The sequence below is a fragment of the Lygodium microphyllum genome, chromosome 2, assembly GCF_053477565.2.
Source record: "Lygodium microphyllum isolate KBCC chromosome 2, Lygodium_microphyllum_v1.1.10, whole genome shotgun sequence".
Taxonomy (NCBI): domain Eukaryota; kingdom Viridiplantae; phylum Streptophyta; class Polypodiopsida; order Schizaeales; family Lygodiaceae; genus Lygodium; species Lygodium microphyllum.
Window position 1 is genome coordinate 76,778,329 of NC_141136.1, and position 144,179 is coordinate 76,922,507.

Genomic DNA, 144,179 nt, shown 5'->3' on the forward strand with positions numbered 1-144,179 from the left:
CCACGAATATTACCCTTCATATGAAGTGTATTAGGGCTCTTAGAACCTGTCCAAGCATCCATGGAAATGGAACAACTAGTGGCAGTAAGTGGCTCATCATAAATCTCTCTTGGGTCGAAAGAAACACTCCCACCTAGATCAAAAGAAAAAGAGTTGACAGGATCAAAAAAATATTATTGCCCAACTTCTTCCTCAAGATCTTCATTTTTAGCAGCAGGTACAAATGCATTGGCCTCATCAATGTCATCTTCAAAATCCTCAAAGACTAACATACTATGAACCTTGACTTTTTCATTTTTTTTATACACACTTGGTGGCCTGATCAACTATATACTTTTCTCCACATTTGAAGCATAAGCATTTTCCTTTTCTTTCTTTGTAGAGGTCCATAAGAATAGACTTTGGATTCATATTGGCTAAAATAGATTTTGGCTTGATGTCCCCTTGTTTGAAATCTACTTTTGGATTGTTTATTGTCCTAAAATTGCTTTGAGGTCTTGAAGCATTGAATGATGGATAATTCGGAACTCTTAAGCTCCCACTTGACACATGATTGTTACCATACACATTGCCAAATTGTCCATGTCTTAAAACAATCCTTGGTTGTCCATAACTAGGCTAAAATGAAGACTCTCTTCTATATTTTCTTCCATAGCGCTCCGCAAGCTCAATAGCTTTGAAAAGAGTGATAGGGTTTTGCACCATAACATTAGCTGATAAGGATGGCTCTAAACCATACATGTACTTGTGGAGTTTAGCTTCATCGCTAATGCTCTCTACATACATGGTAAGATTGAGGAATTGGTTGGTATACTCTCATACACTTAGGTCTCTTTGCTCTAATCCATAACATCTCCATGCCAATATCTCTTTTTCAAGAGGAGAGAAAAAGACCTCAGCCATAACTGTCTTGAATGCATCCCAATTCTCTACAAGTATATTCTCCTTCTTAATGTATCTCCACCAAGTATGCGTAAATCCCTCCAAATACAAGGAAGCAAAATGAATCTTCATATCATCAGTTCTAGGAAATATATCAAAGTAAGATTCCAATTTAAAAATCCATTCCTCTAGATCGGATGGTGAAGATGATTGACCATTATACTGTGCCAAAAATGATCTTATCTTTCAGCTCTCTTTCGTGTAAGGGTTGCTGCCTCAAAATAGACTGGTGGTCATGAGTATTAGTAGGTGTGGAACCCCCAAAATAAGATAGAACTCTCCCAATAGGTGGCTGAGAACTAGTATAAAACCTTCCCGTTGGTAAAGAACCTCTAGAAAGTTGGGTATTTAGCCCAAAAGCTTGGGAATTGACACCATTCAAACTGCCCAAATAGTCATCATGCCTTTGTGTCTCACCTACTTTATATTGGCTATTTGGAACATCCCTTTGTCCAATGATACCATGACCTTTACCAAGAGTAGAATGGTGGTCCCAAATTACTAGCAAACCCTGTAGAAAGCTGAATAGGACTTGTAGGCATCCTATAGTACCTACACATGTACTTCAATAATGAATTTGGTACCTGTAATGACATGTATATACCTTGCAGTGTACTGTAACTTTCATATTTTACCATATTTTGCTCTTGAAGATACTTGAGTCTCTAAAAATGCTTCAATGTTCAATTCTCCACTCGTACATGTATGAGTGATAAAACAGCAAGACATGCTCCCTACATGGTCTCCGAATCACCGAGAAGTGGGTAAAGTTTCCCCCGGGTTGGTTGGTGTTGCGCCCCTTTGGAATCTTTAATAGTGAGGGAGGGTCACCTCTCTTTTGTCTCACTATCTCCCACCCCCCCCCCCCCCCCCCCTCAACATCCACCTTTTTCCTCAGTGAAAATATCAACCTTATAGTGGCATACTCCTCTAATCAATCAACATGAGATATATTACTAAAATATCCATTCAGTCATTTTTATGAAATGCAAGAGAATTGAATTTTTGGCAAAGTGGATGGGAAGAGGGTCTTACCAAGCAGCGACTCACTACTAACTTACTCTTTTACAATCAGGTTATGATATATTTTGCCATGAATGAACAATCATTACAATCAATGGATTAGAGTAAATAATCTTATCAATCAATCAATGGGCTTAATCAATTGGATTAAATGCAATGCTGAAATTTTCAATTTGAAGCTTCTAATTCACTGATTAGATCCAATATACATCAAGCAAACATTGCATTACATGGATGGGCTGATTTAAGCAATGGTTGGCAGAGATTTGATGAAAATTATTCAATTCGTTAATCTCTCAATCAATTAGATAAAGATCAGTAAATGGATGAATGAGAGATTAAGAATTGAAAAAGTATACCTTTTATATGGTTGATGAAGACTTAATTAATCTCCAAATGCTTGATGAAGCCTCCGATGGTCCAATGTTATCAAAATAATCTTCAAGGCTTACATATTTAATGCTTGAAAGCAATCTTAAAGCTTCAAGTGCTTAGATAGAAGCATTAAGCATATTTCTCCTAAATGTTGACTCCATAAAAGATCTTACGCTTCAAACTTTGGCCATTCATGCTCCATCCTTACAATTTCTTCAAGAATCCTTGCTGAAATGATTCCATGGTTTAAAATAATGGAGAATACTCAAGAAATTGAAAAGAAATGAAAGCTTAAGCTGACACTTTCATGGTTGTCCATGGTTCGGGTTTCTCATAAATGGGAGAAGAGGAGAATGCTATCTTTGTCATGAATTTATGGAAGCTTCAGCATGCCAAAGGTCAGCTTCAAAACCTTTACGTGGAGGATGAGCAGTGAAACTAATAATCAAGCTGAAATCAAGCCAAAAAATATGCCAAATTTTTCAAGCCTATTTTGTGCTTCATAACTGAGCACTTCTGTGGCATATTCGTTATCAACATGAAAAATCTAAAGCAAAAAAGCTTAATCAAGTGTCTATTGCTTTATCAAGAGAAGTACGAGTTTGAAAGATAGAAGGAGATCTTGGTAACAAACTCCATGAAACCTACAAGAAGCTCCAAAAAAGAAAAAAGAGAGACCTCTCTTTTCAAAGTAACCATAGTTTATTCCCCTTCTAAGCTCGATTAACTCCCATTTGACCAAGTTACCTTAAATTTGCATGAGAATTTTATGATGACCTACAATTTTAGCCTTCCATCGCCATATCTATCCTTAAAGATCTCTAGATATAAACTTCATCTAACTATAGTTATCCTGCAAGCCATTGCTAATCACTGTTCATGTCTTCTATCTATAATACTTGTTTGAATTGGTTTTTATGATGAAAAATTGGATTCAATTTTAAAAAAATAGATCAAAGACCAATGCTCTGATACCACTTGTCAAAAAGTAAACTAAAGAGACAAAGAAGAGAGAAGAGATGGAGTGCAGAAGTGAGAAAAAGAGAGTGACGACGAGAGAAAATGACTAGAATAGAAGAAAAATATAAAAAAAGTAAAAAACCATGAAGCTAAAAGCAAGGTAATGAGCATGACTATAATGTATTAATGTATCAAATAATGAAAAAATTTACATATCCCCTCCTTTTATATCTATGCTAGTGTGACACGATATTACTATTTTTGTGTGTTCAAGAATGTATTAGTCTAAGTTGCCAAAGCTTTCGAAGTTCCAATTATAATCATCATATCAACCTCCCACAAACCCTCTTTACCACATGAAATATTCTTTCGAACACCACTGCAAGCACCAAGAAAACACTAGCATGAAGTGCCGAGAGAATCTACACACTGAGCACCTGGCATTATTAACTTAGAGACTTTTTTGATACACAAGGATCACTAATGATTTGAGAAAGTAACAAGAATCCTATTGTAATATTTACATTCTTCAAGTTTTTATCATATGGATACACCCAATGAAAATTGACCGTGTACAATTTAAGACATGGTCACAATTGCTACCATGCATTGCTTGCATAGTTTTTACACTTAGGATCTACTTTTGGTCATTTGGTGGATCACCCAAACATTTTAAACATGCACAAAACATAGCAGAGAGCCAAGCACCTCTTACATGTCAATGATGTAAGGGAGCAAGCATTTCTTTGGTAGTTGGTGGTGTTGAAAGTAGCTACCTCATTATACAATATATAGCATTTTTATGGACACCCTTATGAAAGGGCTCACTTAAATCTAGTCCTTGCTTTTAACTTGCTCTTTTTAATTGACCACTGCAGTTTGAACAAGGCAAATGCTAGGATCACCCATCACAAAAACTTATTTCCACAATGTAATCTAGACCTTTCCATACATGAAGTTTGCCATTTTAAAGCGTTTCTAATGTGCCCAAAGGTATGAACAAAATTATCGAATGGCTCTAAAAGAAAACAGGTAAGAATGAAGTTGGGAGAACATAACCACCAATGTTTGCATTAGTGTACTTGCCTGATTGCTCCTACCTGTTAAAACAAAGAACATGAAACCACAAGTTCTTCCAATTGTTAATCTATCATTATGAGCAGTAAGAGCAACTTCTTTGTCAATTTTGAAGGTGCCCATTTCCCAATACAAGCCAAGCAAGCAGTTCCATCAGCTAATGATAGAGACCAGAGGGTAATCCTTCCATATATTTGTAAACCACCAATGTAATTCCTACAATGCGAATGTTGCAATTCGAGTTTTCATCCATTCCTTCAAGCAGGCTAGCTCTGCAGGGTTAATGCTGTGTCCAAGTCCAGGATATGCCTGTTTTTAGAGAAAGAAACAAAGCATGACATATTAAAAACAAAGCAAAAACCAATTTACCTGACTTTCAACATGCCTGACCTCACACTTAGTCTGTCTCCGATAGATACATGTAAAAGCAGATTACCTTAAATTCACAGTTGATACCATATCCAGCAAGCAATGGTGGAGCGTTTTGCCCAGCTTCAAAATTAACCACCGGATCACCCATACCATGTTGCCAAAGTAATGGTGTCTGAGGAGCACAACCAACAAAAGAAAAAAGCCAGGTATCACAGACCACACAGCTGACACACAATTGCAACCAATATTAGAGTCTTTTCTCTTCATTACTTAATATCAACTTTCCTCCATTCCTTATTGTATCAATAGTAATCATTACCCCTTCTCTGTATTTATTTCTTTAACAAAATCAAACCAATTCACCTTAGATTGTTCAGGCAATTCACTAATAGACAAAGATATGTAATGATTGATCTTTCCCATATTACTTAACTTTCACTACAAAAGTACGTAATGCCACTGGTTTTCCGTAAAAAAGAGGAACAGTTTTGCAGCTGCAAGACATTTCTATTACAACCTACTACACAAAATATCAAACTACTTCAATCCTGCTCTGCTACTTTGACAGCCTATCTTACCCACCTCAAGAATAAAGAAACAGCAATCAAATCCAAAGTACAGTCCCACCAACAATCTCATCCGGACTTGCAATGGCTTCATTCAGCAAAGCCTCCCGATTCTTGTGCTACCTATTTGTCCCAACTGCTGAGACAGGCACGAACAAAGATCTAATGTTCCTCAACTACCCTCAATTCTTTGGAATCTCTCACAGTAGTGAGCCCCATATCGTTTTTCCAGCTTTCCATCACCAATCAAGAGGAAAAAACATTTCATAGTTACTCTTTTGACACTCAGATTCTCATCCAAAGACATGCTAGGAAAGGGCGGTCTAGTTTTCCCTGCTTTTCAACTAAATAAGAAATTGTATTAAGAAGATTTCATTATTTGGCCAAAGTCCCAACCCAAAACTTTTGCCCACACCCAAATTTAATCATTGGGAACTTTAATGAAATGTCCACATTAAAGTTCATTTAGATTGAGTTTATGAAATGTGCACACAGACTTACATATTACTTAATTCATTGAGTTGACCTGAGTCCTGACATGGTAATGGATCTGCCCATGTCCAGCACAGTTCATGCAATGTTCTCAACCTGCTCAAGCAAAGAAAAATCATATCACTATGACATATCTACCTTTTGAAAAATGCCAAGCGTCCTCGATTGCATCTGCGTGTGACTTTGGCAATATATGTGGCCTAATGATCCATGCAACATTTGCAATCATTACTACCACTAGAAGCCACGTCTAGGCATTCCAAAAAGAAATTTTCTCAGACAGACAGTTTGCAATATGGTACTCTAGGCAGGAGTGAGTACCATATGAGCCATTATGACTGGAGTGTTGCACCCACTCACCATAGAAGTTCGAAAGCGAATATACTATCAGCCAATAGTACCTCAGATAAGCATATAGCATCACCAATCGACTTCTAGAGATTGGACCCTATTTGTTTATGAGGGAGCAGAGGTACTACCCCATCTTGAGCACCAAGAAATGCTCTACATCTTCAACTCCAACCAAGGTTGGCTCTACCAGGAATTCCTCTAGTAAAGCTGCAATATTGCAATAACTTAGGTGAATCTACTAAGTCACCCTCCTCGATCCACTTCACATCCATCACTACATAACAATGTGAAACTTTACCTCTTATCTTTCTTTTCTTGTTTGCCAATATCTATCCAAGAACCAAGATTTCATAGTTCATCATCTGGCTGAATATCATCATGCATGTCCACAAAATCTGAAACATCTCTATCAAGCCCAAATGAGATGAATATTAATCCATGCACATACTGAGATTTGTTTGTGGCTGCATAACCATGAGACCCTGAGAATCTAGCAAGCGCACAACATTCTCTCATGCATATTTTTTATTCAATCTTGCAAAGAAATCATGTGCTGGACAATTGTTTACTCTCAAAGCACCCATGCAAGCCAGCAACTTATGTTTTTCATAGTATTGTTCCTACATGGAGGCCATCCAACATTTCAACCAATGCAAACAAAGTTTCCAATTCTGAACAAGATGATCCAGCTTGTACAAATTCCTGTGATGCTGCCAACAAACCCTGCAAATGCTGTAAATGAGCTTTATTTGCCAAAGCATATTTCGCCCCATACTCTGCTAGGCCATCTTTCAAGCATTTCAGTCCCCAACAAAGCTTCAAAAGCCTCAACCCACTGATGCAACATTTCCAGCATTATAGAATCATGATCAGAGAGGACATGGTTTCTTTCCATCCACACATTAACAACTTTTGGTAAGAAAAAGTAATTCTGAAATACATAAATCCTATCCAAACAAAGCCCAAGTGCCAACATGTTGAAATGGTAAGTATACCCGGACTCCAATGGTAAATATACCCAGACTCAAAGGGGTGCAGCTAACATGTCTTGTTCAAATATAATGCTTCCAATACATCCCATGCTTGGCACTCCAGACCATCCATCACCAAATGGGGTGATGTAGTATCCACTGCAACCAGCCGAAGCCTAAAATGCACTGATATACAGAAATTTACAGCAATTTAATATCATTCATAAAGTAAATGATAATTCAAAATTTAGCACTTTACCACTTTTGGGCTAGATTGCCCTTCAGAAATTAAGACAAGCCAACACCCGATTTTTTCCCCCCAAATTGTTGGTGCCCCTTGTGGTATTTCCTTTAATATTACTTTCAATACTTGTTGGACGATTGAGACTTGAATTCCATACAATTGAGAAGAGTTCAAATTCAAGAGGTACACTCTCGAGAATCCCCTCTTTCTCTATTGAACAGGATCCGAGCCAATACTCTAACAACATTTGAAATACTTTGCTATTCTTTGTAACCAATAATCACAAAATCTAATTCGCCCCTTGATTCCACAATCAAGGTGGCCCAAATTAAATCCATTCCTATATCATAGAAATCAGCCCGCCTGTAGACCCAAAATCTCACCCATTCTAATATCCATTGACCGAATTTGCATCAGCAACCTCCCTCAAACACGAAGGCATGCATGTATGCATCCTAATGCTGCCATGCAAACCCTAAACCTTGCTAGAAACACACTGAGAACAGCAAATCAGCAATCCAGGATACCTCAAGTTCAAATCTGAGGTTCAAGTCTCCAATTTTCTTCACCAAATAGGACATGCATCAACATACATGAGAGAGAAGAAGCACAAGAAAGAAAATTTTGCACTTCAGCTCTACAACAATGACCAGCATCAATTTCCAGTTTAAATTAATAACCAGCGCCTCATGCGCGTCAATTTGCCCCTTGTTTCAGAGTGCTCAGAGAGCCAAATTACATGACCAGATCTCTTCAAATCTACTGTTAACCTTTAAGGCTGCAGCAACAATCCTTCATACAAGGCTAAGATTTGCTGACACACATCCCAAGACAGCTGGTTCACCCTAATTTCTGCCGAAATCTGGTCTTAACAACACATCAGAAACAAACTATTCATGCAGTGGCTGAGATTCTGTTGCCATGCATCCCAAGACATCTGGTAAACCCCAATTTCTATTGAAATCAGAACTATAACAACCAATTTGTGCTACAAAATATCAGATTTGCTGATAGAGAAGAGATGAGCAGTAGATTAGAGGAAATTCTCTGGCTTTCCCGCAAGAGAAATGCTTGCACAATAGTCACCCTCTATTTCCAGCTCCAAAAAGTGTTCTACATATGGTTGCCTTGCTGAAACTAGAGTTTTCTTGCTGTTCTTTGCTCCAAATACAGTTCCAGACCTAGTTGCCCTACTGCCATGATGGCTCAATTGCTCTCTCTCAACCTAGACCTGTTTTCGCCACCCTTAGATCTATCCCAAACAGCCTCACACAGCCTTGCACGACTCCCAATAGCCCACACAAACTCAGCCTCTAAACTTAATTTCCGAACAATAATTACTTAATTAAATTGGAGAATACATGGCATCTATCCAAACTTTGACCATGCCCAGTCCCAATTTTAAATTCCTAACCTCTTTGAACATCTACTGTGGGACATCTTGTCTAATCAAAGAAGGGTGCAACGAAAATCAGATGGGAAACATAACCCCCTGATTGATATGTACATTGCCACTATGAAGAACCATATAACCCTTAAGAACATAAGTGTTGCCTGCAAAACAATAATGTTTAGGCTCAATAGCACAAAAAACAGCCCAATTGCCTTTGGGCATACTTTTGGCACATGATGTTGGTTATTTGGGAGGAAATTCTATTCACATCCCAAAGCACAATCTTCATAACCTTAAATCTTCTTGCATTGGGTCTCCATGCCCTTTGCTTAGCTTAATATTGTTTCCTTGCCTCAATTTTTTCTATCTCCATCATAGTAGTTTGGATCAAATCCACCTCGCTCCTCCCCCTAGAGCCATCCCTATATGGATATACATCAGGCTGAGATGGAAAGTGTCTCTAGATGTCACAAGTCTACCTCGAGATCAAGATTCAAATGACATGGACAAACTCGCTTAACCTTTCATAGGTAAGATCCATACTGACACATAAAATAATGGGGTTGAGATGCTTGCTCCATTGAAGAACCCCCTGCACTAGTACTACCTCTTCATTGAGACCCCCAAGCCCCTTGGTATTGTCCTCGAAGATGTGTTAAGGCACAACAAATATGGATAGAGAGAGAGAGAGAGAGAGAGAGAGAGAGAGAGAGAGAGAGAGTGTGTGTGTGTGTGTGTGTGTGTAATATCAAAGGTTCTTTTATAGATCTACATAATTCGTGGCATGTCTACAAGTGTCACTTTTTCTAGAGACTTCTTGATACTTCTAGAGAAACCTACCTTTCTCTAAGATCATGTTCATATCCAATGTGCTAATATCGCACACGTGTCAAAGTATGTTCATACGTCCAACCATGGGAACTCGGCTTGTGAAATAGAAAATAGTAGTCCTTTCGTGAAAGGCAAGTATGAGATACACCACAAGAAGACATGGTATTAACCAAAGAAGAGGCATTAAGAGAGATTAAGAGAAGAGTGGTTTCACATTTGCCAATGACACCAAGAGGTTGAATCCGAGGAGCACTTTATTTACAAATGTGCAGTATATAAAGAGATCAGAGGGAGATTCCATTCCCTTTTCTAGTAGGGGTTTGGGGCTCTCCACAAGGCGATGGAGTAAGAGAATCCAAGGACTAATCTTATTGGAGCTCCAAACACACAGAGAGAAACTTCTGAGGACCAAGAAAAAGACACAAAAGCCAGTGAGATAGCATGTACTTACAGATTTCTTGGATGTGCTAGCTCCAGAGCTAGCTCACTAGACACTACCACTACAATAGCACTGCTACACCATGCCTGAGTTAGAGCAGCCACAGCAAACTAGGCATCTACACTTCGTAGAGCATAGTGCCCACCATTATATGACCATGCCCAACATCCTTACCTTCAGCAGATTCAGACCATCATTGCTGGCCATCAAAGACTACTACCTCTTCTCAGTGGGACTCAATGCTTTGGACCACCCCATGGCAGATATTCTTGCCTGAAGGTACAAAGTTTCTAGAGAGTCCTATGGATAAGGGTGGGATCCTACACATCAGCTGAAGGATCATCAAGAGATCATTTTGACATGATAGTAGCCTACAATTGTCATAATTAGTCATTATTCATCTTCATTCCTGTTCTGGAGTGGAGACAACATAGTCAAGTGTACTGATTTCTTTGTCTCATAGGCCAGTCTAGGATTTTGGAGACGTAAAACATCTTTCTTTCTTTCGTTCAGAGCTACAACTACACATGATAGTTCATAGTATACCCCAAACCAACTCATGGTTCCACCATAAGGAATCACCTTAGACAAAGCCACCAAGAGAGACAAATCACACCACCCACAGTCTGCTCTTTTACATCCCTGCTCAAGACACTACCAGAGGATACAGACGATACCAGCACTTAATCAAGCAGCTCTACCTTGGTGCTTCAGCCTATCCATGTTGGATCGACCCATGAGAGAGATCCTAGGATGATACTGATCCCCCAAAACAGTTCCACATTGTTTTTGATCCCTAGTGCTTTTAATTTAGTATTTTCAGTTATCAGTTGTTTCCTAGCTAGACTGTTTCCTTTTAGATTACAATCTCTTTATTCTACATAGGAGACATGATAGTTCCTTGGACCTCAGATGCACACAAACTTTTGAAGTAGTTCTCCCTTCCAGATTGTTATCTTCAACTAGCACATCTTCAGGAAAAATGTTCAGTATAAGCCTTCTTCTTTCATTAGTTTGACAGGCTGTGACAAGGAGAAAATCCACATCCATGGGACCCAACCTCTAGTGATGTCTTCTCATGACAAAGATAGTTTTGCCTAACACATTGCTTAGGGATAAAAAACCATATTCCAGCAGACTAAGAAATTATAAAAAATATAAAAATATGGTCAACTACTTGTAACAAGTTCAACTACCTTTTTGCCTTCTTTTGTCGCCTTCTCCAAAGACTTTTTTGTAATGGCAACAAATCCACTAAAAACTGCTGCCCCTGCTAGTTTTTTGGAATAAAGCAATGCACTAGCAAGGGTCAAAGCACCTGTTCTAACAGGAAAACTGATTATTACATTTTCTTTCAAATCGGAGTTCATCTTAATTACATGGACAAGGCAAACTGGTTGACATACCTCCTTGGCTAAATCCGCACAAGAAGATCCTTTCAGCACTTATACCAGATTCTATCTCTTTATCCAGCATTTCATGCACTTTCTGTACAGCCTTCAGTAACCCTGCCTCATCTGGTGGAGACTCCTGGAAAGTGAAACACAAAACTTCACAAGAGCTAGTTTGAAAATAAGACTGAAACATGGCAATTAACATGTCCACATTGATATATAGATTGAAGACTCACTGCAGTTATGGGGATCTCAGCAATATCAAACCAGGCTGGCATTACTGCTCCATCTGCAAAAAGCAGAAAAGTTCAATGTCAAAAACTCTCCCTTTTGTTATGTGGCACAATTAATAGACTGGCTTGCATAGTTTATGTGGACTAGGGTTCTGGCATAGATAAGGCAATTGTTTTTTGGTAAAACCGATCAAGGTCACAGAAGGCCTTCTGGTAAACATGCAAAATCCATGTCAAACCCAAGTGAATATCATCAGAAAACCTCAGAGTGAGGCTACCATGCCATGCCATTCCAATTCCAATAATTCTGACTACCTTAATCCAAAGTGACACTGTTTCTTCGTCAAAGACTCCCAATTACCCCCGAAGAAGATAGTTGCCAAAGGATCAAACATTATAGCCTCGCCATCTGTGAGAAATGATTGATACAGAATCAAAGACAAATGCTTTTCTTGTGAACCATATCTGTCATTATTCCACCCATGGAATAAACCAAAGAAGGTTTAATGCTCCTCTGAGACACTTCTAGGAATTTGTCAAAAGATCCAAATACTCAGCTCCAAACAACCAGGTAATGGCTATCTGCACTCTGAAAATATAGGACCACAACTTTTGGAGCACTCTGAGGACCTGAATACATGAAAACTAGGCTGAGAGAATAGAGTGCACCCTCAATTAATCTTCCTCTACTCCCTGATCCCAAGTAGTAATCCTACAATAAGCCTGCACACTTTACCCTAAAAAGGGATCTTCGATTCTCTAAAACCAACATTATTCTGCACTGTCATATGATAAACAACAATCACAGATCAGACTTTCCAAATCCTCGGAATTTCCAACTCATTATATGTATCTTGCTCGTCAAGGGAAGGATCATTTCTAAAGTGGACCAATCAAGTCAAGGAGTTTAATGTGTTCTATACATTGTGGGCACCTTATATCTTTGATGGAGCTTTCTAAAAGACAAAGATGTTGTGAGGGGTTTCGGGATGTCTCTATATGTATCCCATAGACCACTCAGACGTTAACTATTGGGCACCTCATATCTTTGATGGACCTTTCAAAAAGGCAAAAGACATTGCAAGGGATTTGGGAATAAGCCTTTATATCTTCCCAAAAACCACACAAATGTTAAACAATAAGCAAGCACCACTATAGGCTATATATATGTCCTTTGATCCATGATCCCATCTCCCTAGGCATTTAAACTATCACTAAATGAAATTGTTGCCCTTAGTGCCTTTGGCACTAAGTCACACTACGGTTAGGGTTTCATTTCCGAAGCGGATTTCGCATTCAAACTTCTCAAATTATCTTGCATCTTGAGGTATTCATCACCAATGCACCGTCCCTTACTCCCCACAATAAAACCAAGTTGCGAAACGGAAGAATAGATCACTCTGGCAAGATGGATGCTAAAGAGTAAGAATTACCTAATTCTTTTTGGTTCGATGCTATTCTATGTGTTGCTTATGTTTCGAACAGGTGTCCCACAAGAGCTTTATGCACCATCACTCATTATGAGGCATAGACTAGCTCCAAGCCTTCTCTCTCTCATGTAAGGACTTTCAGCTCATTGGCGTATGCTCGTGCCTTCTCAGAAAAGGCACAAGCTCGATGATAAGGCCGTTCGCTGGATATTTTTTGGATATCGTGCTGAAAGCAAAAGGTGCTACCTTTAATCAACCCTGTACAAGCAATATTATTGTCAGCCGAGATGTTGTCTTTGCTGAAAATGCTTCTCACCCATTGTTGGACTATCAAAAACAGCCTATTATAGATGCTTCAAATATCTTTGATAGCATACTACCACTTTTCTATAATGGTTCCATGGTTGATCCTTCTTCTCAGCCTTCATCTCCAGCACCTACAAATATATTACAACAGCCTATTCAGCCTAATTTACAGCCACAACAACATTATGATACCTTGTCCAATGCACGGCCCCCTATTCATGATGACTTGGAGCATGTAAGGGTTGAAATTCAGCAGCCTTAAAGAGTCCCTCGTTGGCTGCTAGACACTCTTCGAGACAACAAGCAACCTCTTCCGTGGCTGCCCACACACAAGCCTTCACTCATAAGGAACAAGGTAATCTTCTTGCATCTGCATTGGTGGCTACAACATGCAATGAAGAACCTTTATGTTGATACTTGGAAGCTATGTGACTTTCTTGCCTCACAACAAGCATGCAATAGGTACCAAATGGGTTTATAAAATTACAAGAAAGTCTTATGGTTCTATTGACAAGCACAAAGCCCACCTTGTTGCTAAGGGCTATGCCCTACAATAAGGAATTGACTTTGAGGAGACCTTTGCCCCTACTTCTCGCATTACTACCATCAGGAGTATTAATGCCCTTGTTGTCCACTTTCATTGGGAAGTGCATCAGCTAGACATCAAGACGACATTTCTCCATGAAAATCTCACAGAAGAGGTATATGTTATCTTCAGTTTGCAGTCAAAGGCTCTGAGCACAAAGTCTATCATCTCAAGAAGGCTTTGTATAATTTAAAGCAAGCTTCATGGGCTTGGTATGTTTGCATACATTCTTATCTATATCATCTTGGGTTTCAAAATAGCCCTACTATTGAGGCTACTCTTTACATTCGAAATCAGGGATCTATTTTACTATTCTTGTACTTTATGTTGATGACATGCTTGTCATTTTGCAACACTTAAAGACTATTTTACAATAAACTTTTGCCATGATAGATCTTGGTCTACTTCACTATTACTTGTGTGAAGAAATGTTCTAAACGCAAAAAACACAAAACCAACCATACAACAAAGCACAGACTGATAAACACAAAACATGGTTAGGGTTAGGGTTACTTAGAGACAGTGAACACAATGAATAATAAAGTGAATGAATATTGAATATACAATGCTCACGCAGCAAACACACTATCCAATGAAAACTGAACCTCGAACTCTCGTGTCTCTGGGATCAAGGCAAAGATTATGAGCTTGAGAGTGTGTTGTACTCCGAATGGATCCCGAAACACAACAAGGTAGTCTCCAAGTGTCGAACACCAACAACCATAGCCAAGGAAAGGAAGGCTGGATCCGATACAAACAGCAATGCAGGAGAGAGAAAGACTAAAAATGCAAGTACCTAAGGAGAGAAAAAAACTAGGCGACAACTGTTGGATGCAAATGCAGTAAATAGAGGAGAGAGAGAGTCAAGGCAATAACCGCAGATGGTAAATTCAGCCTGGGGAAGAGAGAGAATATCAAGCGACACCTCTAGACTGTAAACGCAACCTCCAGAAGAGTGTGTGCAGCTAGGCGACAACTAAAATCAGTAGATCGTTAGTGAGGAGGAGTCGCTAGTAGTAAAAGAGCCTCCAGATGCAGTCCCCGACAATGGATGAAGGAGATGGAGGTGAATTTTCAGTATATTCAACTACTATCCACATTATTGGAGCATTTCCAGCCATTAATCTTTGATTTCAGCATATTTCTTATTACCGCCTTGATGGGGTAATATTTATTTTTGAAATTAATTGTTTTCAGCACATTTTTCTATCCTCCGCAAAAAAAACAGCGAGAGAAATTCTCATTCTTCATATTATTTCACTTCAATGAGGCAGATAACATATCTTCTGTCACGGGGACGTGAAATTTTGAGATACTTTAATCTTGCTAGTAACATTTGATTAAGTTATTAATCAAATGTGCAAGGTTGTTTAGCACATGTGATGCACATGGCAGTTATTTCATGGGAACCGGCCAAGGACCCCGAGGATGCAGTGGGTGTTAAAGGCAAAAGTTGTATTAAGTTATGCCAACTCGGTTTTGGTGGTCAGTTTGGTGCCAGGTTGAACCCTAGGACAATTGTTTGGCCATTAAGTGTCAGTGTAAGGGTCAACAGAGGTTGGGAACCACTCCAAGTTGCAAATGGCCTAGCCAATTTCATTACAAATGGGCATGTTTAATTTTGGGCAGGGTCAAAAGGGCTGAAATTAATTTTCAGAATTAATTAATTCTGAAAATTTAATTTAATGGCTGAAAATGCATTAGGAAGGCTGCCACTTGGCAAAACTTTCCCATGCAACTAGGGAGAAGGCTGTTGGAGGGTGGCGGAAGCTGAATTGCAACCATTCTGAGCTTGGTGGAGGGAGAGGAGGTGATCAGATTTGGCTCTGAGAGGCGACAACAACTGATCGCGCGCAGCAACACGACAGGGGGCAACAGGTTTTCTCTTCCACCTCAAGAGAGGCGGCGGTAGGAGAGGAGGGCTTGCCAGCCGAGCTGATGTTTTACCCCCCTTTTGAAGTTGTTGGTGCCATCAGATTTGTCATCAGAGCTACGAATCAAAAGATACATTTCAGCTGATTTTCTCTCTCTCTACAGCATTCTCTCATCTCCTCCAGTCTATGCTCAAGAATTCTCAGTAATTCTCAACCATTGGTAGTAGAGTACAGCCATATTTGGTGGACAGCAGAGAATTTACTGCTGCAAACCCTAAATTACAGAAGTAATTAGGGTTTAGCAATCACCTTAGCAGTCAAAGGCATTGTACACTGAAATCAGCACCGGAAATTCATGGAATTGTGAGGATTTCAAATGCCAGCCCATCTATTGTGAATTTGGGGCAGCATTTGACCAGTTGGGATTCCATTAGAGCAAGTCCTGGGTAAAAATCAAGGGGCAATTTTCCCGAATGCTTTGCTGATTATTGGAACAACAAGGGGCTTTTGAATCAACCAAGAAGATCGTGAAATCTCGGCTTGTAATTTATCCATCAGCAATTGAAATTAAAGAAATATCAAAAGGAGCACCAATTTTGGGGCCAATAGGGTGTCCACTGTCTAGGATTATGAAGATAAAGTGAGCATTTCAGTTTATGTTCATTTGCTAATTGCTGTAATTAAGTGCTTAATCAGGTTAAACCACCCTATCCGAGAAGAAAGGCTGGTTTCATCTTCTATCAATGATTTATTATTGTTCGGGCATCTATTTTCTCTCTCTTCACTTGGAAATATTATTTTATCCCTGATCATCACTCATAGCCAATAATAATAATGATTTGTTGGGCATGCTTGGTGCCGACGACGAGCTCAACGGCACCAATTACCCAATGTGGGCTTACATGATGCGACATGTTCTTGTCACGAAGAATCTATGGCATATAGCCAACAGCACCAAGCAAAGGCCGATCTCTCCAACACCGGCACCACCTCCCACTTCCACATCTCAAGGTGGATCTCATGATGTTGAATCATCTTCTTCTTCAACGCCGCCTCCCACTCAAGATCAAATTCGATGGGATGGCTGTTGTCGTGATGTTATGAGGACACAATGTGAAAAAGTATGGAATGCATCATCCGACTTTTTTATTGATCTAGAGAGTCAATGTGATCTGAGCCATTAGTACTAGTGTGAGTTGCATGGATTATCCGAAAATACTAGACTTTTGGATACTTTTAGCCTATTTTTTATATTATTTATTGTAAAAATTTGAAAAAGTTAGAAAAAGCTTCTAGATTAGGATAGTATGCAAAAAGCTAGTTGCTTTTTCAGCCAATTGTGGGATTTTCACAAAAGGGATAGATTGGCGAAATCGTGCGCGTCGCGATCGCTGTAAACAGGCTGAAAACTGTTGATTGAACTGAAAGAAGAAGGAGTGATCTGGGAGATCCGTGACCAAGTGTCCTTGGGTTTACCCCCCCTTTCGGAGCCAACGGAGCCATCAGCTTTGGGTTCCGAGCAGTAGAGAAGGAGCTGTAATTTTGATGCACATTTTGTCCTACAAAGAAGCTCCAAGAGATCTAATACCTGGAGATTGCTTCTGAGTACTGCGAGGATTCCAGGTTCTTTCAATACTTATTGATTCAATTCATTGTGCTTTGTCTTTGTAGTGTTTACCACTTGGGTATTCTCTATCTTCTCCTCCGTCTCCTATCTCTACATCCTTCTACTTCTGATCCCCGGTGGATTCGACCTTTCGACAAAAACCCCTCCGACATTGGTGAACCCGACATAAAAGGTCGTCAGAAGAAGGAAAGACAAGACGAGAGAATCTTCGAATACATTCTCCAGTGATGTTTTGCAATAGTTGGTGCAAAATATGAATATGCTTATGCATGTACAACAACAACAACATGTGATGCAAGCTTCAGTTCAAACAGAAAGTGTTGTGATGAATGCTTTGTAAGCAGTTGAGTGTGAGGTGAAGTTATTCAATGGTGGGAATGTATTTGCATATGTATATACCTATGCTCAGAAGATGGAATTCTTTGGGTTGGCTCAATCTACATGGAGCCGGTATTTTATATGTGTTATTGTTCATGAACTGAAAGCACGGATTACTAAATTATACTTGCAGGATGCAAACTGGATAGCCTTTAAGAAGACACTCAGGGAAGAATTTTACATTGAGGACACCCGTTTGATTACGCGTAAGACTTTTCAAGAGTGGGTTTTACAACCCAATAAGGGTCTTGTGGCTACAGAATTGTTAAGAGAATTTGAAAGTCGATTTAAGCAGTTGGATCTTGCAGAACAGCAAGCTCTTTCAAGTCAGAAAATTGAATTGTTTCTACAGGCAACTGATTCTGAGCTTCAAGAGAAGCTTGATGATTTGTTGGAGGATCAGACTACAGAGACAGATTTGAAAACGGAGTGGAGACATGTCAAGAAAGCTGTTACTGCACTTGTGAAGAAGCATAGAAGAAGAGAAAGATTGCATGTCTCTAGCTTGTCCGCTGTTACGGGCAAGACAATTGATGTATCTAGTAAGCCACCTACTTGCTGTGGCTAACCCTATGGCTGCACCTGCTATTGTTCCCTCTGATAGGAAAGATGTCTTAGATGAATTGGTCAAAGGCATGCGAGATCTTCAATCAAAGGTTGCAAAATTTGACGAAAAAGGACAAGAGGAAAGGGAACGGGCAGCAGCCCCTAAGCCTGGAAAAAGATGTATGTAGTGTGACAGTTTGCAGCACGAGAGAAAGGATTGTGCTGCCTATCAAGAGGCCTTGGCACGACAAACACAAGGCAACAAAAGAAAGAGTGAACTGGAAAGAAAAGACAACAGCAAAAAATAGCAAAGCCAAGGGATGAATCTACTACTAAGCAAAGATAAGAGAGAGAGGACTTCACATGATGCGCATGCAACTTCCCTTCGCCTTGTTGTGCACCACAGTCACTGCACCTAGGGTTCTCCCTAGCCCCTTCCCCACTTCACACTTAGGACACATCAAGGGCAGGACTTTCAGACCTGCCACCCTAAGACTTGCACCGCACCTCCAACAACACACGAATTGGGTCCTCAAGTGTGGGACATTACCAAGGGCTTGCCCAAAGTTAGACCCATCTCCCAGTTCCACTGCCACGGGCACCACGCACTACACGGAGAGGCAGACACACCCCTTAGGGAGTGCACAACTTTTCTTGCAAGTTATGTTCAAGTTTCAAGAACTGGCTACTCAGCTGAAGAAGATCACCCACGGCATCCTTTAATGACCAAAACTTTTTCCATGTGCCGGACATGACACCATTGCTGCTGTTTCAGGAGCTTTTCTGCATTGGATTGGACGGACCAACATGCTTCATGTCGCCAACCATCTACCTACTGATGGCTGCCATGATTGAACCAAATCAAGCAAAAGGAGTACTCAGTAATAGATTTGCCATTGGCATAGATCTTGGAACCTCATCTTCCAAAGATGCATGGCTAACGCCTCAAGATCTACGGATCGCTTATTGATTCCACAAGCCTGAAGATTTTCAATGCAAGGGCGAAGATCTTCAACACAGCACTAAAGATCTTGAAATCCAAGATAAAGATCTGTAAAATATTACACGGCGCAGCGAACACAATCTGAGAAAGAGATAGAGAGTACACAACAAATAAGAGGAGAATCAGTAAATTCTTTAACTTCAAACAACTGATACAAAGATGGCTCTGTCTACCCGTGCGCTTCCACTATGTGAAGCTTAGATGGCGATCTAGACAGAAGATAGGTGCGCTTCCACTATGTCCGGGCTCACACTTGGCTTCTCCTCATAATAGGGGCCTTACAACTTTGAGCACCATGGATCATTGGTAGCACCTAATGAGGGCGGGGCATTGATCATATCTAACACCCCCCCTCAATGTCCACCCATAGGTGAACTATCTCCTCGGCCCAATGCCGAGTCTCTGAAGATGAACTTGAAGCAGATCCTTCGTAAGTGCTTTGGTAAAGATATTTGCTCCATTCTCCTCTGTTGGACAGTAGACCAATTCCACTATCCCATCCTCCATCAAATCACGCACATAGTGATACTGGATCTCTATATGTTTGGTGCGTGCATGAAACACTGGATTTTTGGCAATGGCGATGCAACTCTGATTGTCACATCTCAGCACAGTTGGTTCTTCATCCTGCACTCCCATATGCCATAGAATCCTTCTCAACCATACGGCCTCACATGCAGCAAAACAAGCTGCCTTGTACTCTGCTTCGATAGAAGACAATGCCACTGTTGGTTGCTTCTTACTAATCCAAGAGAAAATTCCTGAACCCAAAGAGAAACAATAACCAAAAACTGACTTCCTGGAATCAATGTCTCTTGCCCAATCTGAGTCACAGTTCCCCACAAGAGAAGTTCCGAAACTGTATGTGATACCATAGTCAAGAGTTTCCTTCGAGTATCTAAGCACCCGCATCCCAACCTTCCAATGACTCTCATGAGGTTTGTTTGAGAACCTGCTCAAAACACCAACAACAAAACTGATATCTGGTCTGGTGTTTTACAAGTAGATCAAACTGCCGACCAACCTCCTATACCTCCCAATGTCTGCTAGTGCTGATGTATCCTCGACGGATAACTTTGCATTCAAATCCATAGGTGTAGCTATCTCCTTGCACTCGGTCATGCCAAATGCCTCAAGATCTCCCATGCATACTTCTTCTATGAGATGAAGATCTTTCCTGACTTCAATCCCCAAACAATAGTGCAGCAAGCCCAAGTCTATCATTTCAAACTCAGAACTCAAAGCCTTTCGAGTTTGGTTGATCATATCTTCATAGTCACCTGTAATAAGAAGGTCGTCCACGTATAGGACAATCACTACAGACTTTTTACAATCCCTGTAAACATACAAGTTAGCATCTGAGGCACATCTTTTGAAGTTTAGGTTTAAAAAGAACCTATCTATCTGCTGGTACCATGCTCTGGGGGCTTTTTTCAGCCCATACAATGCCTTCTTCAGCTTACATACTTTGTTCTCAGAATGGGGGGCCTCAAACCCTGGTGGCTGAAACCCTGGTGGCTGAGCCACGTACACTCCTCCTTGAGGTCACATTTAAGAACGCTGACTTAACATCCATTTGGTACACTAGCCACTTCTTGTGGGCAGCCACTGCAAGTACCGTGCGAATAGTGGTCATTCTGGCAGTTGGGGCAAATGACTCTTGAAAATCAAACCCTTCAACTTGTGAAAATCCTTGGGCAACCAATCTAGCTTTGTACTTTTCTAAGGTACCATCAGCCTTGTACTTTACCTTCCAGATCCACTTGGTGCCAATAACCTTCCGCTTTGCTGGTCGATCCACTAGCTCCCGAGTGTCATTCTTCATTATGCTGTCATACTCCACCTGCATAGCAGCCTTCCATGATGAATCTGCAAGTGCTTCTTCTAAGTCAGTTGGCTCCTTTACTTCTCTCATAATCTCAACCATCAAGGCCATATTGACTATGTGAGCAGAAGCCCTCCTTTGCTCCTCTATTCTCTGAGACCTCCTTCGTCCATCTGCCTTCTCCTCAACAGATGCAGGCATAGGATTATTGTGGTCATAGAGCTGCTTTACCCAACGCGGCAATGGCTTTTCTGGTGGGGTGATGTCAGGTAGTTGAATTTTTTCCTCATCATCTGAAGATGGTGCTTCCTTCTCCTTAAGGATAGGGATAGCTCTCGGGACAGGTTCATAGTGGACTACTTCTTCGCTTGATGATAAAGTGGAAGAACTTGCCTTCTCCTCCTCCACTATATGTGGCTCCTCCTTGAACACCACATCACGGCTCGCGATGATCTTCTTTGCCTCTTGGTCATATAATTTGTAAGCCTTGTGCTCATCACTATAACCCAAGAAGATACATTTTCTACTTTTTGGTTGTAACTTGTTTCTCTTCTCATCTGGAACATGGGCATAACATTCACATCCAAAAATTCTGAAATGTGAGACAGATGGTTTCTTACCAGTGTAAGCCTCATGAGGTGTTTTCCCCTTGAGAGCCTTTGTATAGCTCCGATTTATAATGTAGACTGCAGTATTAACAGCTTCAGCCCAAAAATGGTTAGGCAATCCCTTGCCCTTTAGCATGCATCTTGCCATCTCCACAATGGTGCGATTCCTGTGTTCCACAACACTGTTCTGCTGAGGTGTGTGAGGCGTCGTCAATTGACGCTTGATCCCTTTGCTCTTGCAAAAGCCTTCAAACTCCTTTGAGTTGAACTCACCACCACCATCTGTTCTAAATTTCTTCACACTTTTCCCTATTTCATTCTCAACAAGTATTAGCCATTCTTTAAACTTACCAAAAGCTTGAGCCTTATCACGAAGGAAGTACACCCACATCTTCCTACTGTAGTCGTCGACAATCAACATAAAATAAGAAGATCCCCCCAAGGCCTGTGTAGGCATCTTACCACACAAGTCAGCATGGACCAACTCTAGAGGAGCCTGTGCTCTATTCTTGCTTTCTTGTGGAAATGCCTTTCTCTGTTGCTTGCCCATCATACAAGCTTCACATAGTTCCTTCAATTCAGTTATTGTAGGTAGGTGAGCAACCATACCTTGCTTTTGCATCTCCTTCAATACTGCAAATCCGATGTGTCCAAACCTTTCATGCCAAAGCTTACTTGTGCCCACTCCAGCGGTGGCTGTAAGAGCACTTAGCTCATACAGGTTGTTCCTTCTTTCTCCTTTGCCAACAATTGTGCCAGCACTATCAATAATTTCTGCACCTGTCTTCTTGAACCTCACTTCATGACCAAGATCAGTTATGGCACCAACTGATAAGAGATTTCTCCTGATTTCGGGAACATACAACACATTTGAAAGCTTTTTGACTTCACCATTTGCAGCAACAAAAGAAATAGTACCTGTGCCCGCAACAGGGCATTTAGCATCATTTCCAACCGTCACAGTGATGGATTCTTATAGAGGCTGCATAGAGCTGTATAGACCTTTCTTGTTGGTCATGTGACGGGAGGCCCTACTATCCAACACCCATGAGTCAGTAGTAGATTCTTCTTGCACCGAGGAGCACACTTCCTCAATGGTCGCTATGAATAATTCCAACTCTGCTTCAGCCGTATTGGCTATCTCTTTCCCTTTACTTTTAAGGGTACCATTCTTTTCATCTGCCTTCTTGACACAACAATCTGCAATTGCATGTCCTTTCTTCTTGCAGTAGAAGCACTCTCCTTGAAACTTCTTCTTGCCGCCCTTCTTCTTTTTGTCACCATCATTTTTAGTGGAGGAAACACCTTTGCCTTTTGCATTGGCAGAGAATGCAGCATCTCCATTGTTGCTTCCTTCTCGAACTTTCAACCTCAACTCCTCCTCCATTAATAATGCACAAAACTCCTCAAAAATCAAAGCTTGAGGTCTCACCTGAGTATTAAGGGCAGTTACTAGTCCATCAAACTTTTGTGGACAAATCCGAAGACACCTCCGAGCTAGCTCTTCGCTAGTCTTTTGTATCCTAGCGCCAGCCATCTGGTCGCGCAGATTCTTAATCCGAGTGATGAATGCTTCAACCGTATCTCCTTCAGCAAACTTCTCCGCTGCTAGTTGATTCTTCAAGTTTTGAATCCTTGTTTGGTTTCGTGTTTCATGCTGACTCCTTGATACATTCCAAGCCTCTGACGCTTTGGTTGTATGCTGAATCAAAGTCAAAACACTGTCAGAACAGCTTGTAACTAAGGCACACAATGCATCTGCATTCCTTCGTTTCCAAGCTCGTAGAAGGTCTGCATTCGGAGGAATCATCACACTAGGATTTGATGGGTCGGGGATAGGCTGTGGTTCTGCGTCAGTCCCCAGCACAGTCTCCAGAAGCTCATAAGAATCAAGGATAGTTGTAGTTTTGAACTTCCACAAGGTGTAGTTTGTACCATCTAACTTGCCTTCGCTGAAGGTTGGTGGACGAATCCTCAGTGTTTGAATAGCCGGTACAGCAACACCGCCTCCTGCACCGCTTCCGAAAGTCGACATAGTTTCTCTTTGCTGTTGAAGCCTTTGCCTCTTGCACGCTCTCGGATCTCTAGAGCCCCCTAGGCTCTGATACCATGTAAAATATTACACGGCGCAGCGAACAGAATCTGAGAAAGAGATAGAGAGTACACAACAGATAAGAGGAGAATCAGTAAATTCTTTAACTTCAAACAACTGATACAAAGATGGCTCTGTCTACCCGTGCGCTTCCACTATGTGAAGCTTAGATGGAGATCTAGACAGAAGATAGGTGAAGAGCTTAAGGCTAGCTGGAACAACAACTCTGACTGGGTGAAAGATGAGTGAGAGATGGCTGTGAAGGGGTTTAGCTTTTATAGCCCGTGAAGGTCGTTAGATCAGCCTGCTGACCTAAGGCCTGCTGACCGACCTACCATATGAGCCTCCACTAGTCGGCTAGGGAATATTCCAGGGAATATTCCCTTTACCATCAGGCCGGGGACGTTGCCCTTGGACCCCCACCAGGGGGGCCGCTGGCCCCCTTTGGACCCCCCAGCCAAGGGCCCCTTCCGCGGCCCTCGGACCCCACAATACGGGCCCCTTTTAACTCCCTTACCCCGCAACTCGATGCAATGCGCCTCGAGTTGCTACCAGCTTAACCACTCCGTCTAACCCAAAGATTAGACCCACAACGGTCACCTTTTTGCCATTCAGTCACATAGACCTCATCTGATATACAAGTCAGGACTCCACCAATGTCCGGGCTCACACTTGGCTTCTCCTCATAATGGGAGCCTTACAACTTTGAGCACCATGGATCATTGGTAGCACCTAATGAGGGTGGGGCATTGATCATATCTAACAAGATCTTCAAATTAAAGACACAAATCTTCAATGCGAAGACGAAAATATCTTTGTCAAAGCAAACTTCGGGGGGGTTCCTCTAGGATAAATCCCTCCAATACCATCCTCTTAAGGGATTACTTATTGATCAAGCGTTTCTGATGCTCGAGGAACGACCGGCTACATATTTTTCACCAGCCAACTAGAAAACCTATCAGCCGTCGCAGAATGGAAGCCACAACTGTGTGAGAAATATAAAGCATCTTCATGAAGCCTAAAGCACGCCAGAATCTCTCCTGGTCATCGTCATTAAACTCCATTACCTCTCATTCACACCCTCACCTTTCAATCTGTATCATCTACCCACCAGTTCCGCTTAGCAGCAGACCCAACTATCCCACTACTTCCCACCGCAGTGCCATGGAACTGGCACTTGGCTAGGAGGGGGGTAATGTTTACCGTATTTACCTAGCACAGAGGAGCGGAAAAATGAAGCAAAGGAGCGGGAAAATGGGAAAAAAGGAAATAGCAAAAAAGGCGCAGGATAAAAGAAGGAAAAGGCACCTTGACCGGTAACTAAACCCCGAAAAATTTAAATGTTCGGACACGACCCCCAAAAAGTCTCAGTGTCGCTCCGAGATAGCAAAAGAGTAAAAGACGCACCATTAAATGTGAAAGCGCTCTCGAATCCTTGTAAAAGAGTGCCAGGCTCGCTCCTGTGCAAATTGTATGCATTAGTTGGGAATAGGATAAATTAGAATGGTGGGAAATGAGAAATGGGCTTAGGCCAATGGCCGGCCTTGTAAAAAAGGGGATGACCGCCCAAAGAAGGGAGGGCATGTATATAAAGTTCAAAAGTGAATGAGAAGCTCATTCTTGTGTGTGGCAAAAAGTGGCTCTCTTCTTCTTTTCTCTTCTTCTTTTTGCTTGTGTGTGCTCTTGAGAGAGGGAGTGTGAGAGTGTGAGGGGATGAGTGTGTGGAAGTGAGGGATCAAAAGGGTGAAGCTCTTCACCATCTCCTCTTCTCTTCTTCTTCTCTTCTCTTCTCTTTTCTCGCACTCGCGGCTATGGAGGATGGAGCTCATGGGAGAGGAATTGAGGTTGCTTGAGCTTGCCACAAGGATCGTGGAGCTACCGATGTGCAAAAGAGAGGAGGATACTCGATTGAGCATCAAGGTAAGCTCACTACATTCGTAAGGTAGGCATGGCGCGTCGGCTATGTGAAAGGTAGCCATGGCCGCTCGGCTTGAAACACTTGAGCAATAAGCGGTCCGTAGGTCTCGGGATAGAGCTCGTAGCTCCCCTTCAGTAGTGCTGTTCAGTGGGTGTACTCGCCTCTTGATGAAATGAAGCATGTATTTACTATTGGTAATTCTCAGTTTACAACAAATAGTTCATGTTGGTTTAAGCCTATCGAAGCTATGTGTAGGGCTGAACGCATATCTATGAAATGGGCTACTAAGAAACTGAGAGCATTGGGGTTGTTAGCTGAAAATGATGGCATTTCAGGCATCTTTTATGGGCTGAATATTACTAACACTATGGCTGAAATTTCAACAACTATACATGCAGAAAATGAGGCTGAAAAAAGAGTGTTGTCAGTATGTTCTTTGGATATGTATGATGTTATAGCATTGTTTGCTCAGCAGGAAGGATTACAATGGGCTAAAGCACTTGTGGAGACAAAGTATAAGACAGTTGACAAAAAGGTGAAACCAATTGCTTTGCCACTTCCACCAGAGAGTGAGGGTATGTATGAAAAAGTGTCAAGGCAGCCAAGCTTACGGGATCCTAAAGATATAGGTCATCAGTTTACATTTGAAACATTACAGGAATTGAAAGTTGGTGCAAAAGGGTTTCTTTTGCCTGCTGAGAGAGACTATTTTATGCGGATATTGGCTACACATGGAAAGGCATTTGCATTTCAACCAAGTGTTGTGTGGATCCAAATGTTGTCTCTCCTATGGTCATATTTACTATGCCACATGTACCATGGAACTTGAGGCCTATTCCAGTGCCTAAAGCTTACTTGCCAAAGCTGATGAATTTGCTAAATGAAAAGATTCGCATGAAGATCTTGGAGCCTTCTTCAGCCCCGTACTCAAATCGTTGGTTTACTATGCCCAAAAAGAATGGGGCTTTGAGATTTATTCAAGACATGCAACCGGTCAATAAAGTGACCATAAGAAATGTGGGTGCAAGTCCTGTGGTTGATGAATTTGCAAAGGCTTTTGCAAGCAGAGTGATCTATTCTTTGGGTGATCTTTACTCGGGCTATGATCAGTTTCAGCTTGCAATTGAAAGCAGGGATATCACAACCATGAAGACTCCTTTGGGGTTAGTACGGATGTGTACTCTCCCACAGGGTACAACAAACTCAGTGGCACACATGACAAATGCTATGAATAGGGTACTCAAGGATTTTATACCACAATCGACTACGCCCTTCTTGGATGATGTTCCAATCAAAGGGTGTACAGTGGATGAAAAGAATGAAGAGATGGATGCTCATAGATACAAACAATTTGTTGCAGATCATATTGTGGATTATGAGAGGATTTTGACACGTCTAGAAGAGGTGCATTTAACTCTTTCTAGACAAAAGTCTGTCTTTGGAGTTGAAGAGGTTTTGATTGTTGGACATTTGTGTGGGCCTTATGGGCGAAGGCCATCATCAGCAAAAATAGATGGAATTGATAGAATGCAAGATGTATGCACGAATGTATCAAAGGTACGTAGATTCTTGGGTGCATGTGTGTTCTATTTAATATGGATTCCTCACTTTGCACATGTAGCCGATGCTCTTTATCAGCTTCTAAGGAAAGGTTAAAAATTTCATTGGGAAAGGAAGCATCAGAAAGCAATGAAGAAATTGAAGCGACTCTTAAAATCTGCTCCTACATTGAGAAAGGCTGACTATTCACATGGAAAGCCAATCATTATTACTGTTGATACAAGCCTAATCGGGATTGGATGGGCAATTGGGCAAGATGATGAGAAAGGGCAAAGATATACAATTCGCTTTGGTGCTAAAGTATTGACTGAACGACAGAGAAGATATCCACACGTTAAAAGAGAATTATGGGGAATTGTGACAGCCCTTAAATGTGATAAGGAGTATTTTATGGGTGCTAATGTAGTCATTGAGACCGATTGTTTGTCGGTATTGGGTATGATTACTAGTTCTGCTACTCCGGACATTGCTATGCTCCGGTGGATTGCATACATCAAATCTTTGAACCCTGAATTTCAGCATATTGCAAGAAGAAATAACCTAGTGACAGACATATTATCTCGAGCACGTTATGAGAATGAAGATGGGATGATGGATGAGGAGGAAGAAGATGACTTTCTTATGGCTGAAAATGATGTTGCAAGAGTGAATTTAGCAATGCAAGGTGTTGCTACAACATTAACAGAAGCTTGGACAACAAAGAGAAGACACTTTAGATGTTTTGTTTCTTGTGCAGAAGTGTTTCTGGAAGACAAATATGCAGGAGAGTGGCTGAGAATTGGTCAATACCTCAGTACATTAACAAAGAGAGATGAATGGTCAGATGAGGAATTTAAGAAAATCAAGAGAAAAGCGTAAGGGTTTTTTTTAAAAGATGGATACTTATGAAAACATACTAAAAAGAAACAGGGTATGCCATTGCAAGTTTTGGGTGACAGAGCTTCACAAGTAAAAGTAATGCAAGAATTTCATGAAAGCTTGTGGGCTGGTCATAGAGGTGTTTGGGATACTTTTACAAAGATCAAAGAAAGATATTGGTGGCAGGGTATGTATAAGGATGTTGCTCACTTTGTGGAAACATGTACGGCATGTCAAATATATTCATCTGTGAGACATCGAGATGGATTGCAACCCACATATCCATTGTCTCTTCATTTTAAGTGGGTGGTGGATTTGGTCACAATGCCTACAGGTCTTTGGCAAACAAGGTATCTTGTGCTTGCTCGTGAAGACTTGACTAATCAAGTGGAAGGGAACGCTTTACGTACTAAGACAACAAATGTTGTGTATACTTTTCTCTTAGAAGAGATCTTTTGTCGGTATGGCTGTGTGGGAAAAATTACAGCAGATAGGGGTGAGTTGGATGCAGATGAAGCTCATGATTTTTTTGCACGGTTGGGGAAAAAGGTTGCTTTAACTTCAGCCTATAACCCTGAAGGAAATGGAAAAAGTGAAAGAGATCACCCACTTATTGTGAAGGCATTGGCAAAAGCATGTGGAGAGAAGGTAAAAGAGTGGCCACAATTGCTCCCTTATGCTTTATGGGCCGACAGAACAACTCATAGTGTTGTTACAGGATATATATCTGCAGAATTGATGTATGGTCAAAAACCTATCATGCCGATAGAAGAGATGACAGTCACATGGAGTATGTTACCTTGGGAGGAGGAGTTGAATCGAGAGAAGTTATTGGCCTTAAGCATTAGACAGTTGGAAAGAAAGTCAGAAGACATGGAGACAACAACTGCAAAGTTAAGGGTAGCAAGGATACAGAATAAGAAACGGTTTGACAAAAGACATAGACTGAGACCAAGAACCATATAAGATAGGGATTGGATATTGGTTTATGATAGCAGATTAAATAACCAGAGTAGTGCCATGCGTAAAGTTTTCAAAAGATGGTTTGGACTCTATGTGGTAAGACAAGTGTTTGATAATGCTACTTATGCATTAAATGAGCTAGATGGGACAGCCATCAAACTTTTGATAGCAGGGAAAAGAATCTAATTATTCAAAAGGCAGGAATCTACTACCTATGAGTTGCCAGAATTGGAAGAAAATAGTGGTCATGATACAGAGGCTAGCCAGGAAGGTATGGAAGATAAAGAAGTAAAGGATATAGTTGCAGAGGATGAGAAGGACTCATAATCCGGTGACAACTAGGATTTTGGCACATACCGGAGGATGTGCAGGTTCAGAGGAAGTGGATGTCGTGATGTTATGAGGACAGTGTGAAAAAGTATGGAATGCATCATCATCCGACTTCTTTATTGATCTAGAGAGTCAATGTGATCTAAGCCATTAGTACTAGTGTGAGTTGCATGGATTATCCGAAAATACTAGATTTTTGGATAATTTTAGCCTATTTTTTATATTATTTATTGTAAAAATCCAAAAAAGTTAGAAAAAGCTTCTAAATTAGGATGGCATGCAAAAAGCTAGTTGCTTTTTCAGCCAATTATGGGATTTTCACAAGAGGGATAGATTGACGAAATCGCATGCATCACAATCGCTGTAAACAGGCTGAAAACTGTAGATTGAACTGAAAGAAGAACGATCCGTGAATAGGTGTCCTGGAGTTTTACACCCCTTTCGGAGCCATCGGAGCCATCAGATTTGGGTTCCAAGCAGCAGAGGAGCTGTAATTTTGATGCATGTTTTGTCCTACAAAGAAGCTCCAAGAGATTTAATGCCTGGAGATTGCTCCTGAGTAGTGCAAAGATTCCATGTTCTTTCAATACTTATTGATTCAATTCATTGTGCTTTGTCTTTGTAGTGTTTACCACTTGGGTATTCTCTATCTTCTCTTCCGTCTCCTATCTCTATATCCTTCTACTTCTAATCCTCGGTGGATTCGACCTTTCGACAAAAACCCCTTCGACACCGTGTTGCCCACGCGCATACCCTAATTGCTTTATCCATGAAGAGAGCCATTATTCTACACATCCAACCATGCAAGACATCCAAGAAAGCATGGGAGAAGCTTGCATCATTTTATCAAGTGCGCAATGAAGCCTGCGTTGCTTACCTACGTAAGCAACTGGAAGACGTTTACATGGAATGAGGTAATATGGATGCCTATCTCACCAGCATAAAAGATCTTATTCAGCAATTATTAAATATTGATGAAGAAGGTCCCGATAAGCAATTTGTTTCCATCACACTTAATGGTCTACTGGAGTCATATCAAGGTTTTGCTACCACCTTGCGGTTGGTAACTATGGGTAACCAAGTTACCTACTACAGCTTCGACCAGCTTGTGTCTCTTTTGTTACAGGAGGAGCAAAGTTGTCTCAACCGCAATGCTACCACGGCAACCAAACAGGCCGTTTCCACCGATCATCATGGAAAAACCAAACCCAAGCTAAAAAACAAGGTTGCTTGTAAAAAAACAGCAAACTTTCATGCCGGTCATCCTTCTTCCTTCACCCCTTTTATATCAAAGGCACTCTTCCATGCTGGTCCATCCTCTTTCAATCCTTCCAAGGGTCCAATCAACAAAGCTAAGATGTGTAATTATTGTTGAAAGACAGGGCAAAACATCATTGAATGTCGTAAATGCTTTGCATTAGAGAAGGAGTCTAGTCTTGCTCTTACACACAAGACCGCGAACTATTCTCAGTTGAAGGATTATACATTTTTCATTCAATAACAGTATAATCCTTCTATTCATGATGCTTGTTTTTCTATTATTGATGCAGCTTCTACTTGGTATTTCAACAGTGGTGCATCTAAGCACATCACCTCTTACCAAACCTTATTTTCATCCCTCTGCAATGTACCTAAGGGGGGTATAGTTATGTATGCTAACAATGTCTCTTATGCAGTTAAAGGCATTGGACATGTGCAAGTTTGTCTCCGTCTTGGGCACTCCTTTGACATTGCATGATATTCTCTATATACCTGGCATCATTGCATGATGTTTTCTATATGCCTAGCATCAAGAAGAATCTTATCTCCATTTCAACCATTGCTACTTCTGCATCTCGCATCATTTTTTATGGCCCCCGATGTGCGAAATATGATGATCGGATTTCTTCTTCCATTGTCTTTACACAGGCACCCTCACTAAAGGTCTCTATTTATGGCTTCAGAGACTTGGTCACATAAACTATCGAGCATTGATGAAGCCCTAGTCAAAGGAAATGGTCAAAGATCTTCCAAAAATTCACTTCCCACCAAATCACATTCCTGAAGGTATGCATCGATTCTAATTTCCTAAGGATTCTCATGTTCATTCGCCATCTATTTTGCATCTCCTTCACAGTGATGTTTGTGGTCCTATGCGGACCAAATCCATTGGTGGATTTTATATTTTGTCACCTTCATAGTTGAAAAATCCCAATTCACTTGGGTATATGGGCTGAAATCTAAGTATGAAGTCTTCTCTTGCTTCGAGACATTTATTGCTATGGTGGAAAACCAAAGCGGTTTTCGCATTTAGAACCTTTACACCGACGGAGGGGCAAATATCTGTCCAAATAGTTTTCAAAGTATCTTGCATCTCAAGGAATCCATCATCAATGCACTGTTCCTTACTCCCCATAACAAAATGGAGTAGTAGAGCAGAAGAATAGGTCACTCATGGAGATGGCAAGATGCATGCTGAAGAGTAAGAATTTACCTAATTCCTTTTGGTTTGATGCTATTCTATGTGCTGCTTATGTTTTGAACAAGTGTCCCACGAGCTTTACGCACCATCACTCCTTATGAGGCATGGACTGGCTCCAAGCCTTCTCTCTCATATTAGGACTTTCAGATCATTGGCATATACTCATGTGCCTTCTCAGAAACGGCATAAGTTGGATGATAAGGTTGTTTTGCATATTTATTAGACATAGTCCTAAAAGTAAAGGGTATCGTCTTTATCAACCCTCTAAAAGCAAGGTTATTGTCAACAGAGATGTTATCTTTGCTGAAAATGCTTCTCACCCCCTGCTGGACTATCAAAAACAGCCCACTATTAATGCTTCAAACATCTTTGACAACTTACTACCGCTTTTTCATAATGGTTCCATGGTTGATCCTTCTTCTCAGTCTTCATTTCCACCATCTACAAATACATTACAGCAATCTATTCAGCCTGATTTACAGCCACAACAGTATCATGATACCTTGTCTAAAGAGCAACCCCCTAAATTGGATCAATTGGAGCACACAAGGGCTGAAATTCAGCAGCCTAAAAGAGTCCCTCACTAGCTGCTAGACACTCTTCGAGACAGCAAACAGCCTCTTCCTTTGGCTGCCTGCACATAAGCCTCTAGTCGCAAGGATCAAGGTAATCTTCTTACATGTGCATTGGTGACTACAGCATGCAATGAAGAGCCTCTATGTTATAAAGATGATTTTCAGATCATCGTTGGGTGGAAGCAATGAAGGTAAAGGACTGATCAGTCCACATCACTGTATTCAGCATTCATTTCAGTCAATGCAGTATTTCTTCCTTCATTTTCTGCTCTCTCTCTCTCTCTCTCTCTCTCTCTCTCTCTCTCTCTCCATGTTCCTTCTTCCGTTGCGCACTCTCACATGGTATCATCGCCTACCTGAGAGCACACGAAGAAGAGATTTCTTACAGAGAAAGACACCAGTCATCAACCCCCAACCTTCCACCTTGCCCCGCAATCACTTATAGCACTCTCTTCTGCAGATTTCAGCATTCTATCTCCCGTTCCTCTCCGACATTGGTGCTACCATTCATTTCAGCCTGATCTAGTGCCCTCGCTAACACTCTGGGCTGCGTTCCGGGACTGATCAGTCCACATCATTGTATTCAGCATTCATTTCAGTCAATGCAGTATTTCTCCCTTCATCTCCACCATTGGGGTGAATCAAGGATGCCCCCTCTCTCCGACATTATTTGGCTTGTACATTGATGGGATTGCTGATTAAATTTCACAAGAAGGAGATAGAGGAGCTCCACTAGCTAGCACTTGGATACCTCTCCTATTGTATGCAGATGACATTGTATTGATAGCTGACTCTCCAGAGGGTCTACAGAGACACTTGGATGCATTACACTCCTATACTTTGGACAGTGGGCAGTGAACCTTGGTAAAACCAAGGTGATGGTATTTAATACTACACCACAATGGGTCAGGAGATCAGCACCTAAATTCACATATGGATCTGAAGAGCTGGAGTATGTGGATTCTTATACATACTTGGGAGTCTTATTCACAGGGCCCACCTTTTCTATGTGAGAGGCAGCAGACACTAGACTAACTCGCGAATACACAGCACTAGGTGGTTTGGAGAGAATGTGCTCACAGGTGCAATTCCAAGAACCCCGCACCAAGCTATGGCTCTTCGATACACTGGTCACATCCACACTACTTTATGGAGTACAGATATGGGGATCCAATCTTGACCACCGTAGTAGATCAAGGCGCACTTGTGATGGATGGAGGTCGATGGAGAAACCCCTAGTGTCCATGATATCCAAGATGATCAGATGTAAGGCCTCAGTGCCACATGAGATCATCAGAGCCAAGCTAGCAACTACACCGATTGTGGTAGAGGCCCTCACCCAATGGATCACATACATACATAGCCTATGGGACTTACCCAGACACAGATATGCACGGTTGGCCCTTGATTCCTCCAGACAACTTGCCAAAGAGGATGATACTTCATGTTGGTATGCACAAATGTCGGCCTGGTTTAAGTTGCATGGCTTTAGCATGGACAAGTTACCCCTTTCTAGTGCTCCCTTGATGCACCATCTCTTGATCTAAGCACGTTAGAGATTCGCAAGATCATCAGGATGGATCTTACCCAATTGGATATCAAGCAGACATGGTTGATGCCAGGGCAGGAGCTGGGGACAAAGATAGCTTTCTACCGCGAGCATTTCCTTCATACTGTAGATGATGGATTTATTGTTCACCAGAGATACATGGACACCCACCTTTTCCATGGGATCAGATGTGCTATTGGCCAGTTGCACATCTCCTCGCATCAGCTAGAGATTGAGACTGGTAGATATAGATCCATCCCACCAGAGGAGCGCATATGCCAGATATACCAATTAGAGCCAAAGACAAAGGAGCATTGTATCTGCCACTACCCAATGTATTATGAGGTCCATGGTCGTTTCCACTGTCTCCTTAGAGATGGATTTGGACCACTATCCAGAGTCATGGGCGATGCCTTGGCCTCTTTCTTCTTGAGATACGACGGCTTCGTAACATGCGCCTCAAGAGTGCAACTACTCCAAGAGACCGACGCCCTTCGCAAAGGCAGCTCACAGACTTCTTTGCAAAGGAGACTCAGAAGACTTCAATACAATTACAGTCGCAGTCCACATGAGAGCCTCTCACCACCACAGTCCACACACAGACGAGTACTGATTGATCGAGCCGTTCAGCTTAGCCGATCCAGACGTCCTAGGCCTCGACACAGACACCGACGACACCTTCATAGGAGGATACAAGGGATTATTGCTCGAGCTAGGGCTAGGCCCTCCATACCCACATGAGATTGTACCATTTGGAGCTCATTGTTACTAGATAGAGCTCTATATTTTACACATAGCCATAGTTAGTTTCCTTTCTTATTTTTCTTTGTGCTAGATATTTTTCCCAAACAGTTGTACCATCATACACATGATTGTAACTCATGGTCTCATAGGTCATTTTGGCCTTTTCTAGACGTTAATATATCATTTCATTTCTCTCTCTCTCTCTCTTCATGTTCCTTCTTCCCTTGTGCACTCTCACAAATCTCTCATACTGTGTATTGTCATAGGTTGCTATATCCACTTGGATGAACTTGTGTAACCATGACCTTATATTTTCTTTCATTTTTTAGGATTTTGCTATTTTTTCCTAGATCAGTCCGCCCATTTCATTGAGGGGGATTTGTAGGCCATCTCGTGGGCTACACATTGATGCCCTTTGATCCATAATCGGGCCTCCCTAGGCATTTTAACTGTCATTAAATGCAATTGTTGCCCCTAGTGTCCTAGCACTAAGTGACATGGGTTAGGGTTTATTTTAGGGTTTCCTATGATAACTAAATCGTTAGGGTTTTGTATTATTATTATTTAAAGGCATCTTGTTCCTCATTTTGCATAAGTGTGGCATTATTCCATGTGATCACCTAGAGCATTGTACTTTCTCTCATTAATTCATTACTTCTTATTCATGATCAAGTATTATTGTGCATCGATTAATTATTTCATCCTCATTCATTTTTCATTCAATTAATTGCACAATCACTCCATGTTTGGACTAACATTCTGTAGTACCATTGAAGAGAGCCTGATACTCTGCCTCGAATGTAGAAGCTACTACCGTCTTCTGCTTATGGCTAGCCCAAGAGATGGATGCCATGCCCAGGGTGTAGAGGTAGCCGCCATGGGAACGCCAGGTGTTAGGATCCCCTACCCAATCAAAATCAATGTAGCCCTGTAAGCATAAACCATGACTATAAGTTAGTCCATAATTATAGGTACACCTTAAATATCTCAACATACGAAGACAAGCAATTCAATGAGACATTCTAAGTGCATTAAAACACTAACTAAGCAAACTAGCTGAGTATGCAAAATTTAGCCTAGTATGAATCAACCAAAGTAATTTCCCTAGAACAGAGCGATATATATGAGCATCAAAAGGCTGACCCGAGATATCCTTATGCAGATGGATAGTGGAATCTAGAGACGTAGCCACTGGCCATGTCTAATCAGTACAATATTGTTCCACCACAGCTGAAGGACATACTTTTGCTATGACAGAAAGATACTCCCCTCGGATCTTGCAATCTCCATCCCCAAGAAATAAGATAACAAATCTAAGTTTGTCATCTCGAATGTAGAGCAAAGTTATATCTTGATATTTGCAATAGCCACCGCAGAATCTGAACCGGTGAGTAATATATCATCAATATACAGCAGGATATAGCTGACCTCCGCGCTAATGATGTGCATATATAGATTTGGATCATAGGGGTAAAATGGTATCCATGAGTCTGTAAGAACTCGCCCATTCTATGGTAGCAAGCCCTCGGCACTTGCTTCAACCCATAAAGAGCTTTCCACAAGCAAAATACCTTATCAATCTAGTCAAAGAAAGAAAAGCCAAGAGGTTGTTCCACGTAGACTTCTTCTCCAAATAGACATTCAAAAATGCACTTTTAACGTCCGTCTAGTAGATTGACCAAGTGTGGTGAGCGGCGAGCACAACCTACAAACGAAATGATATCAACTAAGCAGTAGGTGCAAAGGATTCTTCATAGTCGATGCCATGCTTTTGCCTGAAACCTTGCACCACAAGGCAAGCCTTGTATTTGTCTAAAAATACCATCAACCTTTAGCTTAGTCCTAAAAATTCACTTCATCCCAATAACAAGACAATCCACCAATGTCCAAGTCCTATTTCATTCAATACTAAAGAGTCCCGAAGAGCTTCCTACAAACTATTCGGCTCAGAATGTGCAATGTAATCAATTGTAAACAACAATGCATATGAAGCTTGAGAGGGGCAAGCCGAGCAAACCTTCTAGGACCCTCCAGAGTATAATCCAATGGAAGGAACCCCTAATCCCGCATGATTTGCTACAAATCAGTGAGGTAACAAGTCTCATGGAGGAGGCCTAGTAGCTCAAGTATTTGCAGGAAGGTTAGGAGCGAGCAGTAGAACCAGCTCAGTAGGCACAATGTCAAATGATGTGAGCGGAGGTGAGGACGAAGAGTCCAATGGAAAGGACTGTACTATGTCCCTCTCATCGTGAGCTAGCATGCAATGCCCTGCTCCTATAGAAACGTGAAAAACTCGTGGAAAGTAAACTTGCCACCAAATCGCTCCTCATTGTACCCACACGACAACCAGTTTGGTTATGGACCACAGCCCCCAAGCTCTGAAATAAGTAAAGGTATCTGACTTGTGCTTTAGGAAGTACACCCATATGTATCTGGAAAAATCATCTAGTATCAAAAAGAAATATAGCGTGCCATTTAAGACAGCAGTAGATGTGGGACCACAAAGATCCACATGAATGAGCCTAACGGGTTCAGCACTATGAGTGACAAACTACTAAGGAAGGGTGTACGATACTGCTTACCTAGCTGACATGCTTTACAAACCTCTTGAGATAGTTTTAAGCGTAGAAGGCCCTCAAACATCCCCTAACATGATAGCTCATAAAGAGAGTCATGGCCAAGATATCCTAAGCGAAAGTGCCAAAGATGCTTAGAGTCTCTCAACTCCCGTATGGTGACTAAGGCCCGGAAGCAATGAAACTCTAAATCATCGGTAATCAGCTCGGTAAGAAAGTGTAGCATGTGGTAAAGGCCATTAGGTTATGCCTTGCCTCGAGCAATCACTAAACCAGTCTAAGAATCTAGAACCTCAACTATGGTCACTGTGAAGAAAATTGCTTGCCCCAACTGGCAAAGCTGTTGAACGGACAACAAGTTCACCCCAAGTTGGGGGACATGATAGACATCATCCAACGAAGCAAGATCCGAGCCCTGGTCAACGAGAAAATTGACGCGACCCTGAGCCTGAGCCTTGACAAAGAAGTTGTTTCCTGTGTGAACACTCTCCACTCTGCAGGGACTCCGGAAATGAAAAGGTCTACTAAAGGAGTCATGTGACAGGTAGCTTCATTGTCCACAAGCCAAACAGGTGCTGAAGTGCTCAATTGTGACGAGTGGGCCCCTTCAGACACCTCATCAAGAGGCCACTTGAAAAGGTGAACAAGACTTGCATCCGATATCTCTAAAGAGACGATGTGGACCTCTACAAACCAGTCAAACAAACCCTCTAGAGTTGAGTAGTTTGCTAACTGTGATGACTGATCAGAGGCAGTTTGGGTCTAGCCTCGCTATTGCCCTTGTGCTGGGGATTGCCACCACCTTGCTTCCCTTCCTAGGGATTACCCAACTGGGATGCGGGGGTTTAATTATTGAATCTTGGTTGTGTCTCTCTTACCTTAGATTAACACTCGTCTTCATAATGGTCAACATTTTGAAAATGTTGACAATACCTATTCTTCTTAGCTACATTCTATCATCCAGGTTTAAGAGAAGATTGAGTGGTTCGTTGGGATTCACTAACCTTGTTTTCATTTAGATTTTGATTTGAGTTTTGTTTGCCATTGCCCTGTTGCCCCCTCTGAGAAGGTGCAACTTAAGCCGTCTCTATCGAGGACATATTATGAAATTGATCAAACAACCGTGCATAGTACAACAATTGACACTCAAACTCATAAAATGTGAGTATCCGAGACTGTGAAATCACCTGCTGCACAAAGTGGAAATATTTTCTTAGCATCTTGTTAAGAAACAAGGTAACCTAATCCTTAGAGAAGTTAGGAGCCCCAGTGGTTGAGAACTCAACGAGGAGATGCCCATACTCAACCAATTTGACTTTCAAGTCATCCTTATCTGTAATTTTAAAGTTTTGAAGCTCATGATCCAAATTCATGCAACAAGTCCTATTCCAAGCCGCATAGCATTCAATCAAGTGTGCCCAATACTAGGATGCTAAGTCGAAATGCTGAAGCTAAGAGTAAAACTCAGGCGATAAGCCCTACGTAAGCTTAATAATAGCGGAGATGTCACAAGCCTTCCATTAGCAAACGATCTTGTATGAAACAAGTGCAATATCAGGTTGGGATTCCAACCCCTACACAAACTCAATCCCATAGGTTTTGAGAGCCTAAGACATGCCTCATCAAATTTGACCAAGTAATGTCATTTGACCCATTGAAACAAGTCTTGTCATTAAAAGCATGCTTGGCGGATAAGCCCTACATAAGCTTGTATGAAACAAGTGCAACATCAGGTTGGGATTCCAACCCCTACACAAACTCAATCCCATAGGTTTTGAGAGCCTAAGACATGCCTCATCAAATTTGACCAAGTAATGTCATTTGACCCATTGAAACAAGTCTTGTCATTAAAAGCATGGTTGGCGGATGAGAAGCTAGAACCATGAGGTGTTTATAAAGATGGATAAGTGGGGTAAGATGAAGGATAAGATGGTAGTAGTGGTGGATAAGAAGTAGAAGGGCGTAAAGGTGGATGGGCAGTAATAAGCTATTGATATCCAATGAGTGCCGATTGCTACGGAGATATCAAAACAGACATAGGGCCATGTGATACCGTAGGTGGAGATGGAGGCATTGGGACATGATAGCCCTATCCAAATGTCGGCTGGAGATAACATAATGACTGGATGGTCCACTAGATAATGGCATAGAGGCAAACTGCGATACCAAACGATCCACACTCGAGTATAGCTGGGATGCACTCCTAGAGACAAAACTTGAAAATATGTGTGTAGGAGATCGAGCCTCCGTCATAGGTATACTACCCGGAAATGGATATATAGAGGTCTTAATGGTTGTGCATAAATATATAGAACCCCCCAATGTGGTATGTGGTAAATAATGTGGTGCACTTAAACGGAAAGGAAGGTGCAACGGAAGATGAGAGAGGGATGGGTGGGAACACAAATGGATTTGTAATGGATGTTGTTGTGGAAAACATCGTTGGTTCCTTTTGTCCATTAAATACATTAGATGAAGATACACATACCACAAATTGACCATAAGAAATAAAATCATTTGAAGCGGAATACTTACAAGTTCTTCTTTCAATTTCTTATCTAGTTTTGAGCTCATAAAGAAATACCAATCTTTCTCATTACTCAAAAACCAAAGGTTGTTTTGAAAAGTTCTTTCTTGGTAAGCATTCCCCGATCCAACAGAAAATATAAAATCAGTTGTCATAGAATCTGAAATAATAGGATTCGTACTTGGCATTGGAAAAAAGATGTACTATGAAAGTGATGTGTAATCAGAGCCACGTTTCACTTGCAGAGCAAATGGTCAATCCGTAGTGGAGATTATGAAGGTCCTGCAAGCTCATTAGTTCTATGCACTGAATCTAAAGGAGAAAACTCAAGCTTACCTTCAACCTCTTGTAGAGCCCTATACATAAGGATGAGATCATACTCGGTGGCAAAAATCTAATATGGTATGTGGACTCCATGATAGACCAATAGTTCTCTATCCATGTCACATCAGGCAAAAGTAAGTTGGGAGACCCATTCCTGATTGTTTCTGTCTATGTTTGGCTGTGGAGACTGAAGCAATGTTATGAACATGTTCGAAGTAATCTGACCCTTCTGTTGTTTCTACTCCTACGGATGAACTTTTCGATCAAAGGCCAAGATTTCTCAAAGAGTACCTAGCTCTGATACCATGTGAAGAAATAATCTAAACGCAAAAAACATAAAATCAATAGTACAACAACGCACAAACTGATAAACACAAAACACAATTAGGGTTAGGGTTACTCAAAGATGATAAACACAATGAATAATAAAGTAAATGAATGTTGAATATACAATGCTTATGCAACAAACACACTATGCAGTGAATATTGAGCCTTGAATTCTCATATCTCTGAGATCAAGGCAAAGGTTATGAGTTGGAGAGTCTATCATACTCCAAACGAATCCCAAAGCACAGCAGGGTAGCCTCCGAGTGTCGAACACCACGAAACACAACTAGGGAAGATTGGATCTTATGCAAACAACGGTGCATAAGAGAGAATGACTAAAAACGCAAGTACATGAGAAGATAGAAAAACTGGGTGACAACTATTGGATGCAAAAGCAACAGATAGAGAAGAGAGAAAGTTAGAGCGGCAACCATAGACAATAAGCACAGCCTGGGAAGAAGAGAGAATGTCAGGGCAACAGCTCCAGACTGTAAACCCAGCCTCCAAAAGAGTGTGTGCAGCTAGGCGATAAGTAGCAAGTCATTAGTTGAAAGTAGTCGCCAGCCGTAGAAAAGCCTCCAGATGCAGTCGCGAGCAATGGATGAAGGAGATGGAGGTTGAAATTGGACGCCACATGGTAGCAAATGGCTAAGGGAAGCTTTGACCGCGATGTCCTCCGCAAACAAGGTGTGGGCAGCAAAGATGAGGCTCCTAAAACATACAAAAACGAGATTAAGGGAGAGTGGTGGACTGCATGCCTATTTATAGAAAGTATAGGCCACCCAAATTAGAGTTTTGCATGTGGAACACAATAACTCTTAAGGATCATGTTTTTTTTTAAAATAAGATAGTTTCTTCATTAATTAAGTGTGTTTTAGGGCTATCTAAGTCAAGCTAATGCATTTTTTAGCTCAACAACTTAGATATCCAATTTGCCACCATTTAGGGGGCCATCATCATGACACAATTTAAGTATGTTAGACAACTTCTTTATCGCTTTCAATTTGAGAAGCCTAATTTCACATTCACTTCTGAAGATGGTAGCGAATCCTTTGATACTACTTTATATCAGCAGGCTATTGAATGCTTGATTTATCTATGTCACATAAAACCCGATCTTTTCAGTTTTACTATCTCCCAATTGAGCAGATTTATACATAGCCCTTCAACACTTCATTAACAAGTAGTGAAGCGAGCCTTTCGGTATCTTAACAGACCTAAGATTTTGGCCTTTTCTACAAAGCTCATTCTTCATTATCTTTGCATGTATCTCTTGACAATGATTGGGCTAGATGTTTAGATTCTCATGTCTCTCATAGTGGCAACTGCTTCTTCTTGGCTACCTCTCTTGTTTGTTGGTTCAACAAGAACAAAACTACAATTGCTACTTCCAATTTTGAAGATGAGTGCAAAGCAGCATTCACAACCACAGTGGAGTGTATGTGGCTCTACAAGTTACTTACAAATCTTCATATACACTACACAGCTCCGACACTTATCTATACTAACAATCAGAGTGCTTTAGCCATTGCACAAAACCTAGTGCTCCATGCCCACACAAAGCATCTAGAAGTTCATTACCATTATGTTTGTGAGCTTTATCATTCTTTCTAGATCAATCCGCCCATTTCATGGAGGGAAATTTGTAGGCCATCTTATACACTACGCATTGATACCCTTTGATCCATGATCTAGGCTCCCTAGGCATTTAAATTATCTTTAAATGCAATTGTTACCCCTAGTGTCCTAGAAACTAAGTGATACTAGGCTTTTATTTAGGGTTTCCTATAATGGTTAAGCCGTTAGGGTTTTTTTTTATTATAAAAAGACACTTTCTACGTCATCACCATAGAAGTGTAGCATTTTTCATTGTGATCATCGTAAGCGTTGTATTCTCTCTCACTCATTAATATATCATGTTATGAGGACATGTATTTTTTAAATCTCACTTAACATGTGGATTAATTTTTAATCACATGGTTAAGTAAATGTTGCATATGTGAGATGTAATTGGGGTTAGAGTAACTTTACGAGCTTGGGACCCGAGGAAATCACGAGATGTCAAAGGCAAAAGTTGCTATAAGTTATTCCGCATAGGTACTTGGTGGTATCTAGTACCAGTTGTTGACATAGGCCATTTATTTAGTCATAAATGTCAGTTAGTGACACTAGAGAAGTAACGTTTAACAGTATCTAATGCCAATCTGATGGTCAAAGATGGCGCAGAGATACTCGAAAATTGAAGTTACCTAGCCAATTTAATTATTGGCTAGTCAGATTTTTTTTTGGCAACAAGATAATTATTAGATTAATTTTAACATTTTAAAGACTAAAAATTAATATTAAATTATTAATAATGCTAGAAAAACCATTTGGGAAGGCTGTCACTTGTCAAAAATACCCATGCAAGACTTAAAAAAAGACTTTAGAGACTAGAGAGACATTTTAGTATATTTAATCTACAAAAGAGAGAGAGGAGATGCTACTAGTCTGATTTGCACTATTGGAGGACCTTCTGAGGCAGCCAAGGGCAGAAAAAGACCAATCAACAACTGGTAACAGCATCTACAAGGATGTTGTTGAGACAGAGCACCAGCAGTAAATGACTGAATTTCCCCTTTTCTTTGCATCTACAAGCTATTGAGACAGGGCAGCAATAGTAAATGACAAATTTTCTTTAGTTCTTCACAAAGAAAGTCTGAATTTTTTCTCCCCTCAACATTCTCTCTCATCCATAGTTTCCAGGTGTTAGAGATCAGTGATCATAGCCTGCACAGTCGGCCCAGCAGCTGCACAGTTGGACTGTGCAGTCGGACTGCCACATGGCAGTCCGACTGTCTGCAGCCCAGTCGGCTGCATTTAATGCACATTTAATGCAGCCGACTTATTCCAGGCTGCGCCCTATTTCTGGCGCCCCAGTTCGTGGCAGTTTTTCGACTATTTATAGTCGACATTTCCAGCAGTCTGGTCACTCTTCTCTGTCGCAGATTACAGACCGGTGCCGCGCAGTTTTCTGTCTCTGTTCACAGATTTCAGACAGCAGACAGTGCAGACTGCAGCAGACTTCGAGGTGGACAGCAGGTCGCGTCGTCGAGGTGGAGACACGCAGTCCAGCGCACTGCGCCCGTGTATATCTTTGTATTCAGCATTCTTTATACAGCAGATCTTCATCGTCCACTGTCTCTTTCTCTCCCTTCTCTCTCTGCGTTCTCTCTCTCTCAGTCCTACGCTTCCGCACCGCTGCACTCTGACATGGTATCAGAGCAGTGTTTGAGGGCTGACTGAGCGCAGAATCAACCTGAAGAGGAGTTTCCATCGTGACACAAATTTGCGTTTTTTGCGTTTAAGGGCAGACAGGAGGGCTGCGCCTTGGAACAAGGCTGAAACGAGTGTGGGCGCACAGGAAAGGAGTACAGGTGGTGGATTTGCTGCTGTTTACTGCTGTTTGACGCGGAGGAAGTTTGAGTTTTCAGCCTACAAGTGCAGGTTTTGCTTTTTCATCGCCTCCGGCAGGTGAAGAAGGTTCAGGACGCGGAAGAGCCTTAGCACGCTGAGTTTTCCCAGTCAGAGGGGGCTGCTTTTGCGTTTGTGAAGGCATTGCAGGTGAAGATGTCTACAGAGATTGACTTGGAGTTCCAGGCGATTATGGACCGGAAGGTGCCCGTCTTACCGGCTCTTCCTACAGATCAGAAGCTCGACGGCGACAACTACCGCATTCATGATGTTGGCCATTCTAGAGTCCTATGATTTGGCGGAGTTAGTACAGGAGGAGATTGACCGGCCCTCGGTAAGAGATGAGTCCAAACTCTCTTCCGATGCTCGTGCGGAGTTGGCCAAGGCCCAGTCTCATTGGGACAAACTGAATGCCAGGATTCGATCCTTTCTCTTTTTATCATGCACTACAGCCGTGATCGCTCACATCGAGCACTTGACGGTGGCTCGTGAGATATGGCTGGAGCTTGATCAAATGTACAATCGGATGACCCTGATGAAGAGGGTTTCTTTGGAGGTACAGATGCGGACTTTGTCCATAAATAAGTCTTCTTCGCTACGGGAGCACATTAATAAGCTGAGGCAGCTACAGATACAGGTTCAGAATGCGGGGAAGCCGATCTCCTCCGAAGACATGGCGATCACACTACTGTCCCAGTTGCCGCCACGATTCGGTACATTTTACTCTGCCCTCATTGCTTCTGGGCGAGAGTCTACTCTTCGGTGGGAAGAGTTGGTTCCTATGGTCTTGGACCAAGAGGAACAGTTAAAGGGACACAATGCTTCCAAGTCGGAGGCGCTGACGGGTCAAGCCTCTCAGAAGAAGGGGAAGGACCAAAAGAAAGAAAAGGGGGATAACAAGTCCAAGAAGGACAAGGAGAAGGACAAGGACAAAGATTCCACATGCCATATTTGTGGAAAGACTGGCCATTGGAAAAAGGATTGCCCTGACAAAGACACAAAGGACACCAAGAAGAAGGACACCAAGGATTCTGGAGCCGTGGCTGCACCCTCATTAGCTGCATTTCTTCATCTAGCTATCATTGAGGACGCTTCAACGAATTCTTCTGATGCTGCGATGACGGCCCCCCAGGCTCGAGAGTGGATTGTTGATAGTGGTGCCTCACGGCACATGACTCCTTCCTCAGATAGTGTTGCCCAGTTGCGACCCTCGCGTGGGCAGATTCTCATTGGCGACAGCTCTTCAGTTTCTGTTGCAGGTCGGGGTAAGATGCAGCTTATTCCGGATGGACGAGGTGGTACCCATACCTCAGAGGTTTTGCATGTACCAGGACTGGGGTACCATCTCCTCTCAGTACATAAGATTTGCTCCCTTGGTCTTCTGGTGGAGTTTGACAGTACTACAGTGCGAGTCCTTGATCGTGGATCGAGGAAGGTTCTATCATCTGGATATGAGGAGAACGGCATTTACAAACTGAAGTCTTCCACTGCCCTCTCTACTCTTCTTCTTACCTCACAGTCACAGTCAGAGTTATGGCATGCTAGGTTTGGTCACCTAAACTATGACTATCTTCGGAAGGCGTCACGTGGACAGCTTGTTCGAGGGTTGCCGGATATAGTGGTGAGCCAGCAGCCATGTGTCTCTTGCATACGGGGGAAGCAGCATAGGGATGCCATTCCTCACACAGCTTCGCGGCGGTCTACTTCACCGATGAAGCTAGTATCTACGGATCTATGCGGCCCTATGAGGAATGAGTCCCTGCATGGGAGCTCGTACTTCATGCTGATCATGGATGATTATAGCAGGATGACATGGGCCTATTTTTTGGCACTCAAGTCAGAAGCTTTCTCACACTTCAAGGATTGGCTTCTCTTTGAGGAGAACCGATCAGGCCGAAAGTTGAAGACCTTGCGATCCGACAAGGGAGGTGAATTTGTGTCTAACGAATTTGCTCGGTTTTGTGCAGATAGAGGAATTCACCAGGAGTTTGCCAATACCAATACTCCTCAAGAAAATGGTATTCTTGAACGGAAGAACCGCAGTGTGATCGAGATGGCGCGCACCATGATGGAGCACCGACAGACCCCTCAGGTTCTCTGGGCCGAGGCTGTGGCTACTGCAGTCCACATCCTTAACCGATCCCCTACGTCGGCCGTGGAAGGGATGACTCCATTTGAGGCTTATTTTGGGATGAAGCCAGATGTTTCTTACTTTCGGGTCTTTGGGTGTGATGCCTATGTTCACATTCCCAAGGCTCACCATAATAAATTTGAAGCATCTTCTCGAAAACAGGTATTTGTTGGCTACAGCTCCCAGCCCCAAGGCTACCGACTGTATGATCCCGTCAAGCGGGATGTATATAATAGCCGTGATGTGCGGTTTGTGGAGGTTCCGGCTACTTCAACGGGTGAGGAGCATCCCATTCTTGGAGATCCAGGGGAGAGTTGGGCTCCTTCTACAGTTTCATTGGAGCCCGTGCCTTTTGATTATGATTCTGTTTCTGACACAGAGTCTATTGTTCCACCGGACCCCTCTGAGGAGTTACCACCGGTGGATCTACCAGAGTCTTCTGCTGATGGAGAACGACGAGGGGAGGTTCGGCCTCCTCCTCGCTGGGCCCGTGACACACTTCGTGATTCAGGGATCGAGGGGGTTCCTGAGGAGTGGGGACCGCAGGATGGTCCGCGGCGGTCACGGAGGCACCAGGCGCATTCTTCGGAGCTTGTTTGCTCCAACTATTGTTTGATGTCCCGTGTTATGCAGGATCGAGAGCCCACCTCCGTGAAGGAGGCTTTACAGTCCGCCCCATGGAAGAAAGCTATGGAAGCTGAGTTGGAGGCTATTGAGAGGAATGGCACTTGGTCACTCGTGCCACGCCCCCCGAAGAAGAAGGTGATTGGAGTCAAGTGGGTCTTCAAGACCAAATATCTCAGTGATGGTACTTTGGATAAGCACAAGGCTCGCCTTGTTGCTAAGGGTTTTGCACAACGCCCAGGGATAGACTGTCATGACACCTTTGCCCCCACAGCTCGTATGGCAACCATTAGAGCTGTTCTTGCTTTGGCTGGCCATAGGAGATGGCCTGTTTATCAGTTGGATGTGAAGTCGGCCTTCCAGAATGGTGATTTGAAGGAGGAGATCTACGTTGAGCAGCCTCCAGGCTTTGGTTCTTCAGATGGGAAAGTCTACAGGTTGAAAAAGGCCTTGTATGGCCTCAAGCAGGCCCCGCGAGCTTGGAACGAGAAGATTGATTCGTTCCTCCAGTCTCAGTTGGGATATCGGCGATCCAAGGCCGATCCGCAGCTGTATGTTCACACTTCCGAGGGTGGTTGTGTGTTGTTTGTATTATATGTTGATGATTTGATTGTCACAAGTGATGCTGCACAGCAGGTCCAGGAGACAAAGTCAGCTTTATATCGGACGTTCGAGATGACGGATTTGGGTCTACTCCATTTCTTTTTAGGCCATGAGATTTATTAGTCTCAGAGGGGGATCTTTCTCTCCCAACAGAGATATGTACAGGAGCTCTTGGTGTCCTTTGAGATGGACGACTGTCGGGCCCTCTCTACTCCTATGGATCCGAACTGGAAGGCCACTTCCCATTCAGCTTCTCCTTTGGCGGATGCGTCCCGCTATCGACAGTTGATTGGGTCTTTGATTTGGCTTCTCAACACGAGGGTTGATCTATGTTTTGCTGTTGGGCTCTTGGCAGGGTTCATGAGTGAACCTAAGACGGTGCATTGGCAGGCTGCTCAGAGGATACTTCGGTATCTGAGGGGGACGTCTGATTTAGGGATTCATTACCCCACAGGGACAGATGGGTCAGATCTTGTACTTGCAGGTTGGAGCGACTCGGATTGGGCCGGTGACGTGGACCACAGGCGGTCTACTACAGGTTACTGCTTTACTTTGGGTGCAGGTGTTATTTCATGGAGTAGCAAGAAGCAGCCCACGGTAGCCCTTTCGTCTACTGAGGCGGAGGATCGGGCCGCGTCTTCCACCACATGCGAGGTTGTGTGGCTTCGGAGATTGTTGGAGGAGCTTGGGTGCCCCCAGACTCGTCCTACATTGCTGCAATGTGACAATGAAAGTTGCATTGCCTTGGCAAGGAACCCTGTTTTTCATGCCCGGACGAAGCACATTGAGATTCCGTACCACTTCATCCGAGAAAAGCTTCTGGATGAGACCATCACTGTGGAGTATTGCAAGACGGAGGACAATCTTGCGGATTTGTTTACGAAGGTGCTTCCTCAGGCTCTACTTCGGCAACATTCCAGATCCCTCAGGCTTCTGCCCTGTCCAGACTCTGAGAGGGGGTGTTAGAGATCAGTGATCATAGCCTGCACAGTCAGACCAGCAGCTGCACAGTCGGACTGTGCAGTCGGACTGCCACGTGGCAGTCCGACTGTCTACAGCCCAGTCGGCTGCATTTAATGCAGCCGACTTATTCCAGGCTGCGCCCTATTTCTGGCGCCCCAGTTCGTGGCAGTTTTTCGACTATTTATAGTCGACATTTCCAGCAGTTTGGTCACTCTTCTCTGTCGCAGATTACAGACCGGTGCCGCGCAGTTTTCTGTCTCTGTTCACAGATTTCAGACAGCAGACAGTGCAGACTGCAGCAGACTTTGAGGTGGACAGCAGGTCGCGTCGTCGAGGTGGAGACACGCAGTCCAGCGCACTGCGCCCGTGTATATCTTTGTATTCAGCATTCTTTATACAGCAGATCTTCATCGTCCACTGTCTCTTTCTCTCCCTTCTCTCTCTGCATTCTCTCTCTCTCAGTCCTACGCTTCCGCACCGCTGCACTCTGACACCAGGAACGGGAATGGGAACGGGAACCCCCAGAACGAGGGAAATGCCCAAAGTTAGGGAATGGGAACGGAGGGAATGGCGCACACACACACGCACACGCGCGCGCACACACACACGCATGTATAGAGAGAGAGAGAGAGAATCAATACTTTAGTCTTAGAATCTAAAGAGATATCAACCATAATTCATAAAATTAGAGACATAATAATCAAGTTTCAACAAGAATAAAGATTCAAAACATTGTAATCAGCAATGGATTGTCGCATTCATAATTCAACATCGTAATCAACAATGTTACATAAGTCCAACAAGTGTGCATTGCAAAGACACAAAATATGCACTAAACTTTAAAGTCTAAAGATCCAAGTTACAAGAGCTCCAATTTCCAAGTCAATACTCTAAAGTTCCAAGAGGCTAGCTGCTAAGTGCTCTAATTCATGGAAGATGGCTCCACTATGCCTGAATGCTCATCCTGCTGAACAATATCCTGGCCATCACCATCACCATCACCATCATCATCATCGTCGTCATCGTCATCTTTTTCCCAACGTATAAAAGAATCAGCCTTTGCAACTAATGAACGAGCTAGCAAGTGAAGATTAGAGCTCACATAAACTAAGTCATTCGTCTTCATTGTACCAAGATGATTTCTCTTCTTTGAGTGAATGTGATTGAATGAGCTCCATAGTTGCTCTAAACAAGAAGAGCTAATTGTTTGGCTAAGAATACAAATAGCCAAACTCTGCAACTCTGGAGCTTCTTCCCCATAGTCCTCCCACCATGAAGCAGCCCCAATATTTATCCTATCCTCTAGTGCACCCTCTGTACCAAACATCCCTAATGTTTGCCGATACACAGAGATTTTAATTTTTGTGTTGCATTTCACGGCTAGAATAAAGCCTTGCAAGCAATGTGTTCCAAGCCTTGACCACCTCAAGGTCTCTTTCTTGCATCTTTCCTTGAAACTCAAGATCAAGCACATATGTTGCAGCATGCATGGGAGAGTCATACTCATTCCATTTGCTAATGCATAACTCCTTGATCTGCTCATACCTGTCTCCATTTGGTTCCAAACTCTCCAACTTCTCAATCATGCGATCCATACCTTCATAGATCTTCCCAATGTTCCAAGCTCTCCAACTTCTCAATCATACGATCCATACCTTCATAGATCTTCCCAATGCATGGATCCATGCCATCTGCAAGCCTCAATATGTGCATAATAGGATCAACCATTTGGTTGGTGCAATTCACCTCATCCCAAAAATCTCTATCAGAGACATGCATTACATAACACAATAGTAGTAGTGGCAGACCCAATCCAATTTTCATACTCATCACTAGCAAATAGCTCCCTAATTGCACCTTTGCAATAGTGCAATCAACCAAGCATTAAAAGTTATATGCAAATCATGTATCCAAGTATTTGAGATTTTCTTTGTCACTTCTCTTGCGAAACTCAGCATGCAAGTACTGATGATTACATATAAATGAGATAATATTGTTGCCTTTTGCAACAAGAGATGCAATCCATGGCAAGTCCCCAATATCCTTCAACAAGTTATTCAAGCAATGCACCATGCATGGACTAAAGGTGATATGTGGATACATTGCCATTAAAATGTTTCCTACTGCCCTATTTGTAGATTCACCATTTGCCACAAACTCCACTACATTTTCTGCCCCAACAGTCTGCACTACCTCGCACCACTCGAATGCCAATACATCTACACTCTTTCCAGTCTCCGAAGCATCATGACTACCAATGAAGTATAAATCCCCACGAGAATATGCGACAACACTATGTATGGACCTATGGCGTGTGTCACTCCATTTCTTGCCCATTGATTGCGAATATTTGCAGTTGCAATCTCTATGGCTGCGTTCTCCTTCTGAAGCAATGTAGTTCTGATAGTTTCTAATGAAGGGGGCTTATATGTGGGTCCATACTCTGCAATCTTTGTTACCATATTTAAAAAATAAGGTGACTTGACTGATTTGAATGCAATATGGTCATGGTAAAAAAAGTGTGTCACTGTTGAATTTGTTTCCTCTTTTTTCTTTGGTTCCCATGGAGTGTACAATGAACTCTATCTAACACCATGACTTGTTGCCACTGACGGCCCAGGAGAAGGCTACGTAGCCACTAATCTTAGTGGTCTTCTGCATGAAGCACCATGCCCTGCTAGCCTTAGAGTCCATGTTGTTGGAACCACTGCTATATTTAGCGATGTGAATTCTCCATGGAAAAAGTTGAAAGGTGAGAATGATTGAAGCTTGCTTGGAAGAGCTATGGCGAGAGAGCAACAGCAAGAAAGAGAGAGAGAGACCAAATGGAAACTCCAACAGTCACAATGTGTGACCCGGCCTTCCTTTATTCAAACTGTTACTAAAAAAATAAAGAATAAAGTGATGGTGACGGGCGCCTGCCACCTGTAATGTGCAGTGGCGGGTACTATCAGTGTAGTAATACACGGGCGGCTAAGCAGAGGCGCCTTCATCCCCAACAACCTCCCACTTAAAGCCAAATCTACCCCAGTGAGGAGTGAAGACAATACAATGTACACATGTACAACAAAATGAGGAAAACATCATCTCATCCAATGCCCATCAATCTCCTGAGAAAGGCAAAGCGCTCAATAGTGAGGCTTTTCGTGAGCAGATCTGCAGGATTTTTGTCAATGGAGATCTTGACAAGGTCAACAGACTTGTCCTCCACGATCCCACGTATGAAGTGATACCTCACTTTAGTGTGTTTCGCCTTCACATGGAAGACCGGATTCTTGGCTAGCTGAATAGCACTCATAGAATCCGAACGCAGCGTAGGTATACAATCAATCCCGAGGTCATGAACCAAACGGTCCAACCATATGGTCTCCTTGCAAGCCTCAGTGGCTACAACATACTTGGCCTCAATGGTAGAGAGAGCCATACACTTCTGATCCCTGGACATCCAAGAGACAGCACCTCCAGCATAGATGAATACATAGCCAGAAGTGGACTTCCTACTATTTGCATGTCCTACATAATAGGAGTCTATGTTGTTAGAGATCACAGCCTGATCAGGGGCAGCAGGGCAGGTACGGTGGCAAAGTGCAATCGGACAGGTGTGCAGTCGGACTGCCACGTGGCAGTCCGACCAGTGCAGTCAGTCAGCTGCATTTAATGCAGCCGACAGGCTATTTTCTGGCGCCCTGTTTTGTCCAGATTTTGGCTATAAATAGCCGATATCTTCAGCAATCTCCCACACTTCTCTGCTCGCAGATTACAGACCGGTGACACGCGCAGATTCCATCTCTGTTCGCAGATTTCAGACAGGAGACAATGCAGACTGCAGCGGACTTCGAGGTGAACAGCAGGTTGTATCGTCGAGGTGGAGACACGCAGTCCAGCGCACTGCGCCCGTGTATATATCTGCATATCTTTGTATTCAGCACACTTTATATAGCAGATCTTCATCTTCCACTGTCTCTTTCTCTCTCTTCTCTCTCTGCGTTCTCTCTCTCTTAGTCCTACGCTTCCGCACCGCTGCACTCTGACATGGTATTAGAGCAGTGTTAAGGGGCTGACTGAGCGCAGAACCAACCTGAAGAGGAGTTTCTATCGCGACACAAGGTTGCGTTTTCAGCGTTTGAGGGCAGGCAGGAGGGCTGCGCCTCGGAACAAGGCTGAAACGAGTGTAGGCGCGCAGGAAAGGAGTCCAGGTGGTGGATTTGATGCTATTTACTGCTGTTTGACGCGGAGGAAGTTTGAGTTTTCAGCCTACAAGTGCAGGTTTTACTTTTTCATCGCCTCCGGCGGGTGAAGAAGGTTCAGGACGTGGAAGAGCCTTAGCAGGCTGAGTTCTCCCAGTCAGAGGGGGCTGCTTTTGCGTTTGTGAAGGCATTACAGGTGAAGATGTCTACAGAGATTGACTTGGAGTTCCAGTCGATTATGGACCGGAAGGTGCCTGTCTTACCGGCTCTTCCTGCAGATCAGAAGCTCGACGGTGACAACTACCGCATTTGGCACGTCATGATGTTGGCCATCCTTGAGTCCTATGATTTGGCGGAGCTGGTACAGGAGGAGATCGACCGGCCCTCGATAAGAGATGAGTCCAAACTCTCTTCCGATGCTCGTGCGGAGTTGGCCAAGGCTCAATCTCATTGGGACAAACTGAATGCTAGGATTCGTTCCTTTCTCTTTCTATCATGTACTACAGCCGTGATCGCTCACATCGAGCACTTGACGGTGGCTCGGGAGATATGGCTGGAGCTTGATCAGATGTACAATCGGATGACCCTTATGAAGCGGGTTTCTTTGGAGGTACAGATGCGGACCTTGTCCGTAAATAAGTCTTCTTCGCTGCGGGAGCACATTAACAAGCTAAGGCAGCTTCAGATGCAGGTTCAGAATGCGGGGAAGCCGATTTCCTCCGAAGACATGGCGATCACACTTTTGTCCCATTTGCCGCCACGATTCGGTACATTTTACTCTGCCCTTATTGCTTCGGGGCGAGAGTCTACTCTTCGGTGGGAAGAGTTGATTCCTATGATCTTGGACCAAGAGGAACAATTAAAGGAACAGAATGCTTCCAAGTCGGAGGCGCTGACAGGTCAAGCCTCTCAGAAGAAGGGGAAGGACCAAAAGAAGAAGGGGGATAACAAGTCCAAGACGGACAAGGAGAAGGACAAGGACAAAGACTCCACATGCCATATTTGTGGAAAGACTGGCCATTGAAAGAAGGATTGCCCTGACAAAGACAAGAAGGACACCAAGGATTCTGAAGTGGTGGCTGCACCCTCATCAGCTGCATTTCTTCATCTAGATGTCATTGAGGACGCTTCACCGAATGCTTCTGATGCTGCGATGACGGCTCCCCAGGCTCGAGAGTGGATCGTTGATAGTGGTGCCTCACGGCACATGACTCCTTCATCAGATGGTGTTGCCCAATTGCGACCCTCGCATGGGCAGATTCTCATTGGAGATAGCTCTTCAGTATCTATTGCAGGTCGGGGTAAGATGCAGCTTATTCCCGATGGACGAGGTGGTACCCATACCTCAGAGGTTTTGCATGTACCAGGCTTAGGGTACCATCTCCTTTCAGTTCATAAGATTTGCTCCCTTGGCCTTTTGGTGGAGTTTGACAGTACTACGGTGCGAGTCCTTGATCGTGGATCGAGGAAGGTTCTCTCATCCGGATATGAGGAGAACGGCATTTATAAACTGAAGTCTTCCACCGCCCTCTCTACTCTTCTTCTTACCTCTCAGTCACAGTCAGAACTATGGCATGCTCGGTTTGGTCACCTGAACTATGATTATCTTCGGAGGGCGTCACGTGGACAGCTTGTTCGAGGGTTGCCGGATATAGTGGTGAGCCAACAGCCATGTGTCTCCTGCATTCGGGGGAAGCAGCATAGGGATGCCATTCCCCACATAGCTTCGCGGCGGTCTACTTCACCGATGGAGCTTGTATCTACGGATCTATGTGGCCCTATGAGGAATGAGTCCTTACGTGGGAGCTCTACTTCATGCTGATCGTGGATGACTGCAGCAGGATGACATGGGCCTACTTTTTGGCATTAAAGTCAGAAGCTTTCTCACACTTCAAGGATTGGCTTCTCTTTGAGGAGAACCGATCGGGCCGGAAGTTGAAGACCTTGTGCTCCGACAAGGGCGGTGAATTTGTTTCTAATGATTTTGCTCGGTTTTGTGCAGATAAAGGAATTCACCAGGAGTTTGCCAATACCAACACTCCTCAAGAAAATGGCATTCTTGAACGGAAAAACCGCAGTGTGATCAAGATGGTGCGCACCATGATGGAGCACCGACAGACCCCTCAGGTTCTGTGGGCCGAGGCTGTGGCTACTGCAGTCCACATCCTTAATCGATCCCCTACTTCGGCCATGGAAGAGATGACCCCGTTTGAGGCTTATTTTGGGACGAAGCCAGATGTTTCTTACTTTCGGGTCTTTGGGTGTGATACCTATGTTCACATTCCCAAGGCTCACCGTGATAAATTTAACGCAGCTTCCCGAAAACAGATATTTTTTGGCTACAGCTCCCAGTCCCAAGGCTACCGATTGTATGATCCCGTCAAGCGGAATGTGTACACTAGCCGCAATGTGCGGTTTGTGGAGGTTCCGGCTACATCAACGGGTGAGAAGCATCCCGTTCTTGGAGATCCAGGGGAGAGTTGGGCTCCTTCTACAGTTCCACTGGAGCCCATGCCTTTTGATTATGATTCTATTTCTGACACAGAGTCTACTGTTCCACCGGTCACCTCAGAGGAGTTACCACCGGTGGATATTCTAGAGTCCTCTGCTGATGGAGAGAGACAAGGGGAGGTTCGGCCTCCTCCTCGCTAGGCCCGTGACACACTCCGCGATTCAGGGATTGAGGGGATTCCTGAGGAGTAGGGACCGCAGGATGGTCCGCGGCGGTCACGGCGGCACCAGGCACATTCTACGAAGCTTGTTTGCTCTAACTATTGTTTGATGACCCGTGTTATGCAGGATCGAGAGCCCACCTCCGTGAAGGAGGCTTTACAGTCCGCACCAAGGAAGAAAGCTATGGAAGCCGAGTTGGAGGCTATTGAGAGGAATGGCACTTGGTCACTCGTGCCCCGCCCCCCGAATAAGAAGGTGATTGGCGTCAAGTGGGTCTTCAAGACCAAATACCTTAGCGACGGTTCTTTGGATAAGCACAAGGCTTGCCTTGTTGCTAAAGGTTTTGCACAGCACCCAGGGATTGACTGCTGTCATGATACTTTTGCCCCCAAAGCTCGTATGGCGACCATTAGAGCTGTTATTGCTTTGGCTGGCCATAGGAGATGGCCTGTTTACCAGTTGGATGTGAAGTCGGCCTTTCTCGATGGTGATTTGAAGGATTAGATCTATGTTGAGCAGCCTCCTGGCTTTGGATCTTCAGATGGGAAAGTCTACAGGTTGAAGAAGGCCTTGTATGGCCTCAAGCAGGCTCCGCGTGCATGGAACGAGAAGATTGATTCGTTCCTCCAATCTCAGTTGGGATATTGGCATTCAAAGGCCAATCCTCAGCTTTATGTTCACACTTCCGACGAGGGTTGTGTGCTTTTTGTCTTATATGTTGATGATTTGATTGTCACAGGTGATGATACACAACAGGTCCAAGAGACGAAGTCAGCTTTACATCGGACGTTCGAGATGACGGACTTGGGTCTACTCCATTTCTTTTTGGGCCATGAGATTTATCAGTCTCAGAGGGGGATCTTCATCTCTTAGCAGAGATATGTACAGGAGCTCTTGATGTCTTTTGAGATGGAGGATTGTCGGGCCCTTTCTACTCCTATGGATCCGAACTGGAAGGCCACTTCCCATTCAGCTTCTTCTTTGGCGGATGCTTCCCGCTATCGTCAGTTGATTGGGTCCTTAATTTGGCTTCTCAACACTAGGGTTGATCTATGTTTTGCTGTTGGGCTCTTGGCAGGGTTCATGAGTGAACCTAAGACGGTGCATTGGCAGGCTGCTCAAAGGATACTTCGGTATTTGAGGGGGACATCTGATTTAGGGATTCATTACCCCGCAGGGACAAATGGTTCAGATCTTGTACTTGCAGGTTGGAGCGACTCGGATTGGGCCGGTGATGTGGACCACAAGCGGTCTACTACAGGTTACTATTTTACCTTGGGTGCAGATGTTGTTTCATGGAGTAGCAAAAAGCAGCCCACAGTAGCCCTTTCGTCTACTGAGGCGGAGTATCGGGCCGCGTCTTCCACCACATGTGAGGCTGTGTGGCTTCGAAGATTATTGGAGGAGCTTGGGTGCCCCCAGACTCGTCCTACTTTGCTGCAATGTGACAATGAGAGTTGCATTGCCTTGGCACGGAACCCTGTTTTTCATGCCCGGACGAAGCACATAGAGATCCAGTACCACTTCATCCGAGAGAAGCTTCTGGATGAGACCATCACTGTGGAGTACTACAAGACGGAGGACAATCTTGCGGATTTGTTTACGAAGGCACTTCCCCAGGCTCTACTTCGGAGACATTCCAGATCCCTCAGGCTTCTACCCTGCCCAAGCTCTGAGAGGGGGTGTTAGAGATCACAGCCTGATCAGGGGCAGCAGGGCAGGTACGGTGGCAGAGTGCAGTCGGACAGGTGTGCAGTCGGACTGCCACGTGGCAGTCCGACCAGTGCAGTCAGCCGGCTGCATTTAATGCAGCCGACAGGCTATTTTTTGGCGCCCTGTTTTGTCCAGATTTTGGCTATAAATAGCCGATATCTTCAACAATCTCCCACACTTCTCTGCTCGCAGATTACAGACCGGTGACACGCGCAGATTCCGTCTCTATCGCAGATTTCAGACAGGAGACAGTGCAGACTGCAGCGGACTTCGAGGTGAACAGCAGGTTGCATCGTCGAGGTGGAGACACGCAGTCCAGCGCACGGCGCCCGTGTATATATCTGCATATCTTTGTATTCAGCACACTTTATACAGCAGATCTTCATCTTCCACTGTCTCTTTCTCTCTCTTCTCTCTCTGCGTTCTCTCTCTCTCAGTCCTACGCTTCCGCACCACTGCACTCTGACATATGTACCCCACAACTCCTGTATCCTGGCTGCCATAGCAAATACACATATATGTTGTGCCCTTCAGGTATCTCATGATACCCTCCACGGCATCCCAATGTTTCTTGCTAGGTGTAGCCATATAGCGTGCCACAACACCAATTGCAAAGGCAATATCTGGACGAGTGGCTATTATGGTATACATCAAACTACCCACGGCTCATACATAAGGAATCTTGTATCAGCCCTCTACTCATCTATCTATGCACAATTGGCCTGTGAAACCTTCACATAAGAAGGTAATGGACACCCGATAGGCTTGACGTCCAGCATGCGGAAACGCTCAAGGACTTTATGAATGTTTGGGTAGTCCCTGATGTTTGTCGCGCTTAATGCGCATACCAAGAATGTGAGAGACCTGTTCCAAATCCTTCATCTCAAAACTCTTCTTCAACTGAGATTTAAGAGTATCCAGCTCATCATGAGCTTTCCTTGCTATCAGCATATCATCCACATAAAGTACCAAAATAAGCAATGAGCCATCACGGGCTTTCTTCGTGTAAAGATACGGATCCATAGCACTCCTGATGTAGCCCTGTGACTGCATAAAGGCATCAAACTTATGATACCACTCCCTAGATGCTTGCTTCAAACCATAAAGACTTTTCTTCAACTTGCACACTAGGTGCTCCCTGCCAGGTTTTGCAAAGCCCTTAGGATGCTTCATGTAAATCTCATCATGCAAATCTCCATGCAAGAATCCAGTCTTGACATCCATCTGATACATGTCCAAGTCAAGTTGTGCGACTAAGACCAAAACCAAGCGTAGGGTGGTCATCTTGACCACAAGAGAAAAGACTTCATTAAAGTCAACTCCATGCTCCTATTTAAAACCCTTAGCAACAAGTCTTACCTTATAAGCCGGCTTGGGGTGCCCATGGGTACTTTTCAGCTTGTATATCCATTTGCATGGCAAAGTCTTTTTGCCTTTAGGCAATGCAACCAAATCCCAAGTCATATTCTTATGTAGAAAGTCCATCTCAGTCTGCATAGTCCTCTCCCAGGAGTGACTATCACCCCTGCGCATAGCCTCATCATAGGTGAGAGACTCTTCTGCATCTGTAACCAGAACATAATGCATCGAGGGCTCAAATCGATCAGGTGAACGTCTAGCTCTAATAGACCGTCTCACTGTAAGCTCTACTACATGTCTAGCATCCTATCCAACACCTTGGCCATGTATACCAACTACTACTGCAGGCTGTCCAACTGGCTGTACAGGAGCACGTGGCTCCTCCTGGAATATAACCCTGCGTATCTCTACCACCTTCTCAGGCTGCCAATGCATCTTGTCTTCATGGAAGACTACATCATGGCTGCGGATAACTTTCTGCGCCTGCAAATCCCAGAGGCCGTAACCCATCTCGCCTGCATCTCCATAGCCAAGGAAAATGCATTTGACACTCTTAGGATCCAACTTAGTCTGCTTGTCCTTGGGCACATGGCAGAAGGCCTCACATCCAAAGACACGTAGATGCACATAAGACGGAGGTTTCCCAATCCATACCTCCTCTGCAACCTGGAAATCCAAACCACTAGAAGGTGATCTACTGATGGCATACACAACTGTACTGACTGCCTCAACCCAAAAGCTCTACGGTAGGCCTGTATGGCCAAGCATACTGCATACACGCTCCTGGATGGTTCTATTCATCTGCTCAACCAAACCATTCTCGGGTGGGGTATAGGGTGTCAGAAGTGGAGCAGCGGTGGAAGCATAAACATGTGCTGAAATAAACTGCTGAAACACAAGACAAAAAAGAGAAAAGAAAGAACACGATACAGATGAGAACTCAGATGTATGCACGGGAAATGGAATCCATATATCTGAACACGAGACAGTCGCATACAACAGTGAGTCACTGGCTGCGTGGGCACTGACACTGGCACTGGCTCCTCTCTCCACAGAGTCTGCAGATGGTGAAGATGATGATGATGTGACTGACTGAGGAGGAGGCACTGAGTATATATAGGCTGAAAAAGTGGGGAGCAACAATGCTGGTCGGACAGCATTAAAGCTGGCCGACTGGTGCATAAAATACCCCAATGACATAAAATGCCACACCAGAAAAATACCTAAAATACCTAATAAAAATGCCCAGCTCAGATCAAGCTCAGACTCACACATGAGCTGACAAATACTCTGCTAACACCCTCTCTCAGATCATGGGTGATCTGATACAATACAATAGTACAATGAAAAGGGATCATAAACTATACAACATAGAACCACCAAGTAGAACCATGGATACCCAAGCAGTGGGTGATCAAGCCACCACCAAGGTGCCTCGGAGAGAACCTGATGTCGATGTCGATCGTACCAAACACCTGAAAATAGAGAAGATCATAGCATGTCTCTATGTCCATCACCAATGTCTCGCAGGAGCATGCAAGACCAGCCTATCAAAAATGCCTTTGAACATAGGTGACCATGAATTCTCCGCCTTTGGCCAGACCGCCAAAGTGTCCCCTCATGTGAGCTCCAGACGAAAGCCTCCCGCTCTCTGTCAGATAACCAGCTCATCATGAACCTGGATGTCAATCCCAGCTCCAGGATTTGATTCCGCCAGACTGAAGTCGATGCGTCAGGGACGTCCCTCTCTGGAACCTGTGCACCTGTATAAAAGTATAGATGAGGCGCGGCTGCCCCATCTGAACACCCGCTCACACTCCCTCTCTGGTACAAGAGAGTCGTGAGGGATGACCTCATCACCAACACTAGAAAGTAGCCGAGGAAGGGGCCACCAAGCCCTTCCCGCGATCCGAAGAAGAGGATCCCTTCCGTGCCTTGGACTTCACCTTGGTCGGAGGATCGGAGTCGGAGTCTAATGAAGGAGAAGACTCATCGGTAGAGTCAGCATCCCGCTTCGTCTTCTGCTCCTTCTTCCTGGAAGCCGCTAACTTCTTACAGTCCTTCCGCAAATGTCCCTTCTTGCCACAGTGGTAACATTGGGCCTTCGACTTCTTCTTCCCGTCACCCCTCTCTGAAGCTACATAAGCCTCACCTCCATAATGTGCCGGAAGCCACCCCTATAATCTCAAGGATGCCTCATGGTTGTCCTCATCAAAGTCTTCAGGAAGAGGAAAAGGACGGAGAGGTCGAGCAATAGCTCCACAGACGATGTACCGTAGCCGCTTCTGCACAAACCAAGCTTTCATGACAGCACTCCATGTGAGATAATCAGGTCCATGTAACTTATCATCGGTGGAAGTGCACGGAGGAGCCATATGGAGAGGATAAGAAGAGAAGTAGAGAAGAGATGGAATTTAGAGAGGAAACACAGCCAAAACACAAGCACAGACTACAAAAAATGAGAGTTCACATGCAATATAACCCAAAATCTGATCAATAGAAGACAAAATCTGCTGCAGAAAGCCAAAAAATCAGTCAGAAACTGCCAAAAACAGTAAAAACGGCCTGAAGTAACAGTCACCCAGCCACGAGAGATGCTGAAGCAGCAAAACGCAGGCTGTAAACTGGAGAAAAACAGGTACAAAACTGTCGCCAGCAGCTGCAGATGAAAAACGCAGGCAGCAGAGGGTGTACAGGCAGCAGAGGGTGCGGAGGCAGCAGGCGATGGCAAAACTGCAAAAAACGCAGGCTGAAAACAGCCCCAAAACAGGTCGCCTGGCTGCGACAGCAGCCGTCTGATCAGCAGGGGTACAAAACAGTCCTGAAATCAGCAAGAAAACACAGCAGAAACACAAATCCTGAAAACTGATACCATGTCAGAAGTGGAGCAGCGGTGGAAGCATAAACATGTGCTGAAATAAACTGCTGAAACACAAGACAAAAAAGAGAAAAGAAAGAACACGATACAGATGAGAACTCAGATGTATGCACGGGAAATGGAATCCATATATCTGAACACGAGACAGTCGCATACAACAGTGAGTCACTGGCTGCGTGGGCACTGACACTGGCACTGGCTCCTCTCTCCACAGAGTCTGCAGATGGTGAAGATGATGATGATGTGACTGACTGAGGAGGAGGCACTGAGTATATATAGGCTGAAAAAGTGGGGAGCAACAATGCTGGTCGGACAGCATTAAAGCTGGCCGACTGGTGCATAAAATACCCCAATGACATAAAATGCCACACCAGAAAAATACCTAAAATACCTAATAAAAATGCCCAGCTCAGATCAAGCTCAGACTCACACATGAGCTGACAAATACTCTGCTAACATAGGGGACGGTCAACTGACGCTTAATACCCCTCTCGTCACATAGTTGCTCAAAGGCACGTGACACGTATTCTCCCCCATTGTCAACCCCAAGGCATTTCAACCTATACCCAGTCTGGTTCTCAACCAATACAAGACATCTCTAAAACACAACCAAGACATCTGACTTAAGCTTAATGGGGTAAGGCCAGACTTTACACGAAAAATCGTCAATAAACGTCACAAAATACTTTGCACCACCCATAGACTGACAGGGCATGGGCCCACAAACATCCGAATGTACCAATGCCAGGGGCTCACTCATGCGTGTCCTACCAAACTTCTTATGCGTATTCCTAGTCTATCTGCCATAAAGACAATGCTCACATGAATCAAAACATGCATAGTTAAGGGACACTAAGTACTACAAACCAGAAAGCATTTTCATTCCCTTCAAAGACATATGGCCCAAACGGGCATGTCAAAGAGATACATGTGGGATGAAACTGACTAATAAAACATAGTCAACAGAGGACCCATCAACTATAAGAGGATAGAGGCTACCAGCCTTGGCACTTCTAGCAAGCACAAGTCTGCCACGAGTGATCTTTCAAGTAGAATCCCCAAATGAAATATGAAACCCAATATCATCAAGCTGCCCTGCAGACATAAGACTGCATATAAGCGCTAGTACATGACGTACATCCTGTAACAGAAAAGTATACCAATAGAGAGCTGCAACCGTACATCCCCAATGCCAACAATAGTAAGCGACGTGTCATCACCCAAGCGAACTGAATCAGAGACAATGCGATAGGAATGGAACCACTTACGACAAAGTAACATGAAATGAAACACCAAAATCCAAAAGCCAACACTGCGCATACATAGAGTGAATCTCGATCAACGGCATAGCATCACAAGAACTAGCTCAAGTACGTACTCCCCATCGGATTCATCAGTCTGTATGGCATTTATCTCCTCAATTTTCACACTAGATTTCGCAAGCATAATGCTACGATCAGAGGACTTTTCTTGTACTTTGTCTTTCCCCTTCTCTTTGTACTTCTCATTGTGCAACTCATGACACTGTGGGCGTATATGACCCTTCTTGCCACTGTCACAGCGCGTAGGGTTGAAGATCACCTCAAGGGTTTGGTAAGAGAAGAATATATGGGGTTTCAAGAGCTTAGACTCTGGAGATGGTAGAGATAAGAGAAGGGTTGAAGGCTTCAAGCCAAGTTCTTGAAGATAAGAGACAGCAGGGTGAAGATAGATTTAGGGAGAGAAGTAGACGGAAAAAAAGGAGTTCGAAGAGATTGAAGATGTAGAAGAATACTCCCAAAAATAATTAGAAAATATATAAGAATACTAAGAGAGATGAAACCTATTAGTTTCTTTCAGCATTATCAAAAACTATAACTCTAATAGACAAAAACATGTACAAAATAATACCAATCGATGTTGCTTATCAAATCTTCTTTTGTTCTTTAGTCTTGCTGTGCTGCTTGAACATCTTCAGGCCTTCTTTCTAGCTGCCATATGCGCAAAGTCAGCAACTCTTCTCTACTGATACCTTCCTCCCAAGGTAGAAGATTCCATGTGAGAATAGATTCTTCAATTGGAATAATTGGTTGCTGTCCACTCATAAGTTCAGTTGGCACATAGCCAGTCACTGTACTGTGAGTAGTCCGGTCAGCCCATAATGCAAAAGGTAGCATTTTAGGCCATTCTTTAATCTTTCCTCTACAAGACTTTGCTAGAGCTTTGAGAATAGACTAGTACCCTCTCTCACTTTTCCCATTGCCTTCAGGGTTGTAGGCTGATGTTAAAGCCAACTTAATACCCAATTGAGCAAAGAAGTTGCGTGCCTCATCAGCATCCAACTCTCCTCTATCTGCAGTTACTTTACCCACACAACCATATCTACAAAACACTTCTTCAAGCAAGAAACGACAAACAGCTTGAGTGGATTTGGTTGTTAAGAGTGTTTTTCAACTTAGCGAAAGGAAAGAATTTTCACCTATTTTGAGCTCTTTTTGTGAGAGTGCGCAACGGAAGAAGAAAACACAAACACAAAGGGAGAGAGAGAGAAAGCAGAAAATGAAGGAAGAAAATCTGCACTAACTGAAATGAATGCTGAATACACTGAAATGGACTGATCAGTCCCTGCACGCAGCCCGAAGCGTCAGTGAGGGCACCAGATCAGGCTGATGATGACGGCAACACCGAAGACGGAGAAAGATGACGGAGTCGGAGTGTGCACCTGCCAAAAAAGGAGGAAAGATGATAATACAACTGACTGCCAAGTGGGAAATGGCTATAAATAGCCAAAAAACCCAAAAACTAGCCGACCTGAAATTTGAGGCCATAAATATGTCCGACCAGCATTTAATGCTGGTAAAAATGCCAGGAATGCTCAAAAAAATCCCGGAAAGGGTGGACAATGTCCGGCAAGTGAGGCAGGCTGAAGAATGCAGAAACTGCCCCGGGAAATGCACATAAAATCCCGACTGGAGGAGAAAATGCACTGAAATGCAATAAACTGAGTGCTCTAGAATGAACTACCTCCTCCGTCAAAACAAGTGATAGACAAGTCAGAGCTTCTAAAGTCCTCATCTGACTCAGACTGAGGCTCACAGGCAGGAGATGACAAGGCATGACAAACATGACTGCTAACACCCCTTCTCAGATCCTAGATGTGGCGGAAGGCCAAGGGAGAAACGGATCCTGGGGTGGCAAGAGGAATGCCAAGGTCGATGAAGTCCGTCGATGAAGATTGCCGATGAAGAAACTCCTCGCGATCCTGGAAAGCCCCCTCTAAAACAGTAGGGGCCAGGAAATCCACAGCCGCATCACCGACATCGTCCCCCTCTGAAAGGGATGGGGGGTACGAGGGAACCACCAGAGGAGAGGGTGGGGGATGGAAAGGAACCTGTGGAAAAGAGGGTGCACAAGTGGGAACGGGTGTAGCAATAGACAACTGCCTCGGAGGTCCCTGCATAAGAGAAGGGGAATGGAGCCTATAAAGCCCTCTCTCCTGCCAACATGTCGCAATAACAGCCCCTGTAGAAGAATCCTCAATACAAATGGCCTGCTCGGTGAAGACAACCCGGGTACCAAGCCTAGTAAGGCCATAGACTGAGAGGAGTGGAAAGTCCAAGTTAGGAACATAAAGAGCCTGGGAAAGGGAGCTTGACGCGCGGTCGGGAAATAAAGGCAAAGCGCCAACACCACAAATAGGCACCAAAACAATGTCACCAACAGTGACTGAACCCTCAGAAGGACATAGATCCTGCAACAAATCACCTCGGGGAGTCATATGACTAAAAGCTCCACTATCAACCAGCCAAGGCCTCTCAGAAGATGAGGCAACCACTGAAGAAGGCTCCTCCAAGTCAACAATATGAAGGAACACTGACTCATGTGTAACCACTGGAGTAGAGGTAGAAAGCTCTAATGTTTTAGCTCCATCCTTCGCTCCTGGACGAAGGTGAGGGTACTTCTTCCAACATTTCTCCTCTGGATGTATCCCCTTCCCACAGTATGGGCATTTAGGCTTCTCCGAGTCGGAGTCAGAACTTGAAGAACTCTCCTGTCTTTTAGCCTGTGACTTCCCTTTCTTTTGTGTCTCCCTTCTCGAACCTGCAACAAAAGCTTTGATGAAGGTGGATCCACTGGCTACCTCTTTGGTGCGCTCGTCATGCTCCAAAACAAGCGAGGCAAGCTCCTTCCATAGAAGCTTCTCACGGGTCCTCAATGTAAGAAGGCTGGTGTAGAAGACATCAAAACGGGGAGATGGCAGCTGAATCAACAGAATCATGGCCATATCCTCGGAAGAGATCATCCTGTCAAAGGATGCAAGCTCATCCCTCATGTCCTCCAACCTGTTGATATGATCCTTCATGGAAGAAGAATCATCAACAACGAGCATCCGTAATTTCTTCCCGAGAGTAATCCGATGGGCAAAAGTCTTTTGATGGTACAAAGAAGCAAGCTTTGTCCACACTTCTGCTGCTTTCTGCAACCTGCGCACATGCACTAGGACAAAATCCTGTAAGCTCATAAAGAGGAAAGATCGAGCTCATGAGTTGAGCCGATCCCATAAGGCCGCACGATCCATCGATGATCCAACGGTGGGATCCTCCACTGGACGGGAAATAGGGTGGGTAACAAACTCCCAAAGATCAAAGGTATCAAGGATACACTCCACCTTACACGACCAAAGCGAGTAGTTGGAACCATCAAGCCGGTCTTCTTTGGGCAAAGAAGGGAGTACGAGCACCTGTATAGAGGTGCCATGGAAGCCATATGAAGGCTAGCAAAATGAGCCTTCTGTGAAACATGGAGAGAACAGGGAATAGAGGGATCTCAGTCAAATGGGCTAGGTGACCTCCGGTCGTCGCGTGAACTAGCACGAAAGTCTCTCCGTCTCTCAGAGGAAGGAATAGAGACCTCATCCTCTAAATCAGCAAAGAACTGGTGATAAGACATCTTCGTATATATCTGCAAAACACCAAACACTAAAGAAAGCTTTTCCGAGGCCGAATAATGACCACCAACCACCGAGAGGACCACCAAACACCAGTAAATGAGGTCGCCTATCACCAAAAGGTGAAAACGCAGCTGAGGATGGAGCAAACTCCGGAGTAGCAGTAGCCAAACACCAAAAACGCAGGCTGCAAAGGAGTCATCAGCTGAAGATCAGCCGCCAGCAGCCGTAGACACCGCCTGATGAGCAAAACGCCAATAAGGAAGATGTCGCCCAGCTGTTGGGGAGGCCGCCTGGCTGAAAACGCAAGCAGTAAGAGGTTGTTGATGACGTGGCAGCCACTAGAGAAGGCGCTTGCAGCAAACGCAAGGATTGTGACCTCCTGGAAGGGCCGTCTTGGCTGTTGGGGATGAGGCGGCAGCAGTAGAAGAGGGGTGTGGTGTCTCTCCAATCGATGAGGTCCTCCGTGCTCTCAGTTAGGCTCTGATACCATGTGAGAGTGTGCAACGGAAGAAGAAAACACGAACACAAAGGGAGAGAGAGAGAAAGCAGAAAATGAAGGAAGAAAATCTGCACTAACTGAAATGAATGCTGAATACACTGAAATGGACTGATCAATCCCTGCACGCAGCCCGAAGCGTCAGTGAGGGCACCAGATCAGGCTGATGATGACGGCAGCACCGAAGACGGAGAAAGATGACGGAGTCGGAGTGTGTACCTGCCAAAAAAGGAGGGAAGATGATAATACAACTAACTGCCAAGTGGGAAATGGCTATAAATAGCCAAAAAACCCAAAAACTAGCCGACCTGAAATTTGAGGCCATAAATATATCCGACCAGCATTTAATGCTGGTAAAAATGCCAGGAATGCTCAGAAAAATCCCGGAAAGGGTGGACAATGTCCGGCAGGTAAGGCAGGCTGAAGAATGCAGAAACTGCCCTGAGAAATGCACATAAAATCCAGACTGGAGGAGAAAATGCACTGAAATGCAATAAACTGAGTGCTCTAGAATGAGCTACCTCCTCCGTCAAAACAAGTGATAGACAAGTCAGAGCTTCTAAAGTCCTCATCTGACTCAGACTAAGGCTCACAGGCAGGAGATGACAAGGCATGACAAGCATGACTGCTAACACTTTTATACTTTCAGATGTGAACTTGTGACCAATGTTGGAAGGACCATGAAGACTTGGCTGATTTGCTACCCTATTAGCCAACCCTTCACTTTCAAGAGGCAGTGGGACTAACTTTCTTATCCACCGTCTTGTATTTTGTCTTCACTTGCGCTTCAACCTTGTTGAGTAAACCAATGTCTTCCTGCTCAACAAATTCTTGAATTGTTTGATAAAAATCCAATGTACATACTTCTATGGACTGATTTTCAACTTGATTTTTTGTATAAGCACCTACATACATTTCAGCCAATGTGTCAGTAGTAATCAATCCAAAAAGAATGCCTAAAATATCTTCATTTTCAGCCATCATGTCATAAGTTTTTAGCTCCCTTTTTACATGACATAAATATTTTCTTTCAGCTTTAGTTATGGCTGGAAGAGACTTATGACAACCCATACTATTGGCTGTACATACCTACAGATTTGCTAGAGACACAGTTTTTGTAGCATAAGGAGGTTCAATCTTTTTACATGACGCACTAACATAGCCTCCTTTTATAGCAGTGTAGCTCAAAAAACCCTTGAATTCTCGGGCCTTAGGAGACACAGGATAATCACGCAGTCAATCTCTGTTTCAATGATGGTTAACACACACAGTAAGAAATTGGACATCTCGTTCATTATCCTTGCTTCCGATTCGAGCATAGGAAGAACCATCATCAAGATGCTTTTGTTTCCAAGCGGGCTTCAGAAATGTAAGGTTACCCAAGAATGATAGGGTAACTACAAGAGTCTTGAACAAAAAAGTGAAAATTGTATTTTATGTCTCCAATAGTTACCTGCACATTAGGGCATGCAGCATATAACTCTCCAGAAGAGTTGTTTGCAGCTCTCATTCGTCAACCTAGATCAACATCTATGGGACATCCGCCACTTTCATAGAGACTCCTTGCTATGACGTTTATCTCCGAGCCATGGTCTAAGAGTGCAATACATGGTGTTTTTTTTTCTCCAATTTTGACGACTGTCTCCATTGTTGCTCCTGCCCAATGCGTACGGGAGTAGTGACTGCTTGGAATGAACCGAGCCTCTTCCTCCTCATGCATGTGCTGTAGACGGCCTTCTTTTTTAGAGATGGGCTGCCTAATTGGTTTGGACCAACCAACCATTTCAGCTTTCACTTCTTTAATTTTTGCATTCATGCTTTCTTTATCTTCAGCTTCAATAGCTGTAATTAATTATTTAACTGCTTCAAGTTGAATTCCTTGTGAAGTCAGCTTCTCTTCATCCTGCACAAAAACTCGAAGAACTTGCAAAAAAGCATTCACTATTTCTTCAGCTTCATCACCAACATATTGTCTTTTCCTTTTGATTACATTAATAATTACATCATGGAATTCACGTTTGGCAATTCCAAGAATTTCGCCTAAGGTGAATTTAATTTTACTTCCTAGAATTCGTTCTTCTAGGATTTGTTTGAGATCGGTTGCAGATTCTATGTCAAACTGCAATTTATAGCCTGGCTGCTTGCCTTTCTTCTTTCCTTCGGTCTTTTTTGTTTGTGGTGCATCTTCCATCTCTTGATCTAGGGTTATATTTTTAGCAAGCTTTGGTTGTTCAGGCGTTCTTCTAGTTACCCGTTTTGGAGGGCCAGAAGAGAAAAGCCCTGGTTCATCTTGTCTTCTTCTCTTTTTTTCAATCAAGACTTCTTTATGATTGACGTCAGTCAAATGTGCAGTGGAAAGGGGAACAAGGCGTCAGGTCCGTTGATGCTTTTTAAGATGGGCTTGAGCCAAAATTCGGCACACGATCTAGCCTACGACGTTCGATAAAAAGGACAGTCTCTTTTTCGCCAGATGATTCGTGACGTGGCGAAGATAAACCTTACGTCAAATTAGTATGACGTGTTACCAAGGCGCCTTAGACCAACGACTTCACGGGTCGATGAGGCGAGACCCGTCGACTTGTTACTAGGGCGCCAAAAACGAACGGCTTCACGGGTCAACTGAGCAAAACCCGTCCGCTCTGTCTTCTCTTCGAACAGCTTCACTGATCCACAAAACGAGACCCGTTGGCTCTGATACCAATGACAAATGACTCTGAAGAAGACCATAAAAGCCAGAGGAAAAACAGTGGAGATGAATGAGCACGAGTGATCCTTTCACCTCCCAGCCTTGCCTAGTTTATTGCTGGCCAGACCCATCGTGATCCGATTGCCAGCCGTCAAACCTTGGTGAGTCCTACTATTCTTGGACTCTATTTGGTTCTAGGCTCCCCTAAACCCCGTTCGGGCGCCCAAGACCCCGGACGGTCATCCTCATGTGTGTTCCCCTTGATTTACCTTAATGTCACATTAAATGTCACTTTAATGTCACATTAATGTTTGTGACCTTAATGTCACATTAAATGTCACTTTAATGTCACACTAGGCTTTTTAAAAAATTCACAATCTTTGTGGTAGTGGATGCTGTCGATAAGATAGAGTGGTGATTTCAGATGGCCATGAGGATTGTCTCTCTATATCTCCAACTTCCATATCGAATGACTTAAAATAAAATATTGCAAGAAGAAACATCACACTACACACATTTAGTGAAGTGCAATGAATCTAAAACTCTAACGCTTCAAAAAGCTAAAATTAACATTAGATAATAGCATTTAGAAGATTAGGGAACATACCATCTATTGGCTAGAGTTGGCTATAGAGCCTTGTTGGCTGGTGAACTAAGTAGTCGAGCTAGAGCATTAGCTAGCGGATTGAGCATTGTGGTTAGATGATGGACTGAGCACTATGGAGCTAGTTGCTAGCATTGGAGTTTGAATTGGAGTGTTGTGGCGCTAGTTGCTAGGGTTGGCTAGTGTTGGATTGGGCGTCGACACTGTTAGCATTGGTTGGTTGTTGGCGTTCATAGTAGAGGTTGTTAGTAGTCATGTTTGCCATGCCTTGTTATCTCTTGCATGTGAGCCTTAGTCTGAGTTAGACGAGGACTTTTGGAGCTTTGACAGGTCTCTCGTGTTTTGATGGGGGAGACTACTTATTCTAGAGTGGTCATCTGTGTGTAGGAAGCTCAGTTTGAAGGTTATGCATAGGTACACAAGCTTGGAACAGAGCATGAACTGCTGTAAACAGTGAATGTACAGTATACATTGGATCTTGGTTGAAGCATTGAAGCTATCTGACATGCATTCTTGGCTCCATTGAAGTGTAGATACATCTTGAAAGACATATGTATTGTGTCTTATGCATTTGAGTTGTAATTTCTTGGACAAAACACTCAGATTTGGGAGTGTATGACAGGCTGAAAACTGTCATAAAACTGTGGACAACAAGCACTCATTGGTCTTGAAGCATTACCACATCGGTTAACTTCTGTCAAATGTATGACATGGCATAGAGACTGATCAGTCCTATATTCAGCCAGAAAGATTGCTACCCCCTCTTGTATGTTGTTATCTACACCAGATTAGCAGCCTCTCCTTGCTCTCTAACAACCTCCTTCTCTCTCACAATGGCTGGAATAGACTGTACCACACCCTAAAAACGTGTTTCCCACTTGCATGGGCAAGTTTTGCCAAGTGGCAGCCTTGTAATCCCATTTTCCCAGCATTATCTAGATTATTAAATTAATTTTCAGAATATAATTCTTAAAATTAATGTAATAATCATTCTAGTGCTAAAAAAATTAATTTCACCAACCAATAATTGTATTCCAAGTATCCCTACGCAGTCATTAGCCCTTAGATCGGTATTAATTAATTGATTAATTCCTAGTCTCTAATGTCACTACTAACATTAGTAGCCAATAAATTGGTCTAGGCCAAAATGTGACACTGGGTACTACCTAGTACTTGTCAGGCATAACTTATTACAACTTTTGCCTCTTGGGTGCCACACTTTGAAATAATTAACTTACACCTCTCACATGCAAGTCACATTAGTACACTTGATTAACTTTTAATCAAATGCTAAGCAAAGAAATAAAATTTCACGTCCTCGTGATATATTTTGAAAATTTTATAAGCTAGATAATGCTGGAAAATGCAATTAGAAGGCTGCCACTTTGCAGAACTTGCCCTTGGGTTGCCTTGGGGAAAGCTAGGTATCCTAACTGGACTAGATGATAGTGGAACCATGGAACCGACTTTCCTCCTTGAATAGGGTGGTAAATAACCTGATTAAGCACTAAGCACAACAAGCACAAAATTCATATAAATTGAAAATGCACACTTTACCACTTTAATCTTAAACATTGGACACCCTGTTGGCTCCAAAACTGGCGCCCTTGTGGTATTTTTTAATTTTACATTGCAAATGAAAGGAGTATAACCAAGATCCTTTGATCTTCTCCGCTAATCCAAGTGTCTTTTGCTATCAAAATTGACCAGCAAGCCTCCTAAGCAATTTGCCCCTTGGTTTGCTTGGGGATTGGCCTTCGCCTAAGACAAATTCAGCCCCAAATCTCATATGGCTGATTGGCCTCTTGAATCTCCTTGAAATTTGTCAATTTTAGTTGCTAGAATTTAAGTCCCAGGCCCTCAATTTTGAGCACGTATCCCGAGGTGGTTGTCAAACCTTAATTTTGCTGTAAATTAGGGTTTACAACAAAGATTGACTGAAATCTCTTTCTCTGACGGCTCAAACTGTTGGAAAATGCCGAAATAACTTGAGAGATGGCTGGGGGATGAGAGAGAATGGGGCTTGCTCAAACAGCTATGGAAGCTGTCACCTATAGCCTAGGACCATCAGAAAGATTGTTGCCCCCTCTTGTATGTTGTCATCTATACCAAAAGGACCTTGGGCTGTTATCACTTGTTCTTGGAGGGCTCCAAACTGCTATCACATGATGTAGGATTGATCCTTGGTAGCTGCAAATCACATAGCATCCTCTCCTTGCTCTCTGATAGCCTTTTCCTTTCTCATAATGGCCGGAATAGACTCCACTAGCCCCTAAAAACGTTTTTCCTTGTTGTATGGGCAAGTTTTGCCAAGTGGTAGCCTTCTAATCTCATTTTTCAGCACTAGCCAATGATTAAATTGGTAGACCATTGTCTTTCAAGTATCCTTGAGCAGTTATTAGCTCTTGGGCCAGCATTAATTAATTGATTAATACCTAGTCTCTAATGTCACCATTGATATTAGTGGCCAATAAATTGGTTTAGGCCAAAATTTGACACTGGGTACCACCTAGTATCCTGTTAGGCATAACTTATTACAACTTTTGCCTTTGGCACCAACTGATATCTCGGGGTCTTAGGTGCCACACAATGAAATAATTAACTTGTACATCTCATGTGCAAGTCACATTAGCACCCTTGATTAACTTTTAATCAAATGCTAAGCAAATCAATAAAATTTCACGTCATTGTGACATTATCCTTGGAGCTCAATCTTAGTTCATAGAACTAAACGAGGCCGTCATTCCCATGTGAGGGTTGCAATTGAGGCCCTTATGCTCAAGGGGAGAAGTCTTTGGTAAAAAAAAGTATGGGAAGCAAGATTTGGAGACAGTGATTATAGCATATACGTCGATAGCTCTCTAAGGTTAGGAGCTCAATACTTGTTTCTAGCACTTTATATTTTTTTGGATAGCCACCCCCTTGATTTACCCATATTGTGTGAAGGTGCTCAGAATGTAAGGGGGGCTGTTCCTAGGGCCTTTCTTCTGATGTATCTGAAATCAGCCATCTTGGATAGGGTGGTAGATTACTTGATTTAACACTATTTATATGAAGCAAATTAAGTCACAAATCTGAAATAAACATGTTGCCACATTAATCTTTGACAACCGACATCAATTGGCCTCAAAAGCTAGCCTTGCTTGCAGTATTTCTTTAATTGGTATTGCTTGAATTCGTAGTTCTTTGAGTTATAGATTGATCCCTCTACAAATTCCAATACATTTGGCTTTCACCTGTGATTATAGCAGTAATTATGTCTGAATTCAGCAAAACAGTGCTGAATATCTTCAGAGTTGTTGAGATGAGGGAGAAGGACAGCAAAGGGTGAGACTTTCAATTTGATGCAAAGAAAGTGCTGTAACAGAAATTCCCATTTGTTTTAGAGAGAGAAAATTAGGTCATTTGCTGGTTTTTTGGGTTTTGCTACTTTTTGGAACCCTAATTTCCGCACCAGCAACAATTGAACGGTTCTCTCTCTACTCACAATTGAGCTCTCCACCTTGAGATCTGCCCCAAACAGCCCAAAATGGGAGAAAAACATCCCAACATGGAAGATGCTCTTGCACGCAAGCCAAAACTGATCCAAACTTGACATTTGGCAAATTTTCATTTTTCCTAGGGCCTCCACATGCAAAAACGAGTTGCCTAGCCCTTTGGCCTTGCCCTCATTAAAATAGCATTGAAGCTTGCCTAACCTCAATTTTAAATCCTAACCTCTTTGAAGTTGAAATTCTTGAAACTTTCCACGAACCAAAAATCATGTAAAACTCTTATCCTTGTGATACCAAAAGTTGCAATGGGAAGTTCAATGTCCTTAATCAAGATCCGACTTAGGCACCCCATTGGCACTTGTCCATTACAACTCTTGCCAGTCTCCCTCATTGTCAAAGTTAGGATCGTCTATCACTATGACACATCAAACTTAATCTCACATGTGTACAACTTATGTGTCATAGCTTAAGTGTCCAAAGGGTGGTAAGTTGAAACTTCATGTCCTCTTGATAGTATCCCTAAAGCCTTTTGCCATTTTTCTTATCAAGTTTTGAGCCTTTCTATCCTGAGCATAAACATATATAAAAGAGTTTGGTTCCTCTATGAAGACAAAGTGTTTTTATGAACAATGCGCCATATACATGGAGTGTTTCTTGGTCTCATGAATTGATGTGGTAGATCTTTGCTACTTGGCCTCTTGAAATGAGTTTTGTGGGTGGTACGATGCTCTTTTAATAATACAGTACTGACAAACTTGGTGATTATGTTGTGGTTTCTCTCTTGATGTTCTCTTCAATGATGTTTGGTTTCATGGTTACTTAAGGTGCTATGAATTTGTCGTAGTGGTTGTTGGCCCAGGTGTGAAGTAATTGGACGATTAACTGATAGAGAATGAAAGATAACAAATGAAAAAATTGATGTACAATAAGTCAATCACAAAATAAGAGGTGATATGTAACTAGCCTTTCTTCCGTGGATGGGTGGTAATCCCCTAATTACAACTTAATTACAACATCAATATTTATTACGAATTTGAGAAATGCAAATTAACTTACAATCCTGGACAGTGGACACCCTGTTGGCCCCAAAACTGATGCCCCTTTCGGTATTTATTTAACTTAATTGAAGAAGAAGTTGATGTACAATGCGATTCTCCCAATCGCTTTTGGTATTCCAACTCCTCTTGCTGCTCAAAATGACCAGCAAGTCTTCAATATGATTTTCTCGTTGATTCGGGCAGTCAATTGGCCTTCACTCGCTTTGATGGAGATGGGAAATACCCCAAATTCATCGATTTGTTGTCCCTCTACTTAAATTTGACTAAAAATAGCATCAACCTTGTTGAATCCAAGTCTTGGAGCTTCGAATTTTTGACACGCTTCTCAAGACGAGCAAAGTCTTTAATCTGATTTGCCCCTTGGTTCGGGCAGTCAATTGGCCTTCACTCGCTTTGACGGAGATAGAAAATGTCCCAAATTTATTGATTTGCTGGTCCCTCCACTTGAATTTGATTAAAAACAGCTTCAGCTCTGTTGAATCCAAGTCTTGGAGCTTCCAATTTGAGGCACGCTTCTTGAGGTTGCTGCTAATCCCTAATTTCTATTGCAGATCATGGTTTACAACAGAGAAATCTGAAATTTCTCAGCCTCTGGTAATTTCAATATTGTAATCTTTGAAGCAAGGCTGTAGAAAGGCTGGGAGATGAGAGCATAGAGATAGGGAACGCCCGTTTTGACACTTAAAAACGGATTAACACGTTCTAGGAGGTCTGAGCCCAGGAAACGCTGGCAGAATGTTCCAATCCGTTCCTTGTCCCGTTCCCACTTATTCAGCCCCGTTCCCTGTTTGAAACGGCTATTTCAGCAGCGGGGCATTAAAAAAAAAATCATCGATCCTATCTTGTTTGTTACTCCCGCGTGTCGTGACTGATCCGATTACTGTCGCCTGTCGTGACTGTTGCAATTGCCCCGCTTGCCGGTCTGACTCCCACGCGGACTCGCACGTACTTGATCCGACTCTTGCCTCTCCTGCCTGCTTGGCCTACCTCTCTTGTCACCTGGCCCGATTGCTTGGCTCGCCGCCTCTCGCCTCTCCCAACTCTCCCCTCTCCCACTTGCTTGGCGCCTCTCCCGCCTGCTTGGCCCGCCTCTCCCCCTTGCTTGGTGCTAGTGCCTCTTCCGTCTGCCTGGCCCGACTGCCGCCTCTCTCGCTTGTCTGGCCCGCCTCTATTTCCTGCTTGGCCTGACTCCCGCCCGCGATCAGGTGAGGACTCTCATGTAAAGCACCAAAGTATTTGTCTACTCAATACTGATTTTTGTTTAGTGGGATCATTATCTCCCCCAAATTTGGGGCATTTTGGATCAGTTGTTGGCAATTGCCCCAAAATTTGGGGCTTTCTCAATAAGGATTGGGGCCCAAATTTGGCTGCAATGTCCCCAAATTTGGGGCATTGGGATCCATCACCTCGGGATCTGAAAGAGCCCCCAAATTTGGGGCATTTTGAATTAGTCATTGCCCCAAATTTGGGAGCTGAAAATGCGCCAAATTTTGGGGCATTTTCAGCAAGGGAATGCAGGCTGGAATGCCCCAATGTGTGGCATTTTGAATCAGTCATTGCCCCAAATTTGGGAGGTTGAAAATGTGCCAAATTTTTGGGCATTTTTAGCAAGGGAATGCAGGCTGGAATGCCCCATATTAGTGGCATTTTCAGTAAAAGGAATGCAGGCTGAAGTAGCACCAATGTTGGGGCATTTTTAGCAAACATTTAACACATGCATGTTGAAATTTTGACTACAAATTTCTGCAATTTCATTGAACTTTACTGATTATTTGTCACTTTTATATAGATGGCAGCATTGACATCTATGGGATCTTCATCATCCTCAGCAGGTACTTCGTCAACAACTAGATGAAGTCGAAGCACTACTTTGTCATGGTGGGATGAGGTAGATACAGGGGTGCCATTGAGAGGTGGAGGGGCTCACCCTTGGAAGTGCAAACTTTGCTCTTATGCTCGCACTAGTAGGGCTGATAAAGTGAGAGCCCATCTTCGACATGAGGAGGGAAAAGAGGTGCGTTTTTGCACCAATGTATAAATTGAGAAAAGATAGGAGTTACTTGATCGCATAGCCACTTCTGTTGGGGGTAAAGGCGTCTCTGCCTAACCGCCTGTGTATTACTACACTGATAGTACTCGCCACTGCACACTGCAGGTGGCAGGTGTCCTTCACCGTCACTTTATTCTTTATTCTTTAAAGGAAGGTCCGGTCACACATTGTGACTGTTGGAGTTCCCATTTGGTCTCTCTCTCTTTCTTGCTTTTGCTCTCCCGCCATAGCTCTTCTAAGCAAGCTTCGACCCTTCTCACCTTTCAACTGGTATCAGAGCATAGTTGCTCGAGCATTCCAACTTGGTTTGTGACTCATTCAGCTTCCTATCGATTACCTACACTTGTTGGGTCTCCTTCCCGACAGCCATAGCCGACTCTCTCGAGCTCCCGTCACTCCCCGGCTTCCTGAGCACCTATCCGGTCCATTTGGGCACCCTCTGGGCATTCCTTCAAAGGTATTGGAGCTCTCTTTTGTTATTTTACTTTAGTCCATAGGTTTTATGAAGTAGGGCAACCATGTCCTCTTGCTTCTTGTAATGCCTACTCTCTACTGGTGACTTTGCCCTTCAAGAGGGATCCTTGACTACTCCCCCAACCTTGCCTTGACCTTGCCTAGCCCTTCCACAGGCCCCAGATCAGTTTGAGCCAGCTTGAAGATCTGCAAAAAAATTCGTTTTTTTACTTCAGCCCTCCCTTGGCACTCATTGGCAGCTTGAAAATACTTCATTTGACACTTGGGAACACCCCCTTGATGCTCAACATTAGTGGTTATTATTGGCATTGATTTGTGGACTGATTTACCTCAGTCTAGGACTGTTTTCCACAATCCATAGGCAGCCTCAAACAGTGTTATATCGGCACTTTATGCTTGGTTGGCATTGACATTGGTTGCTCGGTTGGTCCCAAATGCTCCTCGAATGCTAGGGAAATGTTTGCTTATGATATGAGATGCTTTTGGGGCTGAATTTGCTCAGTCATTGACTGTTTTACACAGTCCACAGGTAGCCCAAAACAGGGCAATCCCCTGTCATTACATTTTATGCATATGCTACGTGGCCATTTGATGCTGGATTATACCCGGTTGGTGCCTATACATATGGGGAAGTATGCCTATGATTTTGAGCTTGGATTGAGTCACTGTTTGCTAAGTTTTGGACATTTATTTGCTGCTGGAATATTTAGGGTTGAAGCTCTTTTGCTTATGTTTGGATATGCCTATTGCATTCGGGCTATGTCTTGGATGTATACATTGATATAGTGACTCTCGGGGATCGACATAGAGCTTGGATTTGCTCTCGAATCATTGGTTGAGCTTGAGCTCGTTTCGCATAGTATTTGGATCTTCATCTCTGTTGTACTTATGGCATGTACTTTGCTTATGTCTGACCGGTCTTGACATGCTTGTCCTATGCCACTACTACATGCCCGTTACATTGTTTGGAGTTGGATGCTACCGAGTCTTGCTTTGACATTTGATTACCCGGAGCTTACTTTGGCTATTTCTTGGCTTGCCAGAGTTACAGTTTGGATGTACTTGATGTCTATGGATGGTATGTACGGATGCTACACAGTCTATATGCGCATGAGGTCTTATTGATGCTTGATCTTGGATCTTTTGGCACTGGTGCTATCATATGCCCTTGTTGAACTTCTTTGCTCGATATTTATGGCTTTTGTGTCAGTGGGAGTGTTTTGATACTCTTGACAGACATTGAGCAGCCGGTTTATGCTACTTAAGCATTCGGATACTTGAGACTGGGATCTTCACTTGGATGTTGCATGGTTGATACATGGTGGCCCTCAGATGTACTTGGGCTGATTTGGGCTTTGCACTCCCTGAGCATATACCTCTTTGTGTCAGGTATTGTCAGTGTTGTATACACTTTGCCCTATTACATAGGGAGTATGCTAGCTTACTGACGGATTCATTTGACATGCTTGGGTGTTTGCTTGATGTTCGTATGACTGTCACATGTTGATTTATGCCCGCTTGATGCTGGTTATGCTTTGACAGTCAGTGGTTGACTTGGTGCATTCATTTTGCCTACAGTTTACTCTCATTGTACCTTGTTGTAATTTATTACAGTGAGCAACTATGCATGGACTGACGTGGAATTTTCATGTTGAATCATCTTGATTTTATGTACTTTTGATGGTACTTGGTGGGAAGTATCATTAGCTATCAGTTCATGGTCATTTTGCCTTGGTTTTGGTGGTATTTTGGCTGTTTACAATCGAAAACAGCAAGCAGTGTTGAACTGTTTGCACCGTTTTGGATTGCAGTATGGTATCTTCTTCCACTAATAGTGCTATCTTCAACATCGCTAAGCTTGATGGTACGAATTATACCTTGGAAGAGCCAAGTTTGACACTTATTGGTGTAGAAATCTTAGATCAATCCACTAAGGATGCATGGCAAGCAACTTGAAACTATGACTGATGACGAATGGGATGAGCTTGATGAGTTATGCAAGTCCGCCCTCATCTTGTCTCTCACTGAATAGGTGCATTACAATGTGGTTGAGGAAGCAGAGAGTGCTTGGTAGCTTTGGGATAAAATTAAGAATCTCTATGACAAGAAAAGTCCAACAAGTCAGATGTATTGGTTGAAGTAACTTATAGACTTGCACATGAAGGAGAATATGACGATGTTTGCTCATTTGAGCCAGTTTCATGCTATTCTCAAGAACTTGACTTCGCAGGGCATTACCTTCAATGATGAGGTTACTCCATTGTTTTTGCTTGGGACTTTGAGTGAGTCATGGGATGTATTTCACACTGCCTTATGTGCTCCTACTACTATTTTGAACTTGCTTGATGTAGAGAGTGCTCTTCTGTAAGAAGAGATCAACCGTAAGAACTTGGATGCCTCTCATGTGTCGTATGCTTTGACTGTTAGAGGCAAAGATGGTAATGGAAAGAATGACCGTGGGAATGACCGTGGGAGAGACTTGGAGAAGTCTAGGTTTAAGTCATGTGGTAAGTCGTGCAGTAAGTCTCGTGGAAGAAATGCTAATGTGACATGTCATCATCGCGGTGTCGTGCCGCTACGTGCACACCGTGTAAAAAAATCTAGAGTGTGGCTTTTTTTTAGATATAGAGAGTCAATGCCACTTTAGGCATTAGTGTTAGTGTCCATGGTTCAAAATATTAGATTTTTTTGGACAAGTTTTTAATAAAATTTTTATATTCTAGATATTATATCTTGTAAAAATCCATAAAACTATAGACAACTTCTAGATAAGGATGACATGTAAAAGAAAGCATGTAGCGTTCAGCCAATTTGAGAGGATTTTATGTAAAAAGAGAGATTGACGAAATCGCGCAACGTATAATCGCTGTTTTCAGGGAGTGAATAGCACTCCGAAGTGGGAGATGAAGAAGGAGTGATCTGGCTGAATTTTGGTCACGTGTCTTGGTATTTAACCCCCCTTTTGGAGCTAATGGAGGTATCAGATTGGCGATTTGAGCAGCATAGAGGGATGTATTATTTTGTACACATTTTTGTCTATTAGAGTTATATTTTCTCATAATGTTGAAAGAAAGTGACATGCTTCATCTCTGTTAGTATTCTTTTATATTTTCTAATTCTTTTTGGGAGTATTCTTCTACACCTTCAATCTCTTCGAACCCTTTCTCTTCCGTCTACTTCTCTCCCTAAATCTACCTTCACCCTGCTGTCTCTTATATTCAAGAACTTGGCTTGAAACCTTCAACCCTTTTTTTATCTCTACCATCTCCGGAGTCTAAGCTCTTGAAACCCCATACATTCTTCTCTTGCCAAACCCTTGAGGTGACCTTCAACCCTATGCGCTGCGACATTGGTGAACCCGACGTGAAGGTGGGTGTAAGAGAACTCCAAGATGGGGGATTCTTGAGGAGATACTCTACAACAATTGGTGCGCATACTGCAGCAGACTCAGCAACAACAGATTTAAATGTTACAACAACAACAACAAAGGCAAGATGAAGAGAAGATTGACTTCATAGCTATCAAGGCCCTAGAGGAAGTTGAGCGGGAATTAAAACAATTTAATGGTCAAAATGTCTCTGTTTTTATTTACTTGTATGTTGAAAAGGCTTGTTGTGCGCCTTCTTGGGCACCCCCTGGAGCTTCTAATACTTGCCATTGTAGCCACATGGCATTGCAGCCCCTTCTTTCAGCGAGATGCGGATTGGGCTGCATTCAAAAAAGTCCTATGCGAAGAATTCTTCTTAGAAGATTCTAGCCTTATGACGAAGAAAAGTTTCACTGAATCGGTTAAAAAACCCAACAAAGGTTTAGCTGCAACAACTCTATACCATGAGTTTGAAAGTAAATTTGGACAACTTGGTGCGCTGAAGATCAACAAAGTATGGAAAGTCAGAAGATTGAATTATTCCTTAGGGCTGCAGATTCCATTCTGCAAGAAAAGCTTGCTGATCGACTAGAAGATGCTACCTCCGAATCAGGAGTCAAGATTGCATGGATAGATGTTACTGATGCAGTTAACATCATTGCTCGAAGAGAGCGGATGCGACTAAGATTGGGCTCTATTTTAACCTCAATAACTCCATTTATGGAGCTTGTTTCACCTTCAAAATCCCCTATTCCTTTGACTAATCAACTAACTCTTTCTTCTTCTGTTCCTTCTAAAAATGATGTAATGGATGAACTCATTAAAGGCATGCGTGACCTTCATCTGAATCGTACAGAAATTAGTTCCAAGGTGGAGAAGCTGGATGTCAAAGTTGAAGAACGAGGACGATCATCAACTCAAAGATCCATGAGAGAAGGCTTTAAGAGACGCTGTATTTGGTGCGACAACCAACAACATGACAAGAGGGAGTGTTTTGCCTTCCGTGAGGCTGAGGCACAGAAGCTCGTCTTTTGGAAAGACGAAAAAATTCATGCAGCTGAAATTGGTATTTCACTAGAGCCAAATTTTGGCAATGATGGAATGAAGAAAAGATTAGAAGATTTAGCTGTAATGAATGCCTACACAACAATTGATGCAGCTACCTAGTTGCAAATTGAGCCAACTAAATCAAGTTTGAAAGCATGTAAAGCTAATGTGCAATCTAAAGTATGGATGAATGTACTAGATTAAATGGAACGTGGTAAAGCAGTCAAAGAAGATTTGGCTAATGCCAATTAGTGCATTCGAGGAATAATTGGTAGATACTTTGGGGCCCAAAGCATATAAGTGGTGGCGAACTTTAAAGGAGGCAAATAAAATACCTGAAACTTGGGCTCAATTTGAATCCGTTTTTTTTTAAGAATTCCTTCCTGAAAATGAAATGGAAAGAAATTGGGAAGATTGGGATTATGTCAGACAAAAGGAAAGACCCCTGCTGACATATCTGGAGGAATATCGTGAGATAATTCTCAAATTGGAAGGAATAGATGAATTTCAAAAAACAAGAGGATTCATTAGGGGACTAGATAAAGCCTGTAAAAAGGAAGTAAAAAGGAGTTCACCTAAGACGCTGGAAGAGGCAATTAAATTTGCATTAATCAATGAAGATAGTATGCATCCAAGTACACTCACTAGTCTCACTGATACGGAGCCCAAGTCTAAGGAATTGGAAACCTCAAAATTTGTGGGCAAATTTAAAAGAAAAATGCCATTTTTTAAGGGTTAAAAAACAACCCTTTGAAAAGAAACCATATGTGAGGCCAAAGTTAAGTCCTGATGACTTTGATAAGGCCAAAAAAGAAAAGTTGTGTTTCAACTGCCTATCCCCTAACCATGCTGCTTGGAATTGCTCTCAAAAGAAAAAGGGGGAAGACAAAGGAAGGGATAAGGACAAGGGCAAGGGAAAATAGAAACAAATCCATGTAGTGCAGACCTTAGAATTAAAGGGGCATGAAAGATATAAAACTTTAGAGGCCCTGCACATGGATGTACAACACAAGTGTTGTATGTCAACTTCTATGTGGCAGCCTACTTTTGGACCACATGATTTAGTTAGAGTACATGGATTGATAGCTGGAAAAAGGGTTAGAGTCATGATTGATGACTCTGCTACACATAATTTTATAACTTATGCACTTGTCAAAAAATTGAAACTTTCCCAACAAAAGAGTGGGCATCAATATGTTGTTCATATGATGCAAGGCCAAGACAATAAAATATAGGATACAATGGTATCCAATTTGGAAATTGAGATTCAAGGATATAAAGATAAACTTGATTTCCAAATTATGAACATGAAAAGAGCTGATATTGCTCTAGGGAGGGAGTGGCTATGGGGATTGGAACCATCCTTAAAACGTAGTTACCATCATAATACACTGGAATTTGAAAGGGATGGTAAGACTTTTGTCATTCAAGGTGAACATGAAGTATCTGATAAGCCTTTGCTGTGTTCTACTGAAGTTCAGAAGCTGATAAAGAAGAAAGTTTGTGAGGTATATATGTTATGGTCTCTTCCTATACAGAACACTTTCACTTTCTGTAATATAAAGCAACAATTTTCTTATGTTTGTGAGTTGAATGTAAATAATGAATTAAGTAGTTTATTAGATGATTTTAAAGATGTGTTTCTTTCTGATTTACCAAGTGGCCTTCCACTAGATAGGGGTGATATAAATCACCCAATTGACACAAATAAGGATACACACCCTATTTCTAAACCACCGTATAGGTTAAGCGAAACACAGCACCAAGAAGTTGAAAGACAAATTAAGGATTACCTTGATAAAGGATTTATACAACCCAATAATTCACCTTGGGCTTCACCAATTTTATTAGTAAAGAAAAAAGATGGTTCTATGCGACTTTGTGTTGACTATAGAGCACTTAATAAATTAACGGTGAAGAATAAATTTCCTATGCCCAGAATGGAAGATCTTTTTTATCAATTACAAGGGGCAAAATTCTTCACAAAGATAGACTTAAGATCAGGCTATCATCAAGTAAGAATTAAGACACAAGATGTTTCCAAGACAGCATTTCGTACTAGATACGGGCATTATGATTTTTTGGTGATGCCTTTTGGCCTCACTAATGCACCAACTACCTTTATGAAGCTGATGAATAGTGTTTTACGGCCCTATCTAGGACATTTTGTAGTAGTCTTTTTGGATGATATCTTGATCTTTAGTAAATCAAGAAAAGAACATTTGGAACACTTACAATTAGTATTCCAACTGTTAAGAACACATTCCCTTTATGCGAAGAAAACTAAATGTGAATTCTTTGCACAAGAGGTCAAATATTTGGAGCATATTATCTCGAAAGAGGGAATCAACATGGATCCAGAAAAAGTAAGGGCAATTATTGAATGGCCATCTCCAAGGAACCTAGAAGAGCTACAGATCTTCCTAGGTTTATTTGGATTTTATCGTAGATTCATTCGAGATTATGCCAAAATAGCTGTTCCAATGACAGACCAACTTAAAGGGAAAGGAAAGAGCTTCAATTGGGGAACAGACCAAAATGAAAGTTTTCAAAAACTTAAGGTAGCTATTGCTACAGCTCCAGTATTATTAATAGTGGATCCCAATAAACCATTTGTGGTTGAAGCTGATGCCAGTGATAAGGCGATAGGCGCGGTCTTATTACAAGAAGGTCGACCAGTTGCTTTTGAAAGCAAGAAATTAGACCGTGCAAAACAGAATTATTATGTTTATGAAAGGGAGCTATATGCAATAGTACATGCAATGAAGAAATGGAGGCACTATCTGTACGGTGCCAAACTTTTGATTTTATCGGATCATGAAAGCATTAAGTGGCTTAATGATCAACCGGATTTACACGGGCTTAAAGCCAGATGGGCCGAACTCCTCCAAGAGTTCGACTATGACATAAGATATAGAAAAGGAAAATATAATATAGTAGCTGATGCACTCAGCAGAATGCCCATCATTAATGAATTGAGTTTTACTCAGTTTACTTCCAACTTGCTTAAATCTTTAAAAGGGAAATGCCAGGTTGATCCGGCATATTCCAACATATGGGAAGCAATAAAAAATGGGGATCCAAATGAAAGTGATTCTATTGAGGAAGGAATATCTGAGGATGTTCAACAAGGAAATGGAGCATCAGGGGTTGCTCAAACTGGATTCAAGTGGAAGAATTTTACCATTGATAATGGTTATTTACTTTACAAAGGTAGGATATGTGTCCCAAAAGATACAGAAATAAGACGTCAGATACTCTTTAAGTGTCATGATACCCCTAGCGCGGGACATCCAGGAGTTAATAAGACTTATAGTCTTATTAAAAGGCAATTCTATTGGCCTGGAATGAATAAGGACGTCCTTGACTATGTGGTCAAATGTAATAAATGCCAGGTTAATAAAGCTGAAAGATTGAAAATGGGAGGACTTCTCCATCCACTAGAGATTCCTTCGGGAAAATGGGAGAGTATCTCCATGGACTTTATTGTTGCTTTACCTAGAACACAGAGGGGGCACAACTCTGTGTGGGTGATTATGGATAGATTAACCAAAATGGCTAGGTTTATTCCAACTTCAACTGATGTTAAAACACCAGAATTGGCTAGATTGTTTGTAGAGAACATATACCGATTGTATGGCCTTCCGGCAAATATAGTTTCTGATCGGGATAGAAAATTTGATAGCCAATTTTGGCGTGCGGTATTTAGGAAATTGGATACTAAACTTAGCATGAGTACGGCGGATCACCCGCAAACAGATGGGCAAACTGAAAGGGTTAATCAAATTCTTGAAGATATGCTTAGGGCATATGTAAGTAAAAGGCAAACTAATTGGGAAGAGTATTTACCGATAGCAGAGTTTGCATATAATAGTGCCAAGCACTCTTCCACTGGATATAGTCCATTTAAGTTAATGTATGGGTTTCAGCCCAGAGCTCCTTTTACAGTAGGACTGCATAAGGAAAAGGTTCAGGCAGCTAAAGACTTTTTGGAGGATATGAATAGTATGTTAAAATTTGCTCAAGAAAATATTAAAAAAGCTCAAAATAGAGCTAGAGCATATGCAAATCCTCACCGAAGAGACATCTCCTTTGAAGAAGGAGAATTGGTATATCTTAAGGTGCCTGAACAAACTAAAACTATGAAAAAGGGACAATGTCCAAAGCTTTCACCAAGGTATTGTGGTCCTTTCATAATACTTAAAAAGGTGGGAGAATTGGCTTACAAGCTCCAACTACCTGCTGGTAGTAAAATACATCCAGTTTTTCATGTAAGTAAATTAAGGAAGAAGCTGGGTGATTTGGATCATCTACTCTTAAATGATGATATTGAGGAGCTATTAAATGACCAATCTAATCCACATGAACCAGAAAGAATATTAAATGTTCGTAATAGACGAACAAGGAATACTATTTATCAAGAATGTTTGGTTAAGTGGAAAGATTGTTCAGAAGAAAGCTCAACATAGAAGCAAGTAAGTACTTTAAAGAAACGGTTTCCCAATTTACAATTAGACCTTCCAAGTATCATTTTCGAGGACGAAACCGATTCTTAAGGGGAAGGAAATGTGACATTAAGGTCACAAACATTAATGTGACATTAAAGTGACATTTAATGTGACATTAAGGTAAATCAAGGGGAACACGCACGAGGATGACCGTCCGGGGTCTTGGGCGCCCGAACGGAGTTTAGGGGAGCCTAGAACCAAAGAGAGTCCAAGAATAGTAGGACTCACCAAGGTTTGACGGCTGGCAATCAGATCACGATGGGTCTGGCCAACAATAGACTAGGCAAGGCTGGGAGGTGAAAGGATCACTCGTGCTCATTCATCTCGATTGTTTTTCCTCTGGCTTTTATGGTCTTCTTCAGAGTCATCTGTCACCTAGTCTTAACCATTTTGAGTCAGCTTTACTTACCATTCGACCAAGCGTCTGCTCATGTTTTCACTTAAAATTATTTAAATAGGTTATGAAAAATGGATTTTCTCAAAAGATCCTTTTAGAATGCTCAAGGGTAACAAGAAACGTCACTAAGCGCCAACGAGTGAGTTATGTAGCAAAAGTCAAACCATTGTTGTGGATGAGGATGAAGGATACAAAAGTGATTACCGAAATTTGGAAAGTAAAACTAAAATAGAGCAACATATTTATGGCAAGATTCATGATTTTCATCCTTTACATAGTTGGTATTCCACAATGGAAGAGTGCACATGTTTTGTTCCTACTGCCTTGACTTTCTTTATGTTAGAAGTGCTCATGCAAAAAAAGGTTCAATAAACTTTAAAACAAGTAATCTATGATCCAATACTTGTACACAATGTCATCGGCATGCAAAAAATGGCAAAGTTGTTTGCAAAACCGGCCATGAAAGGGTCTCTCAAAAAGTGCAGTTTTCTTAAGAGGAAGCTTTACTTACTCTTTTTAAATACGCATACTTTATTACACGAAATAATCATGCATTTTCTTTGTATTCCTTATTGATTAATTTGCTTAGAAGTGTTGAAATAAAACAAATGACAACTCTATATAATGATGATAAGGCATATAAAGAAATTATACAATGCATAGCTACATCTCTTACTGAGAAAACGTTAGAAAAAGTCACAATGTTCTTAGTTTAGAGTAATAGTTAACAAGTCAACTGATATTGCCATCCATCATCATATAGTAATATATATTTCTTATTTGTAAATGGGAAGTATTTTGTGTACTACCTTCTATGGGATGGTGAGATGGATGGATAATACACCTATTGAAATTTTCAATATTATCACACATGAAATAAATAAAGCAAAGCTAGATATGTCCAAATTAATTGCCTTTGGTTCTAATGGTTGTACCACAAGGTTGGCCAAAAAAGAGGCATAGCTACTTTGCTCAAAAAAGTAAACCCTATGCTAGAATTAATTCATTGTGAGGCCAATAGAACCAACTTAGCCGTATCAAATACTTTAAAAAAGATCCCACATGCAAAGAAGCTTGATGTATTGATAAATGGGATAGCCACTTACTTTACAAATAGTGCCAATTGGATGGAGGAACTTGAGGCTCTCCAAGAAGAGTTGGATTGTGATGTATCAGTCGTCATAATTGTGTAGTGAAAATATGTTAATCTTTGGATACTTTGTTGGTTGTCTTTAAAAAAAGGCCAGAAAGATTTGTATGGTATGCTAAGTACATTTAAATGTATTTATGCCTTGTATTTTCTTGCTAATATTTTGCAAAAAAGTTTTCAATTTTAGTCGTTTCCAAAAGAATTATCCATGTTACCACAATACATGGTCTAGTGAGAAGTAATATCTTATGCATAAAAGAGGAGTACATTGAAGAAAGAAGCTTGGATTTGAATGCATGTCAAAGGGGGATATGTGGATATCCCATCATGCCGAATTATGGATCAGAGATTGGAGCTTTGCACACATTGTATAGTTGTCTCAAAGGTGATGTGTACTTTGTGTTAGAGATTGTTGTCCCCTGGACAGGGATTCTTGAGAGATAGGTTGTGTATATCTGCATTTCCTGTCAGTCAAGCATTTGATCAGTTGAGTGTGTTGTGGGTGACACATGGCAATTGGACAGGCCATTCGTACAGTCGGTTGCATTAAACAGCATATTTTTACCATTTCTTTTCAAGCTATTTATTGCTTGCCCACAGCACACCGTGAGACACATTCTCTGATCACATGTTTCCATATCATGGAGACTACTGCACATAGTTCGAGGTTCACAGCCTGTGAGAACTTCAAGGTGGAGACATACGCAAACATACACTCTATGCCCGTGTACATATCTGCTTCCTTATACAGCATTCTTCATTGTAGATTTTCTGTGTTCCACTCTCTCCTCTCTCTGTTAACTCTATCTCTTAGTCTTAGTCATACGCTTCTGCACTACTTCACTCTGACATGGTATCAAAGCATTGAAGGACTAACTAAGGGTGGACCTACCTAAAGAGGAGATTTCAGCACGACACAAGGCTGTGTTTTCAGTATTCGAGGGCGAGCAAGAGGGCTGCACATCAGAACAAGGCTAAGGTGAGCGTGGGTGTGCGAGAGAGGAGTAAAGTTGTTGAAGCTATTGTTGATTTTTGCTGTTTGAGAAGGTAGAGGGCTGCTTTTTGGGCCTTCAAGTGCAGATTTTACATTTTCGTTGCCTTCGGTAGACGAAGAAAAAGCAGGACGAACAGAGAAGAGCCCTAGCAAGCTACATTTTCAGAGTCAGAGGAGGTTGCTTTGTGTGTTTTGCGCAGGTATCTTAGGTGAAGATGTCTTTTAAGACTGAGACAGAGTTTCAGGCGATCATGGACCAAAAGCTGCCCGTTTTACCAGCTCTTCCATCAAATCAAAGGCTCAATGGGTGAGAACTACCGCATCCGGCATGTTATGATGCTTGTCATTCTAGAGTACTATGATTTGGCATAGCTTGTTACGAAGGCTATCGACCATCCTTCATCGAGAGACGAGTCCAAACTCTCTACGAATGATAAGTTGGAGTTGGCAAAGGCTCAGGTGCATTGGGACAAACTAAATGCTTGCATCCGCTTGTTTTTATTTCTCTCATGCACTACAACCGTAATCTCCCATATAGAGCATTTGATAGTGGCTCGGAGATATGGCTGGAGCCTGATCAGATGTATAACAAAATTACCTTCCTGAAACGCATTTCTTTGGAAGTGCAAATGAGGACCACAAGTGTCAACAAGTCATCTTCTATATGGGAGCATATCAACAAGCTGAGGCAGCTTCAGATGCAGGTGCAGAACTTAGGGAAGGTAATTAAAGACATGGCAATGACTCTCCTTTCACAGTTACTACCTTGTTTCAATGGTTTTTATTCCGCCACTTGATAGCCTCAGGGTGGTCGGAGACTCTTCATTGGGAGGAGTTGGTTTCTATGGTCTTGGACCAAGAGGAGCTATTGAAAGGGACCAATGCTTCCAAATCGAAGACATTGATAGATCAATCCTCTTAGAAGAAGGGGAAGGACCAAAAGAAGAAGGAGAAGGACAAATCAAAAGAGCCTTTGCCATGCTCGATGACACATAACCACTTTGATTGGATAGGGAGAGTACTTCATAATTTCATCGGCCACAGATTGAGAGATTTGAGAACATGGGCCGCATTGACCACCCACCTTGGTCAAATGGATGATGAGCCTTGTCACACTGCTTATCATTATCTTCCCACAAAACTTGCAAGTCCAACGGTGGCAATTTGACTTTCTTGTGGTCTTCTCAAGATTTGTGGTATAGAGACAAAAAGCTTCATGGAAAGCCCTAGGCATTGTGGAAAGGAATGAGGAGAAAGGAGAAGAGGAAGAGAAAGAGGGACTTGGAAAGGGGAGAGAGAGAGGGAGAGAGAGGAAGAGGAAGAGGGAGTAGAAAGAGGATATAGGTAAAAGGGATAGGGAGAGGGAGAGGAAGAGGGAGAGGGATAGGGATAGGGATAGGAGAAACTTGGAAGAGGTGTGTGAGAAAGAAAGAGAGAGAGAGAGAGGGAGTAGGGAGTAGGGTGATTGAAGAAGATTAAAGAAGATTGAAAAAGATGAACAAATTGATTTGTGTGGTAAACTAGGAGCGAGCGGGCTGCCCTTTTATAAGAGTTGAGGTGAGGGAGAAGAAAAGAGGGAGGAGTATGATTCATGAAGGAGGGAGGAGTGTGAAAAAAAGTGAAGGTTCAAACTTCAAATAGTCCCAAAAAAAGGGGCAAAAAGCACCAATGGTCCGATTTTGCATGCAACACAACGGTCATTTTTTTCAAACTATTCAAACGCACGGATCCTCGACTATACCCTTATGGAGTGTACCAATCGCACACGGAATGCAACCCTGATTCCATCTACTTGTTAAAGCTGGATACCTGGTCATTCCCCAGACAAGTAACAAGTACAGCAGGTTTCCCAGGCAGCGATTGGTGCAGGAGCGCCACGTGGCAGCTGCCACATGTTAGGCGACAGCAGTTTGCAGGTTGGACAGCTGGTCGGCCAGTTTGCTGACCAGTCGGCTACATTTAATGCAGTCAACCTGCTATTTTTGGGTTTTTTTTCCTAGCCCATTTATTGGCCCTGATTTCAACAATCTTTCACAATTTTCTCACAAATTTCAGACTGCAAACCATGGAGACTGCCCTCAGGGGCTGACGGAGACTGAGAGCTTCGAGGTGGAGACATACCCAGATATTCTCTCTGCACCCATGTATATTTATGCATCCTTATAGAGCATTCTTCACTGCAAATTTTATGTGTTTCACTCTCTCTCTCTCTCTCTCTCTCTCTCTCTCTCTCTCTCTCTCATTCACTTTCGCATTGCTTCACTCTGACATGGTATCAGAGCATTGAAGGGCTGACCTAGGGTGGACCTACCTAAAGAGGAGATTTCAGCACGACACAAGGCTGCGTTTTCAACATTCAAGGGCGAGCAGGAGGGCTGCGCATCAGAACAAGGTTGAGACGAGCGTGGGCATGTGAGAAAGGAGAAGATTTGCTGAAGTTGCTGCTGGTTTTTGCTATTAGGGCTGTTTTGGGCATTCACGTGCAGATTAAACCTTTTCATCACCTTTGGCGGGTGAAGAAGGAACGGGACGAGCGGACATGAGCCCTAGCAAGCTGTGGGCTGCTTTTTGTGTTTTGTGCAAGCATTGTAGGTGAAGATGTCTTCTAAGGCCGAGGCAGAGTTTCAAGTGATCATGGACCGGAAGGTGCCCGTCTTACCAGCTCTTCCATCATATCAAAAGCTTGATGGCGAGAATTACCACGTCTGGCAGGTCATGATGCTTGCCATTCTAGAGTCCTAAGATTTGGCAGAGCTTGTTACCAAGGCTATTCATCGTCCTTCTTCGCGAGATGAGTCCCGAAGCTCTTCCAATGATAAGGTGGGGTTGGCAAAGGCTCAAGCACATTAGGATAAACTCAATGCTTGCATTCGCTCATTTTTATTTCTCTCATGTCCTACAGCTGTTCTCTCTCATATTGAGCATTTAACAATGGCCCGAGAGATATGACTGGAGTTTGGTCAAATGCACAATCAGATAACCATCGTGAAGCGAGTCTCTTTGGAAGTGCAAATGCGGACCATGAGTGTCAACAAGTCATCTTCTATGCGAGAGCATATTAACAAGCTAAGGCAACTTCGGATGCATGTTCAAAACGCAAGGAAGGTGATCACTTCTAAAGACATAGCGATAACTCTTCTTTCACAGTTACCGCCCCATCTCAGTGGTTTTTGTTCTGCCTTGATTGCTTCAGGGCAATCTAAGACTCTTCAATGGAAAGAGTTGGTTCATATGGTCGTGGACCAAGAGAAGAAATTGAAAGGGACCAATGCTTCTAAATCTGAGGCCTTGGTCGGTTAGTCCTCTCTCTGAAGAAGGGGAAGGACCAAAAGAAGGAAGACAAATAAAAGAAGGACAAAGAAAAAGAGTCTACTTGTCATATCTGTGGCAAAACAGGTCACTGGAAGACAGATTGCCCCGACAAGGAGAAGGAGGAGAAGGAGAAGAAGGAGCAGCTCAAAGCAGAAGAATCACAATGTAATAAAGATGGCTCGTACCATGGTGGAGCACTGTGAGACACCTTAGTGTCTATGGGCTAAGGCTATGGCTGCCGCAGTTCACATTATTAATTGTTCCCCTACTTCCATTTTTGTTGGTATGACTCCATATGAGGCATACTTTGGGTCTGAGCCAAATGTTTCTTATTTCAAGCTTTTTGGGTGTGATGCCTATGTTCAGATCCCGAAGATGTAGCATGACAAATTTGAAGCTGCTTCCAAAAGACAAGCGCTTGTGGGCTATAGCTCACAATCTTAAGGCTACCGATTGTATGATCTCGTTAAGCGAGATGTCTACATGAGCCATGATGTTAGGTTCATGGAAGTTCGAGCCTCAAATGGGGATGAGAAACACCCTGTTCTTGGAGATCCCGGTAATAGCTGGGCCCCAATGACTGTTTCTATGGAGCCTGTGCTTCTCGAGGACTCTTCTTCGGATGAGGAGATTAGTTCTCAACCATTGGATTCACCAATTGCTCCCCCGTCATCAGTGGATCTTCCAAAAACTTCAATAAATGGAGAGTGACGAGGCGCAATCCAGCCTCCTCCTCATAGGGCTCATGACACTCTTCGTGAAGTGGCAATAACAAGATGACCCATAGCGTTCTCGGAGGAACCAAGCACACCACACCGAGCTTGTTTACACTAATTAGTGTTTGATGACTCGTGTCATGCAGGATCGAAAGCCCACTTCCGTGAGAGGCTTTACAACATCATCACTGGCGGAAAGCGATGGAGCGGGAGCAAGAGTCAATTGAGAGAAATGGCACTTGGTATCTTGTGTCGAAGCCTCCTTATAAGAAGATCATTGGCGTCAAATGGGTCTTCAAGACCAAGTACCGTAGTAATGGCATGTTGGACAAGCACAAGGCCTACCTTGTTGCTAAGGTTTTACACAATGCCCAAGCATTGATTTCCATGATACTTTTGCCCACTCGGATGGCTACTATTTGTGTCGTTCTTGCCTTGGCTAGCCATAGGAGATGGTAAATCTATCAGCTAGATGTGAAGTCTGCCTTCTTGAATGGGGAGTTAAAGAAGGAGATCTATGTTGAGCAACCTCCCAACTTCGGTTCTTCTGATAGTAAGGTGTACAAGTTGAGGAAGGCCCTCTATGGCCTTAAGCAAGCTCCCCGTGCTTGGAATGAGAAGATTGACTCGTTCCTCCAAGAGAAATTGGGGTATCAGCGTTCCAAAGTCGACCCCCAACTGTATATACACACCTCAAGTAGAGGTCATGTATTGTTTGTCCTTTATGTGGATGACTTGATTGTGACAGGTGACCATACTCAAATGGTCGAGCAGACGAAGACCGCACTTCGTGAGAAGTTTGAGATGACAATATGGGACTTCTTCACTTCTTTCTAGGTCATGAGATCTCTCAGACTCTAAGGGGAATCTTTATTTCCCAATAACAGTATGTACAAGAGCTCTTGGCTACATGTGAGATGGAGGGCATCAAGTCTCTTACAACTCCTATGGACCCGAATTGGAAGGCTACAACTCATTCCGATTCTCCCTTGGCGGATGCTACCCATTATAGGCAGTTGGTTGGCTCCTTGATCTAGCTTCTTAATACCCATTTTGACTTATGTTGTGTTGTAGGTGTGCTAGCCGGGTTCATGAGTGAACCCAAGATAGTGCATTGACAAGCTACTCAAAGGATTTTACGATTCCTACGAGGAACTCCTGACCTTGGGATCTATTATCTTGCTGATACAGGTACTGTGGACTTGGTACTTACATGATGGAGTGATTCAAATTGGGCTGGTGATGTGGATCATCGGAGGTCCATGATAGGTTATCGCTTTACCTTGGGTGCTAGTGCTATTTCATGGAGCAACAAGAAGCAACCCACGGTTGCTCTCTCTTCGACTACGGCACAGTATCGAGCAGCGTCTTCTACTACATGTGAGACAATGTGGCTTCGTAGGCTCCTAGAGGAGCTTGGCTGCCCACAGACAGGTCCTACTGTTCTTCAGTGCGACAATGAGAGTTGCATTGCCTTGGCCAAGAATCTTGTGTTTCATGCTCGACCAAAGCATATTGAGATCTAGAACCATTTCATTCGGGAGAAAATTCTGGATGAGACCATTTCCCTGGTCCATTGCAAGACAGAGGATAATCTTGCAGATTTGTTTACCAAGGCGCTTCCTCAGGCTTTACTTCGACAGCACTCCAAATCCCTTAAGCTTCTGACGTGTCCAGGATCTGAGAGGGAGTGTTAGAGCTGGATAGCTGGTTATCCTAGACAGGCAACAGGTACAGCAAATTTCCTGGGCAGTGATCGGTGCAGGAGTGTCACGTGGCAGCTGCCACATGCTAGGCGATAGCAATTTGCAGGTCAAACAGTTGGTCGGCCAGTTTGCTAACCAATCAGCTGCATTTAATGCAGAGACCTGCTATTTCTAGGTTTTTTTGCTGGCCAGCCCTGATTTCAGCAGTCTTTCACAATTGTTCTCACAGATTTCAGACTGCAGACCGTGGAGGCTGCCCTCCGGGCTGACGGAGACTGAGATCTTCGAGGTGGAGACATACACATATATTCTCTCTGCACCCGTGTATATTTCTGCATCCTTATACAGCATTCTTCACTGCAGATTTTCTATGTTTCACTATCTCTTTCTCTCTTTGTCCACTCTTTGTCTTCATCATTCACTTTCACATTGCTTCACTTTGACACTACCAGCTTATAGAATGAGCATAAAAGGATCCCCAACATTTTCAACAGAAAAGAAGAACAAGTTTCCGCGTGCGTAGTAAACAATTTGTTGCCCTCAGACTAAAATAGTTGAAGTGAATGTCCAATATACTTGGATTGTTGCATTAGGATAACCCCCCCCCCCCCCCCCCCCCGGTCAATGGTAGCAAACTGGCCAAGATAGTGATACAATTATGCAAGTAAACCAAGATCTCTATCACAACAAAAGCTTGCTATAAATAAGCTTTAATAGCTGCAATTTTCCACTCATTTCCCCCAATTAACAGCATATCATTGACGTACAAGATAAGAATGATAAGATTGTATCCATCATGCCTTGTGTAGAAAGTGCTCTATATTAGACTTTTTGGAAGCCAAGGCCAACCAAGTCTGGGGAGCCTCCTTTAGGCCATACAAGCCTTATGCAAACAATATCCTTTTCCTTCCTAATCTTTCTAAGTGAAACCAAATGGAAGAATGACATGCCTCTTCATGCAAATAATCTATTAAAAATCATGCCAAGTCTAGCTGTAGAGCCACCTAGATGACCCACTACTCAAGAAAGTCCAAGAGGTTAAGCCTTGCATGCAATAATGAATTCACCAAAAAGGAGTAACCATACTATATTGAGAAAGTAAGAGTAAAATCATGCCAAGTCTAACTTTAGAGCCACCTAGATGACCCAAACTCAAGAAAGTTCAAGAGGTTAGGCCTTGCATGCAATAATGAATTCACCAAAAAGGAGTAACCATACTATATTGAGAAAGTACGAGTGCACGAGAGGCTGCAAAGGGAGCAGCCACATCTTGCTAGTCCTCATGATAAGAAGAGCCTTGGCAAGTTTCGACTGGGAGAATATGAGCTTTGGGGGGAGTGGGTTACACAAAACCTCACCTCCCGCTACTAAACTTTCCAAAAGACACAATTCCAATGCAAGTTTAGCAGGGCTAACCAATAGTTTTTCCAACATGAAGGCGACATGCAGACTATTGACCAATTGCATGTTTATTGCCACCATAAATGCTGAAAAGCTTTTAGAGTTGGCCAATCGCATGCTTGCGGACTTCATTAATGCTCAATAAGCTCTTTGTAGAGAAGATTGGTGCGACCACACTAGTGCGAACATTGCAATAAATCTATGCTTGCCCTCGTAACCCTGGTGCAACCTGCGTGTACATGCGCGCGTGAGATGATCCCAACCCATGGGAACCAGGAACAGCTGGGACTTGGACTGTTTATGGGGGTTTATAACTAAAATGGGAAATTTCCAGCCGGTTTTCATCATCAAGGCAAGCGGAATTTGAGCCAAGCAACTGGAATTCTAGCCGTGGAAAAATCCATTAAGGGATGGTCTTCTGTGAATACTCCTTGGGACAAAACTAAAAGAAGAATTCATAGGAGAAACAATCTGGAAAAGACGGCTTACAGTTGCAGGTGACTGGCTGGTAAGGGGCAGAAGGGAAATGCCACTTCATATTTTGAAATTCGGGGCCGCTGAAGGAGTACTGGATAGGGGCATTGTTGGGGCCATTGTCGCCGAGGCCGTGGAGCCATATGGCGGCTGAGCGGGGCGGAGAGGCAGAGGAGGAAGAGGACATATTGGATGCCAGCCTTTCTGCGGAGGTAATAGTGCTGAAGCTCAATCTGCGCGTCTCTGCGCTAAAGCGAGGTGCGAACTGACCCTGCCTCACCAACAAGATTGACGAAATGCCCGCTCCCACAGCCGCCATGGCAACCCATGGAAGGTAGGCAATAAGTATCTCTCGACTACTTCTCTGCGTGTAGAAAGGCATACTTTACATTGATTCAGGTGGCACAAATGTGTTCTCCCCATGGAAAGATGCATACATATTCATGTGTGTGCAAATGTGTTGCACCCAACATCACTATGGCATAGCTTATATAGAGAAGTAGAAGAGGAAGAAGAAGACGAATAGCATCATAGAGAACAAGAGGAAGAAGAAGAGCAAAGCATCGAACATGACAATAGTCTTCTCATATAAGCCCATGGCAACCCATGGAAGATAGGCAATGATTATTTGTTAACTACTTCTCTACATGTAGAAGTGTATAGTTTGCATCGATTTATGTCATACAAATGTGTTCTCCCTATAGAAAGGTATGTATTCATGTTTTGCAAATGTGTTGCATCAAAAAGCACTATTCAACCCTAGTAGTGGTAGTCTAGCTAGTTGGGTATACTATGTGTGTCTGTGAAGGTTTGCAATTCAATACTTGACTAGGTGGCCTAGGGGGGATTTTCATCAATGCATGAGTTGCACCCTTCAAGGGTGAAAGACAAGTGCGACCCATATATATATATATATATATATATATATATATATATATATATATATATATATATATATATATATAGGCAATCGCTTTTTCTTTTTAAAGAATGACTCATATAGTCTAATACCAATAACATCAATTACAAAGAGAAGATGAAGAGCAAGAACATCATATCGTGTAGTCCACCTCCCTTGACATCAATTAAAGAGATAAGAGGAAGAGAAAGGGCATCGTATATGAAAAGAGGAAGAGGAAGAGCATCATATAGGACAACATTCTTTGCATATCAACAATGCCTTAATGGATGACATTAAGAGAGGGAGAGGAATACCATTCAAGGAAGCCATATTTCATTTTGCACCATACCAATTTGCATAACCCATGAACAACATAAAAGAAGATAAAAGGATTTTGTCTTGTAAATCTCTACAGTGCCATAGTGGCTCATCTAGTAGTCCCCCCACATGTCTTAGCAACACAATGACAAGGTTTACTTGCTTTCTATTATCAAGCACTACCAAAGTCTAATGAACTTAAGTCTAGAATTAGCATGTACTACTAAAGTTTAGAGTTACACCATTCTTTAGAGCTCTCTTTAGGTATCACGGTATGCGGTATGTAGAGCGAGAGAGCTATTGTAACATCATCTCATTACAAGGACATATAGGAAAAATATCCAAAGCTCTTGGGAGCTGAGCCAATGTTACTTTCCACATGTGGCAATTACTTTATCTATTTAGGAGTTTTTCATTTTCCCATAACTGATATTAAATGTGTTCTATGAATCTCAAAATATTTTGGCATACTTTCTTTAATTGGATAAAATAGACATATTTGCTTCTTTCAAGGACTAAATTTCATTTAGGGTCAAGGACTAAGTTGTTCCAAGCTCCCCTTTCATCTTCAATATAACTAAGAGAGATTGAGTCTCCCAACCTCCTCCACCTTTCCACATGTGGCTATTACTTTATTTATTTAGGAGTTCTTCCTTTTCACATAACCCGTATTAACTTTGTTCAGTGAATGTCAAAATACTTTGGCATACTTTCTTTACTTGGATAAAATAGCCATCTTCACTTCTTTCAAGAACAAACTTTCATTTAGTCAAGGATTAAGTTGTTCCAAGCTCCCCTTTCATCTTCAATATAACTAAGGGAGATCCAGTCTCCCAACCTCCTCCACCTTTTTCAAAGGTAAAGTGACTCAGCCCATGGAATGCAACATTTTCTCTTTTTTGGGAGAAGGCTTAAAATTTGAAAGATGTAAGATGCCTCAAGGTTGTATCCATGGTTTGAACTCACATATCCATGTACACACCCACATGCTCAAACTACTTGGGCTACAATTGGAAGGTGACTTTTGAGTTGTAGCATATACTCCATAAGAAACTTTGGACAAGCTTTATGTTCTCTCTAAGCTAGACTTGTTGAAGGGAAAGGTTGAAGTGACTTTATCCATGGTTACATGATATACTAATGAACTAATCTACCTACAATTGACAAACTTAGGGAAGAGCATTTATTTCATATCTCCTTGAAATCCTCCATCAACAAACTAAATGTCTATATTATTGCAACTGCAAAGCTCAATACACTTGTTCAAGAAAACATTTGAAACAAAGAATCTTTGTCTTATCTTGATTGCAAACAAAATATACTTGTTGAATGGAAATAAATGTATATATTACTGTGACTTCAAAGCTCAATAGTAGATACACTTGTTGAAGAAAACATTTGAAACCAAAAATCTTTGTCTATCTTGATTGCAAACAAGATATACTTGTTGAGAGAAATATCAAAGAAAAAACCACAACACATGCATCATATATACTAGCATTTGCGGAATGCTAGGTGGCTTCATGTTAGCTTCGCACTATTGTGAGAAGCTACCGTGAAGTGGCAAGTTCCCTCTCCTTTTCCCAATACATCATATTTCACTTTCCTCCCCCCCCCCTCTCTCTCTCTCTCTCTCTCTCTCTCTCTCTCTCTCTCTCTCTCTCTCTCTCTCTCTCTCTCTCTCTCTCTCTCTCTCTCTCTCTCTCTCTCTCTCTCTCTCTCTCTCTCATGTTTCTTTCTTCTGCCTCTCTCTCTCATCTAGCTTCACTACTTGTAAGACCCTCATTCTTACGGACAATGAGAGCACATGCTTTTGGTACAAAGTGGCCACTAGTTGCTATAGCATGAGGGAGTGCAACTGCCAAAAGGAGGTTGCAAAGATGGGAAATCAAATGCCATGTCTTGCCCAATAAGATGCAACAAGAACCCATAATTCAAGTCCAAAATCTACATGCCACAACCTTGCATCATCTGTAGAACTAGTAACAACAACACATGTACAATGCACAACCCTCTCATAAACATCAGTGCTATAAATCTATAACATAAGTTCCTTGAAGCAACGATAATGTAATTGTCAATGTGATAATAAACTATACATAAATCATCCGCAAATGTAAGTGTAAAATGAGCTTTGTTAATCAAATAATTTGACAACAACTAAATTTTAATACAAGATACATAAAGCATTAATGTAAGTATGCTTGTACTACCATTTGATGCTATGGGCTAGAATTTACAAATAGCTTGAACAAGATATGAGGTGTTATGGGCACACTAAATGGAGTCTTTTTGCAAAGTAAGTTCTATGAAAAAAAAAGATTCTTGACAGGGAGTGATATGATTACTAGCAATACTACAAAAACTACCAAAACTTAGAGCAAAAAATTACCTATATTTATCATGCATAGCAGGTCATAAGATGGTGTGGTGAAGGCAAAGTCTTCTTGAATGTAATGCCAAAAAGCCTCGTTTTGAGAACTAGATTTTGATGCATTAGCATTGCCAAACCCTACTATTTTTTCTTATTCTCCTTATCTTGTAGCTTTTGATAGGCATACAAAGGTGAACTTTATAGTGGCAATAGTGATATAAGACTATGTTCTTCTTAGCACCTTGGCCATAGTTTTTACTAAGATTCTATGTTAAGATTAGAGTTCGGATTTGAGCCACAGTACAAAGAGCCATTTTCCTTGGTCTTGTGATAACATGAAAAGCAAATAGATGAGCAATGGTACACATGATAGTATTTGGTTTTCCCTTCATTGTCACAACTCTATAGAAACAGAATTTGTATCCTTTTTCATTAATTTGTATATATAATGATTTATTAAATTTATTTCCTTTGCACTAATTAGATATAAAGAAAAGTGCATTGGAGCTGGCCACTGATGAGTGGTCACAGGTTATGGTGGACCCACACGGTGGGTTAGAGAAAAGATAGTTCACACTTCCACCTATATGACCCGATTGGGCGCCTGTGACTAGAACTCACGCATATCAGGGTTAGACTCGCACACAGAAAGGATTGATGCCTTGAAGTGTGGGCTAGATCCACCAGAACAGACAGTTACAATCAACAAGATGGCATGATCATGAAATGCTTGTATAATGTGCATGTGTGGGCTGAAAGCTTGAAATGCACATTTCTTTGCATAGGAAAGTCACATGAAGATTCGGATACCATTTTTGCGAGTACACGGAAAAAGCTTTCATATGATACCCATATTGGGGGGGTCCCTAAATTCTAGGAGATCCCTAAATTTTAGGAGGTCCCTAAATTTTAGGAGCCTCGAATTAGCCTAAAAATGCTAGTCCTAAAAAATAGGGATGTCATTCTAAAAATAGTAAGTTCTGTACTTTGACTGTGCTTACTAAATTTGGTTGTTTCTATTCTTGACAGTATTCAACCCAAAAAGGAAGGCCATAGAGAAGAGACAAGTGTCAAGACACTTGTCACACAAGTTTCCAAGTGTCCCACCACTTGTCACATCTCATGACATGTGGCTGGACACTTGTCTTGTGCTACTCCACTTTCCCCTTTTGTACTAGCTCTCCCCTCTCCTATAAATAAGAGCTCGTTTTTCTTCATTGATCATCATTTTTCTTTGCTGTAAACTCATGTACAACACCCACAGATAGCCAGAAACTGGCCCCATCCATCCCCATCATCATCCCCCACTTCTTCATTATCAAATTCCTCCATATTCCCTCTTCTATCACTGTTGTTTTACAAGACAGCAAGCCTGTAAATTCATTACAGCACCTCCTTCTTGAGCTCTTTCTTCCATTTTAGCTACAAGAAGCAAGTTCTATCCATGTACTGCTGATCAACGATGGAGAAAGGCTGAATTCCCATTTTTCTTCTCTCATACTGTAAAGAAATCAGTTCTTATCATTGCATAATAGATAATGCATGTGTGTTTGTACATCTTTGCATGATCTTGTGAGAGTGAGAATTACTTCTTCTCACTCTCAGGTTGATTGTAACTGAGCTCTTCCCTAAGGGACTTGGGTTGAGCAGAAATACATTCCTTCGGGGGGGGGGGGGGGGTTGCCCATCTTCAACCCTCAATCTTGTCTCCATTACTTTTACATTTTCATGGCTGTAATTTTGTGAGTAATTTTCATTTTCAACTTTAAGTGTTCATTTTCTTTTATATTAAATCTAAAAAACAAGCAAATATCATAATTGTTAAGCATACTACGTTGTTCGGGGCGTTTACAGTGGTATCAGAGCTTTGGCTCGGTCCTCACCCCCAACACTGGTAGTGCTTACAACTATAAGTTTGTTTGTTTTCAGCCCTTGCATTGAGTGCGTGAGCATATTTTTTTTCTTTAGTCTCAATGGATCAATCGAGTGCTATCCTTCAAGCCATTCAAAGTCTTAGAGAGGAGAATCAGCAAATTCGTGAGCAACTTCTCAAACTAGAAAAAGTTGAGAATCCTAAAGAATTCAAGGAAAGAAGCCCATCTACTTCAAGGAGACAAAGCCATACCAATGAAAGGAGCCGATCAAGAAGTCCAACTACTTCTAAGAGGCAGTCCCATTCTACTTCAAGACAAAGAAAGAGATCGCGTCGAAGCTCATCCTCTTCTTCAAAGTCATCTGGCGCCTATTCTGATGGATCCTCTTCTAGTAATGAAGAGTCACACCCTTCTCGTGGAAGACCTCATCATCGTCAAAGGCGTCGACATTCTTCACCCTCGTCTCCATCTTCATCCCCATCAAGCACTTCATCATCTTCAACCTTAATATCCGAGCATGGATGAAGGCATAAGAAGAAGAAGAAGACTAAGTCACTATCTCAACTTGAAAAGAAGATCAAGTTCAGTATGTATGATGGTTCTCGAAATCCTGATCTTCTTCTGAAGTTTATTCGTCAATTTCAAATTTTGTATGGTCGTGACAAGTATAAAGAAAAAGAAAAGATTAAGTTTGCAGCTTTACATTTAACCGACTTAGCCCATACTTGGTGGACGGGGTTGGAATATGATCATGCTGCCCCAAAATCATGGCGGTCCTTTGTTCGCCTGATACAAAGCCAATTTCTTCCTGTTCATTTCAAAAGAGATGTAAAAATGGAATGGGATCGGCTTTGGCAAAGGAAAAATGAGTCACTTGGTGACTATACCAAGAGATTTTGGGAGCTACTTTTGAAGGTCCAACATTTCAAGAAGATCAACAGTTCGGAAAAGCTTAGGAAGTTTCAAGGAGGTTTGCATTTTAAACTTCGTACTGCTCTTAATCATTATCATTGTTCTAGTCTCAGGGAACTCATTGACCATGCTGAGACATGGGAAATGGAGCACAATGGCAACAAATCATTCCAAAAGAATGATAAGAAGAGAGTAGCTGATGATGAGGAGTATTCAGCCCCAAATGAAGGACAAAAACAGTGGCAAAAGCAGCCATCAAATAAAAAGAAGATGAAGCCCTATGCACCTTCTAATGCTCCTCAATTTCGCTCCAATCTATACCCACAAGCAAAGCAATTTTCGGAAGAAGAAAAGCAAGCACTATTCTTGATAGATCTTGGGGCGAATGAAAATATTATTTCCTTGCAATTAGCTAAAGAGCTTGGATTAAAGAATGAAGAGATGGACACTCCGGTAGAAGTTCGCCAAGCTTTAAATGTGGATGAAGGTGACACAATGAAGACTGTGATACCCTACATTGGCAAGCTCAAGTTTCAAATTCAAGGCTACAGTGACGAAGATACCTTCTGTATCGGAGACCTTGATGGTTGCGATGTGATTCTTGGCATGCCCTGGAATCATAGAATAGATTCAACCATCTTCTCTCAGAAAAAGAAGGTAGAACTCACCAACAAAGGCAAGAAGTACGAGATCCAAGCTGGAGTTTCTGGAGACACTATACCTATGGTAAGCCATATGCAAGTCTCTAGAGCAATTAAGGATTGTGTTCAATGTTGTCTGCTTTATGTCACTGATGTAAAAGATAATATGAATGCTGAAAACCAAGAGCAACTTCAGCTCTTGGAAAAGTATAAAGATTGTTTTTTGGAAGATCTTCCTTATCAGCTTCCCCCAGAAAGGCCAGAAGACCATCATATTGATATTATCCCGGGCAGTTCTCCTCCTAATATAGCACCATACCGTGTGAGCCGTCCTCAATAAGAAGAAATCAGAAAGCAAGTCGAAGACCTACTCAACCGTGGGCTAATTAGGCCAAGTAGCTCACCATTTTGTTCACCGGTTCTTCTTGTTCAAAAGAAAGATGGCACATTCAGGATGTGCATTGATTATCGAGCCCTCAACAAAATCACCGTGAAGAATCGGTTTCCTATTCCCAGAATTGACGACATTTTGGATCGTCTAGGAGGCTCAAAGGTTTTCAGCCGCATTGATTTAAAGAGTGGTTATCATCAAATTAGGGTAATACCACAAGATGTACACAAAACTGCTTTCCGCACTTCATACGGTCTTTATGAATTCTTGGTGGTTCCTTTCGGATTAACCAATGCACCAGCCACCTTTAATCGAATGATGGAGCGCATCTTTAGAGAGCATCGACAATATGTCGGTACTTTCTTTGATGATATTCTTGTCTTTAGCAAGAATGAAGAGGAGCATCATCAACACTTGGAAATTGTTCTACAATTACTACAACAAAATCAACTCTTGGTAAATGGTAAAAAGAGTGAATTTTTCATGCATAAAATAAATTACCTTGGGCATGTCATCTCTTTTGAAGGGATTCAGATGGATCCTGAAAAGATCAGGATAATCCAAGAATGGCCTCATCTTCGTGATGTACATGAGGTGCGATCGTTTCTTGGCTTATGTTCTTATTACCGCCGCTTCATCAAGCATTTTGCACATATGGCTTCTCCACTTCATGACCTTACAAAGAAGAAGATCTCTTTCCAATGGAAGGAAAAAGAGAAGGCAGCCTTCACAAGGCTGAAAACAGCTCTTACTTCTGGACCTGTTCTTATCATTCCAGATCTGGTAAAACCATTTGTGTGGAAGCAGATGCTTGCGGTGATTGTATTGGTGCAGTACTAAATCAAGAAGGCCATGCCGTAGCCTTTGAAAGCCGCCGTCTAAATGATGTGGAGAAAAGGTATGACATTTATGAAAAGGAGCTCTTAGCAGTGGTTCATGCTTTAAAGATATGGAAACATTATCTTTTAGGCAATGAATTCCTTATTAAAACCGATCATCAAAGCTTGAAGTATTTCAAGACTTAAAAGCATTTGCAGGAGAAACATGCAAGATGGGAAAATTTCTTGTCTATGTTTCATTTTCAAATTATGTACACTCCAGGGAAACAAAAAGTAGTTGCTGATGCACTTTCTAGAGTGCCTCGCATTGCAACTATTACAGTGGCTCATCATGAAGATTTTCAAACGATGAAGAATACTTATGATGAAGATACTGATTTTGCAGCAGTTTGGTCAAATTTACAGCAAGGAGGTTCTCATCCAGATTATTCCATCAAAGACGGTTACCTTCTCATGAACAATCGCCTTTGTGTCACTCTTCCTGTTCGACAAAAGGTGCTTAAAGAAAGTCATGAACCCCCTTATGCAGGGCATAGAGGGAGGGCAGCCACTCTAAGTGCAATTGAGCGCTACTTTTATTGGCCAACATTACGAAAAGATACACATAACTTCATCGAGGCTTGTCTGGTATGCCAAAAATCCAAATATGATAGGCAGAAGATTCCAGGATTGTTGCAACCTCTTCCAGTGCCCAAAGATCCATGGGAATCTATCACAATGGATTTCATCTCAGGTATTCCAAGAACACCTCAAGGTCATGATATGATTTGGGTCATAATTGATAGATTCAGCAAACAATCACATTTTATTCCATGTCATAAAACATTGAAATCCGCACAAGCTGCAAGACTTTTCATTCAACATATCTTCCGATTACATGGTATGCCTTCTGAGATCATTTCAGATAGAGACTCCAAATTCACAAGTAACTTTTGGCGTGCTTTATTTGAGAATTTGGGAACCACTTTAAAGTTCTCCTCAGCTTTTCATCCTCAAACTGACGGCCAAACAGAGGTGATGAATCTCACTCTTTTGGATATGTTGAAAGCTTATGTTAGTGAACATAAGTCACAATGGGAGAAATATCTTCCATTATTGGAGTTTGCTTACAACAATACAGTGCACTCATCCACAGGGAAAGCTCCAAATGAAATAGTACAGGGTAAAGTGATTCCCCCTCCAATTATTCGCACTAAAGATAAGATTTTTGCTGCTGATGAGTTTGCTTCAGATTTAAAAACCGCAGTGGATCAAGTTCGAGCCACCATCAAAGTTGCCCAAGAGCGACAAAAGAAGCAAGCAGATAAACGAAGAAGACCTTTGGCTTTTGAAAAAGGTCAATATGTCTTGCTAAAGTTTGATAAAAGCAGGCTCAAACAAGGTTCTCGTCAAAATTCATCTTTTCCAAAGCTCTCTAGTAGATACTTTGGACCCTTCAAAGTGATTGAGAAAATAAATGAAGTTTCTTATCGACTTGAGCTTCCTACTCATTGGAAAATACACAATGCTTTTCATGTAAGTTTACTAAAACCTTACATAGGACCAGAACCAAAGGAACCCATTACTGAAGATCCCCCAGAAGTTGAAGAAACAGAGCAACTCTTGGAACCTGAAAAGATTTTGTTTCTCAAGGATCGAACCACGAGAAGTGGCCTTGTGACACGAAAATTCTTACTAAAATTCAAGAATCTACCCACAACAGATGCACAGTGGGTAGATGAAAATTTCATGAAGGATTACCCAAATATTCTACAACAATATCAAGAAGATTTTCAGCTGAGGACAGCTGAATAAAAGCCAGAGGGCTGTCACAACTCTATAGAAACAGAATTTGTATCCTTTTTCATTAATTTATATATATAATGATTTATTAAATTTATTTCCTTTGCACTAATTAGATATAAAGAAAAGTGCATTGGAGCTGGCCACTGATGAGTGGTCACAGGTTATGGTGGACCCACACGGTGGGTTAGAGAAAAGATAGTTCACACTTCCACCTATATGACCCGATTGGGCGCCTGTGACTAGAACTCACGCATATCAGGGTTAGACTCGCACACAGAAAGGATTGATGCCTTGAAGTGTGGGCTAGATCCACCAGAACAGACAGTTACAATCAACAAGATGGCATGATCATGAAATGCTTGTATAATGTGCATGTGTGGACTGAAAGCTTGAAATGCACATTTCTTTGCATAGGAAAGTCACATGAAGATTCGGATACCATTTTTGCGAGTACACGGAAAAAGCTTTCATATGATACCCATATTGGGGGGGTCCCTAAATTCTAGGAGATCCCTAAATTTTAGGAGATCCCTAAATTTTAGGAGCCTCGAATTAGCCTAAAAATGCTAGTCCTAAAAAATAGGGATGTCATTCTAAAAATAGTAAGTTCTGTACTTTGACTGTGCTTACTAAATTTGGTTGTTTCTATTCTTGACAGTATTCAACCCAAAAAGGAAGGCCATAGAGAAGAGACAAGTGTCAAGACACTTGTCACACAAGTTTCCAAGTGTCCCACCACTTGTCACATCTCATGACATGTGGCTGGACACTTGTCTTGTGCTACTCCACTTTCCCCTTTTGTACTAGCTCTCCCCTCTCCTATAAATAAGAGCTCGTTTTTCTTCATTGATCATCATTTTTCTTTGCTGTAAACTCATGTACAACACCCACAGATAGCCAGAAACTGGCCCCATCCATCCCCATCATCATCCCCCACTTCTTCATTATCAAATTCCTCCATATTCCCTCTTCTATCACTGTTGTTTTACAAGACAGCAAGCCTGTAAATTCATTACAGCACCTCCTTCTTGAGCTCTTTCTTCCATTTTAGCTACAAGAAGCAAGTTCTATCCATGTACTGCTGATCAACGATGGAGAAAGGCTGAATTCCCATTTTTCTTCTCTCATACTGTAAAGAAATCAGTTCTTATCATTGCATAATAGATAATGCATGTGTGTTTGTACATCTTTGCATGATCTTGTGAGAGTGAGAATTACTTATTCTCACTCTCAGGTTGATTGTAACTGAGCTCTTCCCTAAGGGACTTGGGTTGAGCAGAAATACATTCCTTCGGGGGGGGGTTGCCCATCTTCAACCCTCAATCTTGTCTCCATTACTTTTACATTTTCATGGCTGTAATTTTGTGAGTAATTTTCATTTTCAACTTTAAGTGTTCATTCTCTTTTATATTAAATCTCGAAAACAAGCAAATATCATAATTGCTAAGCATACTACGTTGTTCGGGGCGTTTACATTCATCATCATGAACTAGAATGCAAATGCAATACTTTGATAAGGTTGTGGTAAGGCATTACATAGTACCACACAATTTCATCAACAACATTAAGTTGCTCTTCAATATCCTTAATTTGTATGAGAAACACATCCATAGAGTGATTCTTATTCTTATTCTTAGATTCCAAGTGTGTCTGGATGCAGGAAGACCCAACCTCATTTTGTACTTTACTGGATCTTAACAAGTGCATTCCAAGCTACTTGGTAGTTGTACATGAGCAAATAGGAGCTATGATTTGCCTTTTGATAGATAAAGACATTAATTCATGAGTCTATGCATTCTTTGCATCTCATCTACATTGTTGTTGAGTGGTTTGTACATCTATTGTGCTTATATTGAGATGTGTTATCCTCCATTGTGCCTACAAAAGTAGCATCAAGAGACTTGAGACATTTCTTAGTACATGTTGTAATTTGCCACAACTATTTGGCAACCAACACATACTACATTATACGGGACCACAATGGATAGTTGGTACCATCCATTTATTCATCAACTAATAGCAAATTGAATACATCATCCCCAAACATTTTGATATCTGAATTGTGGCACTAAAATGCTCAAGTTACATCTACAAACTGTATACACAATTACTTACATTGTGTCATAACAAAATGGTGTATAGCATATACAAGATGGTATCAAGAGCAATAACAACTTGGTGTAGAAATTGATTGCCATAGTAAGACAACAACAAACTAGTCTAATCATTCTATGGGTTGCACAAAAATGGCCAAGTTTATCTTAAGAAAGAGTAACACATATCTAAAACACATGTTTTAGCAACCACAGCTGCAAAAACTTTGCATTCATATTGGGCTACATGCCTTCTCAACAAAGTCCTCCTTAAATGATGCATCAATTTGAGGCTATTTGCATGTGTGTGGACAAGGCTTGCAAATGAAGGTGGAATGGAATTGCTAATACCAATTGTTGGGAACAAACAATATTTGTAAGAGAGAAAAGAAATAGAACCTAGAAATCATGGAGAAGCAATATGAATCTCACAATTCTATCATGAAAGATAATGAAAAATGCATAGAAGAAAAATCTTACATAACTTGGTGTGTACAAGTGGAAGGGACTAAAACTCTTGAGGGAAAAATTGAGTAATCCCATTTGTAATTACATTATAAATTACCTCTAACACCAGAGAATGAATTATTACATTTTTAAAAGGGACTCAAGATTTTGACATATAAAAGTTCATCTAATTAAAGGATCAAGCTTGTGAACCTTCAACATGACATTAAGAATTAAATGAAAGCATCGAAGTGTTCATCTTGACTTTGGTGATAATAGGCACAAACATCACGGGTGACTTGGGTTGACATTTAAGCTAGGCTGAATCTCTTTCATCGAGGTTTAATTAGAGCATTGCCTCTCAAGTAAGCCAACTAATTCAATCAAGTAAATCAACTAGCATAGACATTAAAAACTTGATTTTCATGCCTCAATTAAAAGAGGTCACTTTTTTCTTCAAGTGAGACTTCTTAAGTGAAAGAAGATCTAAGCAAATCCCTTTGAAAATAAGGCCTTTTATGAATGAATTTGTGATTGATTTGTGGATGAGGCACCATTGTATATCATGCTTGGATAACATGTATATAATCTTTTTATTATTTTTCAAGATCCATGCTTATGAACACAAAAATACATTATATCTAGCTCAAATATAATGTTTTTGGACATACTGCTTTAGCTAAAGCTATTAACCTACAATGAAATTTACTCCAAGTGCATTGAAAATAATTTGATTACTAGAAACTCATATATTTTGACTAACTAAAAAAGTTTTTGGATTGCTTACAGAAGTTGAGCTTGAGAAACTACATAAATTAAAATTGATGCAAATGGATCACCATAGTACTCATTGAGTCAATATGGAAGAATAAAATAGTTTTGAGATGACAAAACTTATAGAGTCAAACAAACTATTGTGAAATGGGCCACATAGCAAGTCTAGCATCCTAAGTATTAAATATAGACAATGTTATGAAACATGAAATAATAGGATAAGTTAACAAATTCAAAAAGAATAAGAGAATACACACGATAAGGCCCAACCTCCCTCATGACAAAAGCCATAGTTTTTCATCCTATATTATGGAATGTTGATTAAATAGCTATTTACATTCATATCATATGTCTAACTTCAAAGAAAATACAAATATCAATCAAACTATAGAGTGTTATGAATTAAGAGAGGTTTCATGTAGCTTGCTATAGTTGCAAAAATTCAGTATGCCAAATCATGTCATTTTGATATCACCATCATGTCTAGAACAAGCCAAGGCCCCCAAAAGACTTTGAAAATTGTGAATTCTGACTCTAGATGAGGGAGAAATAACAAAACTAAGTTTTTACCATGTTCTCCTATTTTGCATATGATCCTATTGCTTTTGCAAAGAAAACTAGGAAAGCTTGAACCATATTTTAAAAATAGCAAAGCATTCCATAAAGAAATATTATTTTAATGGAATATATCTTAAATCTAATACTTTAATATTATTTATTTTAAATTTATTAAATAAAATAAATTAATTAAAAATAAAAACAACTATGGAGGAGTGAGAAACGAGACAATGACTATGAGTGAGCTGAAGCAAGAGTGTATGGTGTACTTGCTGGAACTGAAAATATAGAGTGAAGGTACAACCTAAGCTAGGTCAAGAGTTGAGCTAACCAGCCCTCCACCAAATGACTAGAGTTATGCGGGTAACTAACTCTAGTTCTTAGTGTCACTACTTTTAAATGTAAAGATACTAGGCGCGCGCACACGCACACACACACACACACACACACACACACACACACACACACACACACACACACACACACACACACACACACACACACACACACACACACACACACACACACACACACACACACACACACACACACACAGAGTGATACTTACTAAGTGTCCACACTACACAAATTACATGGGTACTATTTAGAATTAACAAATTCTAACATTAAGAATATTAAAGATCAATGATTTAGTTAAAATGATCACTAAATGAGCTTAAACTTGTAATCTTCATAAATAAACCAATAATCTTAAAATTAATAGTTTAGCTAACATCATCACAAAAAAATCTTAAACTTATAATTCACAAATATACTAGTAATATCATACAAATACATATTATTATACATTATGCTTACTATATAGATTCATCTAAAAATGATTTATACTCAATGATTCTTCAAAAATATTAATTTATCTAATTTTGCCTAATAAACTACTCATTGTAATGTTGAACATATTAGTTCCTTACTATCTATCTACCAAGCGCAATGCGATTAGTGTCATACATAGTGCTTACATATAATGTCACAATTATGTGACAAATAAATAATGAGAATATACAAATAAATAAATCTAAAATCAATTTATTATCATAGTATTTTCTATAATATGTATTACACAATTCCATAGTATCACTTAGCTCCTATCACATTTTTAGCCTTATAAACTACAAAAAACTCACAAGATGATAAGTAAAGTCTGTTTTTCATCGTGTACTCTCCTGTTGAGAAGTAATTGTCCTCATTGTTGCATATACTCCTATTGAAAGAAATATGAGCTAGCATCACCACTCAAACAAAAAGTACTACAAATTTAAGATGCTCATGGCAAAATCATAAACAACTCAAGTACTTTCTCACCCAGATATTACATATTCTAGTATCCCATACTACTAGAATATGGAATCCGCACCATATTTTGATAAATAAAATATTATTTATAACTACGCTAGATAAAATTCAACTTCAACATATTAGTGCTACATCATGTGGTGAATCTACACTTCTAAACCCCATAATAGGTGTGGGTGATTAGCATATACTTGTGCTGCCTCATGCAATGAATTTATATCATAAATCATTCATGTCGTCTCATGTGGTGAATTTTCATGGAGAAATACATCAATGCTACCTCATGCAGCAAATTTGCATCACAAGCTAGTGATGTTGTTCATGTAGTGAATCTATATCACTAGTTACCAGTACTACCTGCATGGAAAAATATATCAATGCTACCTCATGCAGCAAATCTACATCACGAGCCAATGATGTTGCCACATGTGGTAAATCTACATCACTAGTTACTAGTACTACCTCATGCGGTGAACGTGTACTAGGGTTACCACCTAATGGATATGAAAAATACTTGAAGAGATCATAAATCATCATATCCATATTCCAATTGAAGTTAAATTTAAAAATAGAATTACTTAGCATAAAGAGATTGCAACACACATTTAAATAAAATTTAAAAATTAAACTAAGAGATTTACTTTGGCTAAGACTAACTTAAAAGCTATGCATATTTAGTTAAATCCATCTATAATACAAGTACTTTTGTTTTTACTTCATTCTCAAATCTTGAAAAAAAAAAGTTATAGTACTTGGAAAATAAGTCCATAGGAGGATTTGAGATTGAAGTATAGTTATGATGATGACTTTGAAATTTTGGAGTTTGGGCAACTCATATAATCATTCAAAATTTAATAACTCTTTCCAAAAAATAGAGATAAGAAATATGAACCAATCAATGTAGTTAACTAATAAAATTGAGGGTTTTGAACTATGTGAAACATGGTTATAGTTTTCTATGACTCTAGCTTTATTTGTAACAATCTGCCTTATAGATCTTGATTGTGCTATAGTACTCACTTTCATATAAAATCCCAAATGACTAAAAGTTGGAGCGTAGCCAAGCTCTAATACCACTATTGCAAAATGGACCACATGGTGACCCTAGCATCCTAAATATAAAATATAGCCAATGTTATGAAACATAAAATAATGGAATAAGTCAACAAATTCAAAAACAATAAGAAAAAACATAGGATAGGGCCAACCTCCCTTATGACAAAAGCCATGGTTTATCATCCTATATTATGGAATTTTGATTACATAGCTATTTGTATTCATATAATATGTCTAACTTCAAAGAAAATATAAATATAAATTAAACTACAATGTGTTATGAATTAAGAGGTTTCTTGTAGCTTACTACAGTTGATACATATAATTTGATATATTGAATCATGATTTTTTGGCATCGGCATCATGTTCGAAATGTACAAAAAGTCCCAAAATGACTCCAAAAGCTTTGAATTCTGAACTCTAGATGAGGGAGAAACAACAAAACTAAGTTTTAACCATGTCCTCCTGTTTTGTGCACAATCATGTTGCTTTTGCAAAGAAAACTGGCAAAACTTGAACCATATAAAGAAAATAGCAAAATGTTTCACAAAGAAATATTATTTCGATAAAAATATATCTAAAATCTAATACTTTAGTATCATTTATACTAAAGAGATCAAAGTAAATAAATTAATAATAATAAATATTTATAATTTAAATTAAATTATCATTAAATAAGCTTAAACTTGTAATTTATGAATAAATTAATAATAATATCATGCAAATACACATTATTATACATTACACTTACCATATAGATTCACCTATAAATTATTTATACTTAATAATTTTTAAAAGATATTAATTTACCTAATTCTACCTAACAATCTACTCATTATAACACTAACCATATTACATCACTTACTTGTGACATTGGTCACATTGTGCTTAGTAGATAGATAATAAGAATCTACAAATAAATAAATTTAAAATTATATTATTATTATTATTATTATATTTGTATAATATATATTGTACGATCCCACAGTATAAGTTACTTCCTATTACATTCTTAGCCTTATAACCTATAAAAAACTCACAAATTGACAAGTATAGTCTATTTTTCATAACATGAACATGACCTATCCATGAGTAAAAGATTTATGCTACTGTCCATGTCCTTAAAGTGACGTTTATTCATTATGACCAATTTACTTATGTTGGTCATTATATCTCTTCTATTTCACTTTTAATGTGAGCTTGACAAGCTAAATGGATTGAAGTAATGTAAGACTTTAATAAGTAGAAATTTGTTATACAAATGAAAATGATAATATAGTTGTGAATGTCTTTTATAGATTCATATTACTAGATTTGGACAATGCGAGGCTTTAAAGGATCAAGAAAGTATCTCATCCGTGAGAGATCTAGAAAGGTCTTTACAACTTTATCTAACTTTTACCCAAGGAAATGAATTTGTATAAATATTTAATTGATATTGGATTAGAAAATAAATAATATTTATGTTTGATCTATAAGAATATGAGGGCTAATAATTTAAGTAAGAAACTAGTGTAACAATTTTTATTTGAGCATTAGTATTTTGTGTAAGATGATGGGAAGGGAGGACTACTTTAGAAGAGACCCCAGATCCTACTTGACACTCGTGGTGCTTTTGATGCTTAGACTCTAGATGCAAGAAAGGCCTCAAGTGCATCAAGTATATGATGCAAGCTCATTATGGAGCACTTGACAAGTTTCCATGAATATACATGAGTCCTCTTTTTAGTTGTTGCGTGCTTGAGAGAGCTCAACACAATGACAAGGTTAGGTGGAAATATTATTATTTAGGAGCTTCCACTCCTTCATGGCTCAAGCTACCTTTAACATAGCTTTGTTGTTGTATTAAGCCTATACTCTAGCTCAGAACCAACTATGCTCTCTCCACTCTATCCACCAAGAATGCAAGAAGTAAATGACAAGCTCAAAGGTCATAGTAGACACAACACTTAACTCCCTCCATTGTAGTCCAATCATTTGAGAGGGAGTTTGATGGTCTCATAATTCAAGCGTAGATCCTTTGCATACAATGTAGCCATTCCTTAACTTGTCCCACCATCACTACTACAAGAAAAGAGAAGCAATAGGGAGAAGAATAGAGGAAAACTTAGGAAAGCGTCTCCCAAGTGCACACACACACACACGCACACTCTCTCTCTCTCTCTCACTCCCTCTCAACACCACACACACACCCATGCATGCATGCACACACACACACACACACACACACTCTCTCTCTCTCTCTCTCTCTCTCTCTCAACACCACACACACACCCATGCACGCACACACACACACACACACACACACACACACACACACACACTCTCTCTCTCTCTCTCTCTCTCTCTCTCTCTCTCTCTCTCTCTCTCTCTCTCTCTCTCTCTCTCTCTCTCTCTCTCTCTCTCTCTCTCTCTCTCCTCAAGAAATATGGCTTCAAGGACTCCACAAATTCATGAATAGAGAAAGAGTAGGATAATAGACACAAGAGAAGGGAAGCCTTAAACAAGCTCACACACACACACACACACACACACACACACACACTCTCTCTCTCTCTCTCTCTCTCTCTCTCTCTCTCTCTCTCATCCTTTTTCACCACTAGTATGGTGAAACATGCTATCTCACGGTTACAGCATGGCCGCGCTCGAGACCAGTTTGATCTTCAGGCAAAGCATATTATATATGGCAGAGACACATTGGCTCCACTCATTGCTCACCTCTTCAACCATGCATTGTCTGAGGGGTTCCCTGACTCGTGGACAGAGCACACCATTGTACCTATCCACAAGTCAGGGGATCCTATGGATCCTAACACATATAGGACCATCATGATTGGGCCAGTTTTGGCCAAACTTTGTGGCACGGTGATGGAGGAGGAGCTCAGCACGCTGGCAGAGAGAGAGTGCATGCGCACACCCGGACAGGCAGGGTTCAGACGGGCATTTTCTACCATAGACCACATCTTCACTCTCCGTTGTCTGATCGACCAGACACGAGTGAAGAAATAGAGATTGTACTGTTGCTTTGTGGATTTCCGCAAAGCCTTTGACATGGTTCCGAGAGAGAGGCTTTTCAGACGCCTACTTGATCTGGGGGTGGATGATGACATGATGTGGGGTATTTATGCACTATATGAGCGGGTTACTGGCAGAGTCAGATGTCCGGGAGGTATATCAGATCCCCTTCTGAGCACCATTGGTGTGAAACAAGGATGCCCACTCTCACCGACTCTATTTGGGCTATACATTGATGAGATAGCAGAGTTTATTCAACAGCGAGCCGATGGAGGTATAGATCTCAGTGGAGCCACAGTTCATATCTTACTATATGCAGATGACATTGTGTTGGTCTCAGACTCAGCTCAGGGATTACAACAGCATTTATTAGCATTGGATGATTTTTGCATACAGAGAGGCATGACAGTGAACCTTGGTAAAACCAAGGTTCTTATATTCCATACATCAGCTCAGATACGCAGACAGAGTATTTTCATGGCAGCAGGAGGGAGTATTGAGGTCACTGGATCATATGTATATTTGGGAGTCACCTTTACAGCAGCTTCAAGGACTTTCTCGATGACACAGGCAGCTCGTGACCGCCTCACTAGAGGATACTCAGCATTGGCTCTTATGGAGCGACAGTGTCATCAGGCACATTTCCAGGAGCCCCGCACCAAGGGGTGGCTCTTTGATACTCTAGTCACTCCGGCACTGATGTATGGAGCAGCTATATGGGGGCCAAGCCTTGCTGATTATGTATGGACATTGATGGAGAGACCTCAGATGATCATGATATCTAGATTGATTCGCAGCAAGGCCTCAGTCCCACATGACATTGTGCAAGTAGAGCTTGCCACACCGCCCATGCTAGTCGAGGCATTATTTCAGACAATCTGCTTCCTACACAGATTTCAGGATATGGACAGAGATCGCATTGCATACAGAGCATATATGGCATCTCAGGAGATGGCTCGAGCGGGGGATACCACATCATGGTATGCACAGACTAGAGCTTGGTTTGACAGACATGGGTTGGACATTGATAGACTCCCACCTCTTCTATATGATACTCAGGCTCCCACTTACACCCTCTCTCTCTCTGAGAGGAACAGAGTCATCGGACAGGAGATATGGCATATTTATATACAGAGGACATGGGTCAGCCCTGCACAGCCACTGCCATCGAAGATGGCACATTATTATACATAGTTCTTGAGCATATCAGAGCAGGGATTCATAGAGATTCCGAGATATATGCAGATCTATATGCCACATCGATTGAGAGTTCTTATTAGACAGCTCAGGGTATCATCACATCAGCTTATGATTGAGAGTGGCAGAGCCAGTGGCATCCCACGGGAGGAGAGGATATGCCCCCTTTGCAGATCAGAGGTGGAGAGTGAGGAGCATTTTGTTCTCAGATGCCTGGCATACTCAGAGTTGAGATCTAGATACACATTGAGCAGCTCACTTCAGGGATGTATGACTGATATGGATTAGAGATCATTTGGCCGTTTTCTGGGAGAGGCATGGCACATTAGAGAGCAGAGCACACAGCGGGTCCCAGTCAGAGAGGGGCCCACCCAGACGACTATTACACAGTTCTTTCAGACAAACAGAGTGAGAGCTACTGTACCAGAGACCTCCGGGCTCACACTACAGCAAGCTGAGGACTAGCGTACCTGACGTCGCACGAGGATCCGTGGGTTTCGGACCCCACAGCCACACCGACAGGAGATCCGGAGGATTCTTGATCTACATCGACAGCAGACTGAGATCCGATGACACTCGACACATTGGATCTCAGATCTCCAGTTTGCTCTTTCTCCACCGCCGATGTACCACATCCTGCATCCAGGAGGGATCACCTGCTATTAGCAACTTCGACGACTACTACTACATCCCAGGATAGTATATCTCCGTGCATCTGTTACATATATACATCGCACCACTTTATCACAGCCGACAGTTGTTCCCCTATCACAGCCGACATTTGTTCCCCTTTTGTAGCCATTATCTGGAGTACCAGAGCTACATACGCACATACACATACACGACACTTATCACACTCACAGCACCGTATTTTCAGTTTCCAGTTTTTAGCTTTTCATTCAGCACTTTTATTTTGGATAGCTGGACCTCATCAGTTGTATCACAGTTTGTCTCATAGGCCAGTTTTGGTCTTTAGAAGACGTTAATATAACTTTCTTTCTTTCTTTCTTTTCTCTCTCTCTCTCTCTCTCTCTCTCTCTCTCTCTCTCTCTCTCTCTCTCTCTCTCAAGCTATGGTGGAGAAGAAGATGGATATGCAAGGGCCCACAAAGTTGTGTACATAACCATGAGAGATTCTATTCCATTTGAGCTTTAACTACTTGAGCTTCATTGGCAAGCAACCTCAACCCTTTTCCTCCATCTAGTTTGGTAATGTAGCTTAGTTAGAATAACCATGGGAATTTATGGGTAGACCATGGTAGATTAATGCTTGCACACATTTTATAAAGCTTACCCATTATTTAACATTATTTTGTGGGATTTTTAAAAACATACATGAATTTATTAAGCATTTCAATAAAGTGTACACATGAGTGAGCTCAACTCTCAAATTATGAATAAAATTTGGAAGGATATGTAGACTTGATTGAGATGTCCTACCTAAAGGATTTTGGTACCTAAGAATATGTTGAAGGAGAAGGATACATAGGACTCATGTTGACAAAAAGGAATGGGTAGTTAAAGTAGGTGCTCTTGGGGATGGAGAAGATTTATTAGTTGTATGTATTTCTTTGGATCTACTAACCCATACATGCAATAAAAAATGTGCTCTTCTTGGGGGTCATGCCTAGCTAATTGTGCAATGCGATGGGCGGTGTGCAATTGGAAGGGGGATCTTACATTAGGACATATGAGACTTCTTGGCTATGCTCCATAATTGAGGACCGAATTAGTGTAGGGGTTGGGTATGATATAGCGGATCCAAGGTGACAAGTTTGATGAGGAAACCAAAGGTATCCTACCCTTGATGTGTCTTAGATTGTGAAGTGGGAGATGGGCTAGGTGGTGAAAAATTGAGCCAACTTGGTGATGAATACACCATAGAGCTCTAACTTGAGGACCCTAGGTGTAGTGATGATGCATGTGCCTAAACTATAATTGGAAGTTTTTTATCTCTTTTACTTTACTGATTGATAGCCACATTTATATTGGAGATTGAGGAAGAAAGGGATGAGCGCAATGGTTAAAGTGACTCTAATTCATGTCCTTCAAGAATTTCAAACAATATGTTGGTAAGAATGTTGCATAAACAATGAGCCAAGACTTGGCAGTGTAATTGATTTTGGTATTCACATAAAAATATAGTAGCAACAATATCTATACAGACAAGATAGGTTTTCAGAGTGATAGCATAATGAAAAGCTATAGATAGTTGCATGTCATGAGGAAGGTTGGACTTAGGAAATTGGTGAAGGTCTTGACATGCTGCATGTGGTGAGGAAGGTTGGACCTAGACAATTGGTGAAGGTCTTAACAAAGGCACTATAGAATACTCCAAGTCTTGGGACTAGAATAGATAGGAAGACTTTGGGTCCTTAGCATTAACATTTGGTATCCTTGGAAAGTTGCACCTTCTATGCTTTTTCAACTTATATGGAATCCCATGCCACCTTGGGAAGGAGAACATGACAAATCAACCCTCTCCTGTGTAGACTTGGAAAAGGCATGTTATTCATGGTCATTGGTATTTAAAATATTATGCCATCATGAATGTTGCTCCCCATATGTATCCTTAGACCTCATTGTATATTTAGTTCTCCATGTCTTGCAATTTTTGCAAGACTAGACAAAAGCTTCCTTGTTCACTTGTTCAAACAATCTCCCATTTGTGAATGCTTCTATGGTAATGAGTTGATGGCAATGGGAATAATAGGTCTAACTAAGATCGTTTCAAACTCCTCACCTAGTTGGCCAAAATTCTCCTTCTCTTTAGTCATAGGCATGTCAAAGGGTACATTTGTCACATGTTGAATTGAAGACCTAAAAATTTTAATGAGTCTATTGACCTTCTCAAATTGAAGTTGGAAAAGTGTTTGCTCCTGTATTGGATGGGTTTTTTGCTAACCGGTGCTCTAGGGTATACTTAAGATTGCTCCATAGATAGCTTTATTGGTGTGGGAAATTCCATCTCCCAATGGGTCATTAAACATTAGGGATGGTGAAGCCACACTTGTGGTTCCAATGTAAATATTTCCTCATTGTTAAAGTTTGTGATAGATATTGGAAGAGGATGGCTTGTTTGATGTGCTTGGTGTTGCAAAACCTATCTCCTTGATCATCCAATAACTATAACCAACATCTTTATAAGCATGGAAAAGGTCTCTTGTGAGGCATGATCATATGTGGCAACTCCTTTATGTGATTCATGCATATCTCCCATAGAATGAATATGAGGTGGGCATCAATCCTCCACTACTTCAATATATCTATTTTTAGAATAGCATGTGCTAGGTCCAAGTCAAAGTTGCAAAAAAAGTCATTTCTTTGTTATTGCACCTACTTCACCTCATTTTCATATTGTTGGTGCTCTATTGTAAGAAGCCCCTCATTGTTTCCTGGAATGGCTTAAATGCCCTTTGCAAATGGTCTCTTCATTACTTTGTGGATAATTGAAGGTAATTTATATCAGGATAAAGGCTAATGTCCAAAAGGCAGGTGGATATCCGCCGCTGTGCTAGTACACACTATACACATATATAAGTGACGATAAAGGTAAGAGTAAGGCTAATTGAGTACCCACAAAAAACCTTGTGTCTCTCTCTCTCTCTCTCTCTCTCTCTCTCTCTCTCTCTCTCTCTCTCTCTCTCTCTCTCTCTCTCTCTCTCTCTCTCTCTCTCTCTCTCTCTCTCTCTCTCTCTCGTAGCTCTGACTCTACATCCTGCCATTAGTTTTTCAAGAATTGCACGATGGGAAGACTTGCTTGAGCTATTGTGCCAAATATACGCAACATACTCAAAAGGAAGCTCACTCAAGAACACAAGAAGAGAAATGGATGATAAAACATTTTTTTGCTGATTTTTCTTCCTTCTTCCTCTCACAATGCAATGTACACAAAGTAGTATAGATAAGATAAAATATAAATAAAAATTTCCTACTAAGTCAAATAGTGCATAACTGACTATACTAATTGGCTGGCACTATAACTACACTAGATACTATAAGTAGGTATAATTAACCAAATATAATAAGTGATAAGTCAGTGGCCATGTGACGATCATAATGGCCACTAATGTACTAAGTGTAGATGTACAGACCCATCTAGCCAAGCGGTCCATCATCAACATTCTCACATGTTGAGCTTACCATCTCAACACTTGCCCTCAAGCTCAACCACATCCCTACAACTCCAAGTAAGCTTAAAAAAATTTGAAGCTTCTATGCACCCAATGCCTTTGTGAAAATGTTAGCTATATGATCTAGCGTGCTGACATATACCATTTCAATCTTTCCTGCAAGTACGTTCTCTTTCATAAAATGATAATGCACCTCAATGTGTTTTGTCCTAGCATGGAATATTGGGTTCCTAGCCAATTGTATAGTGCTCATGTTGCCATAGTGAATGACAACTGACCATCTCCTGCTCATCAAAATCACTCAATAACTTTTGTAGCCATGCATCTCACATAATGCCATAATGTTGGGGTAAAGGCGCCTCCGCCGTGCCGCCCTGTGTATTACTACACTGACAGTAACCGCCACTGCACACTGCAGGTGGCGAGTGCCTGTCACGTCACTTTATTCTTTACATTCATTTTTTAGTGACTAATAAATAAAGGAAGGCCCGGTCACACATTGTGACTGTTGGAGTTCCCATTTCTTGTCTCTCTCTTTCTTGCTCTTGCTCTCCCGCCATAGCTCGTGTGCAAGCTTCGATCCTTCTCACCTTTCAACTGGTATCAGAGCTTGGCTTCCTCTTGCTCGAGCTCGACTCGGTGCTTCTCTACCTTCGCATCGACTCCCTTCACGCATTGGATCTCCATCCCGGCAGCCATATCTGATCTCCCCGAGCTCTCATCACTCCCCGGCTTCCCGAGCACCTTCCCAGCCTATTGAGGCACCTTCAAGGCATTGATACTGAGGTATTTGATCATTCTTTCACGGTTTTATTTCAGTCTACAGGTTGCAAACAGCAAGGGCAGCCATGGCCTCAAACCCTTGAAGCTTATTCTCCTCATATTGTGCCTTACACCTATCAAGGCTCAAAGAGGCTTGTCATAGGCCTTTGATAGGCCCTTCTTGAGCCCCCCATTACCCCCTTTTCAGCCCATGTGGAGCAACAGCAAGTTCAGCACCAACAGGGCAGACTGCACCATTTTTTTCCAGGCTGTTAGCACTCGTCTACTTCAGCTCCACACTTGGCCATTGCTTCTTGCTCTCTACCTTGATCAAGAGGGCTATAGACTTCATGTTTGATGTCATTCAAGCTTTGGGCGTTGGTCTTGATCATTCGGGGCTGATTTCTTCAGATTTGGGACTGTCATAAATTGTCACAACAGGCTGAAAACAGGGCAGCACCATTGGCATTAGCATTTGTTGCTTATACTCCATTCCGGTTGTGCTATTTGATGCCCGTATGCGGTCTACATGATGCCTAGTGCCTTGGGAATGTATGCACATGATTATGCCATGATTTTGGCCTAAAATATTGGTTGATTTGGGACAGTTATTTACTGTTATACAGTGCTGGAAACAGGGCAGCCACACTTGGCATTGGCATTTGATGCTTATACTCTACTCCGGTTACCTTGTTTGATGCCCGTATGCGGTCTACATGATGCCTAATGTCTTGGGAATGTATGCATTCGATTTGCCCATGATTTGGCATTGTTTTTGGGCTGGAAATCGACAGTTTTGGACTATTTAGAGCTACTGTACATGAGCGGGCTGAAGCTCATATGTCACATGTATTGCTTCTCTATCGATACCGGATGTATGCTATGGGTTATGTCATGATGTATTACACTTTGGGGATCGACTTCAAACTCATGATCGCGATTCGTAATGCTTTTGAGCATCGCATTTGCTTCGTTGTTATTGGTTTGTCATTGGCAGTTTGGTCGACTTGACTAGCATTTGGGCCGCTTATGCCTATTGTCTGTACTTGACAGATAAGCTCTATGCATTACATGCTTTGGTCCGTGGTTGATGCCTCTTAGTTCGTCCATGCTTGACAGATATTTTGGAGCTTCGATTTGGATGTTTTGAGCACTTTCGACTCACAGGGATATTGACTTTGGCTTGCTACTGGATGTATTGACTTGACAAAGATCTTGCCATTGGGATTATGTCTTGCTTAGTGGTTGCTACATCAGTTGCTTCATATATGTCATGCTCTTGGGAAGCGTATGACGCATTGACTTGGTCACTTGTCACTAGTACTTTGTCTTGGGTTGCTTGAGCCCTTAACTCAATTGTACACCTTTTGTGCAAGTGGGAGCATCTTGCATGCTTACTTGACCTTGAGCACGGATTACATGCTATTGGAGCAGTCTATGTCATTGAGTAGTTATAGATGTATTGAGACTTTGGGATTATACTCCGACAATTGGATGTTGCATTGAGTATATGTCTTGGTTCACAGGATGCTTATGAGCCGAGTCTTAATTTTGGATCCGCTTTCTTTTGAGCAGACACCTATTTGTGTCAGGTTTTGGCAGTTGGTTCTACATTTTGCCTAGATTGTCTGGGGTGTGCCTCTTACTGGCAGATGCTATTTGACATATCTCGGTGCTATGCTCATGTATTGTCACTCTCATTTGGCTTTGCTTTGTCCTCTTTATGCCGGCTTTGGACCTAGCATTGTTTAGTTGACATTAGATCCAGTTTTGGGACAGTTTGCTCTCATTATTGCAATTCTGAAATTTATTATATCAAGTATTTATTGGTGGACTGAGCAGTATTTTTTATGCTGAAATATCCTGATTTGGTGTACCGCACCTAGTACTAAGTGGGCAGCATCTTTTGGCACATTTTTCTCGCCATTTGGAGCTCATTTCAGTGGATTTTGGGCATTTTCTGCAGTAAAACAGCCAGTAATTTTACATTGTCTGTGCATTTCCAACCTGCATTATGGCATCCTCTTCAACTTATAATGCCATATTTAACATCACAAAGTTGGATGGTACCAATTACTCTTATTGGAAGAGTCAAATTTGGCAGGTCTTGGTGCAGAAATCTCAGATTAAGCCACTTCGGTTGAGTGGGGAGCAGCTTGCAACTATGGACAATGACGACTGTCTTGAACTTGATGAGCTATGCAAGTCCACGATTGTATTGTCTCTCACTGAACAGGTACATTATAATGAATTTGAGGGAGCACAGAGTGCATGGGATCTATGGAATAAGATCAAGAATCTTTATGATAAGAAAAATCCGGCGAGTGAGATGTACTGGTTGAAGCAGCTTATGGATCTGCGCATGAAGGATAATGCGACTATGTCTGCTCACTTGAGCCAGTTCCATGCTATACTGAAGAACCTGACTTCGCAGGATATCACCTTTGGAGAGGAAGTAACTCCTCTTTTCTTGCTTGGGACTCTGAATGAGTCATTGGATGTATTCCGCACTGCCCTATGTGCCTTTAGTGCTACTCTGAAACTGAATAATGTTGAGAGTGCTCTTCTGCAGGAAGAGGTCAATCGCAAAAACTTGGATGCCTCTTGTGTTTCACATGCTTTGACAGTTAGAGGCAGGAATGATCGTGGTAATAACCGTGGCCGTGACTCGCAGAAGGGTCGGTCTAAATCTCATGGAAAGTCGCGTAGTAAGTCGCGTGGGCGCAACGCTAATGTCACTTGTCATCATTGTGGGAAAAAGGGCCATATCAGACCATAGTGTCATGAGTTGCGCAATGAGAAGCACAAGGATAAGGGCAAAGAGAAAGTGCAGGAGAAGTCCTCTGATCGCAGCATAGTACCTGTGAAGTCCAGCGTCAAGATTGAAGAAATTAATGTCATGCAGACCGAGGATTCCGATGGTAGTGATGAGTTCATACTTGCAGCTAGTTCTTCTGATGCTTTACACTTGACTGAGACACCTAGTATGTGTGCACAGTGCTGGTTATTGGATTTAGGTGCATCCTTCCATGTGACGCCTTACCGTGAGTGGTTTCACTCTTACCGTACTGTATCTGGATCAGTCAGACTTGGAGATGACAGGTCTCTTGATATTGTGGGCTGTGGAGATATTTAGTTGTTGCAGTTTTCCACTAGCAGTTCCTTTTTGCTCAGGGATGTACGTCATGTACCTGCGCTTACGCGCAATCTTATGTCTGTAGGATAGTTGGATGATGCAGGGTTTCATGTCTGTTTTGGGGATTCTGCCTGGAAGATTACCAAAGGCAGACTTGTGCTTGCTAGAGGCGCCAAGGCTGGCAGCCTCTATCCTCTTGTTGTATCTGGGTCTTCTGTAGACCATGTTTTGGCAGTGGGCTCTATTCCACATGTATCATTTTGGCATGCCCGTTTGGGGCATATGTCTTTGAAGGGAATGAAAATGTTATCTGGTTTGCAGTATCTTCCGCCTTTGGACTATGCACGTTTTGACTCGTGTGATCATTGTCTTTATGGTAAGCAGAATAGGTCTATGCATAAGAAATCGGGTAGGCCATGCATGAGTGAGCCCTTGGCTTTGGTGCATTCAGATGTTTGTGGGCCCATGCCGTGTATGTCTATGGGTGGCGCGAAGTACTTTGTTACCTTCATTGATGATTTTTCTAGGAAAGTGTGGGCTTATCCCATAAAGCAAAAGTCCAATGTCTTGGCAGTCTTTCAGCGTTGGCTTGCTCTTGTTGAGAACCAGACTGGGTATAGGCTGAAATGCCTTAGGACTGACAATGGGGGAGAATATGTCTCACGTGCTTTTGAGCAGTTTTGTGATGATAGGGGTATTAAGCGTCAGTTGACTGCCCCTTACACCCCCGCCCAGAATGGTTTGGCTGAGCGCATGAACATGACTATTCAGGAGCGTGTCCGCTCTATGCTTAGCCATGTAGGCCTACCACAGAGCTTTTGGGCTGAGGCAGTTAATACGGTAGTACATGTCATAAACCAATTGCCTTCTAGTGGATTGGATTTCCAGGTTGCAGAGGAAGTTTGGGCTGGTAAGCCACCCTCTTATGCGCATCTCCGTGTCTTTGGATGTGAGGCATTCTGCCATGTGCCCAAGGACAAGAGGAGTAAGTTGGATCCAAAGAGCATTAAATGCATCTTTCTTGGTTATGGTGATTTAGGAGAGATGGGCTATTGCCTATGGGATCCGCAAGCGCGGAAAATAGTACACAGCCATGATATAGTCTTCCATGAAGACAAGATGCACAGGCAGCCTGAGAAAGTGGTTGAGATCCACAGAGTGATCTTTCAGGAGGAGTCTAGAGCTCCTGCACAGCCAGTTGGACAGCCTACAGTTGCAGCAGATGCTCATGGTCAGGGTGTTGGACAGGCAGCTGGGCAGGCAGCAGAGCCTGCAGTGAGATGGTCTACTAGAGACAGATGTCCGCCTGATAGATTTCAGCCCTCTATGCATTATATTTTGGTTACAGATGTAAGAGAGCCTTTCACTTATGATGAGGCTATGCGCAGGGGTGACAGTCACTCCTGGGAGAGGGCTATGCAGTCTGAGATCGACTCCTTGCATAAGAATGAGACTTGGGATTTGGTTGCCTTGCCTAAGGGCAAGAAGGCTTTGCCATGCAAGTGGGTGTACAAGCTGAAAAGTACCCTTGGATACCCCAAGCCAGGATACAAGGTTAGATTGGTAGCAAACGGTTTTAAGCAGGAGCATGGTGTAGACTTTGATGAGGTCTTTTCTCCTGTGGTTAAGATGACCACCCTGCGCTTGGTCTTGGCTTTGGTTGCTCAGCTTGACTTAGATCTATATCAGATGGATATCAAGACGGCTTTCTTACATGGGGACTTGCATGATGAGATCTATATGGAGCAGCCTAAGGGCTTTGCAGAACCTGGCAGGGAGCACCTAGTGTGCAAGTTGAAGAAAAGTCTTTATGACTTGAAGCAGGCACCTAGGGAATGGTATCATAAGTTTGATGCCTTTATGCAGCCACAGGGCTACAACAGGAGTGCTATGGATTCGTGTCTTTACACGAAGAAAGCCCGTGATGGTTCATTGCTTATTTTGATACTCTATGTGGATGATATGCTGATAGCAGGGAAAGCTCATGATGAGCTAGATGCTCTTAAATCTTAGCTGAAGAAGAGCTTTGAGATGAAGGATTTGGGACAAGCCTCTCACATACTTGGTATGCGCATTAGATGCGACAGGCATCATGGACTCCTCTACTTGTCACAGAGGGAGTATATTCATAAAGTCCTTGAGCGCTTCCGTATGCAGGACGTAAAGCCTATTGGCTGTCCATTGCCTTCTTATGTGAAGGTATCACAGGCTAATTGTCCGCAGACAGATGAGCAGAGGGCTGAGATGGCCCAGATCCCTTATGCTTCAGCCGTGGGCAGTTTGATGTATGCCATGATAGCCACTCGTCCAGATATTGCCTTTGCAGTTGGTGTTGTGGCCATCTATATGGCTACACCTGGTAGGAAACAGTGGGATGCCGTGAAGGGTATCATGAGGTACCTGAAAGGCACAACAGATATGTGTATTTGCTATGGCAGCCAGGATGCAGGGGTCATGGGGTACACTGACTCTGATTATGCAGGACATGCAGATAGTAGGAAGTCCACTTCTGGCTATGTATTCACCTATGTTGGAGGTGCTGTCTCTTGGATGTCCAGGGTTCAGAAGTGTACGGCTTTGTCTACCACTGAGGCCGAGTATGTTGCAGCCACTGAGGCTTGCAAGGAGGCCATATGGCTAGGTTGTCTTGCTGACCTTGGGATTGATGCTATACCTACACTGCATTTGGATTCTATGAGTGCCATTCAGTTGGCTAAGAATCCGGTCTTCCATGCGAAGAAAAAACACATTGAGATGAGGTATCACTTCATACGTGGTGTCGTGGAGGACAAGTCTGTTGACCTTGTCAAGATCTCCACTCACGAGAATCCTACAGATCTGCTCACAAAAAGCCTCACTACTAAGCGCTTTGCCTTCCTCAGGAGATTGATGGGCATTGGATGAGATGTTGCCTTTCCTCATCCCTTGTACCTATGTACAGTTGTACTATCTTTTTCTTTTCTTTCTCTCTCACTGGGACAGATTCACCTTTAAGTGGGAGGTTGTTGGGGTAAAGGCGCCTCCGTCGTGCCGCCCCGTGTATTACTACACTGACAGTACCCGCCATTGCACATTGCAGATGGCGGGCGCCCATCACGTCGCTTTATTCTTTACATTTATTTTTTAGTGACTAGTAAATAAAGGAAGGCCCGGTCACACATTGTGACTGTTGGAGTTCCCATTTCTTATCTCTCTCTTTCTTGCTCTTGCTCTCCCACCATAGCTCGTGTGCAAGCTTCGATCCTTCTCACCTTTCACATAACATCACCTCTATATTCAGTCTCTATACTCAATAAAGAAATTGTTGGTTTTTTTTTTTTTGCTATTCCAAGTAATTGCTATACTACCAAGGGAAAACATAAATCTATTGTGGTAGACCTTCTATCAAACTTGCTACCAACCTAATTTGCATTTGTGCATCCAAACATGTAAGGTGGACTTCAGATACCTTAATATGTGATTGTATCCAAATGAGGATTCCTAGATACTTGCATAAACTGACTCATAAGTCCAACAATATAGCTCAAGGCATTGTGATGATCATATAGATCAAAATCCCTGCTATCTTCTTGAACATAATAGGGTATTCTATCTCATCCTCAATATCAACACTCAAATTTACATTTTTCTCCAATGGCTTACAAGTTACATGCCATCATACCATACTTGGATAGCATATCCAAGCTATACAACATTTGGGACATCCATATACAATTAGGACATTTGATCACCTCAATACCAAGAAAGTATTACAGCTCGCCCATGTTCTTTATCTCAATCTTTTGTTTCAAAAAGCCCTTGACATTAGTAATCCCATTGTCAATATCACTTGTAATATAAGTCATCCACATAGATGACTATGACAACCAAACTTGTATCACACTTTCTCATATACAATGAGTGATTTGCATCAGAGACATAAAAACCAATGTTAATGAGATACTCTCTGAACTTGTTAGACCATAGTCTAGGTGCTTGTTTTAGCCCATAGAGCGTTGTCAAGATAATCTCCCTGCATATTAGAAAGACAATGGGTCTCTAGTTGTGGGAGTGAATAAGAGTAGTAATGTATAGATTGATGTATATGATGTTAGAGAGATTCTTAAGCAGCGAGGATTAATTGTAGTACGAGATTAGGTAGATTCTTGTATGAGAGCAAAGATGATGATAGAGATTACATAGAGTAGAGACCAACGAGAGATGAAACAACATACATGCAAGAGATTAGAGGCTCAATGTATCCCAGAATCAATCCTTGAATAAGAAAACCTATTTACAATGAGTCTCCCCTTCACCATGTCCTGTTTCACCTTGTCATACCCAAAAACTCGCACCAAACACTAGCTTCTACTTTGCTACTTAGATGACAAATTTGATGGTTCCGTTAGCTTCAAAAGGGGAGTAAAACTATAGGACACTTGGTTAGATGGTTCTGTTAGCTTCAAAAGGGGAGTAAAACTATAGGACACTTGGTTAGAACTCTCTTGGATCGAACCTTCAACCCTCTTCCCGTCCGGAGTGCTATTTACTGACTTCAAATTGCAATTGCATGCAATACGAAATCCGGAGCCTTGTTTTTGTATGAGATCTACAAAACTAGCTAAAAAGCAACTTACTTTATGCATGACACCCCATTTTAGAAGTTTACTACACCTTTTGAGGAGATTTACAAGAAGTAATGTTCAAAATATAAAAAAATAGACTAAAATTGTTCAAAAATCCCATAATTTTGAACCATACATACTATGGATACTAACACTAATGACTAATATGCCATTTTTCTCTCTAGATTAATAAGAAAATCGGATGATGATACAGTCGAGGGTTTTTCACACTGTGTCCATGTGGCAACACGACATCCATCCCCTCTAAAGTTACATATCCTTTGGTATGTGCCACATGGTTAATCTTTATCTAGATCAATATATTCATTTTCCATCCCTGCATCTTCATCGTCCTCTTTATCATCCAAGTCAACATAAACCTATTCTTCATCTTGCACATGTTCTTCAATTGGTTCACTTACATTTTGTTGCTTAAAAATCTTGATCCTTTTTCGTGCAATAGGAATCTTCAAATCTGTAACATCCAACTCACACAAAGAATGCGTCACGTTATCATGTACATGCGTCACAATATAAGAACCAAACCATCTCTTAGAAACCTTTTTGAGTGTACTATGTTGAGTGTCAAGACTACTGTCATAGACTAACATCCAATGTCCTTTCTCAATGGGTTTTTGATGAAGCTTGTGTTTCTTGTCAAACCTATCTTTATTCTTCAACTTGGCATCTTTTAAAGGCATGGTTGCAATCTTGATGTCTTTAGGCCTCCTTTTTAGCTGTTGAATCCACAAAGCATGAATATCCTCCTTGTTCATATCATTCTCCCACGGTAGCACACTCCAAGTAGTAATAACATCCTCAATAGGAATAACAAGCTTTTGGACATACATCAGCTTAGCATGCATATATCTAGTCAATATACTATGTGTAGTGTGATCAGCCCATAAAGCATATGGAAGTAGCCTAGGCCACTCTCAAATCTTACCTCTACGTGCCTTGGCTAAAGCTTTGATGATAGGTGGGTGTCTACGTTCACTTTTGCCATTGTCTTTAGGGTTGTATGCTAAATTGAGAACAAGCTTTATACCTAACCTCAAGAAGAATTCCCTAGCTTCTTCTGCATCCAGCTATCCTCTATCTGCAGTTATCTTTCCAACACAACCATAGTGGCAAATCACATCTTCCAAAAGAAATTTACATACCGCACTTGTAGCCTTTTGTTCTCACTGTGCATGACCTTCTAGTTGATTTGTTAGATATTCCCTAGCAAGTACAATGTATCACATTTTCCAAAGTCCCATAGGCATAGTCACCAAGTCAACCACCCATTTGTAATGCATGGCTAACAGGTAGATAGGATGTAGACCATCATGATATCACACATTGGAATATTTTTGGCAAGTAGCACAAGTCTCCACAAATTGCAACTCATCTTTATACATACCTTTCCATCGATATCTTTCTTTGATCTTTGTAAAAGTGACCCATACACCTCAATGATCAGTCCATAGACTCTCCCAAAACTATTTGATAATTTGTTGTTGAGTCTCCTTATCACATATTACCCTATGAGGAGTCCTCTTTCTTTGCTTTGGATGCTTCCATAGATAGCCATTCTTCAAGAAATACTTGCATGCTTTTCTTTGAATTCTCTTGAACTCTTGATCAGTCCATCCCTCCTACTTAGTCAAAGTGCTCAAGTAGCCATTCACCATCATACATGTCTTTTGAAAATGATTCAAGAGAAGATGGACAACGACAATGATCTTGTTGAACATAAGAAGTGGAGTAGAAATTTGTACCAATATCAACTCCTTCAATAACCATGTCGTCTATATCCTCACACCTAGCTCTCAATAACATATTTGCAATTGAGTTATCTTTACCTGCAATATGGCGAAACTCTAGGTTCAAGGACTTGACACAAGCAATCCATCACAACATAGCAATATTGGAAGTTGAGTAACTAGTGATCATCCCAAGCAAAGGTAGACAATCTATCGCAACAACGACTGATGCACCAATAAAGTATTATTTATCAAATTTCAATGCAAGGATCGCTCCTCATAATTTCCTCTTAACCTATGGGTAATTTCATTATTGAGGACTTATGACATTGGCTCCAAACCACATAGCATATCTGTTTCCATCTTCATCATCTTGTCTAGTAGCCCATCCGATTCCTGTTGGACTAGTATTCACTGTAGCAATGATAGGCCTTCCACACTCATAATTTACTTCCTTTAGTGTGGGTGTAGATAACAACAAATGTTTCAACTTATTCATTGTCGTTATATGTGATTCATGCTAATGAAACTTTTGACCTTTTCTCAACAATTGATAGAGTACATTTGCTACATGTGCAAAGTGTGGAATCCAAATAAGATAGATAACACATGCATGTAGGAATTGTCTCACCTCAGATATGGAAGTACAAGTCTCCTTCATCTTTTGAATGGCTTCAACATTTTTTGGAGAGGCATTCAACCACATAAGGCCCACACATATGTCCCACAATCAAAACTTCATTGACTCCAAAAATTGACTTTGGCCCAAAAAGAGTAAGATTTACCTCTTCTAACTAGTTAAGATATTCTCACAATCAGAAATATGATTTGCAACAAACTTGTGACATCCCCTCGAATCCACTATCTCATCCTTGACCCCTTCTTCACACTCTTTTATAGGCACATTATCAAGAAAAGGCATAGTAACCTGTGGTACGAAGTCACAAAGGACTTTGTTCATCCCATTCATCATATGTGCAAGTGAGTCGGTTGCTCCTTGAGGTAAAGTACATATCCTTACTAAACCCAAAGGTGTCCTCATAGTTGTTAAATCCTTGCTATCCACATCCAATTGAAATTAATCACATCCAGAGTATAGATCCCCCGTAGAATAAATTGTCCTTCTTGCAAAAGTTTATGCAAACTCTTCCACGATTGGACCTGTACCAATATTCCTTATAGTCACTTTGTTCTCACCAGTTGCATATCTTGTATAAAACTCAAAGCTCCATTCTTCTTTGGCATTGTGAACTACTTGTTTGAATATGGAGCACAAGAGGGCTCCAAAATACCCATCTTGATCTTTTCATTCAACTACTTAATCAACTTTGGTAATAAGTGAGCCTTAGGAATAGGAATACGTCTCAAGTTCCAAGGCACATGAGGCACAATAAAAAAAACCGTTGGAGCAACAACACTAGGATCCACACATCCAATTTCATGCATTAAAAAGCAAATGCCTTACCATGTTTTGACATCATCTCTTGGAACCACTTTTTCTCCTCTAGTGTAAGAAATCCCTTGTATCCAATCTTCAATTCCTTAAAGTCTCTGGTGTAAATGTATGCCTAATTCTTTGTGGATTTTGTAAGTTTGATTGTTGAGAGTCTTGATTTAGCTTCTCTTTGCTATTATAAGGTAGAGGTTGAGCAATAGGTTTTACCTTTTTAGTGACAGTTTTGTACTTGGTCTCCACATGCACTTCTGCCTTCACTTACTTTGGAACACATGTCTTCTTTGAAGCCTTCAATCATTGTGTACATGTCCACTGAACATACTTTAACTTTATTACCTTCTTCTAGATTTGAATCAACTATGGCAGCAAGCTCTCCAATGGTATCAACAAAAGAAACTTCTTCAAAAACTCTTGAAATGCCTTCATCATCTTCAATCACACCACTTTCCTTCAAGCTCTTTTGAACATTACCAACATGTTGACATTCCTTCCTTTGCAAGTCTTGAAACTTTCTAAAACATATGGAACCTTCTACTGTTAGCCCTATATGAATCCTATAGAAAAAGCTTTCTTACCTTTTAAATTAAGTGAGAACCTTTTTCTTTATGTACCATCATAGTCCCACTTTACAACAATACATGTAGAAAACCCATCATATCTCAATGCTCTTTGAACTCCTTGCTAATCTTTAGTAAATGATGCTCATGAAGGATTTCTTGATTCCTCTCATGATCCACACATACAATCAAGAAGTGAAAAACATGTTGCCCATCATGACTTCTTATTCTAGAATAAGGAGGACCATCATTCATCACCTTAGTCTCCATACGGACTGTAGTAATATATGGTTGTCCAAGAATCAAAGGGTAAGAAGACATATCTGACACAAAGAAATTTTGCTCATCTCAAACATCTCCAATAATCACTTTCACTTTAGAACAAGCATTGTACAAATCCCTTAATGAGTTATTCGTATCTTGAATTCTCCACTTGTAATCTGTGTCAATCAGCCACCTTCCTTTGGAGTAGAGACTCTTTGGCATAATATTAATTTCTGAACCATGATCTATGAGTGCAACACATGGCTCATCAAGATCACCAACCTTAACTAGAGTCTTTGTCATAGCTCTAGCCCAATGATTCCTTGAATAATGGCTTTTGTGAAAGACTTCAAAATTCTCATCATACCCAAATCAAACTTGCTTATCTGTCTCAAAAATTGATTACAATCCACCACGCTTCTTGTATCTTCATCTTCATGTGAATCTACCCTATGTACCTCATGTATTCCCTGTATCCCTTGGGACTTTAAGGTCTCTCCATCTCCTTGTGAGTGAAGATTGGTAGCATCTCCCAAAACTTGTTGCTTCCTCTTGATGATATCAATGATCTCCTCATGAAACTAATGTTTAGCAATTCCAAGTACCTCTCCCAAAGTAAACTCCACCTTGCTATTAAGAATTCTTTCTTCCAACACTTTCTTCACATTTGTAGCCAATTCAATATCAGATTGCAATTTGTAAGCTAGAGTTTTAGATTTATCTTTGCTTTGCTCATGCTTTTTCTCCCTTGGTGCATCGTCCATAGGTACTTTAGGTGGAGGAACATCATGTGGATTTGCATCACGAGGTAACTCTGTCTCCTTTCTTGCACTTCCTCTTGTTGCCCTCTTTGATGTACCTTCATTGCTTTCTTCTCCTTTGTGCTTTTCTTCAACAACAGCTTCATTGTTTTGGCTCCTAGCAATGTATGCATATACTAACAAAGAGTCTAAAATATCATCTCAACCTGTTGTTTGTCGAATACAATTACCAACTTGGTGCAAAGCATCCTTAGTATCTTCCCTCTTTTTTCTATCTTTACTGCATAAGGCCAAACTCATTAACTTGTTCAAACTTCTCATTCATTTAAGACTCTTTCTTTGATACACATTCCACGTGCAAACCATATGTAGTAGCTTCCATAATGGCTAAAGCATGTCTAGCTAACATATCATCCACAAGTTTTCTCATGTATACCACCTTTTCCAAAGTCGGTACCAAGGGGTAAACATGTCTTTTGCAAATGAATTTTACCATCTTTAAAGAAGAAAATACATTTACCTAGTGCATCTTTGGATGAATCACAATCCTTTCAAAAGTGATCAATACTATCACACCATATGCATCTTGAAATAGAACCTCCATGAGTTTGAGGTCTTTGCTCATAGGGTTGTCCTTTTTCTATAAGTCTTGAAAACTTTAATTGCAGCTCTCGTATACCTTTTAGCAACCCATCCAAAATTGAGTTTTCAACTTTAGGACTTATAGTTATTGGCTTGGTTATTTGCTCCATTGAAGTAGAAGCTAGAATAATACTAGCCACAACATCTTATCCCTTCATTTTTGTCTCTTCACAAGCAAAGAAATAACATCTTCCACCAACACTATATCAATGAATTTGGGCATTCTCATATAGTTTGGAAATTTCCAATATAGTTAATACTTGGCCATATGATAAAATCTTGTCCCCTTATCTAAAAGTGGAGTCTATCCTAATTACTATATAGGTTGTCTTTCCAAGTCCCACTTTGAAGTGTGGATTAAGATTTAGCAACATGGCCAAAATTTTAACCCTTATATGAAAGTTGGACTTGGGAGATTCCCAAATTCTCTAATATGGTATTCACCTCTTGCCAATCAACTTTTAGTCTGTTAGATATGATCAATGCCCCACCCTTATTAGGTGCTACCAATGATCCATGGTGCTCAAAGTTGTAAGGCCCCCATTATGAGGAGAAGCCAAATGTGAGCCCGGACATTGGTTGAGTCTTGACTTGTATATTAGATGAGGTCTATGTGACCGGATGACAAAAAGGTGACTGTTGTGGGTCTAATCTTTGGGTTAGACGGAGTGGTTAAGCTGGTAGCAACTCGAGGCACATTGCATTGAGTTGCATGGTAAGGGAGTTAAAAGGGGCCCCTATTATGGGGTCCGGGGGCCGCGGAAGCGGCCCCTGGCTGGGGGGTCCCAGGGGGGCCAGTGGCCCCCCTGGCGGGGGTCTGGGGGCAGCGCCCCCGGCCCGATGGTAAAGGGAATATTCCCTGGCCGACTAGTGGAGGCTCATATGGTAGGTCGGTCAGCAGGCCGACCTAATGACCTTCGCGGGCTATAAAAGCTAAACCCCTTTGCAGCCATCTAACACTCATCTTTTACCCAGTCAGAGTTGTTGTTCCAGCTAGCCTTAAGCTCTTCACCTATCTTCTGTCTAGATCGCCATCTCCTTAAGCTCTTTACCTATCTTCTGTCTAGATCGCTATCTAAGCTTCACACAGTGGAAGCGCACGGGTGGACAGAGCCATCGTTGTATCAGTTGTTTGGAGTTAAAGAATTTACTGATTCTCCTCTTATCTGTTGTGTACTCTCTATCTCTTTCTCAGATTTTGTTTGCTGCGCCGTGTAATATTTTACATGGTATCAGAGCCCAGGGGGCTCTAGAGATTGGAGAGCGTGCAAGAGGCAAAGGCTTCAACAGCAAAGAGAAACGATGTCGACTCCGAGAAGCAGCTCTGGCGCATCAGGAAGCGGTGCAGGAGGTGGAGCTGCTGTACCGGCTATTCAAACACTGAGGATTCGTCCACCAACCTTCAGCGAAGGCAAGTTAGATGGTACAAACTACACCTTGTGGAAGTTCAAAATTACAACTATCCTTGATTCTTATGAGCTTCTGGAGACTGTGCTGGGGACTGACGCAGAACCACAGCCTACCCCCGACCCATCAAATCCTAGTGTGATGATTCCTCCGAATGCAGATCTTCTACGAGCTTGGAAACGAAGGAATGCAGATGCATTGTGTGCCTTAGTTACAAGCTGTTCTGACAGTGTTTTGACTCTGATTCAGCATACAACCAAAGCGTCAGATGCTTGGAATGTACTAAGGAGTCAGTATGAAACACGAAACCAAACAAGGATTCAAAACTTGGAGAATCAACTAGCAGCGGAGAAGTTTGCTGAAGGAGAGACGGTTGAAGCATTCATCACTCGGATTAAGAATCTGCGCGACCAGATGGCTGGCGCTGGGATACAAAAGACTAGTGAAGAGCTAGCTCGGAGGTGTCTTTGGATTTGTCCACAAAAGTTTGATGGACTAGTAACTGCCCTTAATACTCAGGTGAGACCTCAAGCTTTGAATTTTGAGGAGTTTTGTGCATTATTAATGGAGGAGGAGTTGAGGCTGAAAGCCCGAGAAGGAAGCAACAATGGAGATGCTGCATTCTCTGCCAATGCAAAAGGCAAAGGTGTTTCCTCCACCAAAAATGATGGTGACAAAAAGAAGAAGGGCGGCAAGAAGAAGTTTCAAGGAGAGTGCTTCTACTGTAAGAAGAAAGGACATGCAATTGCAGATTGTCGTGTCAAGAAGGCAGATGAAAAGAATGGTACCCTTAAAAGTAAAGGGAAAGAGACAGCCAATACGGCTGAAGTAGAGTTGGAATTATTCATGGCGACCATTGAGGAAGTGTGCTCCTCGGCGCAAGAAGAATCTACCACTGACTCTTGGGTGTTGGATAGTGGGGCCTCCCGTCACATGACCAACAAGAAAGTTCTATACAGTTCTATGCAGCCTCTACAAGAATCCATCACTGTGACGGTTGGAAATGATGCTAAATGCCCTGCTGCGGGCACATGTACTATTTCTTTTGTTGCTGCAAATGGTGAAGTCAAAAAGCTTTCAAATGTGTTGTATGTTCCCGAAATCAGGAGAAATCTCTTATCAGTTGCTGCCATAACTGATCTTGGTCATGAAGTGAGGTTCAAGAAGACAGGTGCAGAAATTATTGATAGTGCTGGCACAATTGTTGGCAAAGGAGAAAGAAGGAACAACTTGTATGAGCTAAGTGCTCTTATAGCCACCGCTGGAGTGGGCACAAGTAAGCTTTGGCATGAAAGGTTTGGACACATCGGATTTGCAGTATTGAAGGAGATGCAAAAGCAAGGTATGGTTGCTCACCTACCTACAATAACTGAATTGAAGGAACCATGTGAAGCTTGTATGATGGGCAAGCAACAAAGAAAGGCATTTCCACAAGAAAGCAAGAATAGAGCACATGCTTCTCTAGAGTTGGTGCATGCTGACTTGTGTGGTAAGATGCCTACACAGGCCTTGGGGGGATCTTCTTATTTTATGTTGATTGTCAACGACTACAGTAGGAAGATGTGGGTGTACTTCCTTCGTGATAAGGCTCAAGCTTTTGGTAAGTTTAAAGAATGGCTAATACTTGTTGAGAATGAAACAGGGAAAAGTGTGAAGAAATTTAGAACAGATGGTGGTGGTGAGTTCAACTCAAAGGAGTTTGAAGGCTTTTGCAAGAGCAAAGGGATCAAGCGTCAATTGACGACGCCTCATACACCTCAGCAGAATGGTGTTGTGGAACGCAGGAATCGTACCATTGTGGAGATGGCAAGATGCATGCTAAAGGGCAAGGGATTGCCTAACCATTTTTGGGCTGAAGCTGTTAATACTGCAGTCTACATTCTAAATCGGAGCTACACAAAGGCTCTCAAGGGAAAAACACCTCATGAGGCTTACACTGGTAAGAAACCATCTGTTTCACATTTCAGAATTTTTGGATGTGAATGTTATGCACATGTTCCAGATGAGAAGAGAAACAAGTTACAACCAAAAAGCAGAAAATGTATCTTCTTGGGTTATAGTGATGAGCAGAAGGCTTACAAGTTATATGACCAAGAGGCAAAGAAGATCATCGTGAGCCGTGATGTGGTGTTCAAGGAGGAGCCGCATACAGTGGAGGAGGAGAAGGCAAGTTCTTCCACTTTATCATCAAGCGAAGAAGTAGTCCACTATGAACCTGTCCTGAGAGCTATCCCTATCCTTAAGGAGGAGGAAGCATCATCTTCAGATGATGAGGAAAAAGTTCACCAACCTGACATCACCCCACCGGAAAAGCCATTGCCACGCTGGGTGAAGCAGCTCTATGACCACAATAATCCTATGCCTGCATATGTTGAGGAGAAGGCAGACGGACCAAGGAGGTTTCAGAGAATAGAGGAGCAAAGGAGGGCTTCTGCTCACATAGTCAATATGGCCTTGATGGTTGAGATTATGAGAGAAGTAAAGGAGCCAACTGACTTAGAAGAAGCACTTGCATATCCATCATGGAAGGATGCTATGCAGGCAGAGTATGACAGCATAATGAAGAATGGCACTGGGGAGCTAGTGGATCGACCAGCAAAGCGGAAGGTTATTGGCACCAAGTGGATCTGGAAGGTAAAGTACAAGGCTGATGGTACCTTAGAAAAGTACAAAGCTAGACTGGTTGCCCAAGGATTTTCACAAGTTGAAGGGTTTGATTTTCAAGAGTCATTTGCCCCAACTGCCAGAATGACCACTATTCGCACGGTACTTGCAGTGGCTGCCCACAAGAAGTGGCCAGTGTACCAAATGGATGTTAAGTCAGCGTTCTTAAATGGTGACCTCAAGGAGGAGGTGTATGTGGCTCAGCCACCAGGGTTTGAGGCATTCTGAGAACAAAGTGTGTAAACTGAAGAAGGCATTGTATGGGCTGAAACAAGCCCCCAGAGCATGGTACCAGCGGATAGATAGGTTCTTTTTAAACCTAAACTTCAAAAGATGTGCCTCAGATGCTAACTTGTATGTTTACAGGGATGGTAAAAAGTCTGTAGTGATTGTCCTATATGTGGACGATCTTCTTATTATAGGTGACTATGAAGATATGATCAACCAAACTCGAAAGGCTTTGAGTTCTGAGTTTGAAATGACAGACTTGGGCTTGCTACACTATTGTTTGGGGATTGAAGTCTGGCAAGAGCCAGGAAAGATCTTCATCTCTCAGAAGAAGTATGCATGGGAGATCTTGAAGGCATTTGGCATGACCGAGTGCAAGGAGATAGCTACACCTATGGAGGTGAATGCAAAGTTATCCGTCGAGGATACATCAGCATTAGCAGACATTGGGAGGTATAGGAGGTTGGTCGGCAGTCTGATCTACTTGTGTAACACCAGACCAGATATCAGTTTTGCTGTTGGTGTTTTGAGCAGGTTCTCAAACAAACCTCATGAGAGTCATTGGAAGGCTGGGATGCGGGTGCTCAGATACTTGAAGAAAACTCTTGACTATGGTATCACATACAATTTTGGAACTTCTCTTGTGGGGAACTGTGACTCAGATTGGGCAGGAGACATTGATTCCAGGAAGTCAGTTTCTGGTTATTGTTTCTCTTTGGGTTCAGGAATTTTCTCTTGGATTAGTAAGAAGCAACCAACAGTGGCATTGTCTTCTACCAAAGCAGAGTACAAGGTAGCTTGTTTTGCTACATGTGAGGCCGTATGGTTGAGAAGGATTCTATGGCATATGGGAGTGCAGGATGAAGAACCAACTGTGCTGAGATGTGACAATCAGAGTTGCATCGCCATTGCCAAAAATCCAGTGTTTCATGCATGCACCAAACATATAGAGATCCAGTATCACTATGTGCGTGATTTGATGGAGGATGGGATAGTGGAATTGGTCTACTGCCCAACAGAGGAGAATGGAGCAGATATCTTCACCAAAGCACTTACGAAGGATCTGCTTCAAGTTCATCTTCAGAGACTCGGCATTGGGCCGAGGAGATAGTTCACCTATGGGTGGACATTGAGGGGGGGTGTTAGATATGATCAATGCCCCACCCTCATTAGGTGCTACCAATGATCCATGGTGCTCAAAGTTGTAAGGCCCCCATTATGAGGAGAAGCCAAATGTGAGCCCGGACATTGGTTAAGTCCTGACTTGTATATCAGATGAGGTCTATGTGATCGGATGGCAAAAAGGTGACTGTTGTGGGTCTAATCTTTGGGTTAGACGGAGTGGTTAAGCTGGTAGCAACTCGAGGCACATTGCATGGAATATTCCCTGGAATATTCCCTGGCCGACTAGTGGAGGCTCATATGGTAGGTCGGTCAGCAGGCCGACCTAACGACCTTTGAGGGCTATAAAAGCTAAACCCCTTCGCAGCCATCTAACACTCATCTTTCACCCAGTCAGAGTTGTTGTTCCAGCTAGCCTTAAGCTCTTCACCTATCTTCTGTCTAGATCGCCATCTAAGCTTCACACAGTGGAAGCGCACGGGTGGACAGAGCCATCTTTGTATCAGTTGTTTGGAGTTAAAGAATTTACTGATTCTCCTCTTATCTGTTGTGTACTCTCTATCTCTTTCTCAGATTCTGTTCGCTGCGCCGTGTAATATTCCTGGCGGGGGTCCGGGGGCAGCGCCCCCGACCCGATGGTAAAGGGAATATTCCCTGGCTGACTAGTGGAGGCTCATATGGTAGGTTGGTCAGCAGGCCGACCTAACGACCTTCGCGGGCTATAAAAGCTAAACCCCTTCGCAGCCATCTAACACTCATCTTTCACCCAGTCAGAGTTGTTGTTGCAGCTAGCCTTAAGCTCTTCACCTATCTTCTGTCTAGATCGCCATCTAAGCTTCGCACAGTGGAAGCGCACGGGTGGACAGAGCCATCTTTGTATCAGTTGTTTGGAGTTAAAGAATTTACTAATTCTCCTCTTATCTGTTGTGTACTCTCTATCTCTTTCTCAGATTCTGTTCGCTGCGCCGTGTAATATTTTACATAGTCCCTGTTCAATATCCTTATCTTCCAAAAGTACTTCAAGATTTCTTTGAAGTGTAGGGTCAATAGCCTGCAAGAAAAGTTTAGTCTTTTCAACCTCAAGAGTTTGTTGTTTCCTGTTAGATAATTGAGAGTATTTATGCTCAAACTCTTGTAGCAATTCTGTAGGCAATAGCCCTTTATTGGGTTTAGCAACCCACTCCAAGAAAGTTCTCTTGGTTACCTACTCTAGATCTTCCATAAAGTATTCCTCCTTGATCGCCTTCGTGAAATTGTCCCAATTATTAGCATGCGCTTGTTGTATCTCTCTAATCCTTATTTTTATCTCCATAACAATAACCCACTCAAAGTTTGCTATCATTTATTACTTTGAGACCTTGTTCAACTCCATCTTCTTTATGAGACACTTAGACACATCATGACCTTCAAATTGATCTACCTTGTTCACCACTGATTGAAGTGCCTTTATTATAGATTATTCTATCCTCTCCACACTTTGTTATTATTGCATATATATTGTAAACTCTCTAAACATCTACAATACATCTTCTTGCCGTAGAACACGTTCACCAAAGCTAGACTTGTCATAGCTTTGAACTCCCACCTTGGTTGTTTTACTTTGGGTTCACCAAAAAGATGTCAAGATAATCTATGTGTATGTTGGGAAGTCATTAGGCCTCTGGCTATGGGAGTGAATAATAGTAGTAAGAGATAGACCGATCTCCCTCACATCACTCCTTCTCCCCTCTTCTCATCCGAAGTGCTATTTGTTGCCTTCAAACTGTGATCACGCGTGGCACAAAATTGAGATCTCTTCTTTTTGCATAAGATCTATAAAACTGACTGAAAAGAAACTTACTTTATGCACAACATCCTATTTTAGAAGTATACTACATATTTTGAGGATATTTATAAAAAATAAAACCTAAAATATCAAAAATTTTCAAAAATTCCATAATTTTGAATCATCCATACTATGGACACTAACTCTAATGACTAGTATGACATTGACTCTCCAGATTAATAAGAAAATTGGATGATGATACACTCAAGGGTTTTTCACACTATGTCCGCATAGCGACATGACAATGTCTTCTTTAACATGCACACATCTTTGGGATGTTCTAAAATCTCATAACTTGTTGTGTGCTCTATATATACCTCATCTTGCAAATCAGCATGCAAGATGGCCTTGCTCACATCTAGTTGCTATAAAACTCAAACCATTGGCTAGTACCAAATCAATCACACATCTAATAGTTACCATCCTAGAAGTTGGACTAAATGTCTCTCCATAATCTATGCGATATATCTATGCATAGCATTTTGCAACTAGCCTGGCCTTATACTTGTTGATACAACCATTTACATTATGCTCTACTTTATAGACCTACTTACAATAAATAGCTTTCTTGTCCTTGGGCAATGGTACTAGATCCCAAGTCTTGTTGTCCTCTAGTGTAGCCATCTCCTCATCCATTGTTATATTCCAATGAGCATGATCAAGAGCCTCCTCAAAGCAAGTGGGATCAATCCCCTCAACTATATTTATGAAATAAGAATAATGGTGAGCTATTTATATTCTCAAAATCAAATCTTCTAACAAGATACCCACAGGGTATTCACTAGTAGCAATAAGGAGACGTCACTTGCGTGTAAGAAATATATGAAAATACCCCTTATCTACCCCCTATTTATGGGACCTTACCTTATAAAATGTACATTCCTTCCCTTAAATAACCCCCCTTCCTTACACTCACGTGGTACCATACAGTAAACAACCTGGGAAGATATCTCACCTTGCTAGACATATATATCACTAGATCACTCAATGGAGCCTTTATATTCCCATGTGCTCTTTGTACACTTGGTGTCCTATCTAGAGGAATATCAAGCTCATCATTCAAACTTTTTGAGCCACTAGAGTCTTCATTAAGAACTACATAACTAGTAGATGTATTTAATGCCAGGAGGTATATTCCATGGTGGATTCCATGAGATTTTGTGGTGGATTCCATAAAATTATATTTATTTGCTGGGGCTCGTACACAAGGTGGATTCCTTATGCAAAAAGTTGATGGGGATGCTTGTCCTTTTCGGGTGTCACGTTAATTTAATGTGCAAGTGGGTGATTCCACAAAATACATATTTAAATTAATGGACTTTTATGAGTTTAGAGTGTGCACTTGTATTAAATTAAGGTTAGGACAATATTCCAACCTATTTATTTATTTTGTAACTAAAGACTACTAGGTATTCACTTTTGTCAGTTTAATTTTATTATTTTCTAACAATTATGAATGCTTCAGTTGATGTGTAGAGCAGGCGGCGATGGCGCTAGGAAGCATTGGGCAATAATGTGTATTTAAGTTATTTAAAAGAAATTATCATTTTTGATGGACACACATCTTAGGCGTGGTGCTAATATTTATTTTGACACGTTTATTTATTGAAGCACTTGATATATATTTATTATTTTGTATACGCATGGGCACACGGTTTAAATATTCATTATTGGACATTGTATTTGGGCACTGCCTGACTCTTGGGCCGCCCAATCGCTTTATTCTTTATTTGGACAAAAGCAAATACAAAAGCTAAAGCATGCTAATTGTAAAATTGGGCTATTTTTGAGCTTGGAGATGAATAAATTATTAAATACATGCTTTGTGGAGTGCTCACACAAGGCACGGGGGGAGATTGTACCAAATTGGTCTTTTTGCCTCATGTCGTGCAAGTCTATTCTCTTGAAATTTGAGCTTAAAGTAGAGTTCTTTGTTCTTGGGACCTTTCGGTGCTCACTACGTATGCATACATCATCTGATTTGTGCATTAGTGGTATCAGAGCGAAGCTGAGATCAAGGGCTTCCAATCGCTTACCATCTCACACGAAGACAAAGCTCTTGGAACAAACGGGCTCTACAGTCAGTCTCGTGACAATTCTTCAATACCAACGTGTTCTTGGTAGTGAAGAACCCCTTGTTGCGCTGTTGGATCACGACGGACCACCCTCTGACGGTGGAGGACCACTTCTGAAGCCTCTTGGTCAAGTCATTTCTTATCAAAAGAAAAGTTACTTATTGCTTAAGCTTAATGTTAATTATTGAAGCTTATTACTTAAGCTTAAA

At 41.8% G+C, this 144,179-nt stretch overlaps 1 protein-coding gene and 1 pseudogene across 3 annotated transcripts; both read right to left on the reverse strand.

Annotated features, from left to right (window-relative positions):
* Positions 1-4,201: 4,201 nt before the first annotated feature.
* On the reverse strand, positions 4,202-96,641 carry LOC148039912 (carboxylesterase SOBER1-like). 3 transcript variants are annotated; one of them, XM_087695119.1, is made up of 6 exons: positions 96,114-96,634; positions 11,667-11,719; positions 11,443-11,566; positions 11,233-11,354; positions 4,814-4,921; positions 4,202-4,686 (listed from the first exon to the last, which is right to left on the reverse strand). In XM_087695119.1, the coding sequence occupies exons 1-6, from the start codon at positions 96,478-96,480 to the stop codon at positions 4,594-4,596; spliced, it is 867 nt and encodes a 288-aa protein (XP_087551245.1). In that variant the 5' UTR covers positions 96,481-96,634; the 3' UTR covers positions 4,202-4,593. The 3 variants fall into 3 exon arrangements, 2 of the variants coding, with proteins under 2 accessions (XP_087551245.1, XP_087551251.1); XR_015693486.1 differs by lacking the exons at positions 4,202-4,686; positions 4,814-4,921 and adding exons at positions 5,818-6,365; positions 6,457-7,315 and having other exon boundaries at positions 96,114-96,641; XM_087695125.1 differs by lacking the exons at positions 4,202-4,686; positions 4,814-4,921 and adding an exon at positions 5,818-7,315 and having other exon boundaries at positions 96,114-96,641.
* A 32,879-nt stretch (positions 96,642-129,520) lies between these two features.
* LOC148039913 (uncharacterized) lies at positions 129,521-130,087 on the reverse strand (annotated as a pseudogene).
* Positions 130,088-144,179: the final 14,092 nt, after the last annotated feature.

Excerpts from the sequence above, each read along its gene's own strand:
- LOC148039912 (XM_087695119.1), bottom strand. The coding sequence starts at position 96,480 with ATGCCTTTCTACACGCAGAGAAGTAGTCGAGAGATACTTATTGCCTAC. Across the intron at positions 4,922-11,232 it reads CGACAAAAGAAGGCAAAAAG|ACACCATTACTTTGGCAACA; the intron begins GTAGTTGAACTT and ends TGTGCTCCTCAG. Across the intron at positions 4,687-4,813 it reads GTATCAACTGTGAATTTAAG|GCATATCCTGGACTTGGACA; the intron begins GTAATCTGCTTT and ends CTCTAAAAACAG.